Genomic DNA, 144,179 nt, shown 5'->3' on the forward strand with positions numbered 1-144,179 from the left:
AGTTACTGGTTGACTTGTAGTTAAAGACGAATAACGTAGGTTGGAAGTCCATGCTGTTTAATCCATGATTACAGAGGGATCATATTGTGAGTAGGCAAAAGCAATATGTAAAATTTTTTGTGGGGAGCATGGGGGCTATGTAAGTAGGCTGTTTAGGTTCTTATATTGGTAACGCCACCACCACCTAGCGTTCTGTATGAAAATCACTGGCTGTGCTGTGTACAGTCTGTGGCTGGGTGGCATTGTTGGAATTTGCTATTGTAGTGTTGGGCAGTTGGCTGTTAACAGCGCGTAGCGTTGCGCAGTTGGAGGTGAGCCGCCAGCAGTGGTGGATGTGGGGTAGTGAGATGGCGGATTTTTGAGAGCGGATGATCTGGAAGTGTGTCCAGCAGAAACAGTACATTTGTAAGAATGGATGTCATGAAATGCTAAATATATTATGACTTTTGAACATTATTAAGGTAAATACATTCTCTGTTCTCTATCAAAATCTTTCATTTGCTAACTATGCCTCTCAGTAGTTAGTACCTTCAGTAGTTTGAATCTTTTATTTAGCTGGCAGTAGTGGCGCTCGCTGTATTGCAGTAGTTCGAGTAACGAAGATTTTTGTGAGGTAAGTGATTTGTGAAAGGTATAGGTTAATGTTAGTCAGGGCCATTCTTTTGTAGGGATAATTAAAAGTCAGATTGCGTTGCGCTAAAAATATTGTGTGTCAGTTTAAGCGCAGTCATGTATAATTTTTCTAAGGGGACGTTTCAATATGTTATGTATGAGGCGGAACTATGGGCCTCATGGAAAAAGAGTGACCTTGCTGAGTCACGCAGTTTGACTCTTAGTATGATCACTAGGTGTGGCCATTAATTGCAAGCGTTGATCACGTAGGCTGACGTGAGGATCAATGGAGTATACTTGACGAGATGTATCTGGAACATCTTAGGTGATTAGAAAGTTAGTAGACAGGAATACAATTAAATACTTAACTTTAATTCAGCATCAGCGGTGAACGTAGAGCTTGACTTTGTACATTAATATTTACAAGTGCAGTTATAGACTGAAAAGCGAATACTTCTTTACAATTCTGACTGCTTCACACATACAGACCAATTGTCAATGCATAAACTGTATGTGGCGCCTGGCTAGGTCGTAGCTACTGACTAAGCTGAAGGCTATGTTAACTAGCAGATCTCTGAAGCTATAACGAGTGAACCATACCTATTAAGTTTACTTACGGGCCGCTGCCGATTTGAAGCCTACAACCTAGCAAGTGTGGTGCCTTGCGGTGACACCACATCATGGATACATAAAATCATACATATTTGTAAGAACTATGTTACCTGTGAATACATCTGCAAATACATCCTTGGTAGAACAGTGTTATGCGAGAATATAAGGTATAAACAATATGTGTAAAGCATGATTAAAAAATGGCTCTGAGCACTAAGGGACTTAACATGTATGGTCATCAGTCCCCTAGAACTTAGAATTACTTAAACCTAACTAACCTAAAGACAGCACACAACACCCAGTCATCACGAGGCAGAGAAAATCCCTGACCCCGCCGGGAATCGAACCCGGGCGCGGGAAGCGAGAACGCTACCGCACGACCACGAGCTGCGGACTGTATAGCATGAAAATATCACATGATGGCAGGAGTACCCTACATCATATACTGCTTCAAGTGAGAAATACCTACATCTCAGTCCAGTGTAGAACAATTATAAACGTGACAGAATACAACTACCTATCGAATCACATTATAAAGTGGATCTATGTGTCATGTATAGACATGGTACAGAAAACTGAGGAAGTTTGCCGTTAAAATATTATGGGTTGTAACCAATACGTTGTAGTGGAGATATAATGCATAAAGTATATAGTAATAATTGTATAACTCATATAATGATCGGGATGTTGATAAATAGGAAGTGAAGGTTGGTGTGTGTACCGGGAATGGAATGGGGGACAGGGGAGTGAAACGGTTTCGGGAGTAGAGAGTGTGGGGCTAGTGCTAGGGAACAGGTGGAAAAGCTCTCAGTGGGATGAAGTACACGTATTAGAAGTGGGAGAGCGGGAAGTGGGGGATACTATTATCTAATTTGTCCTACATAAGTTTGAATTCCTCTCACAGTTCATCTACATCCTTCGACGACATGGAATCAGGAATGAAATGGGCGAGGGAGGTACCAAGTAAGTAGTGGGAAAAGATATCAGTGAAGTGGAAGCTTAAATTTGGGCAGGGGAGGGATTGGAAAGGACGATGAATGAGGGGGGGGGGGGAGGGGAGAGGGAACGCTAATGACCAGATTATTAAAGGGAATTAGTAATTAAAGGAGGTGGAACTATACTCTATTCAGGATGTAAAATTAACATGGAGCATGGAGATTTTGGGCAACGGCCTTGCCACAGTGGATACACTGGTGCCCGTGAGATCACCAAAGTTAAGCGCTGTTTGGTGTGGCTGGCACTTGGATGGGTGACCATCCAGGCCGCCATGCACTGTTGCCATTTTGCGGGGTGCACTCGGCCTCGTGATGCCAATTGAGGAGCTACTTGACCGAATAGTAGCGGCTCCGGCCCAAGAAAACCATCGTAAAGACCGGGAGAGCGGTGTGCTGATCACACGCCCCTCCTATCTGCATCCTCAACTGAGGATGACACGGCGGTCGGATGGTCCAGATGGGCCACTTGTGGCCTGAAGACGGAGTGCTATGTAGGTGTTGGGGAGGGGAGTGGGTGAATGTTGTGGGAGGGGGCGGGGGCCGAAAGGTAAAGGAGGTGACATAAGGCTAAATTACGTGTGCTTGTACATAAAGAAATATATACCAAATGCCGTGTGACAGAGGCACAGTGCACACACCAATGTCTCTGGTTGTGTTGCTCAAATGCTGGAGGCATAGAAGTAAGTAAAGAATTTAACTTACTTTGGTTGAACTATTACACAAGTTATATAGTTTATGAAGAGACATAGAGCCGTATAAATATTGAAAGCGATTTTTTTCCACAACAAGGATTTCTTATCGGCTTCCTTCTGTTCAAGTGCCAGCGCCTAAGGTGCGTTAACAACCTCGGTTATGGACGTCGGTGGAGCAGATGATACTCAAGTAAAATAAGAAAGCGAATTAAAAATGGGCGTAATTGGGAATCTTATGTCTGTTTTTTGAGTTGTCTTTTTTCTAATGAGGAAAATTCTCTTGCAGTCAAATTTCAAAACACTCTGAGGTTTCAGAATCCCTAACAGCTAGCTGAGGCAGTGGTGTTATGTTTGAGTTCCTGGAGTGAGACAAGGAAAGCGAACAGTGCTGTTCGGCGAATCGGTGGAGTAGCTACCGCAATGACCTGGCAGCTTGCCAGCGCGCCTAACGCCTTGCGAACCGGTTACTGGCGGACACCGACCCACCGACGGCCCGGGTAACCACGCCGGCTCACGGCCGCAGCTCACGGCGCAGCAGGCACACTCCGCAAATGAAATGAGACGGGTGTATGGCAAATTTGAACTGGAGTTCCCCCCTTGGGAGCTCGGCCACCTGGTCTGCCTTCCCCCCCCCCCCCCCCCCTCCCAACCGGCCGGGAATCGAACACGCGGAGTCAGCAACGCTAACCACAAGAGCGCGAACTGCCGACAAGGCTTAGCATGGCTCCTCCTTCAGAGAGCTGCAGCGATCTTCGTTTATAATGAACTGCAAACTACTAGTATTCCGACCGGTGACATTAATTTACGCACGAACACCCCTGTCTTTATACTAATTTCCACTAGTGTGCACAGTATATTTGCGGTAGTGTGAGATCCAGTATACTGGAAAATGCACTCAAATGGTATTGCATTTGTTGCCAGTAATACAGTATATAACGAGTCATCAACGATTCAGCTTGTAGAGTGTAGTACTCGGTGTAGAGGCAGTGGACCGTATACTGTCATAGTGTGTCTGTATGTACCTTTACTGCTCATAGAAAACAGGCATCGTAATGCTAGAGCGTATCGTGTACATAAACCACGATTGTGACAACGTCACGCTGAAAACAGATGTCGTACGGCGAAAAAGCGAAAATGGAACACGAAATGGAACGCTCGAATCGTAAAATCTCCAAGAACTTGAACCATTCAGGTACAGAGACTGATAATTTTGTTAGAGTGGGAGCACTATATGGGCAGTACGGGCAATATGGGCAAAGTAGAAAACTATCTGAGGCACGGAAACGGTTACTTTTTGCCAAAGCAAGGGCCACAAACCGTTATTCTTCCCATTTGGTTTTTGATTTACAGTTGCCAGTAACTGTCAGTCATATAAGACAAATTCAGTCACAAGAAACGCATCTAGTATTCAAGAAACGACTGCAAAAACGTCCTCTAACACTAGAACATAATCAGACTAGACTGGAGTTTACTATATAAGAAGTCTCAAGGACTCCAGAATGGGATAAGGCGCTCTTCAGTGACGAGAAGAAGTTTAATTTAGATGGACTGGGAGGATTTTAATATTATTGGCATGATCTGAGAACAGAGCAGCAGGTAAGAACGAGCAAACATCGTGGTGATGAGACAGTCATGACTACGGCGACCTTCTGCGCTTAAGGCAAATCAAGCACTGTAGAACTCTAGAACGAACTCTTGCATGTACACTCAGACGCTAGGGACAGAACTAATTAGAATGTATGAGGACATAGGGGGCGAAGCCCTAATGTTTCAGCAAGATAATGCATCTCTGCATGGTTCTGCTACAGCCAACAAGCGATTTGAAGATAAAGATATCGACGTCTTGCCCTGTCCTGCATGTAGCCCGGATTTGATCTCTGCGGAAAACTTTTGGGGAATAGTTCCAAGGCGTGTTTATTAAAGTGGAAGACAATTTGAGGACGTTTGTGAATTGAAAAGAGTCACATGAGAGGAGAGAGCGATAATTTCATTGCCCTGTCCTGCATGTAGCCCGGATTTGATATCTGCGGAAAACTTTTGGGGAATACTTCCAAGGCGTGTTTATTAAAGTGGAAGATAATTTGAGGACGTTTGTGAATGGAAAAAAGTCACATGAGAGGAGAGAGCGATAATTTCATTGCCCTGTCCTGCATGTAGCCCGGATTTGATATCTGCGGAAAACTTTTGGGGAATACTTCCAAGGCGTGTTTATTAAAGTGGAAGACAATTTGAGGACGATTGTGAATTGAAAAAGAGTCACATGAGAGGAGAGAGCGATAATTTCATTGCCCTGTCCTTCATGTAGCCCGGATTTGAGTAATTAAGAAGAACGGAGGTTGCAAAAAGTGCTAATAATGCGACAACACAAAAGGACATGCGAACACCTTATTTTGTTACTGATGTTATGAAAGAAACTACGCAATTCCGTCAGGACTGTTGATTTCTTATATGTATCTACTGCTTTCATAATAAATTCGATGCATGTATGCCTCCGACGTTGTAAATTGCTTTCGTAAGAATTCTACCTATATACTGAATTCCACTACTGTGTGGAGGAGTGCATTTGAGTGTTCAGCAACTATGGGCGGCTGTTGCTAAGAAAGTTTCTTAAGAAATTACAAGTACGATTTCCGCATTCTGGCCCTAGACGAGCCAATCGGGACCGACCGACCGACCGCCGTGTCATCCTACTCCAGTGTCGTCATCGCATGCAGTAGGGCGGGGCATGTGGTCAGCACACCGCTCTCCCGGTCGTTGTCGGGTGTCTTGACCAGGAAACTTCACTAATCGGTGGAGTACTTCACCAATTGGCCACACGAGGCTGAGTGCTTTCCATGAAGGAAAAAAAAAAAAATGGTTCAAATGGCTCTGAGCACTTTGGGACTCAACTGCTGTGGTCATCAGTCCCCTAGAACTTAGAACTACTTAAACCTAACTAACCTAAGGACATCTCACACATCCATGCCCGAGGCAGGATTCGAACCTGCGACCGTGGCAGTCGCACGGTTCCGGACTGCGCGCCTAGAACCGCGAGACCACCGCGGCCGGCCATGAAGGAAAAATCCCTGGCTCTATCGAGTTCCCGAATGGCAGCCAGACGCGATGCCCACTGATCAACGGAGGCGGACAACGAAGTGTCAAGCAACGCCGACAATATTACCTTTTTTCTGCACCATTAGTTATCGTCTTCCTCACTTCTTGATCCCTCTGCCTATGTCCCGCTAATATATCCTTTCGTCTGGTTTAACTACTTCAGAACAGTCGGTTTTGTGTAAGAACACGCCATTGTGTACTATATGCGCAAACAAAGTTGACATTTGGCGCGGTGGCTTATGGAAGAGACCGTAAACGCATTTCCCACTTACAGTCGCTCTCATCGGCCACCGCGCCGGGTGTCAGCTTTGCTTGCGCGAATATATTACGTATAAATTACCATACCTTATGTAGCACTACATTTTAAACACTTTCAGTCTATTCTTCCCTGGCTATCTCAGTATTCCCTTTCATACATAGTAATGTTCCAATACTGCAATTTTAGGATCGAGCAGCGCTATATCTCTGTCAATATTTTCGTTTGGTAGTAAGCACTTCCAGATATCTCTTATGATGTCACATTTTCAGAGTCTCTCCGATATATCTATAGTGGTTGCATGCCAGATATTTTGATATTTTTTCCTAGAGTGCAATCTTGTATGGAAGTGAAATGTTGACGATAAGCAATTCAGACAAGAAGAGAACAGAGTCTTTGGAAATGTGGTACTGCAGAAGGATGTTGAAGATTAGATGGGCTAATAGCGGAACTAATGAAGAGATACTGAACAGAACTGAGAAGAAAACATATTTGTGGAACAACTTGACTAGAGGAAGTTTTCGGTTTGTAGGAAAAAAGTGTGAAAAAAGGGGGTGGAGATGAATACAGTAAGCAAGTTTAAATGCATGTAGGTTGCAGTAGTTATTCGGGCATGAAGAAGCTTGCACGAGGTCAATTACCATGGAGAGTTGCATCAAACGAGTTTTCGGACTGAAGACCACAACAACAATATACATTACTGGCCATTAAAATTGCTTCACCACGAAGATGACGTGCTACAGACGCGAAATTTAACCGACAGGAAGAAGATGCTGCGATATGCAGATGATTAGCTTTTCAGAGTATTCACACAAGGTTGGCGCCGGTGGCGACACCTACAACGCTGCTGACATGAGGAAAGTTTCCAACCGATTTCTCATACACAAACAGCAGTTGACCGGCGTTGCCTGGTGAAACGTTGTGATGCCTCATGTAAGGAGGAGAAATGCGTACCATCACGTATCCGACTCTGATAAAGGTCGGGTTCTAGCCTATCGTGATTTCGGTTTATCGTTCCGCGACATTGCTGCTCGCGTTGGTCGACATCCAATGACTGTTAGCAGAATATGGAATCGGTGGGTTCAGGAGGGTAATACGAACGCCGTGCTGGATCCCAACGGCCTCGTATCAGCAGTCGAGATGACAGGCATCTTATCCGCATGGCTGCAACGAATCGTTCAGCCACGTCTCGATCCCTGCGTCAACAGATGGGGCCGTTTGCAAGGCAACAACCATCTGCACGAACAGTTCGACGACGTTTGCAGCAGCATGGACTATCAGCTCGGAGACCATGGCTGCGGTTACCCTTGACGCTGCATCACAGACAGGAGCGCCTGCTAAGGTGTACTCAACGACGAACCTGGGGGCACGAATGGCAAAACGTCAATTTGTCGGATGAATCCAGGTTCTGTTTAAAGCATTATGATTGTTGCATCCGTGTTTGGTGACACCGCGGTGAACGCTCATTGCAAGCGTATATTCGTCACCGCCATACTGGCGTATCACCCGGCGTGATGGTATGGGGTGCCATTGGTGACACGTCTCGGTCACCTCTTGTTCGCGCTGACGCCACTTTGAACAGTGGACGTTACATTTCATATGCGTTACGACCCGTGGCTCTACCCTTCATTCGATCCCTGCGAAACCCTACATTTTAGCTGGATAATACACGACTGCATGTTGCAGGTCCTGTACGGGCCTTTCTGGATACAGAAAATGTTCGACTGCTGCCCTGGCCAGCACATTCTCCAGATCTCTCACCAATTGGAAACGTCTGGTCAATGGTGGCCGAGTAAGTGGCTCGTCACAATACGCCAGTCACTACTCTTGATGAACTGTGGTATCGTTTTGAAGCTGCATGGGCAGCTGTATCTGTACACGCCATCCAAGCTCTGTTTGACTCAATTCCCAGGCGTATCAAGGCCGTTATTACGGCTACAGGTGGTTGTTCCGGGTACTGATTTATCAAGATCTATGCACCCAAATTGCGTGAAAATGCAATGACAATTCAGTTCTAGTATAATATATTTGTCTGAATTTCTTCTGGGTGTAGCAATTTTAATGGCCAATAGTGTACGTTGTCACATTATTACTTGCGACATACGCTTCTACGCAATTGTCACTAGTAGCTACTATTATACTGTTTGCCGCAGATTGTCATAAACATCTGCCGTACCTACAATATCTGTGGCTGTTAGCACGAGTAGGGCACGGTTTTAATAGACGCGTTTCCGTATAAAATGACGATTTCCATGCAGCGCATGCTACTGGAATTAATGGTCTTTTTCCAAAAGTGAAGGCAAATATGAAAATGAAAACTGAGATAAAACGGGGAAAGACATAAGGAGTGTAGGACGGACGCTCGGAGCTTGTCGCGGCAGTACTCGGTCAGGTTGTCACCTTGCGGGCGGCGCCACCTGCTGCCACTGACAAAAGGAGTGCGTCTCGGTACTCCCTTCCCCCACTCCCCCCCCCCAACCGACACCCCCCCCCCCCCTCCGGCGGACGCAGTCTGTATCCGCCAAGCAGCCGCGAGGCCGCGGGGCGTCCCCGGGACGTGCTCTCCCAGGCGGCGGCTTTCCTGCAGCCTCGCTGCGCGGTACTTCCCCGCTACTGTGCTGTATCTGCTCTGCGGCACGGGGCCCTGTTTGTCAGTCGGAACGAGGTCGCGGTTGCTGCTGCTGTTGACATAACAGGCCAGTCACAGCAGTTCACCGGAGGGTCAGGGGCCACGGGCGTGTAGGGAGATGCCGCACCAGCTCCCCACCGATCGCGTTATCTGTCGTCTTCTGGAGTTCTCTCGTAATCGTTATCTCAGTTCGACGTTATTTCCTCGTCACTGATTACTTCTTACTGGTGAACGCTGATGACAGACCTGAGCGTTATTTTTCTTGAAAATCCCCGAGCCGTTTGCGTAACACATTTTTGCATATCACTAAGACGTGACGTCCTTGGTCGGAAAACAGCATTTTCCGTGAAAACATAATACTGACCTGCCGTACAATACTTTTAAGAATTGTACCTATTGCTGTAAAAATGGAAGATCAGGAGACCGATACTTGAATAAACCGAAAACAATAATCACAAAAAAGTAAAAAATAAAACGTGTATTGTATTGTATGTTAACCGGGGACCTAGAAACGACGGAGAAGCTCCGTCCCCGCCGCCGCAGCCGCAGTTGGTCCACAACCCCACGACGACTACCACAGTCCACTTCACCCCTCCGCCGCCCCACATCGAAACCAGGGTTATAGTGCGGTGGACTCCCCCCCCCCTCCACCCCTCCCCCAGGGACCGTCTCACACAACACGAGTGTAAGCCCTATGTTTGCGTAATAGACTAATGGTGGTGTACGCGTACGTGGAGAACTTGTTTGCTCAGCAATCACCGACATAGTGTAACTGAGGCGGAATAAGGGGAACCAGCCCGCATTCGCCGAAGCAGATGGAAAACCGCCTAAAAAGCATCACAGACTGACCGCCTCACCGGACCGCGACACAAGTCCGTCGGACGGATTCGTGCCGGCGACCAGGCGCTCCTTCCGGACCGGAAAGCCTTGCGTTAGACCCCACGGCCAACCAAATGAAATATGTATTCGAGATCCAGATGAGCAATAACTGTTGACAAAAGAAGTGATCAGTATGTTCCTGTTCCGTACTTCATAATTCTACTCCAAAAATATTATTAGAATATTGATCTCAGACCAAGAACATCAGGCGTTAAAAATTAAACTAACAATTCATTTTTTTAAACAAAGTTTTGGTACACTATGAAGAGTTATAATAACAGCCTAAAAAGTTTGGTACAGTATATCTCTGAACTAATTTCTCATCTATCTTTCGCTATTGAATGATTTGTCGAACAAGTCGGTGTAGTGGCTACCACATTAATCTCTCATTCTGGATAACTTGGTTCACATACCCGTCGCGCCGCCCAAATTTCAACTTTTGGTTCTAATTTACCCTAACGTCTTCAAGTGAATGGTGGAACGATTCCATCAAGAAGATTAAGACCACTTTCTCCCGTCATCCTTGTCCAAACAAAGCTTGTCCGTTTCTAGGAAACTTGACGTTATAAGATCGTGAATCTTTAACATCCTTTCTGTTTCAAGGATGGCTTGGAGCGCTACCTGCAAGTTCTGTGACAATTTTAAAGTTAGCAAAAAAGGTTATCATTTTATTGTCTCCTCATTCTCCATAATTCGGTATCTTATCCTTCTTCTGTTCTCATAATTGGCAGCTTTTCGTTGTAAACATCCGTTAGTATTCGCATTTCGCGAAGCATTTTTATGAAACTGTATCTCACTTTCGTTCTGACCATGAACAAAATGGTGTATCCAGTGTCCGGCCACCGCTTCCTGTTGGTGTTCCTTCAATACAAATTACGAGAAAGCTGTGAGGCTTAACACTTTATGGGATAACTGGATCGATAAATTTAGTTACTGCACATACGGAAAAAAATCTACTGAGTTGCAGGTGCCGATTTTCGAACTGGCGTCTTCACTTTGCAATCTGCGACTGAAACTGTTCAACGTCAAACAGCAAATAGAATTTGGTGTGATATCGAAAATAAATTCCATTGTAGAGTGCGAATGCTTCATTTGCTTTAACCTTAGATTGAAAACGCAATGGAACTTGATGCTCGAATACTTTATACGGAAACTTGAACATTTACTTTAATACCGCAAATAGCATCTCAGAAGTCAGAAAGTCCGGCATTGTAACTTTCCAGCCTTATCATCGCAAAAACTTGTTTTCCGTACTGCAACTAAGTTTATTATAAACCTATAACTGACAGAATTTCTAGGAAAACGTACTTACATTTAATCTGCCTGTTTTTCACGGATAACGTCATTTTACCTGGGAATGAAATAACTAGAACCAAAGCTGTTCAGCTGAAAATGACTGCTCTTGCACCATGTTGGTAGTTGCCCCCTGCGATGACTCTGACCTCAAGGAACCATCTCTAACATTAGTTCATGTCCCTATCGTTTATGAGGGCTACCGGTACATAAGGTGGGCAGTATCTGTCTGAGCATAAATCTCGATTACCTGTTTGACGAGGAAATGCGAATTTAAGTGTGAACTATGTCAACAACGGCGAGTGAACGATGACTGTACCTCTATGCAGTGTACTATACATAAATATAGTCTACACCCTATAGACCAGTAAGCAATTTAAGTGCATTATCAGTTGCGACCTGTAGTCTCCAGTTCAATTTTTTCTTCTTGGTGTAATTGCGCCCTTAGTGCCCACGGCTTAGACACGCCGATAACTGGTCATAGTGGAGAGCTATACTACGTTTCATCAATAAGTGGGTTGAAAAAACAGCTCTGCTGTTCATGTGAGATTTCTCTGTTTCTCCCGCACAGAAGACGAACGGTGTCTTATTATTGGAAGCGTATCGCTCTTAGCCAGTGGTTGGGAAGCTGTAATACAAATAAATGTTTCCTTTAACTGTTGCACAACAGGCCAAATCAAGTCCAGGGTAGTGAATGAAAGCGGGACTGAGTTCAGCCGCAGAGGTAGGCAGAATAGAAAGAAAGATATGAAGAAAGAAAAAGCTATTCGTAAATCTTTCGAAATACGCAAGCGATTCTGCTCAGAGTTCCTTTTACTGAGACCGTTTACTTACTGTGTTAATTTCATTTCGGTCAAACGAAAGTGCTATTGAGCTGTAAAGATTCAAGTGATCAGAAATAAAGACTGCAAATTGGCAAATGGTATATTTGCGGAAGGAGCTACTTCTTGTCCACTTTTCTCCTTTCTTGAATCTTAGTTTCTGTTCGACTCTAAGTTAATGCTTCACAACAGCTTTTTCATCATATTTGATACTACACACTTTATAATAAAGTACGAATTAAACATCTTCATAATGAAAGTTTTTAGCGTTCACTACGAATTCCATGTTTTTGTTACTTCATAACTGTGTGGACAAGTCGAAGATGTATGTAGACATTGAGGATAGTTTCTTTCTACCGAGCGCGCTGACAATAACTCCCGGTCAGTAATGTTCACTTTTTTGCCGATACGCATTGCGTAGCAGTCAGACAGGAACAGGTTCCCAGCGCTCACCGGTACCTTCGGCGCAGTACTAGCCTGACTTCCTTAGTACAGAACTAACATTTCTGCTTCTTTCGACACAAAGATATTAATTATAAACACACATCACAGACAGACTCCCTCCCTGATGTACGGTATCAGTGGTTTAACAATTTTTGAACTCACAACTGAAAACGTAAGTGATCTGGTACCGGAATGTAAGAAAAACGATCAATACAGATAGCAGATGGTTTCAGTCGTACGCCACGCGGGATTAGCCGAGCGGTCTATGGCGCTGCAGTCCAAAATTTTGTGGTTGTTTCTATAAAAGTGCCCTGGTCCCGCCGGAGGTTCGAGTCCTCCCTCGAGCATGGGTGTGTGTGTATGTCCTTAGGATAATTTAGGTTAAGTTGTGTGTAAGCTTAGGGGCTGATGACCTTAGCAGTTAAGTCCCATAAGATTTCACACACATTTGAACTTTTTTTTCCAGTCGTACCTAGACCATCATCAGACCATTGTTGTCTCCACTGATGATGCGCGGAGAGGATGCGCTGAGCCTTTGTAAGTGCAAGCAGCACCTGTGGTCAACTTGAAGAATGGTGGGTGTATCAGTACGGTCCCGAGATAAAGGAGCAAATCAAATAATCGAATCATGTGGTTTCAGAGCCAATGACATGTTGGTGTCCCAACCATCATACGTCAAGGTGATGCTGAGCGTTTTGTGGGACTGCCTTGGCGAGGTGATCACAGGTTATGCTCGTAACGGTCAAACCGCCACAGGCGCGTACTACCAAAACCTCCTGACGAGGCTATGGGGGCCGTCAAGAGGAAGCGTCTCAGCCAACTGTACAAGAGCGTGTTTCTGCTCCCCAACAACGTCCCAGCACATTCTGCACAGGACAGAGTCGCATATGCTTCTTCTTTGAGCTGTCAGATTTTACCTCAGTCTTCGTATTCTCCTGACGCAGCACCCAGTGAATACTTCATCGTTCCTCGGATGAAAGAATCGCTTCATGGCTGGCATTTATAGAATGATGCGAAGTGATTTTCGATGTGTAGCGTTTCCCCATCAACCAAAATTGCGGACGTCTACAACCAAGGTTTCCACGAAGTCTTCGTCCTTCGTAAAAATGTGTCGAATTGAAGGGTGGATGCATAGAAGAGGAGTAACACCACCACCAAGTTTCATGGCCGTGGTCAGATTTTATCGAGTTAAAAAATAGAACTTTACGAGCACTCAATGTTATTACATAGTTTTTGACGCACTGAAGTTCATACATCTCACTAAAATACGACCCATATCTGTTCTCCTTTCTTTCAATAAGACTTAAAGTAACTTACAAGGAGACCGTCACATCTGTTAATCACAGGTTTTCATGAGTCAATAATTCTTCGTAGCGCCGCGCTGCCCACTGCATCGGAGCGGGCAGGGTTTCATTTCGCTGAAGAGATTACACTTGAGCGCATTAACGCAATGAAGAGCCTCCCCTCTTAAACTCATCCACTCGTAAGGAAAATGCTGTAGACACCGATCCTGAACAGGAAACAACCAATTAAGCAGATCATCTTATCCCACTCGCACATTTCAACGCTAATAGAAATTCTCTCAGCCCTTTCGGCTATACAATGTAAGTACGGCCATAGACTTTCTCAGGTTCGAAGCAAGTTTTATTACTTTGCTCTTTGAACTCCGTAAACATCTTATGCTGTAAGTATCCCGAATAAACGTCACAGAATTGATAAATCCGCATCATCACTATCCATTAAATTTCACATTAACTTCTTACCTGGATATATCTTCGTTTTTTGTCTTTTTTTGTCTTTTATAGTTTCGTTTTGGATTTAAAAAATTGAAAATTTTTGAAAATGCACAATATTTTTCGTTGTGTCATCACATAAAGCAACAGTGATTTTCGTGGAATGCATCGCAGATATACTAGACGACTCATGTGTCAGGATGTGCAGGAGAATAAATTCGGCAACGAAAAAACATTAAAAAAATCCATGTACAAGAAATTTAAAAGAGTTCAGAATTTGAATCAAGTAGTAGCTGACGCCACGTCAAAGGCGTCTTTCATAATTCTTAGACAGGTTATATTAAAGATTCATGGGAATATAGCACATTTTATTGCCTTCTGTGATTTTTTTGAATACCGTTTTGAATCAAACATCAAAAGCCATTGCGTGCGTGAAACAAAGTGGAACTGGAACTGTGAGCCTCGTGTCTAGGCAAGTACTGCAGGGCAGGTTACCAGGTAAGACCAAAAAAAGAGCTACAGATCCGTAAGATGGGAACGTGGTCGATGAAACTCTTCTAGGAAAATAACAAAAATTGTGCCACAACTACAAGAAAAAAGAAATGTAAATACTAGTCTCATACGAATGTATTAAGCTGGAATATAAATAAATAAATTCCTCGGATCATAGAAGAACCGTACTTGAAAGTACAGTGCCAGGAAAAAAAAATTGCAACGCCCCCATGACTGTTCAGTGGTACTTCGGTGTACTATATGCGTACTGAGGGATTAAGATACGTGTCCTGGCAAGACTACCAGAGACACAATTAGAATCTCAAGCGTGGTAACTCTGGTATCATGAAGGAACTGACTGCAGGACGGAATGGTGGTCTGTTGTTCTCTTTTATCTGAGTGGGTTCTGTCTTTATGAGATGGGCGTAGAGTTAGTGGGCTGCCTATTCCGTAACGCAGCCGCTCAGAACACACAAATCCTATCCCAGACTTGATGGTGTGGAAGGCCAGTAGTCACAACTCGCGCTCACGTGTGGTGTTTCTGTAGAGTAAAATAACCAACTCCACTACACTGCACAGGCTGCTAATCACGTACTACAGCCATTTCTTCGTAGGAAAGTGATGTGCTTTTTCAGCATGTCAGTGCACGTCCATGTGCGGCTGCTGCGAAGCAACTTGTCCTTGTTGTGTTAAACCACTGCCCTGCTCAGAAACGTCACCAGATCATTCACCAGCTGGACATGTATGGGACACGATGAAGTGGGAACTTACTGGTTCCTCAATGCTTGCCAGAACCATTGCAACGAAAGGCGAAAGATGCTTCAGATAATCCATCGCAGGATGCCATTCGGCACCTTTATGATCATTTCCATGCGAGAATACCCGCCCGTGTTGCTGCCAGAGGGGGTACATTGTGCATCGATGCGACCGTTTGGATAGCCATTTGGTCTGAATTTGTTATCATGTACTCCTACAGTAATGAACTACCTACCACATCACTTTTCAACAAAATGGCCAGTGCGTTACATCTTTTTTTCTGAGGGTGTGTGAATATTGAACACACGAGCTAACTATGAATGCATACTAAGAAAAGAGATTATGGTTGACAGTCACAAGCAGACAAAGCCCAGGCAAATCTATGTGAAGAAAAATTTGTTTTTGCAAACGTTCACGTAATTTGAAATACACAAATTAAAAAAAAGGAAGATTGAGGGTATTATGAGGTAGAAGTCGAGCTCTATAAGAGAAATTCTGAAACGTTGTTCAAGAGGAGCTCGTCACAGAACTAAATTCCAAAACATTGTTAAGACGAGATCATTTTGTCATAATTGTCCTGAGTATTAATTCGTTTTCAAGAAAAGTTTTTCACTATGTGAGTTTCGCTTTAATGGTAAAGCATTACCTTTATGTACCTTTCACATGATACTATGCAACTGTCAGCAGTGGCTGGAGTAGAAAATTTGATAGCAGAAATGAGTCACTAACGTGTGCGATTATCGCCACCCTTGGGGGCTTTTGCGTCTTCCCCGGAAACTGTTATCCAATATCGCCTTGATTGCGAAAGTAGAAAACGTATTAGACATTCTTGCGAAGTGAAATGTACATAGCAATAGACAATACTCGTATTTATGCGTGGTTGAGAAGTAGGTTTTGGGGTCCTGAGGAATCATTAACATCTTCCCGACAGTCAAAGTTTGAAAGAATATCTTTGTAAATGGTTTACGTAATTTCTTAGAGTAGTGGTCATTGTGTAACAGACTAACAGAATTTATTATCTTATTGCTCGTGCCGTGGATGCGCAACCTTTATAAAAACTGAGCAGAGGCATGATTGACTTTCTAAACGGGAACGTCTTCAGCTCCTACAATAAGTTCTCGCTGAACGGAACATTTGCAGCCAGCCTGAAGCGACCTCTTATGAAGTACCATGTCAGAGGGAACGAACGTAACGATTAACCATGTTTGCATCGATCAAAGCAAGCAACAACCGCAAGAATTAGGAATACTATAAGAAGTACATTTCCTGACTTAACGAATTTAGGCGAATAGTACTAATAAAGAATCTGAATGTCAGGTACGGGAATATCAAAGATGCTGCTGTTTTACTGGAGAGGGCATAAGAGATAAAATATTTCGCATGACAGGCACTGCATACAGGTGGGCTGGTAGTAAGGGGGGGGAGGAGGGGGGGGGGGGAAAGGAGGAGAGTGATTACTGTAGTGAGTAACGGCGTGCTAGCGAAAGATACCGAGAGCGTGTGCTATAAAGACAAAAGTTAATTAATTTAAGTGTCTCAGAACAATCGGTCGTATCCTCTGATATCACTTCAATGCGGGTCACACCATTACTCTCAATTCAAAGCATCATTCAAGCTTCAAGACGAAATGGTATACATAGCTCTCCAGTCTGAACTTCCTTGGTATTTTAATATGTACAAAGACGGATGTAAATATGTACTATCACGGCTTCGCGTATGTGCAGAAGTTGTGTGGCAATCCCTACTGAAACTCAGATTTCTTGGCATCTCCTCGGATAGAGCCATATGGCACTGGGAAAGGCATTTGTAAAGCAGTTCAACTAGGTAGAAAATATACGACACAAACTTTACAGATAAAAATGAGATAACGTGTTAAATGTCGGAAACGTTACATAACGTCTCTTATTACAGAAGAAATAAGGGATGCAGGCTCCTGTTGTAATATTGGACAAAGCTTACTGACAGAATATCCATCAGAAATGTGAAATAAGTTATTGCCAACTGTAGATACTGTATTTTAAGAGGGTTAACCTGTCTACTGTTCTATTAAATTCAAGTGGCACTGAGCCCTATAGGACTCAACATCTGAGGTCATCAGTCCCCTAGAACTTAGAACTACTTAAACCTAACTAAGGACATCACACACATCCATACCCCAGGCGGGATTCGAACCTGCGATCGTAGTGGTTGCGCGGTTCCACACTGAAGCGCCTAGAAGCGCTGGGCCACAGTAGGCCGGCGCTGTTTTACTAAGAAAGATTAATAGATTCCACGATAAACTTACATTTTTCCTGGGTGTAACAGGGTCCTTGTATAAGGCACACATCGGCACACAAAATACTCCAACGAGAAATGAAACGTGAACTGCGATTCTGTGTGTGTGAATGTGTGCGAAATCTTATGGGACTTAACTGCTAAGGTCATCAGTCCCTAAGGTTACACACTACTTAAGCTAAATTATCCAAAGGACAAGCACACGCACACATGCCCGAGGGAGGAGTCGAACCTACGCCCGCACCAGAACTGCGATTCTCTTCAGCTTTACTGTGTAAGTGGCGCTCTGAAATATGTCTGAACAAAGGTCACTATATAGTAAGAATTACCAAAAACAAAGACAAACTACTTTTGGAACAGAGGAATCATTGCCTTTCCTTGGAGCACTGGACACTTTCCGTGCAAATGGTTAATACTTTTGCACGCTGTCTACAAATGTGAACACAAACGCTGCAGTCCCATAATTTGACCACCGCCATGTTCGACGTCATCGTGCAACAACCACTCACGGACGACAGGTGGCAGCGCTAGTAGCGGTCTCGGGAGGACGTGGAAAACAGTGTAGTCGTTGTCGTAAAGCGGTTACGGAGCGATTTATCTGACATCCAAAAGGATGTGATCATTGGCTGTCGGGTCAAGGTGGAGGCATTTCCGAAACGACTAAGTTCATAAACTGTCGGAGATGTGAAGGTGAACAGAGGTGCTACAGTTGATCAACTAACCGCTCAGATGAACCAAAGGGCTACGAACAGTGTGCCCTCAATGACCGTTCAGCGAACGTTGCTGCGTATGGACATCTGCAGCAGGCTCCTGGTTCATGGAAGCCTACTGACTGCTGTTTACCTGCGACGAAAGTAGAAATCCGCACAGCAATACTACGATTGAAAGCCCGCTGAGTGACGATAGCTGACCTCTTCAGATGACTCATGTTTTATGTTCTGTCGGACAGACGGCCGTTGGCATGCACGATGACGATGATGATTCTTGGTTCGTGGGGCGCCCAACTGCGCTGTTATCAGCGCCCGTACAAAGTCCCAGGCTTGACACAGTCCAATCTCGCCACGTTCACTAATGATGATGAACTGATGAGGACAACACAAAACCCCAGTACTCGGGCAGAGAAACTTCCCAACCCGGCCGGGAATCGAACCTGGGATCACGTGATCCAGAGGTAACAATTCGCATGTACGTTGCGAAACACAAAAAAGCAAACACTCTACATTTGAGAGGGATTGTTATGATCTGGGGAATGTTTTCGTGGCATTCGATAAGAGATCTCGTCATTCTGGGCTGCACAATGGGTCAACACAAGTATCTATCAATCTTTGGGGACCATGTACAGCCCTGCATGCACTTTACTTTTCCTTGGATCGCTGGCATCTATCTGCAGAACAATGCAATGCGTCACACAGCTCACAGTCTACGCGCGTGGTTTCAAGAGCACCAGATTAAGTTTACCGTACTATCTTGGCCACCAAACTCCCTGGAATGAAAACCAGTCGAGAATGTGCGGGACCACCCCCATCGGGCTGCTCGCGCTATGGGTCCTGAGCCGAGAAACCTAAAGCAGATTGCCATGGTGCTGGCGCCCCGTCCCTGTAGGTACCTTCCAAAACCTAAGTTACTTTCATCCTGCATGTCCCACGTTACAAAAGGTGGTTATTCAGGCTTTTGACAGGTGGTCACATTAATGTGATTGGAAAATGTATCAATGATCTCGCCACAGCTCGCCAAGAATGCCCAGCTATATTACGCTGTAATGACAGAAACTAATATCTTTCGCAAATACATACGGTCTACAGGTAATTTTTAAGGTGCGTAACGTTCGTTATTCGTTAGCTACTGTGGCCACATTGGCCAACATGTGACGTGATGATTCACTTTGTCATAATATGTGGTATTTGTCGTATACATGGCTCTAAACGTTCTTGGTTTATAAAGTAGACGATTTATCAGACACTTGCGAATCCAAAGGTGTTTAGAGTTTCTGGATTCCAATGTCTGTTAAAGGCGTAGGGTTCACTGCTAATGTTTTCGGTAAAGTTGTTATATTGATAGCTACGATGCCACGGCGTAGGTGCAAGTGTTTAGGTTGGCACTACGACACTGACACTGACGAGAGCGCCCTCTAGCCGGCGCTATGGAGATCTACGAGCACCGCTCCAGATTCAGCCCATTTGATTCCGAGGAGACGACCTAGCAATATTGTTTCTATTTCATAGTGGTCGAATCACTAGTTGTAACTTTGTAACATGATGTACGGTATCGCACCTACGTGCTCACCTCAGTGCAAAGTTATGTATTCATCTTCTTGCTAAAGTAAAGGTAATTTTAATTCACATTGCAGTGCCTGCTCCTCCTAGCTTCCTACATTCGGCCTACCCTTCAGTTTACAGGAGCAGGCCCACGCGCCGCCTTCCAGGCGGGATACAAAAAAACGTCTCCTAAAATTCACTGCTTTGTCAGATAATGTTCGTAGCAATCCAGTTTAAGGTCAGTGATTTAAGTAGACTTTTCCGAAAGTCAGTGCATAGGCGTATCTGTTTATCAATGAGCAAGCCACTCAGTTCGAATAAAGTCTCTAAAGGAACTATAGCCATATCAGTCTCAGTCGACAGGTATCAATCTTCGTATTCTTCGCCGATTGTGCCTCGTCATGCCAGTATATACAGCCAGTTGCCACTTATGTGTTGGCTTTAATTTTATTGAAGTTCTGTGGCCATGTGTTCTTCCTGTCGCTCACACGACAGTTATCCCGATGGAGGAAGGACTTTCGTATTCTAACAGTGTCTATACTGTCTTTGGCGATTTACTTATGGGGACCAAGAGCGTCTATACGGACGTGCTAAACTGCTTAAGAGCAGCTGGGCAAAGTAGCAGACTTGAGACAACATGTGCACGGGTTGTTACAGATTCCTCCGCCCCTCCCCCTTTACCACCTCTCAAGCTATCTGTGTGTGCGTAGTCAATGTAAATTGAAAAGAGAAATGGTGACCTCGTCGCACTCTGTTTACGTACGATGTTTCTAACAGAAAATGCATTATCCGAACTAACGGGACCATAGCGTAATGCTGCGATTGACTTCCACCTAAAGTATGAGGTCCTCATAGACACAGTAATGACAGAAGTTCTTGTGAGCGTCTGCGCCGATCCTTCACGCCAACATCCTAAGATGGAGGTCCAATTGTTTATTAGACTGAAGCAATTTACGTCTCTGATATTATAACATGTATGACACACGGTAAACACACACATCCAAGAAAGATAATTCTACGCCAAACATCAGTTTCTTGCTTTGAATAATTGGTTAGCCATATCACTTCTCAGCCTGAAATGAAAAATTATTTTGTGTATATCACATTAATCTTTAATGAGATCCCCATTTACATCACCTACCTTATGCAATGTTTTACCACAGAGTAGGTACAATACCTGAAGCACGGTTTTGAAAGATTTCCAACAAAAAATTTCTTTAAATGGGAAATTAAGTTGAAAGTATAATATGCCAAATCTGACGAGCAGAATGGATGTTCTTGTTTCTCAAGTCCCTCAAGTTTCTGTTTTTCCAAAGCTCCTTTGTGAACAGGTGATTTGTCAAGACGAAATTTAATTTATTGAAGTTGTCGCAGTTTCAAGTTTCGTTACATACTTGTTCGTCCAATCTGTGCTGGAGGACTATGTCACATTCTTGCATTATTGTTTTAGTCAATTCAAAGTAATCAGAAAGAAAAAATCCTATATGCATCACAGGTAGTTGTAGTCAGAACGTATCTAGCAGATGAAAACCGACTTCGCCTTCTTTTCAAGGAAGTTTCTCCTGTTCTCACCTACAGATTTGATCGCTGTTTCCTTTCTGTCGTGGAGAGGTTGACGTGTATCTGATACACAGTAATAAATCAGTATTCAAAATCAGTTGTATGTATTATAAGGTTGTCCAACCGTTGCTAATAATGTTGTTTCGCTTTTGGTTTTGGTAAACAGTCAATAAACATGTACCTATCATGCAGAATGCTTCCTCATAATTAATTCCACATGTAAAACATTTCATATTGATGTCAGACACCCAGTTCGTAAATGTTGAAAGTGAAGGGGCAGGTTGCTTATAAGCTTTCAGCAACTACGAATGAATTTTTATGACTACATGGTGTTCTAATTTATCCATTTGAGCGAAACATGTACTACAATAAGCAAAACACCACTTTGTTCATATAAACACTTTTGTGCCAGACCAAGACGTTGTACGTTGCCCTAAAACGATGAAATTTTTTTTTAGGAATCAAATGGAGTTTCCCCAAACCCAAACTTGCATGATGATCATCATAAAAAGCTCTGCTGTCATCTAGGTGAAATTGATAGTTAAATAGAGGATGCTGCTCTGCGATGTTGTCCATATCTCTGGGTGCTTACATTAATTGTAGTCCAATGGAGAAATAGCAGAAAGAAAGAATTTGAAAGGCAGTGGCTTAGGGCAGAGTTAATAAAGGAAAGGAAACATTTGCAACAGCTTGGACAAATATCTCAGCTGTTGATGGATGAAACTTGCCAGTAGCAACAGTAACAACAAGTCATGCACAAATGTAAGCTGCGTCAGTTATTGCCTTTACTAACAGCAGCAGTCTCGTGTCTGTAACATGCAAAGTCGTTAGAGACATCAGTTTGATTATAGAATCGGTTCTTCGGTGGAACCATTAAGAGTGCTCTGTATAATGAAGAGATGGGCGGTTCACAATGTGATTAATGGTTACACGGTGAGAGATAGTGGAACTGCACCACAGAACGTGTAGGGTGATGGCTGTCGGACAAAGAGGAAAAAGTCTACAGCAGCCATCAACAGTCGATCGCCCGGCGTGCCCTCTGCGAGTGACGTCAGCGCTCTCGGCGCGACTATATAAGCGCTGCTCGCGGAGTCGCTGGCACACTACTCGGTGGTCCACCATGAAGACTGCTGCGTCGCTACCGCTGCTTCTCCTGGGACTGCTGCTGCCCGCTGCACTGGAAGCGGCGCCCACGGTCTCAGCGCGCAAATGTAAGTCGCTGCTATACACACGGCTCTGACATTATCCAAACAAATTGCTCCTTTTCTGTGTTCAAGAATAAAAGTTTACTCTATGCTCTATACCGTTTGTCACTGGAATTTTGTGCCGTCAACAAAACTATAGATTCAATGGACTGTGTGAAATATCGACAAAAGTATTTAAGTATTTTATAAAGAAGACTGATTTAGAGCCCTCGGAAGTCTTGCTTTGTAGAAATGTGTTTATGGCCTGGACATGGGGAATACTGTCTTTGGACTCTTTGAGATAAACTACATAGTAAGTTTCACATAATGTAAAATTTCTGTCAATTGCAAGAAATAATATTCTACCAGAATAGCATGGATGCGACGTGGGAAAGAGAAGAGACGAGACAAAAGAAAAAAAGAGGAACAGATAGGGGTGATGAATGCTGAGAAAGATGTTGAGTGTGGAACAGAGGTGCTGGTTTGTTGCAGGACAGGAAGAAGTAGTTTAAATTACGTTGGGATTGGCGAGGATATTCGAAGGGTTTCTTACCGTGTCTTGGGCTACGACCTGGGGTAGTTTGTTACCGGTACCACAGATGTGTGGATGAAATGGTGTAGGAGGAATATTTTATGTACAGGTACAGACTAGCTGCTGAGTGGATGTGACCTTGTATTAGAGTTGTCGAATGAATATAGCTAAGTGGCAGGTGAGAAATGTTCGTGTTTGCTTCAGTGATTGACAAGATAATGAAGAAGGCACAGTGTGTGCAGCGTGCTCACGTGGCCACATAGAACCTAAATGATCGTAAGAGGAACAACATAATCAATTAACTAAACATTATATACATATATTCTGGAAACATTCTTAAGTATTTAGAGTCGCTTAAATCACAGTGGTAGGTGTACGGTAAGACTGGGGACTGGATTAGTTTTTATTTAGTAAAGACAGACACATATTATGATAGAGAGAACAACAAGTAGTTTCTTCCTCTGAGGAACGACTCTCATTTCTACAAAAATAAAAATAAAGTATATGGAGGACGTCGAGCTAACTTACTGTTTTATTAGATGTGTGCACTGCTCGAGTTGCATCTATCAACAGCTGAGATATCCGTCCAGGCTGTTGCAAATGTTTTCTTTCCATTATTAACTCTGCCCTGAACCGCTGCCTTTCAAATTCTTTCGTTCTGCTATTTCTCCATTGGACTACAATTTATGTAAGCACCCAGAGATATGGACAACATCGCAGGCCCGCTTCCACGATTTAACTGTCAATTCCACATAGATGACAGCAGAACTTTTTATGATGATCATCATGCAAGTTTGGGTTTGGAAAAACTCCATTTGCTTCCTAAAAAAAGCTTTTTCGTCGTTTTAGGGCAAGGTACAGCGTCTTGGTCTGGCACAAAAGTGTTTATATGAACAAAGTTGTCTTTTGCTTATTACAGTACATGTTTCGGTCAAATGGATAAATTAGAACACCATGTCGTCATAAAATTTCATCCGTAGTTGCTGAAAGCTTATAAGCAACCTACCCCTTAACTTTCAACAGTTATCAACTAAATGGTTGACATCAATATGAGACGTTTTACATGTGAAGTTAACTATGAGGAAGCATTCTGCATGATAAGTACATGTTTGTTGACTACTCACCAAAAACAACTGCGAAACAACATTATTAGCAACGCTTGGACAAAATGGTTCAAATGGCTCTGAGCACTATGGGACTTAACTTTCCCTTCCACAAGCAACTAAACTACTCTGGTGACCTACTTCCACTATAAAAGGTCACATTTTGAAGCTAGATTTTCGGCGTGGTTGTTGGAAAGGTGGACAGAATGGGGGTCTACTCGATTTGTTTACATACGGAAATGAGGCAACTGCCAAAAGTGTTTCAGTGTGATTGTCAAGTACACTGCTCACAGTATAGTCGCGTACTCTTAATTGAGATGCATTACAGACACAGAATTGCCAACACAGCTGTACATGACGACCGGTGCAGCGAAGCTGCAGTAAAGTGCGCTGGGAATCCCGGTTGGAACCTCAGCGTTGACAGTAAGGTGGGGCGGCCCTGCTATAATGCAGCAACCGCAGGCAGTCCTTGGCAAACGGCTTGCTTTCTCTACTAGCAGCGCGGTGCGTCGCACCTGTTCCTCAATGCCACGGCGCGGTCGCGCAGCGGAAGGCCTTCCGAGCCAGAAGCTTCCCCATGGAAGTGTTGATTTGGCGCATCAAGATGCTTCTGCTACGCTCAGGGGTATGCGTTCCCTATATGAGCCTTGGGGAGAGTGGGTGGGTCCTCAATATTTTCGAATCATGTCTGTTTCCTATCAAAACGTAAACTACCTATTGTGGGTAAAAAGTTATCGAGCTCCTAGCCGCGTCAAGCGGTTAAAACTCTACAAGCTTTTGACCAATCACTCCTTAGCCATTTTCAATCGGTGTTACAATTGTACCACTTGACAGTGACCGAGGAGTGCTTTTGGGGTTTTAACAATTTGACGCGACTGGAAACCGGAAACTTTTTATTCAATGTTACCGCGCTCCCGCCGCGATACTCTGCGTTCTTACATACTGCACTGTAGAAGTTTTTCTCACCTCGTGGAAGTTGCTGACCTTCACAAACATGTACCTGTGTTTTAATAGCTTTTTAAATTAAAATAATGCAACCTAGAAGGGCAATCATTGCAGCTTTCCTCATCTGGTCATGATATTCCTCCACTAAATTATCTCCAACCTTATCTTACATTCGTTCTATTGGCAAAATACGCAAACAATAAGGAAAGAATGAAATAAGTGCAGAATTTCTAATAAATGTAACAGGGAAATGACCAGAGATGTAGGAACTTTGATATAATTGTACCATTACATCTTTTATTGGTTTCAAGGTATAACCACGTAGCGGACAAATAAAAGAATAAACGTGGTGGAAGGTCAATAACTAAAGCTTCATGTTCAGACTCGTGTAAGGCAGCGCTACAGCTTATTGCTACTCTGCATTAAAGTGTTCATGAAAGAAAAGACATATGAAGTGAAAGAAGAACTGAATGAGACTTCAAAGGCCTGTTGATTGAAAGGGCAGTAAACAAAGAATATTAATGAAGCATGAATGGTAAATACTGAACCGTTCAATATAAAAAACGATCCTACCTTGTAATTAATATAATGCAGGTTTGTGGTCGACGTGCAGAGGATATCAGAAATAGGCACGCAAAGTAGAAAAAGGTGCTAATTTAAGGAGATGGGATCTGGATAAACTCACTAAACCAGAGGTTGTAGAGAGTTTCAGGGAGAGCATAAGGGATCAATTGACAGGAATGGGGGAAAGAAATACAGTCGAAGAAGAATGGGTAGCTTTGAGGGATGAAGTAGTGAAGGCAGCAGACGATAAAGTAGGTAAAAAGAGGAGGGCTAATAGAAATCCTTGGGTAACAGAAGAAATATTGAATTTAATTGATGAAAGGAGAAAATATAAAAATGCAGTAAATGAAGCAGGCAAAAAGGAATACAAACGTCTCAAAAATGAGATCGACAGGAAGTGCAAAATGGCTAAGCAGGGATGGCTAGAAGACAAATGTAAGGATGTAGAGGCTTATCTCACGATGGGTAAGATAGATACTGCCTACAGGAAAATTAAAGAAACCTTTGGATATAAGAGAACCACTTGTATGAATATCAAGAGCTCAGATGGAAACCTAGTTCTAAGCAAAGAAGGGAAGGCAGAAAGGTGGAAGGAGTATATAGAGGGTTTATACAAGGGCTATGTACTTGATGAGAATATTATGGAAATGGAAGAGGATGCAGATGAAGACGAAATGGGAGATACGATACTGCGTGAAGAGTTTGACAGAACACTGAAAGACCTGAGTCGAAACAAGGCCCCGGGAGAAGACAACACTAGAACTACTGGCAGCCTTGGGAGAGCCAGTCATGAAAAAACTCTACCATTTGGTGAGCAAGATGTATGAGACAGGCGAAAATACCCTCAGACTTCAAGAAGAATATAATAATTCCAATCCGAAAGAAAGCAGATGTTGACAGATGTGAAAATTACCGAACTATCAGTTTAATAAGTCACAGCTGCAAAATACTAACGCGAATTCTTTACAGACAAATGGAAAAACTGGTGGAAGCGGACCTCGGGGAAGATCAGTTTGAATTCCGTAGAAATGTTGGAACACGTGAGGCAATGCTAACCTTACGACTTATCTTAGAAGAAAGATTAAGAAAAGGCAAACCTACGTTTCTAGCATTTGTAGACTTAGAGAAAGCTTTTAACAATGTTGATTGGAATACTCTCTTTCAAATTCTGAAGGTGGCAGGGGTAAAATACAGGGAGCGAAAGGCTATTTACAATTTGTACAGAAACCAGATGGCAGTTATAAGAGTCGAGGGACATGAAAGAGAAGCAGTGGTTGGGAAAGGAGTGAGACCGGGTTGTAGCCTCTCCCCGATGTTATTCAATCTGTATATTGAGCAAGAAGTAAAGGAAACAAAAGAAAAATGCGGAGTAGGTATTAAAATTCATGGAGAAGAAATAAAAACTTTGAGGTTTGCCGATGACATTGTAATTCTGTCAGAGACAGCAAAGGACTTGGAAGAGCAGTTGAACGGAATGGACAGTGTCTTGAAAGGAGGATATAAGATGAACATCAACAAAAGCAAAACGAGGATAATGGCATGTAGTCAAATTAAATCGGGTGATGCTGAGGGAATTAGATTAGGAAATGAGACACTTAAAGTAGTAAAGGAGTTTTGGTATTTGGGGAGTAAAATAACTGATGATGGTCGAAATAGAGAGGATATAAAATGTAGACTGACAATGGCTAGGAAAGCGTTTCTGAAGAAGAGAAATTTGTTAACATCGAGTATAGATTTAAGTGTGAGGAAGTCATTTCTGAAAGTATTTGTATGGAGTGTAGCCATGTATGGAAGTGAAACATGGACGATAAATAGTTCGGACAAGAAGAGAATAGAAGCTTTCGAAATGTGGTGCTACAGAAGAATGCTGAAGATTAGATGGGTAGATCACATAACTAACGAGGAAGTATTGAATAGGATTGGGGAGAAGAGGAGTTTGTGGCACAACTTGACACAAAGAAGGGACCGGTTGGTAGGACATGTTCTGAGGCATTAAAGGATCACAAATTTAGCATTGGAGGGCAGCGTGGAGGGTAAAAATCGTAGAGGGAGACCAAGAGATGAATACACTAAGCAGATTCAGAAGGATGTAGGTTGTAGGAAGTACTGGGAGATGAAGAAGCTTGCACAGGATAGAGTGGCATAGAGAGCTGCATCAAACCAGTCTCAGGACTGAAGACCACAAAAACAACAACAACAACAAGTAGAATCCAACTGGAATCAAGCATTGACCTTAAATTGAGATACAAATTGCTGAAAGTGATCGTCTGGACTGTTTCCTATTGGAATAAAGAGGCAATATTGGTTAAAACTGGCAGATACTTCACATCTTCCTCGCGTCTTTTGATAGTCCACGTAACCTCGGTGGGAACGCCTGGATATTTCAGATTTCTAATAAGCTCTTAATCCTTTGAATATCAGCAGGAAGACATGTTATCAGAGAACCAACTGAATTTGTAACTTGCTATTGCTATGTATCAGTGTCGCACTGGTAAAGGAAAACCTACTAATATTTAGCAGAATTCATACACTGAAGAGCGAAAGAAACTGGCACACCTTCCTAATATCGTGTACGGCCCCCCTCACGCAGAAGTGCCGAACACGGCGTGGCTTGGACTCCAATAATGTCTAAAATAGTGCTGGAGAGAATTGACACCATGAATGCTGCATGGCTGTCCACAAATCTGTAAGAGAACGAGGGGGTGGGGAGTCTAAACACCACGTTGCAAGGCATTCCAGATATGCTCAAAAATGTTCACGTTGGGGAGTTTGGTGTATGCGGGAGTGTTTAAACTCAGAAGAGTGTTCCTGGAGCCACTCTGTAGCAATTCTCGACGTGTGGGGCGTCGTATTGTCATGCTGAAATTGCACAAGTCCGTCGGAATGAACAAGGGACATGAATGGAGGCAGGCGACCGACAGGACGGCTATGTACGTGCCACCTGTCAGAGTCGTATGTAGTTGTGTGAAGGCCCCATGTCACTCTGACTACACACACGTCACACCATTACAGAGTATCAGCCAACTTGAACAGTCCCCTGTTGACATGCAGGGTCCATGGATTCATGAGCTTGTCTCCATACCCGTACTCATCCATCCGCTAGATATAATTTGAAACGACACTCGTCCGACCAGGCAACATTTTTCCAGTCATCAACATTCCAATATCGGTGGTGACGGGTCCAGGCGAGGCGTAGAGCTTTGTGTCTTGCAGTCATCAAGGATACACGAGTAGGCCTTCTGCTCCGAAAGCCCATATGATGTTTTGTTGAATGGTTCGCACGCTGACGCTTTTTGGTGGCCCAGCACTGAAATCGGCAGCAATTTGAGGAAGGGCTGCACTTCTGTCAGGTTGAACGATTCTCTTCAGTCGTCGATGGTCCTGTTCTTGGAGGATCTTTTTCTGCCGCAGCGATGTGGGAGATTTGATGTTTTGCCGGATTCCTGATATTCACGGTACACTCGTGAAATGGTCGTACGTGAAAGTATCCACTTAATTGCTACCTCGGAGATGCTGTATCCCATCGTTCATGCGCCGACTATAACACCACGCTCAGAACCATTTAAATCTTGATAAGCTGCCTTTGTAACAGCAGTAATTGATCAAATAACTGCACCAGACACTTCTTGTCTTATATACGCGTTACCGACTGCAGCATGAGCAAGTTGTGCTGTCCTCTTGTTTCATTGTTAAACGTAGTCTGCGCATTGTCACATCGAAGTTTTGCCTGCAGATAGGCAAAACGGGGTGCCTTCTCTCCTTCCCGGACACATCGCGTCGATTACTTGCATCCACAAACTAATGCTTGTCATGCCACGAACAAAGCCCATACTGAGCACCTGTAATGTGAGTTACAAACGTGGGAAGATGCCATGTCGACGGATGTGTGTCTCCTTTCAGAATGTCTTATGGGTTTTGCGCAGTCGTCTTCTGAAACTCTGGTAGTACTTATGCATATCCTGTATGCCCCTGGGAGTACAACAATTTTAGCAGTCTCATCAACTGCAGACGTCTCCGTCCAAGAGATTGCTTCGGAAAATACACAGCAAAACTGGACTAGTGAAGTTGAGAGTATGTAGTATGGAAATTGACATGAACAGATTCGCGCAAGACAGATAGAAATGAAAGACAGTTTAATTTTGCTCTGAAGAATGATGACATAAAGAAATAGCAACATAAATGTGGAATTAGAATTTTCGTGACACATAGTGTGTGAGTGTGATGAGCGGAAATTAGAATATCAGGAAGAAAATTAGGGAGTAGTGTGAAAGATGAGCCCTGAAGTGGTTTCTGGCGCCACACACACACACACACACACACACACACACAAACCTGAAGAACCAAAGTGACAGTTCATTGATGTCTGAGAACGTGTCCTTTCAAGCGATCTCTTCTTTTAGCCAAGCAGTCCCATAAATTTATTTTTTCCTCAATTTGATGCTCTGCCTGTGCATTTCTTTAGCATTCTTGTATAGCACCACATTTCAAAATCTTTTATTCTCTTCTTTTCTGAAGTTTTTATTGCCCGTCATACTTCAGTATATACATTAAAGGACATACTCTCAGAAAAGACTTCTTAACACTTAAATTTAAATTATGTGTTAAAAAATACCTCTTTTTTTCAGATACGCTTTTCTTGCTTTAGCTCGTCAGCACTTTGTATCCTCTATTTCGGTCATGTAGCCCAAACAATAAAACTCATCTATTTCTTTTAGTGCCTCATTTCCCATTCTAATTATCCCAGCATTGCCTCACTTAATTAAAGTATATTCAATTAGCCTTGTTTCACTTTGTTGATGTTGATCTTATAACATCTTTGAAAGGTATACTACTGGTTAAAATTATTATTTCTCGAAATGAATGTAAAGTGTCAGTATGAAAATAACGTACACTTTCTTAAAGTATCACTGAGGCTCCGAATGTCTATGCGTAACACATCAGAACACGTTCTTCTTACAGTCTTTAAAGTAACATCTGTACCTACTCTTTACATCAAATTTTAATTTTTAATGCACATTTTGGCTAAATTGCCGTTGCAGGACATTATACCTTCGTATGGAATGAAGAAGTACGGTTAAGGATGTTACGGCGCTCCTTCATTGCCAGAACATCTGGACATAGACTTGCGATTTTAGAGAATAATGTCGTGCTTTGGAATGAAATGGAGTGATCGTGTGGTATTGATGGCCGGGAGGCCCCATCCGGATTGCAAATCTTATTTCAGCTGACGCCAAATAGGGCGACTTGCGCGTCTGTGATGATGAAATGATGATGAGGACAACACGACAGCCAGTCCACGAGCGGAGAAAATCTCCAAGCCGGCCGGAAATGAAACCCGAGCCCTCTGCATGGAAGACAAACACGTTACCACTCAACTAAACAGATGTAGCAATGATATGAGATAACGCACTCTGAGGGAGTGCGCTGTTCAAATCCCCATCCACCCCACCCAGATATGTGTTTTCCGAGGCTTTCCTAGACAGTTTAAGACGAATGCGCGCATAGTTCTTTTGAAAGGAGCATGGAAAATTTATTTCCTCGTTCTTCCTATATCTGAGCTTGTGCTCTGTGTCTGCTGACTTCGTTGTCGACAAGACGTTAAACATTAATCTTCCATCCGCCCTTCCCTTCCGTTTCGGACATCAGAGACGAATTCACAGAGCTCCTCTGCCTCGCGAATGCACACAGAATTGGACTGCATCAACAGGTGAAATGTTATGTGTTTTTATAACACTGCTAACATATCTCTCTTATTTTGTAAGAACCTTCACCCACGGAATTTCATATAAATACAAAATTATTTAGCTCTGTCGCAGGATTTTGTTTTGTGAGACGAGTCCGTAGCGGTTTTGTGTAGACCTGTGCTGACCCCTCTTGTATATCGTATCTCGGTTGTTGCCACGGTATGCTGATATAACGCCGTTCTGACCCTCACCGTGACCGTGGTAGATAAGGAGCTGCCCCTTGGCTTGTGTACAACAGACCTCGTCCAGCCGCATGCTTTGCTGTGTCTGGCTGTCTTTTCAGTGATGAACAAGGACAGCCATATCATCACCGTGCCTACGCTACCTAGACGGCCAAACATGTGGATGGCGCTATTGCGAGGAGACGAGCAGTAGCGAGAGAATTACCTGATTGGAACATCGTGAAGTCTTGAATCAGTATTTCTGATCGCATATGTCACTCTTTGGAACTAGAGGAAACAGTAGAGACTTAAAACTATAGCGGAAAACAGAGAGCAGAATATATTTGGCATATCAGTGAGAACATGTGTACAAGTGCTTCTTTGAGATGAAGCGAGTGAGACAAGAGAGGAATTCATGGCGGATCGCATCAAACCAGCCAGAAGACTGATGACGAAGGAAAATCCGCAAAGGAAAAGTAGAAGATGGAACATCTGACTAATATGGATCGTCTTCTACGGGTGTTGAAACTGGTTCCAAAAGTCATCGAAGTGTTATAGATGATACATGTGGATCCAACAGAACTCAGCAGCCTAGTCTGGAGATGCTACGCAGTAGCGAAGTAAGACTAGTAATGGTTACCTGTGAGACAACCATTTATTGCCACTGTTCTTTGCGACAGTAAGGAACAATAAAATGTTGCAAAATTTAATGGCTTTCTGTAATGTAATGAAAGGAAGACGTAAATACAAAAAATAAATTTCGTAATCAGATCGGAAAAACATCCGAACTGAATTTGAACAAGTACTGTTACTCAGGACTCAGCTAAAATGAAATAAACGAAATTTATTATAAGAAGTGTTCTAAGTTTCTGTCTCTATCATTATGGTCATCAGCTTACCATCAACTGTCGCACTCCCTCGAAGTTACGTGACACTGTGCAAAATCCTTCAGACAGCGCATACTGACTGAGCCGTAGTCTTAACTCACATGGTGTACTTATACTGCCACGAGAAAGGTCCATGTGATTCACAGTAGGCGTTGGCCTCCGCATTTTTTAAGCCCTGTAAAGTAGAGTTGCCCTCAACCCTAAGATTGGTTTGAATACCCCAGTGCTTGTCGCCTTGCTTTCCTCCGATCTTTGAGCTGACTTAACTAGCTAGTTTAGGGGGTCACTTCCCATCCATGATTTATTCCTCATGGCGTCTTCTACTACATCGAAAGTATAGAGTATTGTTTTGGAACAGCATGTATAATTCGTATTGTGATGGGAATGGTAATGAATCGCACGTCAGTTTGGTAACTAATTCCTCTGTCTTGAACGTCTGAATCTGTCTGAAGAAGAAATGAGGTAAAGGAATTTTTACTTCAGCGCTTCGTCGATGTTGAGGTCTTTCGGGACGAAAATTAGTTCAGTCAGGGCTTGAAAGCAATGGGCTTGTACTGATTTTAGGAATCAATTGACAGTTAACCTGATTTTATTCAGAGAACCTACGACAAAACTGTATTATGATGGCTGCACAGGTATTTAAAATCCTCAACGTTCGAGGACGAATCCAGTTTCCTTACATTGCCCCAGCTAGTCCGTTTGAAAAGAAACGAGCATCTTACGCAAGTTGACTTTCTTTTATGTGTTGTATTACGAAGATTCATTCGTTTAGTTTAAAGGTATCTGAAGTGTCACTTATCAGGAAAACCTCGTATGTTGAACATATTTAAATATGTCACATTTATCTCTGTCTGCAGTCATTTAATTCCGCTTGGAAATTAATGCTTGATATTAAGAGTGTCGTTTTTCCTTGCCGTCATAATCATGAGCTTATTGATTTCCTGCCAGCGAAGCAGAAAATTTGTTGACGCGAACGTATCAGATGCTGCTGGTGCCCATTTGCTGATTGACAGGCAAATTAATTTACACTAGATATGGACTTTACTTGGCCGGCCATGAACTTCGAGGTCGCGGGGCAGACGGCACATGAAACACTCTGGACTGATGTCGGATCACACTTTGCAGCACCTCGCTTTCCGTCACTCTGAACGAGTTTGGTCGATTGGGTGCCTTGTTTGTGCCCTTTCTGTACGGTACGCTGGTATTCGCGATGCGTTTTTTTATTTGTATTCAGCCTGATTGTTTAGAAGTCTCATTCACCTTTTCTAACCATATTAATAATATGTATTGCCCCAATACATGAATTTATTTTCTACATCATCACATATATGTTGGGTTCCAAATGCGTAGAACACATGCACAGTAGCGATACATCTAAAATTCACGCTCCTATTGGTAAAAAATTCTTCGGCTGTTTCGTTTGAATTCTGTTTGTTGCCAGACGTTTGTGACAGTTATGTAAAGGATATTGTTAATAAGTTTACCCTGAAAGCCTATAATAATTTTTTCAGACGAACTGTGAAATCCCCCGATTTCATGTTAAAGGACACCGAGTCGTGCAGGCACGAAGCAACGGTTGAGTGTGGTGTGCAAACGACATTGTCGGTCCTGTTATAAACTGATAAACTGGTGCTGGCTTAGTCACTCTTATTTATTGCTGTGGCTTCATCAAACGTAGTCTAAGACTGCACTTCAAGCCTTAGTGTTACTTAACAATCTGTGATAGGCATAATTATTGCAAACATACATTTTTTACGTGATCCAAACGTTTAAGGGCACTGATTATTCTAGAGAAAGGCTTGATCGTTTCCATCACACATTATAATATTTTACTTTTTGTTGTTGAGTTGTGTTAGGATACAGTGTTGCTTAAAACGTAGTGGCATTAGCATCATCGTCTCAATAGCGGGTTGTCTTTCTCTACAAAGAATGGGAAAGGCATATTGATGTTTGAGTAATGACAATACCTACGAGAAGTTTTGCACATATCTAGGCAGCAGCTTCTTCTTATTTCTCGACAGTGCAGACAGTTATTGTGATTTAATTTCTGCAGATCTTTCGATATAATTTTATAATAAGGAAGAATTTGTAGTTAGATTGAATTATATTTTCATTTTAATGACTTCATGTCTTTCGGTAGCTGTCAATCTTCTATGGTGTCCACTTTAAACGCATTCCAACGTTAATTAGCCATAGCGACAAAAAATGATTACTGTTAAACATGCAATACTACGAGGAAAGTAAATTATGTCCGGAGTAACAAACAAAAGAAGTAACTACTAGTAAATGGGCTACCTAAGAAAGGTATTTTACGTGATGCTTTGTTTAGTTCACTTTACTTGCCGTTGAAACACAGTGCGACAGCAAATACCGTTTCTAACACACATTTTCTTTTACTTATAGAATTTGTGTGTTAGATAAATCAACTAATTCGGTGAGACATGTCTACATGCAGAGTGTTCCTGTCAGAGAGCAGCAGTGATCTGTGACAGATTGTGTTCCAGATATTTAAGTATGTGGCAAAAAGTTTTGTATCTGCTGAAAATGTAAATTAAACAAATAATTATTTCTGAAAGGTACTATTACGGACGTGTCTAATCGACATGATTGCGTTCTATTTCCATCGTAGTGTTTTCCTATGATTACAGAATAGTGAATAAGAACTAGGAGCACGCGTCCTTCTCGAAAGACCCAGTATTTTGGTTTTGTGTGTTTTTCTGATACGTTTGAGTTCAGTTGCGCCATTCTCAGTTGGTTGTTTGTATTGTTGTGTTACAATGTGTAGCTTAAAATAATTTTGTGGTCTCGGTTTTTCGTGGAAAAGAAATGCTGTAATATTCACTAAAAACTAAAGCCACAAAATTGTAAATGATAATTCACACAACATGGCACAATAGTGCCGAAACATGATTCGCTTCTCCAAAAAAAAATAAAAGAAATAAAAAAAGAAACAAACAACATTCTCTCTTTCTTTCTCTCTTTCTCTCTCTCTCTCTCTCTCTCCCTCCCTCCTTTTGTCTCTGTCTTTCTTTCTTTCACGTTCTCACTTTTTCTGTCTCGCAGTGTGTTCAGTAACCAGATGAAAATATAGCAGCTAACGCGATTACTAGTAGATATAGGCCGTCGGTGAAAATATGTACCACTTAATTGAAAATGTTTTTTTTCTGAATGCTAATTCTGGGTATGTTTCTTATTCTTACAGACAAAATATGCGTTCCGGAGATCGTGCTGAACGAATGTAACAACTTGGCGAAGCAGGATGGCGTTCATCTGACTTGTGTGCCCGCCAGGGACAGGTGCGTATCCTTGCGAACTGTTTATGTGGAAAATGTTATGTTTTTGACGTTTTACCCAAGTTTATCTGGTGCGTCTGCTTTCCACACGAGCCCAATTGTATTACACCGTAAAATAAATTTTTATCCCTTAAGTTAAGAGCTGCCTAGTCAAAATTCATAGAGAACACCAATGCAGTAAAACTGAAGGTTAATTATAGCGGGAATTTTTCATGTTAATTTTCAGCGAAGAAAACTAATTGCTTCCTTTGAAGGCCTTAAACAAATAACAATTAAATTGTGAAAAATAAATCTGATAACAGTAGTTTTTTAATGTTGTTATTTCTTCATTCTATGTTAATTCACAACAGACGGAAAAATATTTTATACGATCTGAGCCTGTCGCAGTACTATGTGTGTGTGTGGGGGGGGGGGGGGGGGGGCGGACCTCGATTTTTTTTTCCTCAACCTTTACTGTCTCGATAACGAGACACCATAAACTTGAGGTAGCGCCAGAAAAACATTTCTAGCAATATCTCATATAAACTGACAGCCACACGGTAGACCATCTAGAATTTAATTTATAAGCTCACTGTTATTGTGCAAATTCTTGGCGCCTCCGAGTGGTGTTTAATAGGACGCCTCTTGCTCCAGGCTGGAGTGCCTGGACAAGGTCCACACTCACAAGGCAGACTTCGTACCCGTCGACCCTGAGGACATGTACATTGCCGCCAACAATGGCGACAACCACTTCGCAGTCTTCAAGGAAATTCGTACCAAGGAAGAACCTAACGGTAAGCAACGCTACTCATTTGAGACCTTTCTAAAGCTATTCTGCCATGTCGTTTCCGCTTTGATTCTCAGGTGATGCCAAACTTCCCGTGGTATTCATAAATAAAGGGCAATAGCTGCTAAAGTAATGGATAAAAACCTAAGTGTTAACTACACTACTGGCCATTAAAATTGCAATACCAAGAATAAATGCAGATGATAAACGGGTATTCATTTGACAAATATATTATACTAAAACTGACATGTGATTACCTTTTCACGCGGTTTGGGTGGATAGATCCTGAGAAATCAGTACCCAGAATTACCACTTCTGGCCGCAATAACGGCCTTGATACGCCTAGGCATTAAGTCAAACAGAGCTTGGATGGTATGTACAGGTACAGATGCCCAAGCAGCTTCAACACGATACCACAGTTCATCAAGAGTAGTGACTGGCGTATTGTGACGAACCAGTTGCTCGGCCACCATTGACCAGACGTTTTCAGTTGGTGAGAGGTCTAGAGAATGTCCTGGTCAGGGCAGCAGTCGAACATTTTCTGTATCCAGAAAGGCCCGTACACGACCTGCAACATGCGGTCATGCATTATCCTGCTGAAGTATAGGGTTTCGCAGGGGTCGAATGAAGGGTAGAGTCACGGGTCGTATCACATCTGAAATGTAACGTCCACTGTTCAAAGAGCCGTCAATGAAAACAAGAGGTGACCGAAACGTGTAACCAATGGTACCCCATACGATCACGCCGGGTGTATCGCCAGTATGTCATTACGAATACACGCTTCCAACGAGCGTTCACCGCAATGTCGCCAAACACGGGTGCGACCATCATGATGCTTTAAACAGAACCTGGATTCATCCGAAAAAATGACGTTATGCCATTCGTGCACCCAGGTTCGTCGTTGAGTACACCATCGCAGGCGCTCCTGTCGGTGATGCAGTGCCAAGGGTAACGGCAGCGATGGTCACCGAGCTGATAGTCCACGCTGCTGCAAACGTCGTCGAACTGTTCGTGCAGATGGTTGTTGTCTTGCAAACGTCCCCATCTGTTGACTCAGGGATCGAGACGTGGCTGCACGATCCGTTACAGCCATGCGGATAAGATGCCTGTCATCTCCACTGCTAGTGATACGAGGCCATTGGGATCCAGCAAGGCGTTCCATATTACGCTCCTGAACCCACCGATTCCATATTCTGCTAACAGTCATTGGATCTCGACCAACGTGAGCAGCAATATCGCAATACGATAAACCGCAATCACGATAGGCTACAATCCGACCGTTATCAAAGAAGGAAACGTCATGGTACGCATTTCTCCTCCTTACACGAGGCATGACAACGTTTCACCAGGTAACGCCGGTCACCTGCTGTTTGCGTATGAGAAACCGGTTGGAAACTTTCCTCATGTCAGCACGTTGTAGGTGTCACCACCGGCGCCAACCTTGTTGAATGCTCTGAAAAGCTAATCATTTGCATATCACAGCATCTTCTTCCCGTCCGTTAAATTTCACGTCTGTAGCATGTCATCTTCGTTGTGTAGCAATTTTAGTGACCAGTAATGTAATTCTGATTCATAATCTTAAGTCTAACGTTTCTAGGTAGATCAGTTGCCCCGAAAAGTATGCGCGTAAAAAAGATTTCACGTACAGTGTTCGATGACTTACTTCTCAGACTAAATAGAATAATTCATTTTTGGAAGTAAACGCAATATAATACATGTACATTAAATGTGTCTCTCCTCTTTTACGTCTGAATTCTCCGATGCTTCATTTTACACGCTGACGGGAGTGTGTATTGTAAATTATTGGGACTTAAATTGAATTATTAGCTCTAATTAATAATAAATATTCCTCTATGTCAGTACGCCACCGACTTTTTTCGGTAAAGAGTTTATCTGGTTTCATAATAGTTTTTCGTGCGTGCAGTTTACGTCACAACGGATTGAAGTTACTGATGGATTTAATTCGTTTATAGCGAGCACCATGGAAGCAGCAATATCGTCACATGTTTTTTAATACTGATATTTAACCAAAGTACCTGAAGTTTCGGTGAGATTTACGATTTTACTTACTTATAAATGTTGGTGCACTCCGGTAATGGCAAAAAGAACGAAAATATCTGAAAAAAGATGTATATGTTAACATGGAATATAAAGTAAAATGTTAGGAAATTTTATGAAACGATTCGATAGGGAAAAGTGGACGATAAATATTGCAAGACAGGAAGAGAAGCATTTGGAATGCGATGTTTCATAAAATGTTGAAGATTAAATGGGTAAATCTGGTAGCCGTAAAGAAGTACCGCATCGGGTAGGAGAGAGAGGTCCTTTATGACACAACTTCTCTAAAAGAATGGATAGGTCGATTGGAAACATCCTGAGGTATCGAGGAGTAGATAGGTTGATGTGAGAGGAAATGTAAGTGAATACAACTGTAGATGGTGACCAAAGCTCGATTGCAGTATATCAGTTTTAGAGTGACAACACAGAAAAAAATTGTAGCTCTTGTTTTTGGAATCTTGCTGTTGAACTGAAAAGACACCACTCTACAAAAATTTTAGTGCCAACACTGTAATACGAAATGAGTCGACTGTGCCAGATTTTCCTGATCTCGTTAAATAATGTTAGTGGACCGAACAGTCCATTATCTTATGTGCTAGTTATTTCACCGTTTGTTCCAGTTTTTCCCTTGACCAAACGAAGTCTCCCGTTTGTTGTCATAGGTACTTGTTGCGCAAAATATACCACTTTAATATGAAGAAAATTTCGTGAATTATTGCTCAACGTATTTTGCGTATTCATTGTAGAAAATTATTTCACAATTCTGTGTAGTCAAATAATAATGCAGACTCTCTGGCGTCTTGAAGGGAGTTAATTCTTGTATGTGGTATCGTTGCATGTGCTCTTCAGTTTATATCTCCCAGAGTGTGAATAACGAGCTACTGAGGGTGCACTCGCTTGCTGGGCGGGTGGTCAAATTACACAGTTACCTCTGGGGAAACCACTTGAGAACATTAGTGGGGGACATGACCTCATTGCCATCGGTTTGTTGCAGAGGAGTTCCGATACGAGGCCGTGGCCGTAATCCACAAGAACCAGCCGCTGAGGAGCGTGCAGGACCTGCGAGGACTCAAGTCCTGCCACACAGGGGTTGGCCGCAACGTCGGCTACAAGATCCCGCTCACCAAGGTACGGTAGCTGCTGCTGCTGCTCCAGCCATATATAGCGAGCGCTCCTCCGAAGAGAAGGTGCTAACTGTTTTTGTTACCGTTTTAGAGAGACACTGCCCCCCATAATTTTGAAGTCCACACACATATATACAAATTGTCACACTCACACACACATTAAAAGCATTTTTGACTGGTGGTATTTTATTGTCAATTTACAATTACCAAACAAGAAGGTTTACTTTGAACTTCAGATATCTTACAAAAACTTTAAAGTATCATTAGTAAAATATTATTGGATTTAGCTACTTGTAAGTCATCAGTTGTTTTTAACATGGTACTAATTCAATACGTGTGAATGTTACCATATGTGCCTTAATTTATACAACAGTAATTTTATTTCTGGATCAACGTTATCTGTCCTGTCAGTAAACCACATCAGAATGAAAATGAGGGTTGATGTTGACGCAATAGTTCAATGGGGACAACGTTATGGGAGTTAGTATGTTCTTACCTTCTTTCGAACTACCTCATTCTTGGAGTAAGAAGGAGAAACAAAGGTTAAGTAGGGATTCCCCATACCTCAGAAACTTGGTGTATGTCGTAGATATAGAAACCGTTGTGACAAAAGGTCATTTCGACCATTGAAGTTTAAAAAAATGAAAAGGTAATGCAGTTCCGACTCCCCATGTGCAAATCTACATACTTCGAGATTGGCAGTATGAAAGCCCATCAGCCACCAAACGAACTATAATTGCAAATACTGACTTACGGATGTAAAATTTTAGTAATGGATTTTGATTCACTCGCTCTGCAATATTTCATTTTGCTTGCTTCCAATACCAGAAATTTATTAGAAATTCTGTTGCAATGAAAACAGCGTGAGTTATTTATTCAATAATACACATAGTTTAGCGAGTAGAAGATGACCTTCGGGTTGTATCCTATATCTAACCAAAATTCATAAATATTCTGTTAACAGTTAACTTTTTCAAGTGTATAGTACACGAATAACGCTTGATAATAATAATAATAATAACGAACGTTGACATTACAGTAATGTCATATCTGTTACCACTGATTTAAGTTAATTTCCTGTCTAATGCAGATAACGGTGTGTTAACATAAAATGTGGTAGCAGTAAGGAAAGGAATGAAATGTGGAGCAGAAATAACCTTGTCTGGGGAGAAGTGAGACGTAACCAAGTTAGCAGTTGAGATGGAATAAAAGGAAACCAAAAACGAAATGGAAAGGAAAGAGGAAAGCTTGGAGAGAGATGGAAATGTGTCAGGTACGGGATCGCTGTTGGCCAGAAGGATTATGATGACAGGAAAACATTTCACCTTATCTTGAGCATAGTGTGGTTTTGGATGAAACGCAGATTACCGTCTATAGTTCAATTCTTTTATCTTGGCGGTTCGCGCATGCCCGCCCAGACGCGGGAGATTGCTGCGTTGGCAGTTGTACGTACCAAGAGAAGCAGCGCCGTAGTATAGTTCGCTAACTTATGTTTAGGGGGGGAGCGCAGTTTCTAAAGTAAAGCTACCACGGCCGCATTAACCCTTTCGCTGCTACAGAGACGTGCTTCCTGCAATCCGCGATGTGCGCGATTTTGTTATATTGCACTGCTCGCCTGTGCAGACACATGGTGTTTCGACTGCTTTGACACACTTTATCATTCGATTTCACAAAAACTGTTTGGCCCAAAAATTTGATTTTTGCACATCTTCTTGACTGATACGTTCCCCCCATAAATGACTTAATTTTGTTTCGATGTTCAACGCAGTTACTGTGCAGCATTAGATGTAGTAAACCATTACACGAAATTTTGAAGAGTTTGCATAGGTAAAAGTCCCTAGCGTATACTTTCCGTATGGTCGATTTTAGTTGCAACTAGAAATTTCAAAAAATTGCATTCAAACGAATAAAATTCATGAAGTAAGACATTTCGATGTTGTTTTTAAATAAAGAAAATATTAAACATCGCTCAAGAATTGAACTCGGAACCTTAACCATTACGCTAACGCAGCTCTTCATTTAATGTAATTCATGGAGGCTCCTAAAAATGTCACGCAAGATACCGACAAACACTGTTGGTATGACTATGAATTACTCACGTTTGTCAAAGTACAACAGGAAATAAACAATTACCGCTGTTCTTTATTGCGAAAAAGCGGTTAGTGGAAATGATACAAACACCTTTCCTAGCTATCACTTGATTAGGAGCCTTATTACTTGTTTGGTTTAATTAATTAATAGAATGTGAAGCAATTGGTATAAAGAATGTTTTTTCCAAACTTTCTGTAAAAGAAAGTCTGCTATCAAGACATTGCTTTTGTTCAATTACTTTATTTATGACTGAACGTTTCTAAAACTGAAGACACTCGTCCGTGCTGTGCACTGCAGTCGAGCTCTGGCAATGTCGTTCTCTGTTCATTGGCTGACTGTGTTTTGTGACGTCATATGCGCAGAACGAACCTAAACTCGGCCGCCGTCATAAATGACGCGCACCTTAGTAATGCTGAAATGGAGGTGGAGATGGAAAATGATTGAAACTTGTACAAAGCTACATATAACATGCTGAAAGTATACAATGCTGTATTTCAATCGTGAGATGATGACAAGTAACCTGTAATGTTAAGCTCCTTTGTACACATTCCTTGTCCTAACAGGTAGCTAATATAAGTTCACTTTTTACAATCAATCGATATGCGAGCCTATATCTCTGCTATTGACAAGTGAGAAATGGGACTGCTGTAGGACTTTGTTGGTTGAGTAGCAGTACCATCCTTCTTTCCCATAATAACGTTGCTTCATATTTTGATAACACGACGTACTGACCACGACACCTGTTGTTGCAGCTGAGCAACTTGCACGTGATCGGTGCCATGAACGACAAGTCGCTGACGGCGCGCGAGAACGAGCTACGGGAACTGTCCAACCTGTTCAGCAAGGCGTGCCTCGTGGGCAACTGGTCTGCCGACCCAGAACTCAACAAACGTCTCAGTGAGTGTTCAACGCTGCTGCCTCTACCAGCCGCACACAGCGAACATTCACTGCTTTCGTTTAGCTTCCCTCCTCGTACTCCTACCTAATTCCTATTGTTCTTGTTCCAAAGTTACTCACTTTTTTACCTTTAGCCAGTTCACTTCCTTTTCCTATACTCTTTTTATTTTTGCTGTACATTTGACAACATTTGTTCGTGAACAATCCCTATCATCTTCTTTCGTCACCTCCTCTTTTCTTCGTACGCAGAATTGCAAACGCCTTTCTTGCAAAGTTCTTGTAACTCAATACACTCTTAAATAAAACTCCGAAGTTTTACTTTTGTAATCCAGACAATCATATTTAGTTGTTCATTCATTTCTTAAAAACTCCACCTGCATATGCATTCTGTTGTTTTTGCACGAAAACCTTCTATCTCCTGCTCACTGAACGAACTGATTCTTTTTATCCCATTTCTGGCAACCGTTGTTGCTAAAAACCTATTTTATATCAGTTTTTCTTGTCTTCCTCGCTTCACGTCAGGCCCTTCCGATTATTAACATACTGTTTCCTTAAATATAGATGCTCGAAATTTTTAAACATAAAATGTAATTTACTTCTGTGGGTAATTTACCGTAATAGAATTAATATGAACAATAGTACTATCACAGAATTTTTGTGTCTAAGGAGTGTGAAATAGCTCGAAAATCAGATCTTCATTTAACCTGACCGCTTCGATTTGGAGAACGTCACAGCCTTTTTAAATGTCGACTTAAATATGTTACGTACCGACCAAATACTATTATTGTCGTTGCTTCCTGTTTTTGTAAGCATCGTATGATAAAGCCGAAGGTCACTTTCAGCATTAGAAAAGATTTTGGATTTAATCCAAGATTGAACACTAACCCCTTGTTCCAGAGACTGCCACTATCCACTAAGTAAGCAAATCAGTGGTTATACTCTATATCTATTATTTTTCTTTCATTTGTCAGAGAATAAACCTAGAAACTTTATATATATTGGAAGCTACAGTGAAAATCCCAAGAAGCCTTGCATAGACTTTTTGGATAGTGTCTCCAATACGCCCGTCGACCATGCCACGTCGCTCTTTTCAGTTCTGAGCGCACAGCCAGCCCTTAAAACTACGTAGAAAATAGAGTCTCCCGCCAAGTATGAGTGCTTGTGCGTGATTTTGCCCGATTCCATGCAGCCCACACAATGCAACTGTCACGCATTTCCTTCTCGTGACAATTCTCGGCAGCACACTGCAAGGGCAATCAGGACGCTCCTGCAATGGTTTCGATGGAAAGTGATTGATCAATCACCGCACAGCGTAGACGTGGCTCCATGTGATTTTCATCTCTGCTCACATGAACCGCTGGTTGTGAAGATAACATTTTTGCACAGATACCAAGCTACAGATCAGCGTAGAGAATTGGTAGAAAGCACAGGCGGCTGTCCTTTACGACGAGGTTACTGGAAAGTTGGTACAATTCTACCACAAATGTCTCAATCGGAGAGACGACTACGTAGATAATTAGGTGGAAAGTGTAGCTAACTATTACAAGTAAGACATTTTTGATTTCACCGTGATGTCTATTTCGCGACCGAGCTGACCTTAATTTCCGAATAGACCTCTCGATCGTGCACACAGTGCACTTTCCGTGTATTCCATACTTTGTCTTGTGTTTGTGACAACTGCTTCATTAAGTGATGTTGCTGGTCAGATAATTTTCCTGCATATTTATGCAACCGTGACGCCGTAATATTTTCAATAAAACACCCATCTTAAGTTGACTATTGCCGTGATAAGTCTTAGAGTGAAACCTAATTTCAGAATTTCCAATTGACGAATTGTCTATTGACTTTCGTCTCGTCATCTTCGGCCGACATTTGTTTAATGATTTTTCAGACGTTTCGCCAGCACGAATAGGGTGAATTGCAATAAAGGATGAATTTTTAACAATAGTAGCCACTAATGAAGTATCACAGTCCCGGACGAGAACCAGTCAGTATAATAAACCGCCACAAAAGACTCAATAGTTTTGTATTTGTCATATAAGTACTTCTCTGTACTCTCTGGTGAAAACTATGACCTGGAGCTCAGGCCGCACACTCTACTGTTATGTGCTGCAAGTTGTCTATACAGGAGAAGGTAGGCGCGCCGACAATCTCAAAGAGTCTGATCTCGCAATTTGAGTGCTCTCTCTTAACATGAAGAGGACAGGTATTTTGTTTGTTTATAGAAGCGATCACGTGTTTATGACACAGTTATAACCGATTTCGTCCATACAATGACCATCTTCAGATTCTAAAACAATACAAAAGAAAATTTATATTGAAACATAAAAATAAGTTCAATATTTAACCACGCTTATTAGTAATCTAACTGAATTTATGCGAAATACATGAGATTACTGAAAAGCGTGGTTAAATATTGCACTTGTTTTTATGTTTTAATATAAATTGTCTTTTGTATTGTTTTAGAATCTGAAGATGGTCATTGAATGGCCGAAACCTGTTATGCCCGTGTCATAAACATGTGATTGCTTCTATAAATAAACAAAAAAATTTTAGAGAACAATCAATAACGCACTCCTTAGACAAAATGTCGTCTTTTCCAAAGAAGACAGGTCTCACACACAAATACTTCTGCGCTAAACACATGGTTCACGAACGCTCATAAAGTGACTATCTCAAATTTACCAGGAATGGATCGATAATATCTAAGCGACCTTCGTGAGAATATGCTTATTTCGTTCTGTGTCCTACATGAAAGATATCCGTGTACAGGTACTGAAGAAAAGGTCTTATTATGTCAGTCAGTTGCCTACCAAACATTTCTTTGTTTAATTTTGTTAGTTGCTCTCGTAAGTATTCTAATGGTAAACTAAACTGTTTAAAAGCTAACGATTTAATTCTTTCATTGTGGTTCAATGGAGCGTTATTGCCTTGCAGAGAAGCAGTACTCCAACCTGTGCGCCCTGTGCGAGCACCCGGACATCTGCAACTACCCGGACTACTACTCCGGTTACGACGGCGCGCTGCGATGCCTGTCCGACAACGGCGGCGAGGTGGCCTGGACGAAGGTGTACTACGTCAAGAAACACTTTGGGGTGAGTCAGCACTGGAAGTGTAGCCTCCTAGGGGCAGCGTGTATTGCCGAAGAGAGCTCTTGTTAGAAGCACTGTCCGAGTAAAGGTAGGCTGGAATTAGTTACGGCCTTTCCCGCAGTTAACTGCCCTATGGCTTTCTTGTACGTCTGCAGACAACACAGGAAATTACTGTAGTGAATATACCGAAAGCTTCAGCCTAATTTAGACCTATTTTAAAATTCTGATACGGAATACAGATTCACATTCTCATACAAACTGCACTTCTATTACTAATGGTAGTGTCCCACTTCCATTAAGCGAAAGATAAGCTTAGTTGATGATAGCTGCAAACTCTAAATTATTGTCAATATAAAGATCATACCGGAACATTGGGAGAGTAATTTGGCTATACTGCATCCATCTGTTGAGGAGAGCAGGCGAGGGCTCGGAGAATGTCCACTAAATCTTGATGAATGTCACCGAAAACCACTACAACACATTACGATGAATAAAATATTTTTTTCTGAAGGATCGATGTAATTTTCTTAATTACTTGTAATTCTCCATTCTTTGTAGGTACATCTTCGAATTATCTTCAAGTTTCTTTTTGAAAAGCATCAGTAACAAATATTACTTTTTAGAATGAAACTCTTGCTTTCGGTGGAACACATGCTTTTATGAAAACGACAGAAAGACAGGTGAAAAGTACTGTCGGCTTTAAGTGAGTGTGTTCGTCTAATTCAGTTGGTAAGAACATACCTTTCGAAACTCCAACGCAGCTCATAGTTTCACTATTTCAAGACTTCGTATTTCTGTTTATGTTGTGAAGAAGAAAATATCCTGGAACAATTTAGGCTGAAGGTCAGTATTGTTGCTGACTATCGGTAACAATCGTTGATGAAATAAGTGTCAAGATTTTGTTACGAGGCACGCGCAGTCGAAGTGTCGTAAATCTGAAAAAAATTGCGAGACGTCTCCACAGGCGTGTAAGAAACAATTCGAAATCTCATTTATGCGATATCTAAATAGTAAAAAATTGCAACATGTTCTAATTCATAGAGAAAATACTGGCTGAGCTAAGGCAGTTTTATCCGGAAATAATCGTTGTTCATAAGGTACTCCACAATTCTTCTTCAAGACGTATTTATGAAATTAAAGAACACAGCAAACGTTTTACAGATGATGTACAAACAGAAATTTTCGTTTCCTTTGTTACTGAATGGTCGTATCAGTTAGGTGGCAATGAATTTCGTATAAATGTAGAGTTCTGGAATCTAGACTCCCTGAATATCCGATAGTCAGCAACAATACTGACCTTCAGCGTAAATTGTTCCAGAATATTTCCTTCTCCACAACATAAATTCGAAACCTTGAAACCTTGAAACATAGAAACTATGAGGTGGGCTGGAGATTCGAAAGCTATTCTCTTGCCAACTGAATTGTATAGCCTCACCTAACATAAGGAAAGGAAGAGAGACATAAGGCACCAAGTGTATGGACTTAACCAGCTAGATCCGGGCACTATTCAACCAACAGTTTCTTCGAATGGACCAGCTACATAGAGAAAAACTTCGAAATAAAGAGGCGAGAATCAACTTTTCATAGTTTCACTAAGGAACTATTGCCGAGGAAGCATCTGATATTTTCTGTATAAAAAGCTCAAAATTCACTTCTATTGCAGTCTTCAAACGCAACGTGAGCATGAGAAAATACTATTCTCTTTCGGGGATAAAGAATGCTAATCTGTAGCTGATGTCTACAAAATCATCTACATCGATTTCGATCCAATCGTGGGACAGTACATTTTGTAATTCCTATTGAGCAAATAAAACCAATAAGTAAATCATTTGTGTGATGCCTTGTATTCCCTTCAAGCAAGGGGCGGGCCCAAACTTGAGCTATTGACAGAGGTCCGACAGTATGTCAGTGTTGAGTATTGTCTAAAGGAAAATAGACCCTCAACATCACAAAGAACAAGAACCACAGACATTTAATACCACCTGCAGACAACTGCGTTGCAGATGCCGGATATTTTACACGGGAACGATTTTGTATTGCAGATCGAGATCGGCGGCGATCCAACAGTAGTGGTCAATCAGACTGGCTACGACCCCAATGACTACGCGTACTTCTGCCCAGACGGCACCAGGAAGCCCATCTTAGGCAGGGCGTGCCGCTGGGCTGCCAGGCCGTGGCAAGGGTACCTCGCCAGTGACGACTTGCTCAAGTGAGTAGCAGCCCTCCACTCTTGATGGGCAACTACCCCAACCTTCTCACCTTTGCTCTCTCTCTCTATGCTACTGAAAATTGCTTGTATTTAGTACTGTAGTCTGTAGTACTCTAGGGTAAATAGCAAAATATTCATATATTCCTTATCAATAGTGTATGTTGTTGTTGTGGACTTCAGTCCAGAGACTGGTTTGGCGCAGCTCTCCATGCTACTCTGTCCTGTGCAAACGTCTTCATCTCCCAGTACCTACTGCTACCTGCATCCTTCTGTATCTGTTTAGTGTGTTCATCTCTTCGTCTCCCTCTACTATTTTTACCCTCCACGCTCTCCTCCAATGCTAAATTGGTGATCCTTTCATGCCTCAGAATATGCCCTACCATGCGATTCCTTCTTCTAGTCAAGTTGTCCCACAAATTTCTCTTCTCTCCAATTCTATTCAGTACCTCTTCATTTGTTATGTGATCTACCCATCTAATCTTGAGCATTCTTCTGTAGCACCACATTTCGAAAGCTTCTATTCTCTTCTTGGGTAAACTATTTACCGTCCACGTTTCACTTCCATACATGGCTACACGCCATACAAATACTTTCAGAAACGACTTCCTGACATTTAAATCTCTACTCGGTGTTAAGAAATTTCTCTTGTTCAGAAACGCTTTCCTTGCTATTGCCAGTCTACATTTTATATCCTGTCTACTTCGACCATCATCAGTCTTTTGCTCCCCAAATATCAAAATGCATTTACTACTTTGAGCGTCTCACTTCCTAATCTAATTCCCGCAGCATCACCCGACTTAATTCGACTACATCCCATTATCCTTGTTTTGCTCTTGTTGATGTACATCTTATATCCTCCCTTCAAGACACTGTCCATTCAGTTCAGCTGCTCTTCCAGGTCCTTTGCTGTCTCTGACAGAATTACAATGTCATCGGCGAACCTAAAAAAAAAAAAATTGGTCTAAGCACTATGAGACCTAACTGATGTGGTCATCAGTCCCCTGAACTTACAACTACTTAAACCTAACTAACCTAAGGACATCACACACATCCATGCCCCAGGCAGGATTCGAATCTGCGACCGTAGCGGTCACGCGGTTCCAGACTGTAGCGCTTAGAACCGCACGGCCATTCAGGCCGGCGGCGAACTTCAAAGTTTTTATTTTTCTCCATGGATTTTAATACCTACTCCGAAGTTTTCTTTTGTTTCCTTTACTGCTTGTTCAGTATACAGATTGAATAACATCGGGGAGAGATTACAACCCTGTCTCACTCCCTTCCCAACCACTGCTTCCCTTTGATGCCCCTCGACTCTTATAACTGCCATATTCCGAGATATTGTGCAGAGGGCTAATGAATGTTTTTGAGAAACCCAGCGTTGTGTCCCCATTTGCGGAGAACATCAACAAGAGAGGTTGCAGCTTCTAAGGATAGTTTTTTAAAAAGTAATATATTTAACTGTATTCCTCGTTTATATAGTTCTCTTCATCATAAAGGAATCAGTAGTGGGCCGGACAGTGAATCAGGCCTTCACAGAATCTACAGCTTCTCTTGAAGAGATGCTCTGAAGACAGGACGATACTTTCAGTATGTCAAATAAATCATTGGACCAAGGCACAGTAGCCGTGCTCATTGCAATAGAGTGAAGCAGTTTTTATTTCTAGCAATAAGGGATCATTTGCCTCCAGTCGCTGGAAAAACGTCGCTGTGTGTGATTTACAGTGAGGTCCCACAGCTGAGGCAACAGCTGAAGCTGGCCAACACGCTGGGCGAGCAGCAGGACGCGACCTGGCTGAACAAGGTGCTGCTCATCCTCAAGGACAAGACGGTCGCCGTGGACAACGCTCAGCCCATCAGCCCGCAGGCGTACCTCAACAAAGGTCAGTACCGTTGGGGGTCGATGGCGTGTCCATCGCTCGTGTGGCACAACCTAATCCCGGTTACTTTTACAGATAATTGGTTATTAGGATTCCTACATAGCACATCTGTCTCTAGAGTTTGATACATGTCTGTCATGCCTTGGTACGCTCTCAGAAACAGCGGCGCAGCAGATTAACGCTTAACTCCTTTTTACGGGTGACCCTATCGAAGATACGATCTTCTCAAGTAGAGGAGGCGCTGTGGAAGCAGTTCCGCACTATCATTTCGCAGGAGTTCCAGCTCTCACGCTCATTTTATGTTTCCCTTCATTCCCGTAAATGGAAATGCCGTGTGGCTAGGGCCTCCCGTCAGGTAGACCGTTCGCCTGGTGCAAGTCGATGGGGATGAAGTGATGATGATAAGGACAACACAACACCCAGTCCCTGAGCGGAGAAAATCTCCGACCCAGCCGAGAACCGAGAATCGAACCCGGGCCGTTAGGTATGACATTCCGTCGCCCTGACCATTGAGCTACCAGGGGCGGACATTTTCGTAAATTATTGTAACAGAACGCCTTGATAGTTCCCGATGTTTGTTTCCGTCCTCGTACGCTTCTGGCCTGCTATGTATCTCAAAAGATCTCGTCGTTGACGGGTATTCGAGCCGTAATTTTCCGTCAAGATATATTATCCTTCTTTTGCGTAAATGTCAATAGTCAGACGCTAGGATAGCTTCTTATACAAGGCCTGCAAGGGGGTGTCCCATGTCTACGTCACAGTAATCTAGCGCACCTCCCTAATAATGCCCATGCCTATCAGAAGCTTAAATCCTTTCTTCACCCTCCCCCCTAAACTTTTTACATCTTCCGAAACGGTATATCAACTTTCATACAGAGTGTAACAACATTTTCTCGTTCTTTTTTGCTTGCAGAACAGAGTGCGCAATGGTAAGCCATGAAAATATATTTCACTAAAATTTTATTGCCAGAAACTGAGGACCTACCTACGCTTCTGTGTGTCAGTTTTACGACGTTCTTATATATTCTTATTAACGTTTAGAAAAACTCTGAAACGATGTAGATGACGCTGTGACAACTAATTTAATGTAACACATATGGGACCGCAAATGTCAGGAAATACGCCAAAAGTGGCTGACAAATGTTGAACACGTGACGTCGTCATATTACGTACCTCACCGCACGTGTAGCAGTTGGGTTTGTCGAGTCTACTCCAGCCGTTATAGCGGCAAGGATCCGTTTGGCTACTCTGTTTACGTTCTTGTAGTAGCTGATACGGTAGTGCTGGTGGCACTGGTAATGCAAGAATACGATGACTACTACGAAAACAGAGTAGCCAAGAGCAGCAATGAGCAACGCACAGGCCCTCTATCAGCGGGAGTAGGAGCGACAAACCCAACCGCTGCACGTGCGGCGAGGTAATCGTCTGGTGACGTCACGCGTTCAACATTTTTCATCCACTTTTGGGGTATTTCCTGACATTTGCGGTCCCACGTATCTCATATTAAATTATTTGTCTCAGACTCATCTATGTCGCTTCGGCGTTTTGACACGTTAATAAGCATCAGCCAATACACCACTGCTGATATGCATCAAAACACTCGATCAACAGTCTACAGTAACCTTCCTATGAAAACTGTACATAATGTAAAATATTTGAATCGGAACAATACCCTTCCCTTTCAATCAAGTATAAAATCAAGAGCTGTATAAATAATACACTCAGCTGCAGTAAGAAGGAATCAAATTGAAAAACAAACCTACAATATCCACCACAGACCAAATACGTTGAAGTTAAGGAAATAAGTGACCACTGACGATTCCAAACAAATGGAGCACAAAAATGTCTTTGTAAAAAAGCTTGAAACATTCCGTAAGTTGGTGTCTTAAAGTGATAAAAAAAGGAAATGTCTTAGTAACTGGTTTTGTGACAAACGTCTGTCACTTCTGTTTCAGGGCGATCAGTTATTATTATGCAGGTTTTTATTTTGCTTGAGCGTGGAGACGAATGTATTTAAGAACAAACCTACAATATCCACCTCAGACCAAATATGCTACAGTAAAGGAAATAAGTGACCACTGACGATTCCAAACAAATTTAGCAGAAAAATTACTTTGTAAAAAAGCTTGAAACATTTCTTAAGTTGGTGTCTTAATGTGATAAAAAAGGAAACATCTTAGTAACTGGTTTTGTGATAAACTTCTGTCACTTTTGATTCAGGGCGATCAGTTGTTATTATGCAGTTTTTTATTTTGCTTGAGAGTGGAGACGAATGTCGGAGAGAGAGTTGCAAATTTATCGTTACTACCAAAGAAGTCATTTTTAAAAATCGCTTAGTTTTGCAAATAGTAATGAACAAGAAAAGACATTGGGGTAGAAGCAGAGCTGTTATTCAACGAAAATACATTCTGTCCTGCTCAAGCTTCTTAGAGCTGGATGTTTCAGTTGGTACACACACGTGCAAGTATAAACGGCTGCACTCACCCCCCTCTCCGCACTCTCCGAAAAAGAAACTGTGATTCGAGTCTTCCAGAATGAGATTTTCACTCTGCAGCGGAGCGTGCGCCGATATGAAATTTCCTGGCAGGTTAGCACTGTGAGCCGTAACGAGACTCGAACTCCTGACATTTGCCTTCCGCTGGCAAGTGCTCTACCAAGGAGAAGTTCTGTGAAGTTTAGAAGGTAGGAGATGTGAAACATCGCCTTAGAAAAATTTATAAATTACTGTGCTGATAAACCTCTTACATTATATCTTTTCAAACGGGTGAGTAGAACTGAACGTACTCAGACATTTCGCTCTTTACCTATTCTGATTTTTAGCGCAACGCAGTCTGACTTTCAATAATCTCTACAATAGAATGGCCCTAACAATAACCGATACCTTTCACAAATTACTTACCTCACAAAAATCTTCCTTACTCGAACTATTGCAATACAGCAAGCGCCACTACTGCCAGCTAAATAAAAGATTCAAACTACTGAAGTCACTAACTACTGATAGGCATAAATGGCAAATCAAAGATTGTGATCAAGAACAATCAATGTATTTACCTTAATAGTGTTCAAAAGTCATAATATATAAATCAGTTCATGACATCCAGTCTTACAAATTTACTGTCTCTGATGGACACACGTCCAGATCATCCGCTCTCAAAACTCTGCCATTTCTCTCCCAACATCCACTAGTCCTGGCGGCTCACCTCCAACTGCGCAACGCTACGCGCTGTTAACAGCCAGTTGCCCAACACTACAATAGCGAGTATTTCAACAATGCCACCCATCGACAGACTGCACACAGCACAGCCAGTGATTTTCATACAGAGCGCTAGGTGGCGTTACAAATATAAAAACCTAAACATCCTACTTACAGATGTACTGACGGAATTAAAGCCGTGAGGACGGGTCGTGAGCAGTGTTTGGGTAGCTCCGTGGGTAGAGCACTTGCCCGGAAACGGCGAAGATCCCTAGTACGAGACTCGCTCCGACAGACAGTTCTAATGTGCCAGGAAGTTTCGCATCTGGTCTTCTGGATCGGTTCCAAACTGAGGGAACGTATTGTGGTTAAACGGGCTGCGTTCGCGAGTTGATTGTGGTTTTTAGGTTAGCAGCAAGCAGCAGTGTGTGTGTGTGTGTGTGTGTGTGTGCGTGTGTGTGCGCATGCGCCTGAGCTAGATAGATAGATAGATATTGGCAGAGGCGCTGTTGTGTCTGGCCGCCACTGACCACACTGACAGCGTGTTCCCCTGCTGCAGCCAACTACTCGGACGTGATCGGGCGCAACTTCGGGCCCGACGACCCCGTCAGGTTCTGCGTGACGTCCACGGCGGGGCTGGCCAAGTGCCGGTCGCTGAGCGCCGGCGCCTTCTCGCGGGACATCCGGCCCAAGCTGGGCTGCGTCGCCAAGGGCAACGTGCGCGAGTGCCTGGCCGCCATCCGCGACGGCGACGCCGACGTCATCAGCCTCGACGGCGGCGAGGCCCTCACCGCTGTCAGGTGAGACCGCACTACAGCCGTAGGATACACAGCGTAACGTCAGCTCCGGGTGCAAACTGCCACCCCAGTAATTCTGAACCCTCTGCGGATTTTGGTCTATGGCATTTTATACCATTCCTGAATAACAAACTGTTCCAGGTGCGACGTGTTATTTCAGTGAGCACTTTTCAGTTACTTTACGTTATCATCGTAGCAATTGGTATAGGTTAAAAGTTTATCAACAAACCGTTAACAACAACAAAATACTGTTGCGGGACTTAATAACATATTATCTCTTCAGTACATACACCCCTTACGTAACTCATCCCATGACATTAATACACTCCAACTGCAAACATCGCACAAATACGTTATGTGTGTAGTATAGTATGTTACAAAATGCATCAAGCAAACAGCCTAATAAGGGAAAACCCTACCTCGGGAATAATTTATTTTATTTTTTTTATTCATCCAAGAATCATCACACAATGACATAGAATTTGTCATCATAATACAATAAAAACAGATATCTCAAATGTGATAATAATGTTAAATGACGTAGAATACGCAAGTATATTCCTGCGAGGATAGAACAAATAGCTGGCCATGGCCTTCCCGAGAGTATCATCCAGGCATTTCCCTGAAATGAAAACCAAGGGAAACCAAACTTAGGATCGCCAGACAGAGTAAACTACATCTTTGGAAACATTAACTTTACAGCTGCACTACTTCATTCGGTTGGTCCCTTTAGTACAGTGGTCTTTTAATCACATACACTGCTGGCCATTAAAATTGCTACACAAAGAAGAAATGCAGATGATAAACGGGTATTCATTGGAAAAATATATTATACTAGAACTGACATCTGATTACATTTTCACGCAATTTGGGTCTATAGATCCTGAGAAACCAGTACCCAGGACAACCTCCTCTGGCCGTAATAACGGCCTTGATACGCCTGGGCATTGAGTCAAACAGAGCTTGGATGGCTTGTACAGGTACAGCTGCCAATGCAGCTTTAACACGATACCACAGTTCATCAAGAGTAGTTACTGGCGTACAGTGACGAACCAGTTGCTCAGCCACCATTGACCAGACGTGTTCAGTTGGTGAGAGATCTGGAGAATGTGCTTGGCAGGTCAGCAGTTGAACATTTTCTGTATCCAGAAAGGCCCGTACAGGATCTCCAACAAGAGGTCGTGCATTATCCTGCTGAAATGTAGGGTTTCGCAGGAATCGAATAAGGGGTAGAGCCACGGGTCGTAACACATCTGAAATGTAACGTCCACCGTTCAAAGTGCCTTCAATGTGAACAAGATGTGACCGAGACGTGTAACCAATGGCACCCCATAGCATCAAGCCGGGTGATACGCCAGTATGGCGATGAAGAATACACGCTTCCAATGTGCGTTCACCGCGATGTCGGCAAACACGGATGCGACCATCATGATGCAGTAAACAGAACCACGGTTCATCCAAAAAAATGACGTTTTGCCATTCGTGCACCCAGGTTTGTCGTTGAGAACACCATCGCAGGCGCTGCTGTCTGTGATGCAGCGTCAACGGTAACGGCAGCCATGGTCTCCGAGCTGCTGCAAACGTCGTCGAACTGTTAGTGCAGATGGTTGTTGTCTTGCAACCGTTCCCATCTGTTGACTCGGGGATCGAGACGTGGCTGCACGATCCGTTCCAGCCATGCGGATAAGATGCCTGTCATCTCGACTGCTAGTGATACGAGGCCGTTGGGATCCAGCACGGCTTGCCGTATTGCCCTCCTAAACCCACCGATTCCATATTCTGCGACCAGTCATTGGATCTCGAGCAACGCGAGCAGCAATGTCGCGATACGATAAACCGCAATCGCTATAGGCTACAATTCGAACTTTATCAAAGTCGGAAACGTGATAGTATGCATTTCTCCCCCTTACACGAGGCATCACAACAATGTTTCACCAGGCAACGCCGGTAAACTGCTGTTTGTGTATGAGAAATCGGTTGGAAACTTTCCTCATGTCAGCACGTTGTAGGTGTCGCGACTGGCGCCAACCTTGTGTGAATGCTCTGAAAAGCTAGTCATTTGAATATGTAGCAATTTTAATGGCCAGTAGTGTACAATTTGCACCAGATAACTTATAATTAGAAACAAAGTTCTCTACTTTAGCACTGTATATACAATAAATATCCGCTGGTGACTCCAGGAGCAAGAACGTGCTGCTATGCCCCTTGTGCTCCCTTCAGTCTGTCCGTAAAACTGACTCTAGGTCCGTAAACATGCAACTATGCACCAGGCACACCTCCATGTCCTCCCTTCTGTCCATCTGGAGAATTAATTCAGCATACCGCTACGGGAAGCGAGCTCTTAAACTCAAGAAATTGTGTATAATTCAAATACACGTAATAGAATTGGGTATTTCGTAGTATGGACAGCATACTACAAGTCAATTATAATTGTTCCGGTAAATTGTTTTTTTCCATTTCAAGATACAATGACTCGATAACATTAATCCACTCTTGCAAATTTCTGGCGGTAGTGCTGTGGCCACTTTCAGTCCGAAAGATGCCGTATTTTTCTGGAAGCAATCTATGACACACCAGAAATAGTTCCACGGAACATACAGTTACCTTTAATTTCAGTGTGATCGTGGGACCCATTGATAATAGCAATCTCCCCAAATGAGTATACCTCTACTATATTCTACAACCGGAAGAAGACACTTTTTATAGTCGACGATTCCCATGGTTTTCGCCATAGATAAAAGACCATGCAGTAAGGAATAGTCCAAAGAGATGGCGCAGCGATTCATCTACATCCAAATCACACTCCGCAAGCCACCTAATGATGTGTCGCGGATGGTACTTTCGGTACCACTATTATGTGGGGGGGGGGGGGGGGGGGGGAAGTAATATGTTGTCCGACTGCTCCTGGAAAGTGCTGTCCCAAAATTTCAGTAGTAAATCTTTCCGTGTTTCACAACGCCTCTGTTGTGACGTCTGCCAGTAGGTTTTTTTTAGCACCTCTGTAATGCTCTTTCACCAGCTGAACGATCCCGTGACGAAGCGCGTCGCTCTTCGCTGGATATTTTCTACCTCCTCTATCAGTCCTACCTGATAGGGATCCCAGATAGATGAACAATACTCAAGTATCGGGCGAACAAGCGCCTTATAAGCCACTTAAGGCACTGAACTAGCAGTGTGGAAGAGGAGGTTCAAATCTCCATCCAGACATTCACATTTCCGTTTACTATGAAGTCTAGTAAGGCGAATGCCATGGCTGTTCCTGTGAAGTGGACGTATCGATGCATTACCCGAACTTGTGCGCCCTATCTGCAGACTCCTCCATCCACGAGACATTAAATGCTAATCTACGTGTTCTCCTTTTCTGAAAGTTATCGGAAAGTACCTGCAGTTATATAGTTTCCGTCACATTATTTTCAGTGACACCTTGTTCTTAAGAAGCGTATTATGCTCACCAATCTCTTTTCTAGTATTGGTCAGCGTACAGGTGGTAATAGCTCCTTTAATGTCCTTCTATGTCAATTAATGCCTCTGCAATACAGATAGCTGTACCGTGGGTGCAATGGTATCTGGGGAGTATCTGTTAAGAGGCCAGACAAAAGTAGGAACAGGGACAGCAGCCTTTCCAGTAGTTGCAGGTGCAAGAATTTGGATGATAGACTGATCTGTCTCCTTAACATCCACCAAAACGGTCTTGCTGTGCTGATAATGCCAACTGCTGCAGCATTTATTTTCCCGAGGGCACTCAGCTGTACTGTACGGTTATATGATGATGGCATTCTCTTGGGTAAAACATTTCGGAGGCAAAAGAGTCCCCTCTGCCAGGCATCGAATATACGGGGGGGGGGGGGGGGGGGGGGGTGTCAGGAGGACGCTGTCATCACGTATACGAAAACTGGCTCTTTACCTATCAGGGTGTGAAATGTCAGATCCCTTAATCAGGTAAGTAGGTTAGAATATTTAAAAAGGGTAATGGATGTGTTGATGTTAGATATAGTGTGGAATTAGCGAACCTCGGTGGCAGCAGGAGCAGGACTTTTGGTAAGGTGAATTCAGGGTTATAAATGCAAAATCAAATGGAATAACGCTGGAATAGGTTTAATAATGAATAAGAGAATAAGAATGCGGGTAAGCTTCTATGAACAGCAAAGTGAACGCGTTATCGTAGCCCACATCCATTACAGTAATAGAAGTTTATATACAAACTAGCTCGACAGATGAAGAAATTGAATAAATGCATGAGGATATAAAAGAAGTGATTCAAATCTTTAACGGAGACAAATTTCATTTTGATCGGGGACTGAAATTCGATAGTAGTAAAAGGAAGAGAAGGAAAGATTGTAGGTGAATGTGGGAATGTGGACTGGAGGAAAGGAATGAAAGAGGAAGCCACGTGGAAGAATTTTGCACAGAGCATAACTTAATCGTCGCCGACACGTGGTTAAAAATCATGAAAGAAGGATGTTTAAGCGGAAGAGACCTGGAGACATCGGAAGGTTTCAGATTGATTATATAATGGTGTGACAGAGATTTCAGAACCGATTTTAAATTTTTAGACATTTCCAGGGGCAGAGATGGGCACTGATCACAGTTTGTTGGTTATGAGCTGTAGATTAAAAATAAAGAAATTGCAAAAAGGTAGGAAATTTAGATGGGACTTCGATAAGTTGAAGGAACCAGAGGCTGTTGCGAGTTTCAGAGGCAACACTGTGAAACGACTGACTAGAACATGGCAAGAGTCATAGAGGTAGACCAAGAGATGAATATAGTAAGCAGATTCAAAAGGAGGTGAGTTGGAGTAGTTATTCGGAGATGAATAGGCTTGCACAGGATAGAGCAGCTTGGAGAGCTGTATCAAACCAGTCTTCGAACTCAAGACCACAACAACAACAACATACCTACCAGTAAATTTATGTTTTCTTCCGCTATTTGTATGAGTTATACTTGTAAGTGTTAAGATCTATTTCCTTGATTTATCTACCTGTAGTGCGGCCTTCTAGGTAACTGAAACGTGGACGTAAACAGTTTATATAGGAAGAAAATAACTTTTCAGATTTATTGGTACGGAAGAAAGTTGAAAATTAGACGGCTGGGTAGGATAACTATTGCAGAAGCACTGAATCAATTTGAGAAAAATAGAAACTTATGGTATATCGAAAACGAGGTATCGGTTATAAGACACATCCTGTTGCATCAAGGAATTGTCATCATGAACCGTGCACAGTCATGCCGTTCCATCTTCGAAAGATGATGTAGGTCCATAGAGGAAATGTCAGGCCAGCAAGTTTACCAAACTAACATGCCTGAAACGTAGACTGCAGTTTCCATCGTAATGTTATTCTCCAAGTCTCATTTTCAAAAATGCTGATAAAAACTTCCAGGAAATACACATAACGTAGTTAGTGCACAACTACTAGGTTAAAAATTCGTGGTTCTGTATGAGGTGCCCTAAATGAGATTCTCCAGTTTGGCCTACATGGTATAATCGAGCGGAATTAAATTCAGCTATCTGCTACGTAACGCACACTGGTCATCTCGACGTACATGTCTTCCTCTGGGAGCTTTGTCGGTACAAAAACCAGACGGCGTGTGCAAGTGTTCTGGATGAACGTTTCCTTCATTTACTGGACTACGTGATACCGCTCAGATTTTCTTAATTATAAAATGTGGTGACCTTGTCGTACACAATCGCATATCATTAGCATACAGAGGGTTGTGATGTCTCTAACAGAAGTGGTATCTCCGTGAACATAATTTGATGCTACTTTAATGGTGAAAGAGATTACACTCAACACATTGACTATTCCGTGAGACTTTAAATCTTGATGGTTGTAAACATCTTAACAGGAGATCCAATCCATCCGGTACTGACAGACGAGAGTATGAAACACACTTCTTCTCTTGACATCGTTATCGCATTTTCTGGAAGATTCTCGGAGGTTCAAATGGTTCAAATGGCTCTGAGCACTATGGGACTCAACTGCTGTGGTCATCAGTCCCCTAGAACTTAGAACTACTTAAACCTAACTAACCTAAGGACATCACACACATCCATGCCCGAGGCAGGATTCGAACCTGCGACCGTAGCAGTCGCACGGTTCCGGACTGCGCGCCTAGAACCGCGAGACCACCGCGGCCGGCAGATTCTCGGAGGAAGTTTAGATTTGCACTCGGGGGCCTGGACCAGTTTGTGGGAGTTCCATTTAAAGGCGACCACAAGAATGTGGCGTATTTCCTGCAGCCACTAAACAAAGCGAAATTTCTGAGGCTTCTTCTGTCGTAAATACGGCGAGAGGCTGCCCACAGACATAAATACTTCTTCTAGTGAAATACTGCTGTTTACCGACTCTCCACGTACGACCGTTGAACATTAATTTAAATCTTTAGCGAACGGAGGAATGTTTGGGGAAGTTCTTGGTCAACAGCCTGCAATCGTCAAACCGTGATTTATGCTCACATTTACTCTTTGTGAAAAAATTAGTTATATCCATTGGGATTCCATTTGTATTACACCATATCCTCAGGCGGCTAAACTGCAGTATGTCACCATTTTAAGTTTCTGTACTGATACCATTAGACATGACATACAGTTTGCACTTGATTTTTATCGTTGGTAGGTCAGAATATGCAGTCGGTGAAGTTAAGAAAACGGTTATTGAGGAAGCATACAAACACATTTTACGGCCTTGTGTACCTCGAACGCCGGCCGCTGTGGCCGAGCGGTTGTAGGCGCTTCAGTCCGGAACCGTGCTGCTGCTATGGTCGCAGGTTCGAACCCTGCCTGGGACATGGATGTGTGTGATGTCCTTAGGTTAGTTAGGTTTAAGTATTTCTAAGTATAGGGGACTGATGACCTCAGATGTTAAGTCCCATAGTGCTTAGAGCCATTTGAACCATTTTATTTTGTACCTTGAAGGTTTCGGATACGATGACTGTTTGCTTCACCATTGCAGTGCACCTTGTCATACGGCAACATTCATGAGGCGGTGGCTTGTGGACAACAACGTTCTTGAAATGGAATGGCTTACTCAAAGTCCCAACTTGAACTCAATCAAACGCCCTTTGGGATGAGCTAGAACATCAACTTCCCTCCAGACCACAGCGTACAGCACCACTACCTTAAATAGTTTCAGCTTTTGCGGAAAATGGGCTGCCATTCATCCACACTGAAAGGCCCTAGAAAAGTACAAGCAGTAGTAAAGGCGAAGGGTGGTCACACCCCATGTTAATGCCCATTAATAGGGGTGCGGCAACTTTTGATCAGGTTGTGTATACTATCACCTTGCCTTTAATCTTACGCACATTTTTGAGTACTTTTGTGAAAATCTTCAACTCCAAAATTAACGAGCTCTATATCACTGCACTCGACCTATCAGAAGCTTTCTAATGTAGATAGAAAAAGTATATCCTTCCATTAAAAAATTCTTCGTTCATTATCTCTGTGCTACACGACTTAAGAGTGTTATGCTTATAAGAAAATTGGCTCCCCTCCTACTGCTACCATTTTCCCAACATCACGTTTCATTATCATTATCTTGGATCTTTCACTAAATAAAATTGAAGCAAGTTTCAGGTGATGCACGTTGTGTAAATCAAAAAGTGAGAATAACGAGCCGACTGCTAAGCGATTTTCTGGACAATGATGATACTACCCTGAATGGAATAATAAAAAAAAACCAGCCCGGGGAGAAAAGCACGAAAACGTAGAATGAAATCATGGCTAAAATAATAGCGCTATGGCGACCGCATGGTGAATTTCACCAGACAGCTTTCCAAGCAACTTGCCAAATACGTTTTCGAATATTTCGATTAATTGCGTGGTTATTTCGGGATTGTGTCCACAAATCAGCGTTTGCCTGTAACGTCTTTTAAATAATATTTATATCTACATATACATCTACATCCATATTCCGCAAGCCACCTGACGGTGTGTGGCAGAGTGTACCCTCAGTACCTGTATCGGTTCTCCCTTCTATTCCAGTCTCGTATTGTTCGTGGAAAGAAGGATTGTCGGATGCTTCTGTGTGGGCTCTAATCTATCTGATTTTATCCTCATGGTCTCTTCGCGAGATACACGTAGGAGGGAGAAATATACTGCTTGACTCTTCGGTGAAGGTATGTTCTCGAAACTTTAACAAAAGCCTGTACCGAGCTACTGAGCGTCTCTCCTGCAGAGTCTTCCACTGGAGTTTATCTATCATCTCCGTCACGCTTTCATGATTACTAAATGATCCTGTAACGAAGCGCGCTGCTCTCCGATGGATCTTCTCTATCTCTTGTATCAACCCTATCTGGTACGGATCCCACACTGCTGAGCAATATTAAAGCAGTGGGCGAACAAGCGTACTGTAACGTACTTCATTTGTTTTCGTATTGCATTTCGTTAGGATTCTTCCAATGAATCTCAGTCTGGCATCTGCTTTACCAACGATCAACTTTATATGATCATTCCATTTCAAATCACTCCTAATGCGTACTCCCAGATAATTTATGGAATTAACTGCTTCCAGTTGCTGACCTGCTATTTTGTAGCTAAATGATAAGGGATCTATCTTTCTATCTATTCGCAGCACATTACACTTGTCTACATTGAGATTCAATTGCCATTCCCTGCACCATGCGTCAATTCGCTGCAGATACTCCTGCATTTCAGTACAATTTTCCATTGTTACAACCTCTCGATACACCACAGCATTATCTGCAAAAAGCCTCGGTGAACTTCTGATGTCATCCACAATGTCATTTATGTATATTGTGAATAGCAACGGTCCTATGACACTCCCCTGCGGCACACCTGAAGTCACTCTTACTTCGGAAGACTTCTCTCCATTGAGAATGACATGCTGCGTTGTGTTATCTAGGAACTCTTCAATCCAATCACACAATTGGTCTGATAGTCCATATGCTCTTACTTTGTTCATTAAACGACTGTGGGGAACTGTATCGAACGCTTTGCGGAAGTCAAGAAACACAGCATGTACCTGTGAACCCGTGTCTATGGCCCTCTTAGTCTCGTGGACGAATAGCGCGAGCTGGGTTTCACACGACCGTCTTTTTCGAAACCCGTGCTGATTCCTACAGAGTAGATTCCTAGTCTCCAGAAAAGTCATTATACTCGAACATAATACGTGTTCCAAAATTCTACAAATGATCGACGTTAGAGATATAGGTCTATAGTTCTGCACGTCCCTTCTTGAAAACGCGGGTGACCTGTGCCCTTTTCCAGTCCTTTGGAACGCTACGCTCTTCTAGAGACCTACGGTACACCGCTGCAAGGAGGGGGGCAAGTTCCTTCGCGTACTTTGTGCAAAATCGAACTGGTATCCCATCAGGTCCAGCGGCCTTTCCTCTTTTGAGCGATTTTAATTGTTTCTCTATCCCTCTGTCGTCTATTTCTATATCTACGATTTTGTCATCTGAGCGACAATCTAGAGAAGGAACTGCAGTGGAGCCTTGCTCAGTGAACGTTACATTGTAACGCGTGAAGCAGTGGCAGTGGCCATCGCCGGAGAAAGCGTGCTGCTCGTGTCTGACTGCTCCTGCTCGTGCTGTGTGCAGGGAGTACGACCTGAAGCCCATCCTGAGCGAGGTGTACGGCCCGCTGCAGGACGTGTACTACGCCGTGGCGGTGATCAAGAAGAACTCCAACTACCAGAGCTTCTCGGATCTGCGGGGCGCCAAGTCCTGCCACACCGGAATCGGCCGCACTGCAGGTCAGTTTCTCTCATCGTCACACTCGATTAGCTCCGGCGAAAGCGTCGCTTCAGGCTCTGCGCGAGACACAGGGAATATTGGCATATCTCCAACTCTGAATACGATGCTTTCCCGGCTTTCCACCATTATCTACAGAAACACATCAGTCAGTAGCAAACTACCTCCCACAAGGTGTCCAGGACTAAATTTCAATTGCATTTGTTTATAGTCTACCCGTTTAGTCGCCCCAGTAGCTTGTAACTAACTTGGGAATTGAGTAATTACTTGATATACCGGGTGATTTTAAAGTGGAACTACTCATAGATGTCTAGTGTGGGCTGTAATTATCATAAGGCAGCAAAATTGATAGATGAATTTTATCCATAATGGATGCTGTCGAACTCCGTGACTGTTCCTTTATAGGGTGTAGAAAATATCCGCAAACAGTCACAATAAAAGGTTATCTATTTTTCACAAGACCGGTTTCGGGATTGCGCCCATCCTCAGATGTTTATACATTCATGTACATGTTTATACTGTTTATTGATCTCCAATAGTATAAATATGTACATGAATGTATAAACACCTGAGGATGGGAGCAAGCCCGAAACCGGTCGTTTGACGAATAAATAACCTTTTATTATGACTGGTAGCGAATGTTTTTCCACTCTCTAAAATTGGTAGACATTCTAATGCGTTATTGTGGGACCGATTTACGCTGGAAAAAAATTAGTTAGAATTTTGGGCACTAGATGCAAATCTGGTCTGTGAATGCGAGAAAGACGTATAGAAATATTTCCATTTGTAATCAATTAGGAACGGGACGAGGACGGAAAAGGTCAAACAATTGAGAAAGGCATCATGTTCATTTCATTATTAACCACCGCTCACACAGTGGTATGGACATCGACGAGATGCTGCATCCGTAAAACGACGCGAACAGTGGCTCCCAGCAATTCCGGCGAAATTGGAGCAAAGTGTTCTGAGTGAGTGTACTGGCCTTCAGATCAGGTAGAGACCGAACGTGTCCATGGTAAACGCGTTGTTTTAGATATCCCCATAATGCTTATGCTTGAATTATGCTTACTACCTGAGCCCCCATCTGACTCTGTTACTCGCTCCTGTGAACGGGAACGCGTTATGCAGATCTTGGTGGCTCTCGCGTCCATCTAGAGAAGATGCCTAAATAAGGCGAAACGCGTCGTTGAAAAATAAGAAACTAAAATTGCAACCAAGACTGTTTTAACCAATACTATTAAGCACTGGTTTTCTGTATGTCACATATGGATTGGAACAATTTCATTATCATCTTCTTTAAACCATTTAATGAAGTCAAGCCTTTCCTTAGCACTGTAATTGCTGCAGTTCACATAAAACAGTTTCACTAACAGCGCAAGGTCTACGTTCCCGATATCCGTACTGTTTGCCCACTTGTCCACTTATTGCTTGTCAAATGACTGCATGGATATTATACCGTCATATAAGCAGTGTACACTTCCAGATTTGAACCTGGCGCCCAAAACTGTAACTAATTTATTCACCTGCGTAAATCGGTTCTGCATTAACGCATTAGCATAGCTACCAAGTTTCGCTGCTATACGATGATTACAGGTGACACTGGACCTCCGTCAGTAGTTGGACTTTAATTATAACCATCCGGTTTTATCGACTGTTCACTGCGTTTCTTTAAAGATTCTACTGTGATTTAATTATTATTATTATCGTATGCATCAATTACAGTAATACACATTTAGCAAAACAAAGAAATATATATATAGAAATGAACATGTGAAATTATATGTAGTACACAAGTTTTAAAACGGCTCAGACTACCCTCGGATGTTGATGGACTCGATCCAGGGGAGTGCCTCGTGGGATGCTTGATGGAGCTTCTCAGTGCCACCAGGGAAGCGTCTGATTGGACATTCATTCACAATGTGGCTCACTGTTTGGGTGTCACCACAGTCACACACACTGTCACTGAAAAGCTCCACTTGTTCATGTTGTATTTGCACCTACCCTCTTCGGTCCGATATCTGTTTAACTGCACCCACACCTCCCTTGGTTGGTGGAAGCCTGGAACTGGAACTGTTGGATTGTCTACAAGTTCGTGGTTCCTGGTTCTTGTAGCTTGCCACTCACATTTCCACTCTGCGTCCTGGTCGAACCCTGTGGATAGCATTTGGACTCCCATTTCATGTGCTGGTCTTCTAGATTTGACGCGTTTCCTGGGCAGTGATAGCAAATCGTCATGAAGAGGGATCGAGTTGTTTTCAGAAACTTGCTGACAGAGGTTTTAAAGATCAGTCTTTCGACGGAGGTCTGTTACAGAGATGTTTGAACGCACTGGTAGCCAGCAAGTAGGTGTAGACCGGACTGTACCACTAATTACTCTCATAACTGAGTTCAGTTGGACATCTACTTTCGCTACGTGGGTGCTTCGGAGCCAAACTGGTGCACAGTATTCTGCTGCAGAGTATACCGGTGCAAGGGATGCTCCTCGGAGGACTGATGTGGTTGCTCCCCATGTACTGCCTGCCAGCTTTCTCACAAGGTTCACTCTTGTCTGTATCTTCTTGGGCAACTTGGAAAGGTGTTTTTTGTATGCTTAATTTCTGTCCAGAGTGACTCCCAGGTATTTTGGGCTTTCGTTGTACCTGACTATGCCAAGAGGGCCGAACTGTGGACTGATATTTGCTGATGAAAGGCGATTAGAGAGATGGAACAAGCTTACCTCAGTTTTAGAAACATTTGGTCTCTGTGCTTTTGGAGAGTAATCATTAACGACTGAGCTGAGTTGATACACAGATAGGATAGCAGTGTATGGGACGGAGAGATGGACATTTTCTGATTACTAGCAAGACTGGTGACTGAAACGAGAAAGAGGCGCTTCTTGCCGGTTATTACGGAGCACGTCCCTCAAGTCGCCCGCCCTGCTACTGTTAACGTGTGGTGGGTGTTGGTGCACAGGCTGGGTGGTGCCGCTCTACACGCTGCTGCGCCTGGGTCTGGTGCAGCGCAACGAGTGCCCGGCAGCCAAGGCCGTCTCCGACTTCTTCTCGGGCGGCAGCTGCGCGCCCGGCGCCCTGCTCTCCGACAACAACCCGACCGGCCAGAACCCCAGCAAGCTCTGCGACCTCTGCGTCGGCAACGCCGCCAAGAACGGTACGTGGCAGTCCCGCTACGCCAGACACCTACCACTGCCACTGTGACAACCTCTCCCGTGTGTCACAACGGTTGTTTTGCTTGCAGACGTTTCTACCAAGTGCTACCCTGACGTCGGCGAGGACTACTTTGGCTACACAGGAGCCTTCCGCTGCCTGGCAGCCGGCGCTGGAGATGTCGCCTTTGTGAAGCATTCCACAGTCTTCAACAACACCGGTAAGAATCTCGCAGCGCTAGCACTACTGCACTCCGGTTACAACGGAAAGCGTCAATTTGTTTTTCGATATATACTAAAAATGTGTGATTGGTATTTTATGTGGCCTTTCGATATAACTAATTCAAATTACTTTAGTGCGATAGTCAGTCATCCGGTTGTTACTATGGACTGCGTCAGAGAATGAATGAGACGAAGCAACGTAGGCACAGAACTAATGCAGTCCGGTACGTTTTCAGACGTGTTCACAAAATGCTCTGTCATTTGCTCCCATGCCTAAAACGCGTTGATATCTAATATACACTACTGGCCATTAACATTGCTACACCAAGATAAAATGCAGATGATAAAGGGTTATTCATTGGACAAATATATTTTACTAGAACTGACATGTGATTACATTTTCACGCAATTTGCCTGCATAGATCCTGAGAAATTGTTCCGTATTACCCTCCTGGACCCGCCGATTCCATATTCTGCTAACTCTGGACGTAATAACGACCTTGATACGACTGGGCAATGAGTCAAACCGAGCTTGGATAGCGTATACAGATACAGCTGCCCATACAACTTCAAAAGGATACCACAGTTCATCAAGAGTAGTGACTGACGTATTGTGACGAGCCAGTTGCTCGGCCACCATTGACCAGACGTTTTCAATTGATGACAGACCTGGAGAATGTACTGGCCAGGGCAGCAGTCGAACATTTTCTGTATCGAGAAAGGCCCATGCTGGATCTGCAACATGCGGTCGTGCATTATCGTGCTGAAATGTAGGGTTTCGCAGGCATCGAATGAAGGGTAGAGCCACGGGTAGTAACACATCTGAAATGTAGCGTCCACAGTCCAAAGTTCCGTCAGTGCGAAGAAGAAGTGACCGAGACATGTAACCAATGGCACCCCATACCATCACGCCAGGTGATACGCCAATATGACGATGATGGATACACTCTACCAATGTACGTTCACAGCAATGTCGCCAAACACGGATGCGACCATCATGATGCTGCAAACAGAACCTGGATTCATCCGAAAAAATGACGTTTTGCCATCCTTGCACCCAGATTCGTCGTTGAGTACACCATCGCAGGCGCTCCTGTCTGTGATGGAGCGTCAGGGGTGACCGCAGCCATGGTCACCAAGCTGATAGTCAATGCTGCTGCAAACGTCGTCGAACTGTTTGTGCAGATGTTTGTTGTCTTGCAAACGTTCCCATCTGTTGACTCAGGAATCTAGACGTGGCTGCACGATCCGTTACAGCCATGCAGATAAAATGCCTGTCATCTCGACTGCTAGTGATACGAGGCCGTTGAGATCCAGCACGGCGTTCCGTATTACCCTCCTGGACCCGCCGATTCCATATTCTGCTAACAGTCATTGGATCTCAGCCAAATCGAGCAGCAATTTCGCGATAAGATAAACCGCAATAGCGATAGGTTACAAGTCGACCTTTATCAAAGTCGTAAACGTGATGGTACGCATTTCTTTTCCTTACACGAGTCATCACAACAACGTTTCACCAGGCAACGCCAGTCAACTGCTGTTTGTGTATGAGAAATCGGTTGGAAACTTTCCTCATATCAGCACGTTGTGTCACCAACGGCGCCAACCTTGTGTGAATGCTCTGAAAAGCTAATCATTTGCATATCACAGGATCTTCTTCTTGTCGGTTAAATTTCGCGTCTGTAGCACGTCATCTTCATGGTGTAGCAATTTTAATGGCCGGTAGTGTATTTTTCAATTCTTTCGCATTAAAAGGCCAGCTCCAGTGTCCTCTTGCACTTGTCAGGTCGTTAAACACAAGCGAACCACGTTTTTCTTGCCCACATTGCCTCGTCTCATGTGACTGCCTGCACTGTGCATCCTCTTCTCGTGCCGCCAAGCAGCATTGCAGCTGAGTTTCTGTATAATTATTTGTTATTCTTCGTATTTTGTATCCCTGTTAATACATATCGTTAAACTGGACATCGAACTAGATTATTTTGCCCCACGCTATCGACGAATACGTAAAATTCCGTTACACAAACATTTATTTTGCACTGAGAAACAAGACGACGTTTCCCGTCGACTCCGAGTGCACAAGCATCGCGTGATGTGCAGTACTTGTTTAGACTGAATGTAGCTACGCTCTGCAAAAGCTAATTTGCAATTGCTTGACGAACCAACAGACAAAATGTATCTGGCGACTCTTCGACAAACGCTCTGTGAAATGAATACCGCCCTATACATCGGATTCGATTCCAGGTGACAGCGTACATTCCTTTCATGGGTAGGCCTGGAAAGTGGTCATCCGATTTGCGAAAGCAACTGAAGAACCACTCGAGGAAATAGACTTTGATAATGCCGAACAAGCTATGAACGACCCCTGGGTCTAAAGACTTGCATCATTTGACAACATTATTCGCGAGGCTTTTCCACAGTGGGGTGGAACGCGCTATGTCAACAGCATATAGTACGTGTATGGTTTTCCGGGGGGGAAGGAACGCCAGTCCCCGGCACGAATCCGCCCGGCGGATTTGCGTCGAGGTCCGGCGAGCCGGCCAGTCTGTGGATGGTTTTTAGACGGTTTTCCATCTGCCTCGGCAAATGCCGGCTGGTTCCCCTTATTCAGCCTCAGCTACACTATGTCGGCGATTGATGCGCAAACAAGTTCTCCACGTACGCGCACACCACCATTACTCTACCACGCAAACATAGGGGTTACACTCGTCTGGTGTGAGACGTTCCCTGGGAGGGGGGAGGGGAGGGGGGGTCTACCGGGGGCCGAACCGCACAATAACCCTGGGTTCGGTGTGGGGCGGCGGAGGGGTGAAGTGGACTGCGGTAGCCGTCGTGGGGTTGTGGACCACTGCGGCTGCGGCCGGGACGGAACCTCTCCGTCGTTTCTATGTTCACGGTTCACATAACATAACATAACATGACAGGGATGATAAACTCCAGTGAAAGACTCTGCAGGAGAGACGCTCAGTAGCTCGGTACGGGCTTTTGTTAAAGTTTCGAGAACATACCTTCACGGAAGACTCAAGCAGTATATTGCTCCCTCCTACGTATATCTCGCGAAGAGACCACGAGGATAAAATCAGAGAGATTAGAGTCCACACAGAAGCATACCGACAATCCTTCTTTCCACGTACAATACGAGACTGGAATAGAAGGGAGAACCGATAGAGGTACTCAGGGTACCCTCCGCCACACACCATCAGGTGGCTTGCGGAGTATGGATGTAGATGTAGATGAACGTCTATGGTAGAATTTTTTTCTTTGTTATTCAGAAAAAGTACTTATGTAAGAAGGTTTTTATCCATAATCTGGATATCCCTGACTTACATGAAACAACGGCTGATATTTCATAATGAAACTATATTTCTCTTCATGCCTTTTTCTAAGCATTAGGTCCAACTCCATTCCTGTGTTTCCTTTGCCGTATAGTTAAAATCCTGTTACTAATAGTACAGCTCGATCTATGGCTTGAGCGTATAAAGTGTGTAATCTCGTTATCGCTGATGCGCCATGCCAATAAAAGCGTTGACTGACTGATCGCAACTGATTAGTCATCCTTAATGACATGTATGCCGTAAGGACTTTGCTCTCTTCTGTAGCGTTCTAAAGTTATGTGCCAGTAGTGACTGTCATGAGAGGACAGGAGAACGATGTCAGTTTCTAAACTACATATTATTCGTATGTTGTCATTAATCAAACCTACAAGGAGAGTTCTCAAGTGTTGCGGCTGGGACTGGCTGGAGGCTGGCGGCCGACACACGTGCTGCCTGGAGCTCGGATGGGCCGCCGTGTTTATCGCCGGTGCGCAGAACGCCCCGCTCGTTGGGCTAACTGTACCTTCGTAAACATTTTCGCCTCCACAACAGGCCGCTTTTATCTTCCCTGTCATAAAAATTTGACGTAATTGCTCTATCTTTAGGTCCATCCGGCAGAAACTAAAGACAATGTCGTAGATTCCCTCGGGTTACCGTCTCTGGTGAGCAGTGCGCTAGTGTAAATTTCGGGAATAAATATGATGTCCCTTCGCAGGCAGCACTTTCTGTTGTTTTAGAACACTGTGAATCCGCAGTGGGCTGTAAGCCACATCCGGTGGTTATCCGAAACTTGTTATGCCGTCTGCATGACAACCGTGGAACTACTCGAACGAAAAGTGGCAGCTTCAAGCTCTGGCAAGAGTACAATGGCGGGAGATATGTGATACGTGACCTGCTTAATCGTACCACACTTACACACCATATCTTAAATACCATAAAAGAGGAAGCGAATGGAATCGTGGTTGGTAGTCACTATTTATAATTAAGATAATTTATTGACATTACACCTATTAAGAAATTTCACAATTACAAATTGTGGACGAGCCACTAAATAAAGCTTTGCAAATACAGTTAGAAACCCAACGTACTCGGTATTCAAATAAACAGTCCCTTACTAAGAAAACAGAGTTAGTGACAAACTTCAGAAATTCAAGCTCCCATATAGAATTTCGCTCAAAATACATATAATAAAAAAGAATTACTAGTAAAGGGTGACTTAATGACACTTTAACACTAGTGTCAAGCTAAGATACAATTACATAACATGATAGAAGCACTTAAATTAAAAAAATACAGCCGAAACACTGATATTTGAAAATAAATGTTCACGTGCTCAGGCGTGTTAATAAAAAACAATACTAGAAAGAAATACACAAGGAACTCAGGGGATGCTATGCAGCTTAAGGTATAGTCAGTTGCAAATCCGTAATATTTAAGGAAACAGGTTCATACACGAACAGGTTACATACAATGTATATTTATATATCTACCAGCTTAACCCGCCTTGGCGGAAGGAAGATAAATACTAAACTTTGGTAGGCGATATGTGAACAACTCCCGGTAGTGGCCAGGTTCTTAAACACTGCCAGGCCTAGACCTCGGACGATATTTCACTCCCCGACAAGGGGCTGGCACAATCAAAAGTTTCTGCCCAATCACAAGACATTCCAATAACTCTGAATCATAGAAACACTCGGTCTTTGACTCGATATATGGGTAAGCGTGTAAAGGAACACGTTACACTACTGACAAAATCGTAACTTTGACCTTACGTATTTTACACATGGACAACTGTATTAATAGAATGCAGGCTTTGAAAACGCCAACACAAAATCATTTGATTACAGGAGACACAAAGCACCAATAAAACTTCTGAGAAAACTTTCATATAACAGCCACAATTTAACTAGGCCAACTGAAGTCCTCCGCACCATCTTAAATTTCGACTATGGAAGTCTCACCACAATACTAAAATTTAAATGGCTCTGAGTGCGTCGGTCAACAAAACGCAATTACGACCACTTACTTCATATCACGTACACAATACGAGGGAGCAGGTTCCACAACTTCACCGCTTCACTTCAAATTTTGTTCGCAGCGAAGTCACAGAACTTGCATCTCCAAGCTGCCCAAGTCGCCAGAACGCCCAACCAATTTCACACCACAACATGTAACGGTCACCACGCTCGTTCGGCAGCCGTTGACACTCGTCTACAGCGTATCTCCCGAGATCTCGAGGGTTACCCGTCGAAGGCTACCAACCAACTCTCCTCGCCCGCCAACCCGGAAGATAAGACACGCGAAAAGCAAAGAGAGCTTAGCTCACAACCACAATCGATCTCAACGATACATGAACACTGGCGGCAAGTCACCACGGCTCAAGATGTGTGCTGCGCCCATGCCTCTTTGGGCCCGCATCCGAGTGAGACGACATGGTAAAGGATGACACGGCGGCCTGTTGACATCGCGCGGTCCTCTGGACCTGATCGAGCCTTTTATTTAATGTGCTCTTACCTCTAGATTCAAAAGACCATAATAACGCTATGAGCAGTTCATTTATATTACACAGACTTCTGCTTGGTCCCAACGTCTGCTAGCATTTATTTGTAGTTTATTTTAGAAGGACTCGCCAGAAGTTAGATGAAAGACTGGGACACGTGCACCTGTCAAGTTTCACTGCCTGTGTCAGCCATCTGCAGAAGTCGAGATCTCAATGATAACAGGTTGAAGTAAACATTTGTTGACCTGTTTCAGCGTTGACTGAAAATATAACTGTAGCCCCAAATAAAAATGTAATGCAGAAGTTACACTAAATGATCAAAAGTATCCGGACACCTGGCTGAAAATAATTTACTAGTTCGTGGCGCCCTCCATCGCTAAAGCTGGAATTCAATACCGTGTTGGCCCATTCTTAGCCTTGATGACATCTTCCAATCTCGCAGGCATACATTCAGTCAGGTGCTGGAAGGCTTCTTGGGGAATGACAGCCCATTCTTCACGGAGTGCTGCAGGGAGGAGAGGTATCGCTGTCGGTCGATGACGCCTGGCACGAAGTCGGCTTTCCAAAACATCCCAAAGGTGTTCTGTAGGGTTCAGGTCAGGACTCTGTGCAGACGAGTCCATTACAGGGATGTTATTGTCGTGTAACCACTCCGCCACAGGCCGTGCATTATGAATAGGTGCTCGATCGTGTTGAAAGATGCAATCGCCATCCCCGAATTGCTCTTCAACAGTGGGAAGCAAGAACGTGCTTAAAACATCAATTTAGGCCTAGGCTGTAATAGTACCGCGCAATACAAGAAGGGTGCAAGCCCCTCCATGAAAAACACGACCACACTATAACCCCACCGCCTCCGAATTCTACTGTTGGCACTATACTGGCAGATGACGTTCACCGGGCATTCGCCATACCCACACCCTGCCATCGGGTCGCCACATTGCGTACCGTGGTGCGTCACTCCACACAACGTTTTACCAGTGTTCAATCGTCCAATGTTTACTCTCCTTATACAACGCGAGGCGTCGTTTGGAATTTACCGCCGTGGTGTGTGGCTTATGAGCTGCCGCTCGACCATGAAATGTTAGTTTTCTCACATCTCGCCTAATTGTCATAGTACTTGCAGTGGATCCTGATGCAGTTTGGAATTCCTGAGTGATGGTCTGGATAGTCGTCTACCTCTTACACATTATGACCTCTTCAACAGCTAGTGGTCTCTGTCAGTCAACAGACTAGGTCGCCCTGTACGCTTTTGTGTTGTATGTGTCCCTTCATGTTTCCACTTTACTATCACATTGGAAACAGTGGACCTAGGGATGCTTAGGAGTGTGGAAATCTCGCGTACAGACGTACTACACAAGTGACACCCAATCACCTGACCATTCTGGAAGTTTGTGAGTTCCGCGGAGCGTTCCATTGTGCTATCTCACGATGTCTAATGACTACTAAGGTCGCTGATACTTCTGATTACGTAGTGCACTTTAAAATATCTCCTATTTAAATAAGACGGAAAGTTAAATTGTTGTCTTATATACATAATTTTACTAGTCCTGTGAAATCGGAAGGAGATGAATGAGGTGTATTGAATAATTTAATAAGCAAAAGCTGTTGTAATGCATTTAATATATTTTCGGGTTGAATCCAAAATGGTTACCACTTTAACTCTGAAAATTGCTGCGTCGTAGGAATTAGAAAACTGAAATCACGGGAGAAATGTTTTGAACTCCCTGCTTTCATTATACACTGGTTCTCGTTATGCTGTTTTTGTAGAAGAAAAATGTGGAGTACTTAAAACTTATACCACATTACTTATATATGATTTCTACATTCTTCTGTACAAGATCATAGATCTTAAAATTTATCATTTATATGAAACGTTATATCGTCAATAACTTCTTGTGAAATATCACGGACTGCGATCGGCAAACTGAGGCGTTCTTCTGATGCATTCAGCACTTGTGCTTGTTGATTGTGATATCGTGGCCCACTAACTTTCTTATGCGTAGCGCTGGAGGCATGTGCTATTGACCCCTACGTAAACAAGCATCTGCCACTCAGAGTGGTGCCTGCATGAAGCACTGTGTGGGAGGGCACTCTCTCTCTCTCTTGTGCGTGATTAGTTGCGTTGAGTTGGTGCGAAAAACATTGCGATGGAGCAAGCTTAGTGGAGAGAACTTTCTTTGTATACCTGTATACACCCACCAGACGAACGTAAGAACACTACTGCGAATTCAGGACAGCGAGCGTTCGGTGATTTTGTCCGCAACTACATTGCTTCTATATGCTCCAGATTTCTGAAGAAACTTCGCAGTTCGTATCTGACATAAATTCTTACTATAGCAGCTGTTTCTAATCAGCTTAAAGCGCTCTGTCCGTTAAATTTATAAATATCTTGCCAACAGCCATATTGTAAAAGCGATCGCCGACCAGGAAAATAAACAAGAAGTTAGATTCAAAACTTTAAAAAATTCACATATGTGATTAGTTTCTTTAGAGAGTGCCCTTGCAAAAGCGTAATTTTATGTCTTTGAACAGATCATAATATAGTCTCTTACTTCATTACTTCAGTTGAGACCGAATTCAATACTGTCAACAACTGTTTTAAGAAGTATTTACACAACTACACTGACGAAAACGGTGTTACGCCGCGAAACACGAGTCCAACATTTATGAAATTTTATGCGGATGCTCATCACACAGAAGTTATTAAATGATCAAATTTTAATTACATCCGAAACTGGTATCCATCGTCAACTTCAGCGTTAGGTGTGACCGATAGGTGCGAATAGACTCTTGTACTTGTTGTAGCGTGAAAGGAAAGAGCCCTGAATGTCATCATGAGGAATTTCTTGCCATGTCTCAAGCACATGACGTGTCGATTCATGAAGATTGCTAGCTAGGACCAGCGTGATAAGTATACATTCAGTAATCCGTATATTTATCAAGGCTTTTGTGTTATGGTGTCTTGCACTGTTGACCTAGAAACGATGGAGAGGCTTTACCCCTGTCGTAGTTCAAATGGTTCAGATGGCTCTGAGCACTACGGCACTTACCATCTGAAGTCATCAGTCCCCTAGAACTTAGAACTACTTAAACCCAACTAACCTAAGGACATCACACACATCCATGTCCGAGGTAGGATTCGAACCTGCGACCGTAGCAGTCTCTCGGTTCCGGACTGAGCGCCTAGGACCTGCTAGACTACCGCGGCCGGCCTGCCGTAGTCCTCAGTGGTTCACAACCCCACATCTGGTCATCCCTCCGGGAATGCCTCATACCAGACGAGTGTAAACCCAAATGTCTGCGAGGTAGAGTAATTATGGTGTACTCGTACATGGAGGCAGTGTTTGCCCAGCAGTCGCCGACATATTGGAACTGAGACGGCATAAAGGGAACCAGCCCGCATGCGCCGAGTCAGATGGAAAACCACCACAGGCTGGTCAGCACACCGGACACCGGACCTCGACACTAATCCACCGGGCGGATTCGTGCTGGGACCGGCACGCCCTTCCGCTCGGGAAACGGCGCGTTAGACTGCACGGCTAGCCAGAGGAGCAATTTGCCATTTGGTGACCTGGACACGAAGCATATGGGGAAAGGACTTACCATTCTTGCCACATACTGACGAGCATTCAACCTCCAACACTTACGGAGTCAGTCATGTTGTAATATATAACAGATTCTCGAACTGCGGTTTCTAGGTCTCAATAATCGCTCCTTCCTGTGACCTTTCACTAGGTCGTCTAGATACGATGGCGTCAATCTGATCGCCACCAGCAGAGGAGAGACTCATCGCTGAAGAACACAGAATGAAAACTTACACTAACGTTAGACTCACCAAATAGCCATCGCGTACACCCTCCATTCATTATATACAGGAATGGCCATTTTCCGTACTGAAAATAAACTCGTATAAGAATGAAATTTTAATCAACTTATGCCACAGGCATAAAAGAACAATATGCGTTTGATAGCGTGCGATCAGAATAAGATGACTGCTGATTTTCTCCCACAATCTGGTCAACGATTGTCGCGCTCAGCAGTAATCGTTCTTCTTTCTTTGCAATAACGCAAGTACACTACTGACCATTAAAATTGCTACACTACGAAGACGACGTGCTACAGACGCGAAATTTAACCGACAGGAAGAAGATGATGTGATATGCAAATGATTAGCTTTTCAGGGCATTCACACAAGGTTAGAGCGAGTGGCGACACCTACAACGTGCTGACATGAGGAAAGTTTCCAACCGATTTCTCATACACAAACAGCAGTACACCGGCGTTGCCTGGTGAAACGTTGTTGTGATGCTTCGTGTAAGGAGAAACAATGCGCACCATCACGCTTCCGACTTTGATAAAGGTCGGATTGTAGCCTATCGTCATTGCGGTTTTTCGTATCGCGACATTGCTGCTCGGGTTGCTCGAGATCCAATGACTGTTAGCAGAATATGCACTAGGTTGGGGGCGTTTGCAAGACAACAACCATCTGCACAAACAGTTCGACGACGTTTGCAGCACCATGGACTATCAGCTCGGAGACCATGGCTGCGCTTACCCTTAAAGCTGCATCATAGACAGGAGCCCCTTGATGGCGTACTCAACGACGAACTTGGGTGCACAAATGGCAAAACATCATTTTTTCGGATGAATCCGGGTTCTGTTTACAGCATCATGATGGTCGCACCCGTGTTTGGCGACATTGCGGTGAACGCACATTGGAAGCGTGTTATCGTCATCGCCATACTGGCGTATCACCCGGCGTTATGGTATGGGGTGCCTTTGGTTACACCTCTCGGTCACCTCTTGTTCGCATTGACGGTACTTTGAACAGTAAACGTTACATTTCAGATGTGTTACGACCCGTGACGCTACCCTATATTCGATCCCTACATTTCAGCAGGACAATGCACGACCGCATGTTGCAGGTCCTGCACCGGCCTTTCTGGATACAGAAAAAGTTCGACTGCTGCCCTGGAAAGCACATTCTCCCGATCTCTCACCCATTGCAAACGTCTGGTCAATGATGGCCGAGCAACTGGCTCGTGACAATACGTCAGTCACTACTCTTGATGAACTGTGGTATCGTGTTGAAGCTGCTTGGGCAGCTGTAGCTGTACACGCCATCCAAACTCTGTTTGACTCAATGCCCAGGCGTATCAAGGCCGTTATTACGGCGAGAGGTGGTTGTCCTGGGTACTGATTTCTCAGGATCTATGCTTCCAAAGTGCGTGAAAATGTAATCACATGTCAGTTCTGGTATAATATATTTGTCCAATGAAGACCCGTTTATCATCTGCATTTCTTTTTCGAGAAGCAGTTTTAATAGTCAGTAGTGTATCAGTCTGGAGCTAGGTATATATTTCGTATAACCTCTTGCTTTCACCAGTTGTAAGACACCGCATGACGACGCGCCACGTGTTACAGACGGACACAACTCGGAGGCGTGGGCCCGCGACCTCAAGTCCGGCGACTACGAGCTGCTGTGCCCCGACGGCGGCAGGAAACCTCTCGACCAGTTCGAGTCCTGCAACCTGGCTGCGGTCCCGGGACACCTGGTGAGTGCGACGCTCTGCTGCTTCACCCCTGCCCTACTCACACTACGGAGGTTATCAGTCAGTGCTCTCATATGTCGTTTATTGACGAACCGTTTCCGGCGGAGTCAGTGACAACTCGAGTAGGAGACTCTCCTATTACGTACCGACACAGCCAACGGTTAAGAACCTATGTGGGCTACTGAGAAGACATAACCGTCGAAACTGGTTTACTCAATAATATATGCGACAACTGGTCGATAACCTCTGCACTGACATTTTATTGTGCTCACTGGTGCTCTGTACCAAGAACATGGCAAATATGAAGAAATTATTATGTTACTTTTCAACAAAATATTCTGCCATTATAAGTCAAATATAAGCGGACAAATTATAAATAAGTTCCCTGCAAACGCCGCCTAGCGACTTGAAAGACAAATGTGGTACATTATTGTCTAAACACTTTCTCTGTAATTTTCAATGCGATTGGGTCCGCACCTGCGACGAATTTTTTGAAAGACTTATTGATGCCTTGAGGTGCCATTCTCTTTATTTCGTGTACGTTTGTACAATTTCGGCGTTAAGCCATTTTCAAGTGTCTAAAACGGAAGTATCACAGATTGGATACATTAGTGACACTTGTGATTTTGATGTAGGAACAAGTCATATCCGTTGGTATACTAGGCGCAATATAACTTACTTCATGGATGATTTTTTAGTAGTAGATTATGTCATGTACGTCGTTGCTCCTATGACATCATGTTAAGCTCATAAAATAAGTCCGAGATGTTGATGCTATTTTAGGAGCACGTTACTTTCGAGCATTTGTTGCAAAGCTCTTATATATAAGGCCCATGTTTTAGCGTGCTTAACACTAGGAAGATTATAATTATTTTACAGAAATTTGCTGCTTAATCTGAATATGCTTTTGTTCTCAGTTATATTTAATTATCTTTCATCATTGGTGTAAATATGACTTTAATTACTTCAAAATAACTTTTAAATATTTGTTCTGTTATTGTAAAAGAATGATTAAGGGAGGTAGGACGTCAAACGAGCTGAGTTGGAGCAGGAGAGGCACCAGAGGACATTTTAATTTCCACTGTCTATACTTTTACAAGTAAATTCATAAGACTATGTCAGCATGACCAGGAAGGATCCAGGATTCACACTCGTAGCAGTGGAAGTTCAAAAACATAAAATAATTTTTTTACATGTGAAGTTTCATCATTTTTCACTTACTATTGGCTTTGATGAATTTTGCAACGCATACAAACCATACTTACAGGTGCCTGAAACTCTAGAATCTATTTAATTTATGAAAAATGAATGAGCTGTTACGTTTTAAACTTTATGTTTAGAAAAAAAATCAAACTTTGTAGTTAATTATCTCAATTTTTGCCAAAGTTTTTAATATATTTGGAAAATTCTAGAGTTTCAAACACCTGTACGTATGGTTTGTATGCGTTGCAAAATTCATCAAAGGATCTCTCTTAATTGTGAAGAAAAATGTACCTATAGCAACAAATGCAGCCAACAGTAAGTGAAAAAAAATGACGAAATTTCATTGGTAAAAAAAATTATTTTGTTATGTTTTTGCACTTCCACTGCTATGAGTGTGAATCCTGAATCCTTCCTGGTCATGCTGACAAAGTTTTATGAATTTATTTGTAAAAGTATAGACAGTAGAAAATAAATTGTTTTGTGGTGCCTCTCTTGCTCCAAGTCGGCCCGTTTGACGTCCTACCCTCCTTAAGAATAGTTCCAGTTTCAAATGAACTTTCAATCACGAACGTTTCAAGCCATCGATGGGGCCGTTTTAACTGGTGACAAACATTCGTTAAGAACATCTCTGCATGGAATTAGGTTTGTTACAATTTGAATGTAGCTTCAGTTAAGTTTGACACGGGTCTTAGGTGATTAAATAAAAATGACAGGTCCTGATTTCGTTTTCATTACGATTTTTTATGTTATTTTCTCCCAATACATTGCTTAAGTGACCATGAAATAAGAGCTCATACGTATTCTTACGTATTCAACAGGGAAAATTGAGAAATGATTGCAGTGTCCGATACTTATTGCGCACCATTCCTTCAGTTACCTGGATGAATCCAGATGATGACGTGATGCGTCACGCCCAGCTGTCGGCTGTGTGGCACACAGTGTTACAGACGCTCCCCTGTTCTCTCCCGCAGGTGGTGACCAGTAAGACGAAGAACGAGCACCAGCTGGAGGCCATCCGGCAGGCGCTGCTGGCCGCCGCCAACCTCTACTCCAGCAGGCCGGAACTCTTCCGCTTATTCGGCCCGTACGAAGGCAAGCACGACCTGCTCTTCAAGGTAAGTGCGCTCATGCGATCTCCGTTGCAATAACACGTAATTTTAATTCATACGATCAATAAAATACTTTCCAATTGTAAACATAGGATAATATTCGCTGGCTCGACGTCTTAAGCGTTCTTCATCTCAAGCAACAATTGCACCGTATGCCCTCATTTGTTTGTTGGAAAATTCCAGTGTCTGCCTACCCAAACAGGGTTTTTTTTCCATCCAAAGCTTCCTGCAATAGCATGAAGCTGTTCCTTGACGTCATACCACGTGTCTAATCATACTGTTCCTTCTCCTTGTCAGTGTTTTTCACATGTTCCTCTCCTCGCAGATTCTGTGGAGAACCACCTCATTTTTATACAATTCAGTTCTCCAAATTACATTCTGAGAAATTTCTTCCTAAACTAAAGCCTGCGTCTCATACTGACACACTTCTTTTGACCAGAAATGACTATTACTCATGCAAAAAGCATTACGACAAGGAAAAATATTTACTAACATTAGTCAGTCCGCCTCTCGGGGTCTCGCGGTAGCGTTCTCGCTTCCCGAGCACGGGGTCCCGGGTTCGATTCCCGGCGGGGTCAGGGATTTTCACCTGCTCCGAGATGACTGGATGTTGTTGTGTCGTCTTGATCATCATCATTCACCCCCATTACGGTCGGAGGAAGGCAACAGCGAACTACCTCCATTAGGACCTTGCCTATTAGGGCGGAGAGGGTCTCCCGCATCGTTCACCTACTCTTTGTCAAGAAGCATGGGACTTCATTTCCAACATTAGTTGATAGCATTTTAAATAACAACTAAATAATGAATACCAATTAACCAACTAATGAATACCAATTAAACTAAGCAACGGCTCACATACATGAAGGTTTTCCCATGGCTTCACCGAGAAATTGCAGGTTCAACTGCACTCTCTACACTCTTGAGCAATATCTCCATACAGGAAGACTCTCGCCAACACTCTCATTCACCCAAATGATCCACATTTTGTACGTCTACAGAGGTGCATTGGAATGATTCCTAGTAGTATCCCAAATTAATGTGATTATGCCTTGTCCTCGGTCAGTTTAATGATGTTTATGTGGGCCGGAGTAAATTAGTTACACGAAAACGCTCAGGAAGATTCACTCAGCTTTGTAAGTGTGAAGTTCTTCTTAGATTAATAAACTTTATAATGTCACAATAGTCACGGTGGTAGCCGTCGTCGCTGACGACAGTATGTTAGCGTCAGACCCAACGGTTACCGTTTGAATTTTCTATTCGATCGTGGTAATTTGTAATCACGTACACTCAAAGACTGTGATCATTGCTAAGTCTGCACACAGAGTCATGTAATAAGCAGGATAAGCGCAAATTCGAAATTGAAACTACTATAAACCAGACGAAATTCCAAGTTATATTATAAAATGTAAACAGTTCCGTCCACAACTTATTCAAGTCCAAGTATAAGTTGCAGAACAGAGTAGGAAGTCACGAGATCTTAACACGAAATGGAGTTTTGGGCCCTCACGCAGCGTTAAACACAATCGAGGGCGACGGGGTCCACCCACGTCATTTGCACCAGCACTGGCGTGGGCGCAGTACCAGATGAGTGTTTGATCGGCTAGGTGGTGTAAGGTTTCTGAAAATCGGTATTATTCTAGATTCACTTCCCAGCTCTTCCCAAGTGCCTCATATGGCTTGGGTATATTACATTGTTCGTGATGATTCTCTGTGAGGTGTAGACGAAGTCCCAGCGGCCATTCGGTACCCTTCGTCCCGTTTTCACTCTTCCCCTACCCGTAATAGAACAAGTGAAACAATCGTGGGCTATCGGACCTTCCTCATCTGCCCAAAAGACCAAGTACCCTCTACACATAACTGTGACTTCCAGATGTAAAGAGGGATATCCGCTTGATCTCTTAAAAATCAGGGCAGGAAATTGCTCATTAACATCCTAAAATGCCGTACTCTATTCCTAGAACACTCATAACATTTCTTGTTTAATATTTTTCATTAATTAATTTGTAGATAGTCACAGAATGTTTACGCCAGTGATAGCATGAGAATATGTCCTGCGTTTCTAATGGATAAGATATAGACGGTGCACTGACAACCAAATCCAGCGCGTAACATCTACAGTGTTCTGAGTAACTGAATATGACAACACGACTTACATTACAAGGTGTTGGGGCCTACGAGTTTCTTTTCATCTTTATTGCATTTTCATACCCCTGTCCCTCACAGTTAAGAGTGGGATGGGAGCGGATAACCTTACCACACTTCAACCATACATTATACACACTGACAGCATAGATTTTTGTTAGAAAACACAAAATTCAGTGAAGATTAAATGTGATAAGGCTATGATGTGCGTTGTCTCAAGATATGTGGAAAGATGAGAATTTTTTTGAGATCAAGATTGATGCAAATGGTGACCTCAAATGGAAGAGTGTGTGTAGGGGTGATAATAATTATGAAATATATGGTAAAACGTTGACATACATTATTTGATGGTGAGTGAGAATAATATTGTGAGGGATCCTGATGACTGTGGAATATAAATTTTGATGTAGACATTAGGCGTATATTGATGTGTGCGTGTATGGAGGAACGGTCGTGTTGCGTGTTGTTTGTGTGGATTGTTGAGGAATTGCGATCGAGCAGGAATGAAGATGGATGAGGTGAGTAAGAAAGATGTGGGTAACAGGCAGAGAGAGTTCCAATGGCCGTTAGGGATCAGAGGGAGGGAATGTTCTCTGATGCCGCCTCCCTGGGTCTGGGAGAGTGGTATGTAAAGTGGGCTGGTTAAAGAGCGGTGGATAGGCAGCCGAAGTGGTTGTAGCAATAGGTCTGTGAGAGAGGGGAGGAGGAAACTGTCTGCGTGTACACGAGTTGCTCTTTCCTTACTTGAAGACATTTCAGTTTGCTCTAGCAAGTCTTTGTGCCGTTGTTTTCACTGCAACACAGAGAACTACTTTCGCTGACAAAGTGCTTTCTCCCTCTCTTTGCAGGACTCTGCAACCGGCCTGAAGCCAGTGTACGAAGAATCCCAGGCGCTGCGCGACTACGAGCAGGTGCAGGGCACCACCCGTGCCTGCGAGTCTACAGCCGCCAAGAAGTCCTGAAGTCCTGAAGTCGACACGACGGGAAGCTTCAGCCCCTTCAGTCTGCGCGCGCCGGCGCTAGTCGCGTGCGCCTCTTTAGCATAGTGATCGCGCACAAGTCTGATTTCTGTATCTGTGATATCGAAACGCATCGCAAGCGCCAATACAATCGTGTCATCTCTTCTCATTATGCGAAATTCTCATTGCTTCATATCTCACTGTCTTAGAATAAACACACCAAACTGGAAATAAATGTTTCGTGCTACCATGCTTGTATTAATAAACAAAAGATACCACTACCTCGTTGTTGTTTTTTTTATCCTCTTCTCACTTTATTTATAGAACTCCAGTGAAAGACAACAAATTTCATCTACGATTTGACACTTTCCGTAAATATCCTAACTACATAAGTTTTTTTTCTGGTCAGTGGATGACTTACTTGTAACACAAGCAAAATAATTTGATCACCCTCCAACAAAAAAAATATTCAACTGTTTTTTTCTACTTTAGAAAGATATCTTAAATTTTTGTATTTAAACCACTGCACTAACTTGTTATAGTTCTCTATGCTGACTGCGGTACCAAATCGGTTATGTTAACTTATATTGGATGAATTAAGCACATATACATAAAAGAAACTATGATTGTTCACAATAACTCGCGGTGATGTGTGAAGCTGTCATTTTCCTGACAGGTACGGCTAGCTGTCGACTGACGTCTATAGGAGACTACTGAGAGTAAACTTTCAGATGTGACTTACATAATTTAGGCAACCAAAGGAAATGTTGACAGCATGATGCCCTTATTTAAGACTTTTAAAATAAGGATAACGACTGTTTCCGAAAGAAATGTGTTACATCCAATACAAGTCATGCCTAATATATGGCTGAATTTACTAGGCAATTAGTTTGCTGACGGGTGAAAATACAGAACTCTTGTTTACACTCACTTATACTTCAAACACATATAGAAAATGTATATATAGAAAACTGATCATAATCGTTCTCTTATATTACTTAATTACTTTTTGCAATTGTTTGATAATAAACGTTTTGTTTTGAAGAAACTTATCACACAGAGATTTGGCTATGAATGCAACTTGTTCAGAAAATAAAAACTGTGAACTTATATACAGACCTGAGAAACTTACATCTTTTAGTGTATAGGAAACAGGTTTCATTTTTATATATTGTTTAATTTTCTAATTTATGTTAGTGCAAAGCACACACAATTGTAAATTATATAGATTTATTTGGCAAATTAGTCCGCTCAATTTTGTTCTTGTGTAATAACTGTAAACTAACGTAAAATTAGCTTTTTCAATAGCTTACAATAGAAAATGGCTCTGTTCTGTCAAAGTTCTTTATTAACATACTGAGTCAAAAATTAGTTTGACATTATCTTTTGACAGTGCTATCTTGACTCATAAATTACACTTTAAATTCAGTAACTATTTAGAACACTTCTCATTTACAGCAGTTTCGGCAAAAGAAGTAGATTTAGAAGTCCTGTTAACACTTGAAACAAGTGCAACAAATCATCTGTCATCTATGGTGGGTTATATTAACAAACCTTGGGAATCTTCAGAAATAACATACAGAAAACAGAATGTGACCAACTCCCAAATCCAAGATGAAATTAAGAACTTACGTAAAAACTGCAATTTCCCATTCATACCAACAGAAGTGAAGTATTGCATACTGGATGAACCTGTCAGAACCAAAAGTAAGAGCACAGGTTAAAATACTGAAACCAAACTGTCCCATATGTACCAATGTAAATTCAGACTATAATCCAAGGTGTAAAATCATTACATACCTTAATGACATTATCCATAAAGCATTTAAGTTTCAAAATAATTTCTTCGTCAAGAAGAGTTATGAGCTCACCCATAACATAAAAAATATCGCTATCATAACCTTTATCTGTACATCTTGACATAGTCAAGATAGTTGTCAAAGTAAGATTATTTACAATTAGAAACAATGTACTAGAACACAAAACAATTATGAGAGCAGAAATACACGAATATACAGAGATCCTGGAACTTATATTGTCACACAACTACTTATTGTCCAAGAACATGTTTTACCTCCAGGAAGATGGATCAACAATGGGAAGTAGTCTTGCAGGCTTTTTAGCTGACCTATATACAGTATTAACAATTTTGAAAACAATTTTTTCAGATCTCAAACCCATCTGATAGTTACGCTGCTTTGCTATAAATGTTATGTTGATGAGGGTCATTCTTTTTAATGGAACAGCAAAAGAGACAGAAATACTAGCACAAGAACATAAGAAATTACACCACACTAGTCAGTTCATTGTAGAATACCAGATCGCACTATTCTGACTTAAAAATCACAATAAAAAATGAAAAGCATAATTTTCAAATTTTCAGAAAGTCAACAACTACCAACATTGCTATTCATAACTCTTCTTGCCATTCACACCAATATGAAAATGCTTCTTCAAATCGATGTCACATGCTTAACAAGCTGTTGAATACAAGTGAAATGCATAAAGAATAATATATTATAAAAGCAGTTGCCTGCAGTAATGGATACATTCCTGCTATAATGGATAAACTAAGCCATACAACAAAATTATACGAACCAGTTGGTAAAAAACCACCCAAAAACACGAATACCTGATTTTTATGTCTAGCTTTCCTAGAGGAGATCTCTTACCAAGTTTCCAACATGTTTAAGACATGTGTCATCAGACTTAACTTCAATAACAAAATACGAAATAAAATCATCTGCAGTATCCGAACTATACAACAACAACAGAAGTCCAACATACAAAAACTCATTTGTAGCTGACGTACAAGCTTGTACATTGGAAAGACTGGCAGAAGCTTCACAAGATTCAAAAACCATATGGGTGCACTCTGCCTACATAACATAAAAATATTCAGCTTTGTCACACATCTCACTCAACACGGTCAATCTGCCAACATTGTAGAAAAGAACCTGCAGGTACTTCATCTTGCTAACAAAGGCATTAAATACGACCTTCTTGAAGAAATTTGAATCTTATCAACAATATACACTAATGGCCATTAAAATTGCTACACCAAGAAGAAATGCAGATGATAAATGGGTATTCATTGGACAAATATATTATATTAGAAATGACATGTGAATACATTTTCACGCAATTTGGGTGCATAGATTCTAAGAAATCAGTACCCAGATCAACCACCTCTGGCCAAAATAACGGCCTTAATACGCCTGGGCATTGAGTCAAACAGAGCTTGGATGGCGTGTACAAGTACAGCTGCCCATGCAGCTTCAACACGATACCACAGTTCATCAAGAGTAGAGACTGGCGTATTGTGACAAGCCAGTTGCTCGGCACCATTGACCAGACGTCTTCAGTTGGTAAGGGACCTGCAGAATGAGCTGGCCAGGGCAACAGTCGATCATTTTCTTTATCCAGAAAGGCCATTACAGGACCTGCAACATGAGGTAGTGCATTATCCTGCTGGAATGTAGGGTTTCGCAGGGATCGAATGAAGGGTAGAGCCACGGGTCCTAACACATCTGAAATGTAACGCCCACTGTTCAAAGTGCCGTCAATGCCAACAAGAGGTGACCGAGACGTGTAACCAATGGCACCCCGTACCATCACGCCGGGTGATACGCCGGTATGACGATAACGAATACACGCTTCCGGTGTACGTTCACCGCGAAGTCGCCAAACACGGATGCGACCATCATGTTGCTGTAAACAGAACCTCGGTTCATCCGAAAAAATGACGTTTTGCCATTCGTGCACCCATGTTCGTCGTTGAGTACACCTTCGCAGGCGTTCCTGTCTGTGATGCAGCGTCAAGGGTAACCGCAGCCATGGTCTCCGAGCTGATAGTCTATGCTGCTGCAAACGTCATCGAACTGTTCGTGCAGATGGTTGTTGTCTTGCAAACGGCCCCATCTGTTGACACAGGGATCGAGACGTGGCTGCACGATCCATTACAGCCATGCGGATATGATGCCTGCCATCTCGACTGCTAGTGATGCGAGGCCGTTGGGATCCAGCACGGCGTTCCGTATAACCCTCCTCGATTCCATGTTCTGCGACCAGTCATTGGATCTCGAGGAACGCGAGCAGCAATGTCGCGACACGATAAACCGCAATGGCGATAGGCTGCAATTCGAACTTTAGCGAAGTCGGGAACTTGATAGTACGCATTTCTCCCCCTTACACGAGGCACCACAACAAAGTTTCACCAGGCAACCCCGGTAAACTGCTGTTTGTGTATGAGAAATCGGTTGGAAACTTTCCTCATGTGAGCACGTTGTAGGTGTCGCCACTGGCGCCAACCTTGTGTGAATGCTCTGAAAAGCTAATCATTTGCATATCACAGCACCTTCTTCCTGTTGGTTACATTTCGTGTCTGTGGCACGTCATCTTCGTGGTGTAGCAATTTTAATGGCCAGTAGTGTAGCACCAGATCACCTTCTCAGTGACCATACAGAGGTGTGAAGCAAATCTTTTCCTACAGAATTTCTAAGACATACTAGCTCGAAACAGATCCAGCACTACCCTGAACCTCTGAATCCCTCTATTCTTCCCTTACATATTAAGTGCTTTCATATTATGTTACCAACCAGTAACGTAATGGAGAGTAATTCTTGTGCTATGCAGATAAATAACTAAGTCTCCTCCTGGAAAGAGAGACAATTAATCTCTTGTATATAATATTACGTATTCTGTAATAAGCCAAATCTGTATCATAATCCAAGATATCAAAACCAAGTCAACATTAGAACAAAAATACGTCAATACTTCACTACCAATGAAAAACTACACAAAACTGATATAGTATTCTACAATATCTATTATTTTGAAAGTCGTTTTCTCTCCGTTATGCCATCATTATACACAAAGCTAAAAATGTATGGTTGTGAAATTTTAGTATGATCAAATATTTTAAACTATTCCATCTACAGAATATTGCAGGTTGGTTTCCAAAGATTGCAACTGTTTAAGTCTGATTTAGGGCTAAAATAAGAGGAATTATTTCAGTAGAAATGTTTAAAGTAGATAAAATATTTAGTTGAGGTAACATATGCTACATATTAAATAATAAAATAAGTTGCACTATACATTGTGAACTTAGATGACATGTTCAGTGGACTGACTGAACAAGATCATCTTGTTCTTAACAGTTCCAATACTATGTGCAAGTAAAATATTACAAGTCAGACTAATTAAGTAAATTTTTTGTTATTTTTTTAAAGTGGAAATGAAACTACAGTAACAGAAACAAAGAAAAATGGCGCATTTGAGTAGGAGGGTTAATTTACAAAGTAGTCTAGGTGGGATTATCAACAGGTTCTGCAATTACAAGTGTTGAATAAGAATTGTGTTTGATCATACAGTTCTAAGCTTAGGCAAGTGGACATTTGAACATGATGGCAAGTGGACATGTGAACAGTACACTAATTTCCATTATTTCAATATAATTCTTCTTCCTCCCTTTGTCAGGAAGGGACACTAGTTCCTAGATTCTGGGCTCTACCAGTATAGGTTTGACCTTTTATCAGAAATATTTGAGAGCAACATGAGTAAATTGATCACTTCGAGATGGAGCTTCACCATTAATGTAGCAATTATCATTCTTCCATGACAATACTACAGTTGTATTTTTGTTAATTACAGTAATTATAAGTTATGATCCTTTATCCAAAATCTTTCTTAATCTGACGTCAAGGTCGCAATTTGCTTTGTCCAAAAACAATTACACTTATATCCCTAACGTAACTTAATTTTACGATCATGAATTAAGGATTTTGATAAAACAAATTAATGGTTTAATAATCTAGAGTTTGATTATTCTCTGCATCATAATGTTATCATTAAATATAAAGATTAACTAAAAACTTTATAAAACTAAAATGTTAACAAGAAATAAAAACATAATAATAAATGAGTCATCAATTATATATATTTTATTATTCAACTGATATCATCAACAATATTATTATTTTCAGTCTTATTGACTTAGATAAAATACCCAATAGGATTAGAAAGATAAACCATCCAATCAATAATAATGAGATCCAGATTATTGTTAAAGATTGGGGCAGCTCTATTCCACTTTTAATTCCCAGAACTGTTGGGTGCCTTAGTATTGTATACAAAAATTTATTCTTATTTTTTGGTCACCCAAAATTCTACATTTTAATTTTACTACCGTTTGAAAGACTTCAGGTGGCACTTTGAAGTTTTGTTTAGCACTACATAAAACATTAAATTATTCTTCCTCAGCATTTGTTCTGCAGTATAGTGGTGTCTGCTCTTTTTTAATATTTATATGTGTATACACATGTCCCTGAGCGAAGTATGTCATGCGTTTGAGTGAAGGCGTTGGTAACATCTACCATTTGTACAGTCAGCCTGTATTTGGCTGTAGAGAGTTTTATCGTGGACACTTAAACTCGTATTCGGACTGAAAAGTGAGTGATCGGAATTAGAAGGGAGTGACCTGTGGGAATTTGAAATCACAATGGAAGGTGCCAATTGGACATCAATTACAAAGCTGCCAATACTTTCGCAGTAACTAATGGAAGTTTATGGTGATACATTAAGTGTTTTTGTCTGCCTTCTTGCCACAGAACCAGTAGCCAGCATCAAACTATGGAAATAGACTATTTTTCATGCACTCAGTCTAAAGAAGAGAGTGAAATGTTCAAAAACTATCTAACAGAATAAACGAATTTTTTTTAAAAAGCGACTGGTTACAGTTTTCTGTATTTATATTCAGCTTGGAGTCACGGATTCTGGAACGTTTGTAACCAATGAGCTTAATTATATTAAACTGTTAAAATTGTTTTCCCGAATAATTCGCAACAGATTTTTATCGTTCCTGTTAAAAACGTGCAAACTGCAGCAGAAATACCACCAGTGGGGATCGGTCTAGAATATGTCAGTGTTTTCACGTATGTAAGGTGTATTGGTGCTGGCTTTAAAAAGGCTACTGATAGAGTAATGATTTTAGAGTCGTTACACAATATGAGGGAAGCAGCATAGGTCTAGAATAAATTACCCTAAAGACTTTCAAAAAGGAAAAAAATAGAAAGTACTGTTATTGTTAGAGCTTCAGCGCAGATATATTCAGTAGATTAGTATTTTGGAAACTTAGGACGAAAATACACAAATTATGTAACCCAACAAATTCAGAAGCAGCTTTACAGCATAGGTCCCAATGTAAAAGCCAAGAATTAAAATAAAAATAAGAAGGTTTTATCGCTATCTAGACGTGGGAAGGAAATCAGAAATGACCGAGAATTCTGAATGATGTTTATAAGGGGACTAATATTTTCAAACCGAGTGCAGGGTTCGGTATTAGCTGTGAAAATATGTTGGTAAGAAGACCAAGTAATAATATCTGTGGATCTCTCTACATCCTCAATAATACAACAGAGGATATCAGGAAAAACCCTCAGGATACCCTGCAGACCAGACTGAGGACTCTGTCACTCGCCAGGATGACAAATTCTGAAAAAATGGTGTGTGCAACAGCTTAAAAATCTGCTTTGTAGTACATATTTCATTTCGTCTGTACAAAAACTGAACTGCCGTTACCGCAGATCATCCTGCTTTCTCTAAGAATTCACTTTTATACCAACTTCCAGCGAAGTGAATTTTTGACATTTACCCTTCCGTTACTAATTGTCTTATGGTATCACGCTTATTAGACGAATCAAAATAATACACTGAATAAAATACCAGTAAACAGTGCGATATAATTGTGACACTGTATTCCGCACTGTGAAACAGCTTTTCCGTTACGTTAACAGCAACGTAAGCGAATGTAGCAGGCAGAACCAAGGGAATGACCAAGCGAGGTGGCGCAGTGGTTAGCACACTGGACTCGCATTCGGAAGGAGGACGGTTCAATCCTGCGTTCGGCCATCCTAATTTAGGTTTTCCGTGATTTCCCTAAATCGCTCTTGGCAAATTCCGGGATGGTTCCTGTGAAAGGGCACGGTCGACTTCCTTCCCCATCCTTCCCTAATCTGATGAGACTGATGACCTCGCTGTCTGGTCTCCTCCCCCACAACTACCCAACCCAACCAAGGGAATAAAAAAGTGGTTCAAAGTGCTCTGAGCAATCTGGGACTTAACAGCTGAGGTCATCTGTCCTCTAGAATTTAGATCTACTTAAACCTAACTAACTTAAGGAGATCACACACATCCATGTCCGAGGCAGCATTCGAACCTGCGACCGTAATGGTCGCGTGATTCCGGACTGAAGCGCCTAGATCCACTCGGCCGCAACGGCCGGCCAAGGGAATAAAAAGTACTAATTTAATACATTATATCAATACATAACGCCCTTCATAAACAGCAAGCACAAAATTCGAATATGAATAAAAAGTTATTTAAGTCGACAGAAAATGTATTATTCCAATGATAACATAATTAATAACTGATAGAGATTGGGGAGGTACACCTACATGGATCCAGTACGTCATAGTATTATAGGATTAGTTAGAAGAAGATCCAACACAGATACTTGGAGTTACCTCGCACGACCTACCGCTTAGCTGATGCAGTTTTCACAGCTCTTTTCCTGCTGTGCACAATCGTGCACCTGGATAACCACAAATTAATAACACTGACAGTATACAGACTACAAGCAAGTAGTATCTTTGGTTTCATATGTCAGTGACGGCACTAATAACATTATGCACAAGAAACCGGAAGGTCACTTGTTCAGAGATAGTAACTGTCGAGAACATGTAGAATTTCAGGTGCCCAGCTTTGGATTATTACCCAAAGTGAATTTATCGACGACCATCGAAAATTTGATTCTAGAAATATTTTCAGAACTTTATATGTAAAACTGATTACAAGTGGGTTATCTGACGTCATGGTTAATTGTTCAACATAAAACAGCATGTCAACTAGCATGGCTCAGGTAATAAAAGAAATACACTGTGTTACAGGAATGATAACTAATGACTCACACAAAATATTTAGAGAGAAATGACTAGAACAACAATGCTTAGCGAATTACAGTAGAGTCAGTGTAGATGCTGATTTAAGTCTTTCTAAGGTCATCCTACAGCATTTCGTTTTCTTTTCCTGTCCCTGGAACAAATGAAGACGTATTTAAATAGTCGCTGGAAGAAAGAACCTCGATTACATGTGGTCTTAAACTATTTTTGACAAGAAGAGAGTGGGTTATTTGGTTCAGAGAAACGAAATCAAAATAAGTAGCCACCTGCACTGTAAAATGCACCAGGCAAAATAGAAAAAAATCAAATATGATGGACTACAAAAAAATTTTTCACCAAGAAAAACAAAAAGGCAGGAATTGTATATTAAACAATGTCTGCACTCCGTCTTCAGGCCCATCGGGACCATCCGACCACCGCGTCATCCTCAGGTGAGGATGCGGATAGGATGGGCATGTGGTCAGCACACTGCTCTCCCAGTCGTTATGATGGTTTTCCTTGACCGGAGCCGCTACTATTCGGTCGACTAGCTCCTCACTTGGCATCAAGAGGCTGAGTGCACCCCGAAAAATGGCAACAGCGCATGGCCGCTGGATGTTCACCCATCCAAGTGCCGGCCATGCCCGACAGCGCTTAACTTCGGTGGTGTCACGGGAACCGGTGTATCCACTGCAGCAAGGCCGTTGCCATATCAAACAATAAAAGGCAGTTAATTCGAATGTCGAAGAGTTGACTCTAACTGCAGAGATAATGAAACAGAGTAAAAGTGTCCAATTATAAACATAGATAAAGTGAAAGAAATAGAAGTCTCATTCCTTTGTTGGCTGGGAGACTGCGAGGGACAAATTCATGCCCCTAACTAGAAAGGTATTTTTTTCCTTAGGGCACAGTGGAATATTTTCTTTGCAAAGTGTGACTGCTGTGAGTTAAATGTATTTTCGCTTGGTAGAGAAATGCTTCCATCCAAGGGTCAAGTGGCCGTTCAGAACTGACACACAGTCAATGTATTGAGATGATTCGATACATCATCATTAGACATAGCTATGGTAAAAACAATAAATACACTATAAAAAGGTGCCTCAGGAAAACGTATGCACGATGCACACCAGTTTCCATCAATGCTTATAACTAAATACAAAAACAGGACAACTAAAAGTGGACGCATTAAATTCTGAAAGTATAGCTCTTGCACATGTGAATCCAAGTGGAAGACAAACCGTACAACAAGAAACGTTGGTAGCAGTAAGAAAAACAACTGTCGACAACAGATGTCCTTCGAAGCCATTCAAACAGTAGTCGGTTATCAAGGAACGTAACGATTAGGAAGCATGCGAAGAATATAACTATTATGTACTACATGAAGCTGAAACCAATGGAGGAACACCGCAGACGTAAAACTATAGAAACGCAAATTATGTAACGTACTGACTGAAAAAGAAAATAAATGAATATGATAGAGTAAGTAGACTCATTGCAGGTTGTTACCACTTAAAATCTACAAAACGAGAGGAATTATTAAATGAAACGTCAGTTAAGACGAAGTGCAAGATATAAATGCAGAAACAATATGATTTAGTTTCGTAAGTGATTACAATATAGGCGTAGAATATGACATGATTGCATAAGTAATTACAATATAGGCACTGCTAACATCAAGTAGTGTTTTTCACGCAAGGATGAATAGTTAAAAGGAAAACAATTATACACAAACATTATAAAAGAATGTTAATTATTAACGTTAAAACGTAAAATGGCAGACAATAAATTGATAATACAAATTATTATAAATTTATAAAAAGCTATGAGAAAAAACGTAAACCTGAAGTTATGCTGAAAACAATCTACAGAACAGGTAGTATTGTGTGTGAAGGTCAAATATAGTCAGTGAAATCATTCTGCGGTAAAATGACACACATATCGTCCTATTTATAAAACCAGGAAAAACATAAAATAAACTGAAAGTAGGAGAAAAAAATTAGTAATCATGAGACAGTGCCAAAATAGAAACTATGAATTATAAGAATCGTGGAAAAGAAAAAGCCAAAATATCATAGGAACTAAGTGTCCTTGACAATAAACACACAACACAAAAGAACCATTCTGTTTCTTTCAGTATTACTATCTCTCTTGTGTCTTATCTTATTCTCCCTTATTCTCCTTACCCATTCCCTCACCTCCTCTCTTTCTCGACTAAAGTGTCGCCAATTTGAACTGATTATAACCATCGTTTCATTTTGTCACTGCAGGGAGTTGTATGTTATGGCATTTGGTAGTCTCTTGTAACACTGCTCCCTTCCAATGATCCTCTGTGGGCCGGCATATTAGGAATGGATTTATATGCATTTTGTGCAGTGTGAGGTGTCGGGCGAGTTGTTTAGCATACGCCTCAGATGCTACAGGTCCTATCCCCAGTGACCAGTAGAGATGGAAAGCTCCCCATAAAATCACGAGAAAAAGAAACAAGGCCCCATAAAGGATAATGGCTTATTAAATGAAAGTTGCTAGGGGTTGCCAAGTTAAGTAAGAGAGTGTGGGTACCTCATTTCACCTGGGCATGTTGATGATGGAATCTAGCACACTATGAAAGAAAACTAATAGTCTCTATAACAATCTGGTTTGTTGCCAAGAGACATAAAAAATTATTTAACCACTCAGTAAAGAATGCAAAAATTTAACAAATGAACAAGCGACTGCAGTTATGATCTATAGTCTTGGCATGAAACGATAAAAACGATATCATGAACACTGGCAATTATGGCATAAAAGGTTAATGATTTAACGAAAGGTCTCCAGAAAAGCATGGAGAAACATCAATGCTGTTGCCTTAGCGCATGATAGCCGCAACTAGCTGGCTATATAAATTAGATCTGCGAAATGAAACCCTATTGCAAATTAACTGACTTTAGCTCGTTTCGTCTCAATCGCTAAAATGATGGTCCATCCTCACCAATCTTACGATGTGCAAGGGTACATGACGGTAGCAGTAATGGCTGAAAATTCTAAGTTCAGCATGGCCCTTGTATTCTGTTCTAAGACAGAGACATCTCATTCAGCCACTCCAAGGGCAGTGTATTTCCTCAAGCCATGGAACAAGCGTTCGTGGCGGCCTAAGAAGTGCCGTCTCTTTGGTCCCCCTGAAGTAAGTGTCTTCTAACTTTTCTCTACGCTGGTGCTGCAAGCGTTGAACTCTTGCCGGCTAGTTGTGGCAGACCTTGCAAGCTACAAATAAAGATAATTTAACAAATAAGCTTAACAATTTTGTACTTTATCGTATTTTTTCATGGTTAGCCAGTAAGATAAATCGCTCCAGTAGTGTGGAGAAGAAGAGTAAAAAATTACTCCCACTAAATGACGAATTTGAGTTATGGGCAATGTGTCTGTGTACTCGCCCACGGGAATTCACGCCCACAGCCGAAAAAATTACTACGAGGCAACCAGAGAACACCTTACTAAAATTATTCATAAATACTACTGTACCTTTAAAATTATTTGATTGTACAACACATAGTTGTGGACGGAAGGAAAGGGCGAAGGAGGAGTGGCACACAGATAGAGGGATAAGGAGATGAACAGAAAGAGACGTAGGGCGAAATGGACAGAAAGGGATGAGGAGGAGATGGACAGGGAGAGGGGGAACGAGGAGATGGTCTAATAGAAGATTGGAATAAATACATACCCGCGTGACACCGGATGTTCAGCTAGTGTACATATAAAAATGGCTGTAAAATGGGCAATATTTATTGAACGATCCTGGTTATTATACTGTTCTCAATTACATCGATAATTTCGTATGAAGACCCATTGTCCTCATTCGTGTGTCCCGACATGGAATGTTAAAAGTCTCCAAACATAGGAGTGTTGCACTTACACGCCGTTGACAATCAACAGTACACAGTGCATTACGAATTAAACTGAGAGGCCTGAAATCATGGGAAGCCATATCCTATTTGAAGACACGCTGTGTAGGACGCCCAAACGTTGCTGGTGTATGCGTATAGTGCGAATGTACAGAGACACCTGAGCAATTTGTTACAGTCAGTCTTGCGATGAACATGGCAGTACTTCATGACATAGAACATGTCCAGTGTAAGACCCATGGGTCATATATCAAAATGGATATTCTGCCTGAATTCGGGTTACCGAGTTCTGCAAGTGCAGGATGGATCTTCAGTATCACAGAGACAATGTTTTCGCATTTGCAAATCCTAGTACCACAAATGTGTCAGTGACCGACTTCTCATGGCCTATGCACAGCTGTACGAGTCAATCGACTGTCTGCTGTGAGACAAATCACCCCTCCAGAATGTAGGGCATGAGGGACCAGTTTCTACCACGACTATACTGAGACAAATTTCTGTGGCCGCCAACTGCATACCTCGTAGCGCCTACTGCATTGGCATCCCACTTCACATCCAACGAATACGGGATGCCTGCATCTCAAGTTTTATGTGTCTCAGGAAAACCTATGTCTGTTTCGTCTTCACAAATATTTACTGGCGGCCACAATACAACAGAACACCAGGTCCCCACCAACGGCTGATACATTCGCCAAACGGACTTCATAGGGCGGCGCACTGCCTCCAAAGGGCAGTTCGACGCACCGCTTCGAAGTATACAGAGCTGCCACCCTGGCAGCCATGGCCAGAGGCCTGTTTTAACTGGTGGAACTCTTGCAGATGGACTTGGTATAGTCGACGAACATCTTGACACTGTAGAATTGTTTTATTATGATCTCTCCCCGTGAATATTCTGTCTTTTCTATTTGTTTGTTTGTTTTTTTATATTTGTGATGATCTGCAGTTGGGATCGAGTCTGTTGTTCTTATGGGGATTTTATTATTGTTTCCTTTTGGTGAGTCCAATAAATTGTTTTCGGAGTTGTGTTTTCCGCATTTCTATTCTGCTAGCGCAGATACTTCACAAATGCACAGCTTAGTTATGTTGAATGGAATAGATATGACGTAACGTGCAATAAGCCGTTTGGACCATGTATGTTCTCAAATTTACGATAGTATTCTTTTTCAATGTTATTTGAAATGTTTTATACTCCGACTGTATAGTAGTGTGTGTCATGCTATTACAATTAACCCCTGTGATAGAAAAATCAACTTTCATAAAATTACTGTACTACAAAAAGATATTTTTTTTAAATGTGAGTTTATTATCATAAATGTTCTATTGCGCTGTTGAGTAAATTCCATTTTCTATAAACTATTTTCGATTTAATGTTATATGTTTCGATTTCAGTGTGACTGTATCTTTACTGAAGTACTTTGGAACGATGTTAACTGTGTGCAGATTGGTTGTATGTTGTCTGGCGGGAAGGAAAGGAGTCGCGCAAACACGGAATGTGAACACTGTAATTGATAGGAGCAATGCATCTAGGGCTACTAAAAATGAAAATTACATACAAATCAGTTTGTCGTCTATATTATTCAAGAAACATGTCTACCTATCGTGTTTCCAGACCTACAAGAAAATCTGGGTTCTATACAGAAGAAATTCAATCGGCAGATTGAAGGATGTATTTAAAAAACAAGATTAGTATTTTTTTCTTTGTAATTACCAATAGACTCGGCCAATATTTTTAACTCCATGAACATTTATTACAATTAACGATCATCCAACTGTGTGTAACAAAGGTGATCGTTAAAATGTGCATCTTTCAATATGTTGAATGTGTCACTGACGAATAAGCCATTGACTGGAAGCTAAAGGAGTTTATTGTTCCAATAGTGCGGGCTTTGGATGGGTCTTGAAGAAAGGTTATGAAATGGGTGTCGACGAAAGTAAAGCAGTCAAATTAAATCAAGTGATGCTGACAGAATTATAGGAAATGTATCACTAAAAGTAATGCGACACATTTTTTTCCTCGGCCAGTTACGACTGAAAAAAAGCGTGGAATTGTGGGACACCGTGTAATATTCCAGCTTCAGCCCTTATAGTTTCATGAAGTTTCGACAGGTGGCGGCGCTATACATATCCTTCAAAATGGCGTCCATAACACAGATGAGTTCCAAGCAGAGCGCTTCTTTTGGCGAAAAACCAGAGAATCACAGATATTAACAGGTGCTGGCAGAATGTCCAAGGGGTCCTGGAAATGGACATTAGTACAGTGAGTCGTTGGGTGAGGCGTTTGACGTCATCAGAGCAAGGTCGCGCAAACCGCTTCCCAGCCAGTCGCACACAGCTGTGACTCCTACAACGCTGGAACAGATATATAAAAGTCGCACCTAGCGAAAATCGCACACAGCCAGAAATCTGTGAAATTCTCACCCAGTTTTGCTGGAAGCTACCTTCTCAATGGCAGAGCCTATCTGCGCCCCCGGGAGTTGTCATCCACCGGAAACGATCCCTGTGCGGCGCGGCCTCACTACACTCGGGAAGTCCTCGTCCACTGAAGTGACGGACCACTTGGCTAGTCACTGTGCACTGTGCTGTGTGGGTCTAACTTTCGGAGTGTTCAGCTAGTTCGCCTTGTGTCTTTATGTTCTTATACGTTCGATATGGAACTGTCAACAGCCACCCACGGTAAACCATGTGCCCACTATGATGGTTGCTCGTACATCGTAAAGAGAACCAAAGCAGATGGAACTGTGACTTGGCGCTAGTTCGAAACATAGAAGAATATATTGCCGTGGGATGCTTAAGACCAAAAACTGTATAGTGTTTAGCTCAAACGAGCATCAATGTTAGGGGCACTGAATGACGCTCTCTCAGAAGTAAAAAAATACATTGAAGCACGAAGAGAGGCTCTAAAAACTGAACAACAATTTTTTATGGACAGGGCATTCAAACGCTGTACTAAGCCATTTTCAAAAATACACACATCAAAAAAGTTTTGCATCACCTCGGTTCCGAGAGTTACGGAACCTGTACAGAAAACTGGAATAGAGATCAACATAAACATTATTTCCTCCCTTTTTGTTGCTAATGAAAACCACGCATTGCGTGTTGTACCACCATACAGCGAGACCTTCGGGGTTGGTGGTCCAGATAGCTGTACACATCGGTACCACTAATACCCAGTAACACGTCCTCTTGCATTGATGCGTGCCTGTATTCGTCGTGGCATACTACCCACAAGTTCATCAACATTGTCCCACTCCTCAACGGCGATTCGGCGTAGATCCCTCAGAGCGATTGGTGGGTCACGTTTTCCATAACCAGCCCTTTTCAATCTACCCCAGGCATGTTCGATAGGCTTCATGTCTGGAGACCATGCTGCCCTGACCACTCTAGTCGAGCGCTATCGTTATCCCCAAGGAATTCATTCACAAGATGTGCACCAAGTGGGCGCAAATTGTCGTCCATGAAGACGAATGCATCGCCAATATGCTGCCGATATGGTTGCACCGTCGGTAGGAGGATGGCATTCACGTATGGTACAGCAGTTACGGCGCTTCCATGACCACCAGCAGCGTATGTCGGCCCCAAATAATACCACCCCAAAACATCAGGGAACCTCCACCATGATGCACTCGCTGGACAGTGTGTCTAAGGCGTTCAGCCTGGCTGGGTTGCCTCCAGACACGTCTTCGACGGTTGTCTGAAGACATATACGGCACTCATCGGTGAAGATAACGTGATGCAATTACCGAGCGGCCCATTCGGCATGATATTGGGGCCATCTGTACCGAGCTGAATGGTGTCGTGATTGCAAAGGTGGACCTCGCCATGGACGTCGGGAGTGAAGTTCTGCATCATGCAGCCTATTGCACACAGTTTGAGTCGTAACACGATGTCCTGTGGTTCCACGGAAAGCATTATTCAACATGGTGGCGTTGCTGTCAGGGTTCCTCCGAACCATAATCGGCAGATAGCGGTCATCCACTGCAGTAGTAGCCCTTGGGCGGCCTGAGCGAGGCAAGTCATCGACAGCTCCTGTCTCTCTGTTTCTCCTCCATATCCGAACAACATCGCTTTGATTCACTGCGAGACGCCTGGACGCTTCCCTTTTTGAGGGCCCTTCCTGGCACAGAATAACAATGCTGACGCAATTGACCGTCTAGGCATAGTTGAACAACAGACAACACGAGCCGTGTACTTCCTTCCTGGTGGAATGACTGCAACAGATCTGTTGTCGGACCCCCTCAGTCTAATAGGCGCTACTCATACATGGTTGTTCACATTTTTGGCGGGTTTAGTGACATCTCTGAACAGTGAAAGGGACTGTGTCTGTGATACAATATCCACAGTCAACATCTATCTTCAAGAATTCTGAGAACATGAGTGATGCAAAACTTTTTTTTGGTGTTTGTATATACCATTTATGCAGTCTTCGGCAGTTCAAAGTACGAAACAAGCATCTATCCAGTGGCTTTTTCATTCTTACCAAAAAGAAGAAAAGAAACATATATTTGTGTTTTCCGCAATGTTGTGGATAATGTGACAGAATGAAAACCTAATGATGTCACAGCTTATTTCGAATCAGCTGCCATGTCTGTGCTAAAAGTTGTGATCCCGTCGGTTAAAGTGCATATGAGGAAATCTCTCTGGAGGGAAGTTCAAGGCTTGGGACTTACTTGCGAACACAGAGAAAACGAAGTAGTAAGGCTGCAAATTCGCATGTGTGCCTCGCTGGCGTTCATTCGACGTGAAGATGTCTGCGATCATTGGTTCGCGATACATTCACAAGCATGGGATATTCCCAAGCATTCTCAGTTTTTCGACTATATTGTAGATAAATGATTGGAAAATGACGAAAACCCGATCAGTTTTTGGAACTGCTACAGACGGCTCCACCGTACCACCAACGCTGTAGAAGGTTGGCACAATTAATAATCTTCTCGGAAAACCGAATCCTAAAATTAAAGACGTGATCGAGTGAATGAAGACAGAAGCAGAGAACTCGACATGTGCATTAATGAGGTCAGAGTTAAGTATGGAAGGCAAACGAAAGAAAACAGCTTATACGAAACTTGATGAAAGACTGGAAAAAAAGTAGAAAAGTATGAAGAGGATGGTGACATTAGGGCTTGTTTGAAAGCAATCTCTTATGTCCAAAAATCTGAATGAAGCCATATGTCACTGCTGGACGATATATACGAAAAGAATGTACAAAATGTAAATGCCCAGAGTAATCTACAAATTTAAAAATAAACTATAAAATTTAAAAAAAATGAAATACAAAAAATAAAAATTTAAAAATACAAAATACTCATTTTAAACACGCCTTTATGACTGTTTTCTCTTTCCATTTAGCAAGTCCAAAAACCCTTATAAAGTGTGATGGGAGTCTGTTTATTACGAAAAATCCATCGCTTTCTATAAGAAACGTTGTTTCATGTATGGAGTACCATGGTTGACTGTTTGTGTTCATTTTTTTTTCTCTCTGACGCAATTACAAAATTTTCACATATGGCCTGTATCGGCCAACGTCGTCCATATTCAAAAACAATGCAAAACGTATATATAAAATTACAAACACATAATTTAAAAATCGTGTCTCTTCTACTTTAAAATAAACATAAAGTATGGCTCATAACTACGGCTGGTATATCATGTACATGGTATATCATGTATACGTAATGTAAAGTACATACATACGTTGTCGCATAATGTGCGAAGATGATGGCCCCCTGCACAAGGGCTGCGCGTATGTAGCGTTAGGTGGGAAGTGAGAAGCCGTGTACAGCTTATTTTACCTATATTCTACCTAACCCTGGACTTTTCGTTAGTATGACAACGCGTCTTAGATATATTACATGCTGATCCATGGCTGTGCACCATATTTTGCTTTATATTTATTTTAAAGTATTCTTTGTGAAGTAAAAGTGGTTACATATTTAAATTCTGTGTTTGTAAATTGGTTTCTCTGTTTTAGATTGTAGTTCAGCTGGTTCAAATGGCTCTGAGCACTATAGGACTTAACATCTGAGGTCATCAGTCCCGTAGAACTTAGAACTTCTTTAACCTAACTAACCTAAGGACATCACACACATCCATGCCCAAGCAGGGTTCGAACCTGCGACCGTAGCGGTCGCGCGGTTCCAGACTGAAGCGTCTAGAACTGCTTAGCCACACCGGCCGGCTTTCGATTGTAGTCCCTGAAGATATAGTACTAAGTAAAAATCACCTAACATAAAAAATGATCACTTCTCATAATAAGTAATGTAATGTTAGGAATCTTATTCGATCGTCACTAGTCCCCTTCACCTATACACCACGTAAAGGTACGTTTACGCGGACTGTAAAAATTGGCTATTGCTGACAATATAGGCCGGCAGTGTTGTCTGGCAATATAACGACCACACGAATTACAGCCAAATGTCACGGCAGCATTGCCGGCCACTGTTACCTGACAATGTTTGCGACAAAACATTTCCGGGTCAAATATGTTTACATGAGCTTTCTATGACCGCGTACTGAACAATAGCAAGAGATTGGATGTGAGTGGAGTTCTATGTTTGCACTGAACAAGGAAAAAAATTAGTAAGAACAAAAGAAATGCTTTTTTAAAGCAGGCGAAATGCTTCCGAAGCTTTGGCTTGTCAGCTGATACCTTTTCCAGAATGCTGGAATCCGATTTCGAATATGTTGTTTAAAAGTATTTCGTCCGCGAACTGCTAAAACCAACACCACTATTACTACTATATACGAGTTGCAATCGTTCGGTTTTCGAATAGGGGGAATTGATACACAGGATTCCTCTTTCAAGAGCTGAAAAAAATACTTTTTAAAAGTTTACGCCAGAGCTGCTAGTTATTTAGTGTTGCTGACAAGTTTTGAGCTTTGTCTATTTTCATATGCCACGTATTACAGAGAATAAAATCTGTAATGAGTCGATGCGTAGAATGTCGATAATAAATGTAGCCTATCACTAATAGTTCTATTTATGTAATAACATTTACATGTATCTCAGATCTGCGCTAAAATATGTCACAATCGTAGTTACACTTTACTGTATTATGTTAACATATATGCTTAATATAAAGTTTCCTTAATTGTTGTCCCATCATTACCCACCATGATGTGATTCACATGACAACGATATTTTACATACAATGAACTGCACTGTGCGTCACACTGCCTTATTTATCACAAACATTATCACAATTTCGACAGATGTTGATGCAACGAATTTTATTATATCTTATATAATCTTTGATGTATTCAATTTACTTCGCAATTGTGTTAAGATCAATGACCATATCCAGTGCAAAAGTGTTCCATCACATCATAGTCGTACAATGTTTCATTTACTTTCAGCACTACTTGAAGTCAAACACATTGTTTAATTTGTAATTCAGTGAATTCTACATACAATAGTAGTCTACTGTTATAGTGCTCGCTGTATCGATTGCGATTCGTATGCTGATTAAGGTACTCTTGAAGGTTTCTATGAATCGTTTGTAGTAGCGTATTTGATGATTAATACATGGTGAAGTGCCTTTCACGTGCTGATTAAGGTGCTATGGAAATTTTCTATGATTTTTTCTTCTGCGCCATTCTCTTGGTTGATTTAATATTTGTGGTGGGAGCTTAGATTTGTGAATGTAGGTATTTATTCTAGCATGTCATCAATTGGGCTTTAAAGTAGTCTGTAAAGTACTGAAATTTCTCTTGGCGTTTTCAGTGGAGTGTGTTTTATTCTCTGAAGTGCGTCCTGAAAATTGAAAGGTTATCAGCTGCGCGCAGTGGCCGAGTCCTTCCTCGAGCATGTGTGTGTGTGTGTGTGTGTGTGTGTGTGTGTGTGTGTGTGTGTGTGTCGGTCTTAGCATAAATTAGTTTAATTTAGTTTACGTAGTGTGTAAGACTAGGGACCGATGACCTCAGCAGTTTGGTCCCTTAGGAATTCACATACATTTTTTGAAAGGTCAACAACATTGAATGACATTAACTAAAGCTGCACAAGAAAATATATTTCATTATCTGTTATACTTTAAGAAGTACGACGTTCTGTATAATAGACAGTTAACTTTGGAGGAATTTGGTGAACATAGATCATTGTGAAGATATATGTACCTCATGTCCTGAAAATGTAGGTCCGAGAAAATGAGAAAATATTGTTCTCAGTGTTTTTGACTCACCGTATACCTCTTTCAGAATATTCTAGCAGCATTATTCTTGCTGGTCAGCTGCTTCTTCATCCTCTGTAGACTTTTTCAGAGATTTTTTCCTTAATCTGGACCGTTAGTGCTGACTTTCGCAACCATTACAGCTTAAACTACTTGCTGTCATATTATTTCCTGGTTGGATACCTAATTTGCCCATTTGTTTTGTCTTTCTAGTTCCACCGTCATTGAAACAGATGACAGCATCCATTACACCCGAGTACTGTCAATTGAACAAACAGTGTTTTTGGAACTCTTTGCCACACGCAGCTGTTGGAAGTCTCATTAGGGTTTGGTGTATGGCCATGTAGACATCTGCTAAGCAATTTGGTATCTGCAAGGTCCCTGTATATTGGCTTTATTCTTTCCATGACTGTGGCAGGCAATAAATGTTTATGGTGATATTCCTTTCCTGTAGCATCAGCGTGGCTGGATGGCAGACATTTGTTCAAAGACCAGATCAACAACTGAAATGTAGATAAAAAATACAGTTTTTGAAACGAGCTATTTATATTTCAGATGGTGACAAAAATATGTTTTAAAAAGTTTCAGTAATTTCACGTCCAGGTCGGCTTAAAAGTCCGTCTCTCCTACAGAGGATTTATTACATTCGTTGCACAATAGTTATATCGTCATGTTTTGGCTACATTATAAATGATGTTGGTGTCGAGGGTGTTTCTGTCAAAGTTGCTATAATGCCTGCAATAAATAAGCCAGCGTAATCCAATGAGTACAAATTCTCCACCGTATATAAAATATCTTTGTCACATGGATTATGGATTAAAAGTATATAAATTGCACATGCATTAACATAATACGGTGCAGTAAGGTGTAAATACATTTGTGACATCTTCTAACGGAGATCTGATATACATTCAAGTGTCGTGACACCAACAGAAATGTCTACAACAAACACATCCAAAATACAAAATATGTAAATACTTGCCATATGAAACATATTATTTGTGATACCTTTATTATCTACAATGAACGCATCCACTCGTAACAGATTTTGTTTTGTGTAAGAAGTGATTTGTGAAAATGGGTGAAGTCCGAAACTAGTCAACCAGCACTTAATAATTAATCAGCAACTTTGTTGTAAATGTTTAAAAATATCTTCTATTCCACATTCTTGAGCTGCCAGACGCGACGCACTGAAAAATTTTATATCTCTTAAGTTCATTTCTCATCCATTTATTTCTTGGTACATGGCATTTGCAATGCTTTGGTGGAAGGGCTCAGAGAATTTAGTAAAGTAGAAGACCAGGGTTGACCAGAGTAATAGGACGTGCAACGTAATGTATACAACCATTGGAATAAAATAATAACAGTTGGCAGTTTGATGCCCATTTAAAACGCATGATGAAACTTCAAAAACGTTCAGGTGCCTGTTCAGTACTGCAGATCTTATAAAACGATTGCAGCCCTTTTTCAGAATTCGCTCTTTGTATAAATTGCTTTCTGTTTCTTTCGCTCTAGTTGTAGATGTATTTATCACGTTCATGGATTGCTTGTTGGTTGTCTCGTTTGCCCAATTGTACATCTCTGTAAGCTGCTTCTGTAGTCTTGGAGCAGTGGTTCGTGTAATTCATTAGACGAACCTAATCTCCAAGAACGAAATAATGCTGCTTCACGTGACTTGACACAGCGGCACTGTCGGCTGAGGAAGAAGAATCGAGGCTGAGAGTGAAAGGCAAACACATACATACAAGAACTGAATCGGATATGGCCTGAGCATTGACGCGTTGCAGCAATGTTGCTGGCAACACTATTGCGGCCACACATTGCTTTAAAATAAGGTCTTCGGCTCTCCTGCCTGCCGAGCGGAGATTCTACATGCCGGGCGGAGATCGGACGGAGAGATTAGAGGACCTTTCCTCGAGCTTTTCTGGTTGGGAATTTCAGGACACAGTTTAATTTGCGGACACACTCACTCAACCTGATGGATGGATCACAACCAATCATCTCGCTGCACAACTTAACGTCTCTGTTAGTGGTGGTGACACACGCGTCTACCAGCTGTGGTACTCAAAGGTGTATGACCGCAATGTTCCTCGCAGCTTAACAGAAGACCGTAACTAGCAACGAAGAATCATCTTTGCGGAATTGCTTGCGCGTCACGAAGCCAGTCGTAACAATATCTTATCGAACAACGTCATAGTCGATGAAACATGAGTTCATTACTTCGAATCAGAACAAAACGGCAATCCATGGTGTGACACCAAACCACCCCTCCTCTGAAGAAAAAAGAACAAGTTCAAAGCTGTAGCACTGTGGGTCTTCTGGGACTTTGAAGGGGCTACTCTGTTTGACGTTATTGCTCATACTGGAGCGATCAACTCTTAGGTGCATTGTTCTGCCCTCAGGGTCTTGAAGCCACGACGTCAGAGTGTTCGTTGCCACAAAGAAAGCATACGAACTTCTGCATGACAACGCATGGCCTCAAAAAAGACTGTGCAACCGAAACGGGTTCCAAAAAAGTTCAAATAGACTGTTCTTCCTCATACAACCTACAGGCCGGCCGCGGTGGCCGAGCGGCTCTAGGCGCTTCAGTCCAGAACCGCGCGACTGCTACGGTGTCAGGTTCGAATCCTGCCTCGGGCATAGACGTGTGTGATGACCTTAGGTTAGTTAGGTTTAAGTAGTTCTAAGTTCTAGAGGACTGGTGACCTCAGATGTTAAGTTCGATAGTGCTCATAGCCATTTGAACCATTTTTAATCCACTCTCTAAACTTTCTGGACTGTCAGGATGTACTTTTAAAGATCCTGTCAGATTGAAACCACATGTTGGGCTGAGACGCGAACCAGGAACCTTCGCCTTTCGCTTGAAGTGCTCAGATCGACTGAGCTATCCAAGCACAAAGCACGACTCGCCGTCAAAACTTTACTTCCTACTTTCCAAGTTCGAAAGAAGCTCTCCTGCTTTGCCCGACTAACACCCCTGGAAGAAAGGCACCCCAGAGACATGGCTTTGTCACAGCCTAGAGGAATGGTTCAAGAACAAAGCATACGAACTTCTCCATGAGAACGCAAGGCCTCAAAAAAAGACTGTGCAACCGAGAGGGGTTCAAAAAAGGTCACTAGACTGTTCTTCCTCATACACCCTACAGGCCGGGCGCAGTGGCCGAGCGGTTCTAGGCGCTTCAGTCCGGAACTGCGCTACTGCTTCGGTCGCAGGTTCGAATCCTGCCTCGGGCATGGATGTGTGTGATGTCCTTAGGTTAGTTACGTTTAAGTAGTTCTATGTTCTAGGGGACTGATGACCTCAGATGTTAAGTCCCATAGTGCTCAGAGCCGAATGCCGGACATTTGCCACACCGGACATTTGGCACGCCAGACATTTGCCACACTTGCCCCTTTGCCAGGTAGCTTGAGTAGCGATTCCTTCCCCGCACTACCTCTGTCCGCTTTCAAACCGCCGTCTCCACATCTTACTCGATACAACCAGGACGTAAGGGATCGTCTTCTTCGACATCTTGACGAAATACAGAGCTTTTTTACGAAATGGAAATATTTATAACTTTTGGGAAACGAAAGCAATGTCGACGATTATGTCGGCATGTAATTAGTTCTGCCAAGTATAAATATAGATTCCTCTGTCTGTACGGTAGCTTCCTTTCACGCTTACTGATTGCGATAGGAACAGTCCATCGGCATGGGAGCAACAAGAAAGGAACGATGAAACGAGAATGCAAATGTCCGCCAATCATTTCTTTTTTATCACTGTATTTGTGCCTACTTTAATCACTACAACTGCACACCCAAAAAACACTAGGGAAAGAATAAATGGGTTTGTGAATGTTTGAAAAGAAGAACGACATACTCCATATTAATTTACTCTTTAAAAACATTAGTTAATAAAGTGTAGTGGGACAACGTTCAAAACAACAGAAAACACGTTCACTAAATAGAGATAAGAACATCTATGATTGACATCTCATCTACAGTCGACTTACAATTTAAAAACGTTAGAAATGAAGTAATACAGAATTCTACGCTTGTCACGTACGTTGTTGTTCTACATTGTTTAGCTCTGGTATTTACAGGGTCACAGAGAATGCATTTTAGGTTCTGGAGGGTAAAGCCGTAATTGTAATTATCTGCACTGCAACAGAAACAAGAAGGACAACTTATGGAAAAATAATGTGAGCTCACTATCGACTTTGAAGCAGATAGTTCCTGTGAATTAGTATGGGCGGAGGTTATACTCAACAACCGGAATAAATTAATAACTGGCTCCTTTTACCGGCCCCCTGTTTCAGATGAAACAGTTACTGAACAGTTCAAAGAAAAGAAAACTTGAGTCTCATCACAAATAGGTTCCCTACGCATACAATTATAGTTGGCAGTTACTTCAATCTACTTCCCCATGTTGACAAAAATACATTTTCATATCCTATTGTAAACAGAAAACAACTTCCGTAATTGTTCTAAATTCTTTTTTAAAAATTATTTTTAACATTTAGTTGATGAGGCCATTCAAATTGTAAATTGTAACGAAAACACAAAAAATCCGGAGCATCACGACGGCTACAGTGATTAGTGAACACGCAGTCGTGGAGAGGCTCACTTCCGTAACAAAGAAATTCACAAAAACTAAACGCGAAATATATCTACACTCCTGGAAATTGAAATAAGAACACCGTGAATTCATTGTCCCAGGAAGGGGAAACTTTATTGACACATGCCTGGGGTCAGATACATCACATGATCACACTGACAGAACCACAGGCACATAGACACAGGTAACAGAGCATGCACAATGTCGGCACTAGTACAGTGTATATCCACCTTTCGCAGCAATGCAGGCTGCTATTCTCCCATGGAGACGATCGTAGAGATGCTGGATGTAGTCCTGTGGAACGGCTTGCCATGCCATTTCCACCTGGCGCCTCAGTTGGACCAGCGTTCGTGCTGGACGTGCAGACCGCGTGAGACGACGCTTCATCCAGTCCCAAACATGCTCAATGGGGGACAGATCCGGAGATCTTGCTGGCCAGGGTAGTTGACTTACACCTTCTAGAGCACGTTGGGTGGCACGGGATACATGCGGACGTGCATTGTCCTGTTGGAACAGCAAGTTCCCTTGCCGGTCTAGGAATGGTAGAACGATGGGTTCGATGACGGTTTGGATGTACCGTGCACTATTCAGTGTCCCCTCGACGATCACCAGAGGTGTACGGCCAGTGTAGGAGATCGCGCCCCACAACATGATGCCGGTTGTTGGCCCTGTGTGCCTCGGTCATATGCCGTCCTGATTGTGGCGCTCACCTGCACGGCGCCAAACACGCATACGACCATCATTGGCACCAAGGCAGAAGCGACTCTCATCGCTGAAGACGATACGTCTCCATTCGTCCCTCCATTCACGCCTGTCGCGACACCACTGGAGGCGGGCTGCACGATGTTGGGGCGTGAGCGGAAGACAGCCTAACGGTGTGCGGGACCGTAGCCAAGCTTCATAGAGACGGTTGCGAATGGTCCTCGCCGATACCCCAGGAGCAACAGTGTCCCTGATTTGCTGGGAAGTGGCGGTGCGGTCCCCTACGGCACTGTGTAGGATCCTACGGTCTTGGCGTGCATCCGTGTGTCGCTGCGGTCCGGTCCCAGGTCGACGGGCACGTGCACCTTCCGCCGACCACTGGCGACAACATCGATGTACTGTGGAGACCTCACGCCCCACGTGTTGAGCAATTCGGCGGTACGTCCACCCGGCCTCCCGCATGCCCACTATACGCCCTCGCTCAAAGTCCTCAACTGCACATACGGTTGACGTCCACGCTGTCGCGGGATGCTACCAGTGTTAAAGACTGCGATGGAGCTCCGTATGCCACGGCAAACTGGCTGACACTGACGGCGGCGGTGCACAAATGCTGCGCAGCTAGCGCCATTCGACGGCCAACACCGCGGTTCCTGGTGTGTCCGCTGTGCCGTGCGTGTGATCATTGCTTGTACAGCCCTCTCGCAGTTTCCGGAGCAAGTATGGTGGGTCTGTCACACCGGTGTCAATGTGTTCTTTTTTCCATTTCCAGGAGTGTATTTATAAAAGCAGCTAAAAATTCAGGTGACGTCTTTCTAAGAGATAGTCTCCAATCCTTCCAAACTATGTAATTGGAGACTATACGTGGCTTAAGTTCAAAGAAATAGTATCAACAGCACTCGAGATATTCATACCAAATAGATTAATAAGAGACGGAACTGATCATCCATGGTACACAAAACACGACAGAAAGCTGTTGCAAGAGCACCGCAAAAGGCACATATAATTTAGACGAACGCAAAATCTCCAAGATTGGTGAAGTTTTACTGAGGATCGAAGTTTGGAGCGGATTTCAATGCGAGATGCATTTAATAGTTTCCACAATGAAACTCGCTCTAGAAATGTGGCGCAATATCCAAGGAGATACTGGTGCCATATTAAGTAAACCTGTGGAAAGGCTCAATAAGTACCTTTATTGCGCGACAGCGACAGTAATGTTACTGATGACAGTACCACTAAAGTGGAGTTAGTAAATGCATTTTCCGAAATTCTTCCACCAAAGAAGACGAAGTAAATATTCCAGAATTCGAAATGAGAACAGCTGCAAACCTAATTTAGAAGTAGATATCCCTGGTGTTGCAAAGCAACTGAAATTACACTGTCAGTGACAGAGGAAATGATCAAAAAGTCTCTAATACATTTGTTTCTGATGTTCTTCAGTAACAATTTTCAGTAGTATGCTCCTTGCTTTTACTGACCTGTTTAAAGATAATCAACAATTTAGTAAGAAATTTTAATTTTTAAAGGACTATATCTAAATGTACTTAAGTAGATTTACATCTACTATAAATGTTTTCAGCTAAACTTAAATAAAAAATATTTGAGGTGTCAAAATGTCTACCTTAGCATCAGATCAGTTTTGGGATGTCAATTTTAGGTACAATTCAAAGGTTCAGTTCCCTTTTTCTTTTACGAAAGCGTATACTATCAGCTTAACAAACCATGGTAGCCGGCCGCGGTGGTCTCGCGGTTCTAGGCGCGCAGTCCGGAACCGTGCGACTGCTACGGTCGCAGGTTCGAATCCTGCCTCGGGCATGGATGTGTGTGGTGTCCTTAGGTTAGTTAGGTTTAAGTAGTTCTAAGTTCTAGGGGACTAATGACCACAGCAGTTGAGTCCCATAGTGCTCAGAGCCATTTGAACCAAACCATGGTATTTTAGGTGATAGATGCGATTCTGAAGCTTCATAAAATTATTTTAGAACTCACAGTTATTTAATACTATGGCCATAATATTGGAAGGCAAAAAAAAAGTTATCTTAACGTGACAACAATAGGGATTCTTTTGTGAGGCTTGAAACACTTTTTAATTTTTACATTAAAGGCTGATTCGCATCACACTTTGCACAGGCTTTGTACCGTGGAAATGATAAATGACCATCTACCATTCTGGCGTGTGTAAAATCAGCCTAAACACGCTGAACTAATGTACACTCTATTTACAATTACAACTTAATATTAGCTCCGATAATGCTGCTTCAGTGTTTTAATAATTTTATGTCAGTAACCTGCGAGGACTCGGTGGTCTTCATAGTTTTTAATACATTATTTTTAACGTATTTTAGTCCATATTCTGAATATGGGCAATGGCTTTCAAGCAAGGCCTAATGTTGCCAGTCTCTTCATAATTCTTTATGATTCTCTCTATCCTGTCGTCCACCTTCAAGTACTTCTTCTTCCTCTTCTTACCTTCAAGATTCATTTCCAATTTCATGTACATACAGTTTGTGAGCTGTGCTTCATTTTTCAAGCACTCCAGCAAATAGTTGATTTCAGGGTGAGGGTTTCCAATAATACTATTTATTTTGTTGTGCCGCCCTTCAACAGCATTCGTCGTTCGGTGTCTTTTTCCGTAACAGTCCCACATTTCTATTGCGATATCCTCATTCTCTAGCCACTTATCCACAAAGTAGTCAAAAAATTGAGAGAACCTTCCGTTATCAGGAGCTTCTGCATGAATCTCAATCCATCCATTTCTTACGTCCTCCAGTTTTACAATTGCCAGCGCTGCACACATGCTGACGTGAAGTCTTAAATCCTCGTTCTAGCGGTACTCCTCAGTTAGATCGAGAACTCGAGTTCTTCTCCATAAACTCTTCTTCATATGGAAACAGAACCCATTTATTTCAGTTGTGGAAAAAACTTGACGAATGGCCGATATCGCAGCTGCCTCAAAGTCCATTTTTACTTGTTCAGGACACAACTCAGAGACTGCCTGTTTTATCAGACGAAACAGACGAACATGTGTGTCTTTCTTCTTATTAGGGAGCAGTCCAAATACAGTAGGAAGATTGTTTGTTTCTTTAATCGGGCCTCCTAAGTCTACGTGTATGGTGTAGATCTGTGCAAACTGCTTGCTGCATCTCTTAAATGTTCCATCCATAAAAAAATGGGAACATATTTTTAAACTTTCTTTTCCTTTGCTTCCACTAAAAATCATTATTCTCACCTCTAATCAATCGTCTTCCAGAAGAAAACTACTGTGATCTCCCATTTTAATAGATCTTCATGAAGATAAGTTTGATAAGAGTTCTTAGGGTCTTGTTGGTTCCCCCACTCTTGACTCCATCGACGACGCTTGGTTCTCTTCATAGATTCTGAATTAGGTATCACTGTAACAAAGTCATAAACTGAATTATGTAGATTTCCCATTTAATCCGCGTATATCTCCGATAACTGTGTAGTTTCTTCTCGAGACCTTCTCTTCGCTCTTTCCACTTTCAGAGCTGCATCGTCAGGTGGTCCACAGAGATGTTATAATACGCTCAACACTTCTCCGTTCCTCTAAAGCAGCTTTCCCTTGCAATGATCCGCTTTTCGGCGTAAGCACATCCATGTAACAACACCTTCTTTAGATTCCCTCTGTTTAAAATACGCGTAACCTTTCTAATGAGCAGGAGGCCTGCCCTTGTTCGTTATAATAACTTCCATACTGATGGTCACGTTAGGAACTTCGAAAGCTAACTGGGCGGGCGGGGGAGCAGGAAGAGAAGGAGAAGGAGGAGGAGGAGCAGGAGGAGGAGGTTGGGGAGGGGGGGGGGGAGACAAGGGACAGAACCCTTCGGAGCAGGTAAAACTGTGGAAAATGTCCGGCATGGTTAACATCCGGTGTGGCAAATGTCCGGACACCCTCAGAGCCATTTGAACCATTTTTGAACACCCTACAGTCCGGATCTCACACCTCCCGATTACCATTTTTTTTTATTAAGTTCTCAAAGTCCGGGTTCACAGTCACGAAGAAATTTTCAATGGACATCACGTTCGCCATTGACTGTAGAAATTATTTCACAATAGCAATTTGGGCCTTTGGGTCACTGTTAAGCAGTACTGCAAAATATTTTGCTTCAGCACGTTAGACTTTAAAATCCTCCGACATATATACAAGTCATCGTCAGAAATTAGCCTTCTTATCTATTTGATTCAATGAAGGACGTACTCGGTGGAAAGCAGTACGTAGATGATATGGATGTTATTGATGCAGCAAGACTTTGGCTCCGATGTCGACCAGTAGACTGGTAGCGTACGGGCACACAGGCTCTGCTTGTATGGGGCGTAGGGCTGTCGCAATGAAGGGCGGTTATGTTGAAAAATAGGGTATTGTAGCCAGGGAATGGGGAATAATATGGTGTATTGAAATTTTGAATAAAACCAACCTGCTTTCACACGAAAAAAAAACCTGTAGCATTACTTATTGAACGCCCCTTGTAGTGGATAAGCCTTGTTATTTGGGCTGTAAAATAATTCTCGACGATTGAAGTAAAGAGGATATAAAATGCTAATTGGCAACAGCAAGAAAAGCATCTCTGTAGAAGAGAGAGTTTCAGGAAGACTTTTCAGAGGGTATTTGTGTAGAGTATAAGCTTGTACGACAGACTTAGACGATAATATGTTCAAACAATATTAGATGGGAGCCGTGTGTCGGCTCTCAACATATATCACGCTGTAAAGATTGTTCTGAGTCCTACCATTCCATCGTTAATTAATTGATTCTTTCATATTTATCGTTATGCTGCGTACGATTCTGTTGAGATTCCCCTCTGGCGCCGTGTCTGGTCTTATCGATCTTCGAGTCGTTGCTTCCTGTTAGCATTGTGTAAGGGAATAAGATCTTTGGGGGGGATGGACGGTTGGTTGCCTAGCGGTGATTTTTTAAAATCAGGAATTAGAGAATGTCGTACGATGTGACCGCGGCGTGGCGTGGCTGTGGAGAGTTGGCTGTTGTTCCGCGAAGCCGCGTGGTCTAAGCTGGCGGTGCGAGACGTGTGGGACAAGTTGACGGGCCAAGGCTGTAAGCTGTTGCTGTGAGCAGCCAGGGGCCACGGCTGCGGTTCCGAGTCCCTACTTGGTGGGAGCGGCAACGGATGTCTTTAAATTTTTCGCCTGGAGGCGGGAATGATGGACTAGTAACTCGCCTAACCTGAGGAGTAGTATTTCGCCGCCGTGGGTGCAGAGAAGACGAGGGCTCCGGTGACAGAGCGCGTGGCTGCGTCACTGTGACCAGTTGGGTACGCTGGCGACGTGTACACGGTCGGGTGTGAGGAACCTTTGCATCGGAGTTCACCTGCTGTTTCTCTGATAAACTGCCATTTAAATTGGTTAAAGGTTTAGATGTTAACTGAAGAATTTTGGTTTGTGCACACAGCGTCTTTTCTGCCTTGTGGCCTCCTGCGTTCCGGTTTCCTGTCCCTGTCGTCGGTGTATTTATAGACGGTGATCTTTTCCGCTTCTTATTAGTACTTCCCGGTAGGAAGTGTATTTTTGGGCAGTGATTGTTTTAGATTACATTTTTTCAGCCTTGTGGCCTCCTGCGTTCGGATTTTCTGTCCATGTCGCCGGTGTCGTCATAGACAGTGATCTTTTGGCTTCTTATTAGTACTGCCTAGGAGGAAGTGTATGTTTGTGCAGGGATTATGGTTCATGCTCTGATTCCTCCTCCTCCTCCCCTGGCCTCGCTTGAGATCGATGTGATTGCATTGTGGGTCTGTTAGTCCGCTTCTAGCCTGAGCATCCTTCGGGAGGAAATTGTGGCCACCCTTATACCCGGTCGGTTAATTATTTCTGTCCCAGGACATTTTGGTGGCATGACATGGTATCAAAGTTGTTAGTTACTGTAAAATTTTAAATGGCTGTATTTTACTTTGTTTTTTGGCCACTGTTTAAAAAGGTTAAGTTTGCCTTTCATTGGCGGGTTTTTAAAATTACGTGGCTTTAAAATTGTTAGTTATTGTACAAGGTGAATGACTGTATCTTTCCTTTGATTATTTTAATCCACTTGGCATCCTTTGAAAATGCTAGTTCTGTCTCTCTGTTATCGAGCCCTTGTAATTTAATATCTTGTTGTGCCAAAGTTTAAAAGAAGTTGGCTCCCTTCATATTCGGTACGGAAATTGTATGCAAATTGGTGGTTTTTGTTTCATTACCTGGAAAGTTTTAATTTTGTTGTTAAATGCTTTATCAAACTGTATTAAGTAAAAAGGCTTGGCCGGTAACTGTAAAGTAAATTGTTTTGAAAAGGCAATCAAGCCTACTAGCCTTTTGGATCTGTTCCTGGTCAAGTGATAAAAAAAATGACTTTTAATGGTTGTAATAATTAATAAAGAAATTGTAAATTGCAACTCGACAGTATCCAACTAATTTTGGCCCCATTTCCCAACTGGGGATTTTCCTTGATTAATCTTAACACCCGTCTCAAGATGCTTTTTAAATATGGTGCTACCGAATAATGTTGAAAAACAGACAGGCAGATGAAGTAACTAATAGGTACTTGAAACGAATTGAGGAAAAAGAAACTTATTACACGACTTGACTAAAAGAAGAGATTTGTTGATGGGACGCATCCTGAGGCATTAATGAATCAATTTCGTAGTGGGAGAGAGTGTGGGGGATAAATATTATAGAGGCAAAGAGGTCTGGAAACTGTAAGCAGGTTCAACTGGACGCAAGTTGTAGAAGTTATATGGAGATGAAGAGGCTTGATCAAGAGAAACTGGCGTGGAGCTCTGTATTAAACTAGTCTTGTGACTGGAGACCACGACTACATCAGACTTCAGGTGCCGAAACTCGATTTCTTCGACTTCACACGACTCATGTGCACTCAGTGTACACAATACTGCTGCTTCTTTGAAACGGCGTTTCTTTGTGAAGCTCTTCATGACTCGTTTCTCGACTGCAGCAGAGCTTCGCTTTACAAGGTAGAATTTCAGAGAATGGCGGCTATCCGGTATCAAGCTGCAGGTAGAAGCGTTCGTTGCTTCAGCGTTCCGAGAACGGTTAGAGGGAGCGGTATCGAGCTCAGTAGGGCAATATTCTCAGCGACTCAGTTCGCTGCGATTCGGCGACTGTCTCATTGTGATGCTGCCCTGCTCCTCAATTCCAGCATCTAGCATGTTACTAGGGAACGGCGCCTTTGTTACAAAAGTGGTCGCTAGCGGAGTGTTGCAGGAATATTCTGCGCGTCACGTCGGAGCTGCTGCGAGGGCCTCCGCGTCTACTTGTCGCAGAATGCTGATGAATCCCGGCGCTGAACTGGCGCAGGTTCTCGGCAGGACGGCAGAGGGAAGAGGGAAGAGTGTGATACCAAGAAATTCATTTTTTAAAAAAGAAAGAAAAGCTGCACCCAAATTGTGCTGAAAAGATCTGTTCGAAACAGAAATGACTTTAATACTAATAGAACATTATAATACACTAACGTTCTGAAATTAGCAATATCTGTATAAAATGACCCCAGTGAAAAACGCAAGGAGAGCGAGAGCCCTGGGGCAGTTTTCGTAGGGCCATCTGACTTACATACAAAAAATAATCCATATGATCATTTATATTTCTGTATTCCTCTAAAAGAGCTATAAGAGCTATAAACTAACTTCGAAAAAAAGGAAGCTCTGTTTTATTACACAGTATGTAGCGTAGCAATACGTCCACAGCAAACAGCTTACAAATTAGAAGAGCATGTGAAGTGGTACCTACACTATATTCCATCATATGATTTAATGATGTATACAGGCTGATTAACGAAGATACGCAAATATTTTAGTATGTTGTTGTACAAGTAAAACTAAAGAAAAAAGTTCGTATCAACATAGGTCCGAAAATTTTTGGTTACGCAGTTACGGCTAATAAAAGATTTTGCCTAAAATTTAGCAACTTCGCTAAGATGAAGCCATCGCAAAACTATACGAGGTTAAAGTAAAGCACGATTTCCGTTTATTTTGTTGTTATTGATATGGTGTATCTAATAAAACATGTCCCTGACTTGTATCTGCAGTAGTTTTCCAGAACATCCAGAGAAGCAAAGACCTAATTTCGCAAAAATTTTAATTTATTAACTACTTGGCCCAATTTGTTTTTCAAATTCCAGACATTTGCACAATGTTTTCAACACAAGTTGAAGATAATTTAACTTATGGAAAAATGATGTTAATAACGTTAGCTGCAACTGTATGGATGTGTCAGATAATCTGTTTTTATTACCACCATAGACACGTTAATTCATGTTAAACCGGAAGAAACACAACACAGTGTTAAGGAAGTTGTACATTGTACATACAATTTCACAATATATTTACAATAAATGTTTAAAAATCCATCGAGTTCAATGCATTTAGCTGCATATCTATGAACAGATTTCGTTGTTCGTTTCAGTTTCACAGGGCTGTTCTATTGCATCCATAATGCGAGCAAGTAATGCCTCACGTGTATTGACTTTGTCCTCATAAACTAGGTCTTTCATCCATCCCCATACAAAAAAATCCAATTGTGTTAAATCGGGTGATCTGGATGGCCACAGACGTGTAGCACCACGACCAATTCATTCAGTGGTATGGATACAGATCATTTTACTTCAGTGTACGCCATACCTTAGATTGTGAAATGCCTAATTGTTCAGAGATACTTGGAATACTGGTACCCAGGCTACGTTGAACGGCATCCATAATATCCTGATCATCGTTTTCACGCTTCGAGCGCTCGTGCTGATTATGAATGCTAGGTAGAGAACCAGTCTCCCTTAACATTCTAAATACTCCTCTAATGGTTCATGCATTCGGAATGCTAGATAACGTACGCGATATTCGTTAACTGTAGCCCTAGCATTGCCATGACATTTGCCATATCGGCATATTCCTCTGTCATAAATTTGAAAGGCATCCCTATTTCATAAGTAATCTACGGCAAAGACTACCAAATCCACCGGTTAGTCCCTCAACCGTTAGGGGTAAAACCCAATGGGACCCGGGGCAAGTAAGGCTAGCAACCTGCTTCCCTGGTACTTTAAATATGACGCTGACAACAATCAGAGCAAAATGCCTCGGACCTTTGGAGGTGACGGAGTCCCACCTCTAATTGACAAACCGGGGACTCCTAAGATACAACTCGGCAAACGAATGGTAATGAGATGGGGAGCTATTAATATCAATGGAGGCTACTCTGGGAAGAAGGTAGAGCTGGCAGAGGCTGCAAGTAAGATGGGGTTGGACGTTTTAGCTGTTAGTGACATTCGGGTAAGGGGTGAGAAAGAAGAGGAAGTGGGAGTATACAAGGTTTACCTGTCAGGAGTCAAAGCAGGAACAGCACAATGGGGTGTAGGGCTTTACATCAGCAAAGAAATGGAATCCAGCGTAGTTGCAATAAGGTACGTAAACGAACGACTGATGTGGATAGATTTGACAGTGTCTAACAAGAAAATTAGGATTGTGTCAGTATATTCGCATTGTGAAGGGACAGATCAAGATAAGATGGATAGTTTTTATGACGAACTCAGTGACGTAGTTGTTGGAGTAAAGGACAAGGACAATGTTCTGCTCATGGGTGATTTTAATGCCAGGATTGGAAATCGAACAGAAAGGCATGAAAAGGTTATGGGTAAATTTGGAGAGGATATGGAGGCTAACAGGAACGGGAAACAACTCTTGGATTTCTGTGCCAGTATGGGCTTAGTAATCACAAACTCCTTTTTTTTAAATATAAGAACATTCACCGGTATACTTGGGAAGGCTGGGGAACCAGATCTGACATTGATTTTATAATAACAGATCAGGAATTCAGGAAGGCTTTGAGGGAAACACGTGTATTCAGGGGATTCCTTGATGATACTGATCACTATTTAATCTGCAGTGAAATTGGTATTGTGAGGCCGAAAGTGCAGCAGGTCAGGTGCATTTGTAGGAGGATAAGAGTGGACAAACTTCAAGATAAGGAAATCAGGCACAAGTACATAACAGCGATCTCAGAAAGGTACCAGTTAGTTGAATGTAGTCAATTACAGTCATTGGAAAAGGAATGGACAAGGTACAGGGACACAGTACTAGAAGTGGCTAAGGAATGTCTTGGAACAGTAGTGTGTAAAGATAGGATGAAGCAAACAGCTTGGTGGAAGGACACAGTCAAGGTAGCCTGTAAAAGGAAAAAGATGGCGTATCAAAAATGGCTACATACTAGAACTCAGGTAGACAGAGAAAGTTATGTTGAAGAAAGACACAAAGCCAAACAGATAATTGCAGCATCCAAGAAGAAATCTTGGGAAGACTTTGGAAACAGGTTGGAGACTTTGGGTCAAGCCGCTGGAAAGCCATTCTGGAGTGTAATTAGCAGTCTTCGAAAGGGAGGTAAGAAGGAAATGACAAGTATTATGGAGAGGTCAGAAAAACTGCTGGTGAATCCTGTTGATGCCTTGGGCACATGGAGGGAATATTTTGAAGAGTTGCTCAATGTAGGTGAAAATACGACCAGTAATGTTTCAGATTTCGATGTACAAAGGGACAGGAATGATGATGGAAATAGGATCACACTTGAGGAAGTGGAGAAAATGGTCAATATGTTGCAGTGCAATAAAGCCGCTGGGGTGGATGAAATTAAGTCGGAACTCATCAAATACAGTGCAATGTCAGGTCTTAAATGGCTACACAGGATAGTTGAAATGGCCTGGGAGTCGGGACAGGTTCCATCAGACTGGACGAAAGCAGTAATCACACCAATCTTTAAACATGGAAACAGAAAAGATTGTAGAAACTACAGAGGTATCTCTTTAATTTGCGTTGCGGGTAAAATTTTCTAAGGCATTGTTGAAAGTAAAGTGCGAGTATTAGTTGAGGACAAATTGGATGAAAATCAGTGTGGGTTTAGGCCTCTTAGAGGTTGTCAGGACCAGATCTTTAGCTTACGGCAAATAATGGAAAATTGTTACGAGTGGAACAGGGAATTGTATCAATGCTTTATAGATCTAGAAAAGGCATATGGCCGGGTTCCTAGAAGGAAGTTGTTGTCTGTTTTACGAGATTATGGAATAGGAGGCAAACTTTTACAAGCAATTAAAGGTCTCTACATAGATTGTCAGGCAGCAGTTAGAGTTGACGGTAAATTGAGTTCTTGGTTCAGAGTAGTTTCAGGGGTAAGACAAGGCTGCAACCTGTCTCCACTGTTGTTCATATTATTTATGGATCATATGTTGAAAACAATAAACTGGCTGGGTGAGATTAAGATATGTGATCACAAAATAAGCAGTCTCGCATATGCGGATGACTCAGTTGTGATGGCAGATTCGATTGAAAGTTTGCAAAGTAATATTTCAGAGATAGATCAGAAATGTAAGGACTATGGTATGAAGATTAACATCTCCAAAACGAAAGTAATGGCAGTGGGAAAGATATATAAACGGATTGAGTGCCAAATAGGAGAAACAAAGTTAGAATAGGTAGACAGTTTCAAGTACTTAGAATGCATATCCTCACAGGATGGCAACATAGTGAAAGAACTGGAACCGAGGTGTAGCAAAGCTAAAGCAGTGAGCGCTCAGCTACGATCTACTCTCTTCTGCAAGAAGGAAGTCAGTACCAAGACTAAGTTATCTGTGCACCGTTCAATCCTTAAACCAACTTTGTTGTATGGGAGCGAAAGCTGGGTGGATTCAGGTTACCTTATCAACAAGGTTGAGGTTACGGATATGAAAGTAGCTAGGATGATTGCAGGTACTAGTAGATGGGAACAATGGCAGAAGGGTGTCCACAATGTGGAAATCAAAGAAAAACTGGGAATGAACTCTATAGATGTAGCAGTCAGCGCGAAAAGGCTTAGATGGTGGGGTCATGTTACACGCATGGGAGAAGCAAGGTTACCCAAGAGACTCATGGGTCAGCAGTAGAGGGTAGCAGGAGTCGGGGCAGACGAAGGAGAAGGTACCTGGATTCGGTTAAGAATGATTTTCAAGTAATAGGCTTAACATTAGAAGAGGCATCAATGTTACCACTGAATAGGGGGTCATGGAGGAATTTTATAAGGGGAACTATGCTACAGGCTGAACGCTGGAAGGCGTAATCAGTCTTAAATGATGATGATGATGATGATGATGATGATCTACAAACTACAACAGTTACTATGTTGTTTCACTTAAATACACTGTTATTATTTTCTTTCGCTGAACGATACAGAAAACTAGCCCTTTTCAAGGGTAGGAAACGAGGGAAACCAATGCAATAACTGTTGCCAGCAGTGACATAAACGTTTCTGCATTATTAATGGAAAGTACAGAAATTTACTTGTATTATAATCTTTGCTTCTCTGGATGTTCTGGAAAATTACTGTAGATACACTTCTGGCACATTTTTCATTAGATTAACCAGACCAATAACAACAAAATAATTGGAAATCGTCTTTTACTTTAACCTCGTATAGTATTGCGATGGCTTCATACACTCCTGGAAATGGAAAAAAGAACACATTGACACCGGTGTGTCACACCCACCATACTTGCTCCGGACCCTGCGAGAGGGCTGTACAAGCAATGATCACACGCACGGCACAGCGGACACACCAGGAGCCGCGGGGTTGGCCGTCGAATGGCGCTAGCTGCGCAGCATTTGTGCACCGCCGCCGTCAGTATCAGCCAGTTTACCGTGGCATACAGAGCTCCATCGCAGTCCTTAACACTGGTAGCATGCCGCGACAGCGTGGACGTGAACCGTATGTCCAGTTGACGGACTTTGAGCGAGGGCGTATAGTGGGCATGCGGGAGGCCGGGTGGACGTACCGCCGAATTGCTCAACACGTGGGGCGTGAGGTCTCCACAGTACATCGATGTTGTCGCCAGTGGTCGGTGGAAGGTGCACGTGCCCGTCGACCTGGGACCGGACCGCAGCGACGCACGGATGCACGCCAAGACCGTAGGATCCTACGCAGTGCCGTAGGGGACCGCACCGCCACTTCCCAGCAAGTTAGGGACACTGTTGCTCCTGGGGTATCGGCGAGGACCATTCGCAACCGTTTCCATGAAGCTGGGCTACGGTCCCGCACACCGTTAGGCCGTCTTCCGCTCACGCCCCAACATCTTGCAGGCCGCCTCCAGTGGTGTCGCGACAGGCGTGAATGGAGGGACGAATGGAGACGTGTCGTCTTCAGCGATGAGAGTCGCTTCTGCCTTGGTGCCTATGATGGTCGTATGCGTGTTTGGCGCCGTGCAGATGAGCGCCACAATCAGGACTGCATATGACCGAGGCACACATGGCCAACACCCGGCATCATGGTGTGGGGAGCGATCTCCTACACTGGCCGTACACCTCTGGTGATCGTCGAGGGGACACTGAATAGTGCACGGTACATCCAAACCGTCATCGATCCCATCGTTCTACCATTCCTAGACCGGCAAGGGAACTTGCTGTTCCAACAGGACAATGCACGTCCGCATGTATCCCGTGCCACCCAGCGTGCTCTAGAAGGTGTAAGTCAACTACCCTGGCCAGCAAGATCTCCGGATCTCTCCCCCATTGAGCATGCTTGGGACTGGATGAAGCGTCGTCTCACGCGGTCTGCACGTCCAGCACGAACGCTGGTCCAACTGAGGCGCCAGGTGGAAATGGCATGGCAAGCCGTTCCACAGGACTACATCCAGCATCTCTACGATCGTCTCCATGGGAGAATAGCAGCCTGCATTGCTGCGAAAGGTGGATATACACTGTACTAGTGCCGACATTGTGCATGCTCTGTTGCCTGTGTCTATGTGCCTGTGGTTTTGTCAGTGTGATCATGTGATGTATCTGACCCCAGGAATGTGTCAATAAAGTTTCCCCTTCCTGGGACAATGAATTGACGGTGTTCTTATTTCAATTTCCAGGAGTGTATTAGCGAAGTTGCTAAATTTCAAGCAAAATCTTTTATTAGCCGGAACTCCGTAACTAAACATTTGCGGACCTATGTTTATATGAAATTTTTTCTTTAGTTTTATTTGTAGAATAGTGCATTAAAATATTTACAGATCTTCGTGATCACTTTGTGTAGTGTACCGTATAGGATAATATTGTAGTGTTACAGTAGAGTTGTATACATAACAGATAATAAACCTCATAAAAGAGCTCTCCTCGCTATTATGTTGCTAAGTATGTCAATTATGTGAGGGCGTTGGTGCAACGTATATACAACGCAGTGCGACTCCGGTGTGGGTGTATAAGCAGCGATATGTGGCTAAGAGATTAGTGTGACCTTGGAACGGAAACTTACTGACGGCCGAGCGGTTGTAGGCGCTTCAGTCCGGAACCGCGAGAATGCTTCGGTCGCTGGTTCGAATCCGGCGTCGGGTATGGATTTGTGTGATGTCCTTGGGCTAGTTAGGTTTAAGTAGTCTAAGTTCTAAGGGACTGATGTCCTCAGATGTTAAGTCCCATAGTGCTCAGAGCCGTTTAACCATTTGATGACTTCGCCGTTGAGGAATGCATCAAACATGAAGGGACGCAAGTTGGTTCGCAGCTCTCGCCGTGTCTTCAATTAATACCACAGATCCCAAGCAAGTGCAGGAGAATATCTCCCGTAGCATAACACGGATCCGACCAGCTTGTATCTTTTGCGCTCCGCACATTTCGAGCCGTCGTTCACCTCGATGACAGCGTTTGTGGAGAGTGACTTCGATCTAGTGTTACAAAAATGTCCGCCGAAGAGCCGACATGTTTCCATTGATCAAAGGTCGAATCCTGATGGTCCTGTGCCACTTCAGTCGTAACTGACGATGTCGTTGGGCCAACGTGTGAATACGTAGAGGTGGTCTGCTGCGGAGCTCTATGTTGAACAATGTTCGATGAACTATGTGGTCTGAGCCATTTGTGCGTGCACCAGCGTTGTGCTGTTTCGGCAGAGATGCCACAGATCACCATGTATCAGTGCAGACGAGCCTCCAAACCATACATTCTGTGAAGAGTAGGGGACGTACAACCATTTTGCGCCTAATGGTAGTTTCACCGTACTTCTACCTCTTTCCGTAGATGCTCACGACAGTAGCTTGTGGACATTCGACTAACTCTGCTGTTTTTGAGATACTCGTTCACAGGCTTTCCGTAATAGTCAATTCTTTGTCAAAGTCGCTTATCTCTATGTACACTACTGGCCATTAAATTTGCTACACCACGAAGATGACGTGCTAAAGACGTGAAATTTAACCGACAGGAAGAAGATGCTGTGATATGCAAATGATTAGCTTTTCAGAGCATTCACACAAGGTCGGCGCCGGTGCCGACACCTACAACGTGCTGACATGAGGGAAGTTTTCAACCGATTTCTCATACACAAACAGCAGTTGACCGGCGTTGCCTGGTGAAAAGTTTTTTGATGCCTCGTGTAAGGAGCAGAAATGCGTAACATCACGTTTCCGACTTTGATAAAGGTCGGATTGTAGCCTATCGCGATTGCGCTTTATCGTATCGGGACATTCCTGCTCGCGTTGGTCGAGATCCAATGACTGTTAGCAGAATATGGAATCGGTGGGTTCAGGAGCGTAATACGGAACACCGTGCTGGATCCCAACGGAGTCGTATCACTAGCAGTCGAGATGACAGGCATCTTATCCGCATTGCTAAACGGAACGTGCAGCCACGTCTCGATCCCTGAGTCAACAGATGGGGACGTTTACAAGACAACAACCATCTGCACGAACAGTTCGACGGCGTTTGCAGCAGCATGGACTACCAGCTCGGAGACCATGTCTGCGGTCACCCTTGACGCTGCATCACAGACAGGAGCGCCTGCGATGGTGTACTCAACGACGAACCTGGGTGCACGAAGGGCAATAAGTCATTTTTTCGAATGAATCCATGTTCTGTTTACAGCATCATGATGGTCGCATCAGTGTTTGACGACATCGCGGTGAACGCACATTGGAAGCGTGTATTCGTCATCGCCATGCGGCGTATCACCCGCCGTGATGGTACGGGGTGCCACTGGTTACACGTCTCGGTCATCTGTTGTTCGCATTGACGTCATTTCGAACTGTGGACGTTACATTTTAGATGTGTTACGACCCGTGGCTCTACCCATCATTCGATCCCTGAAAAACCCTACAATTCAGCAGGATAATGCAGGACCGCATGTTGCAGGTCCTGTACGGGTCTTTCTCGATACAGAAAATGTTAGACTGCTGCCCTGGTCAGTACATTCTCCAGATCTCTCACCAAATGCAAACGTCTGCTCAATGGTGGCCGAGCAACTGGTTCGTCACAACACGCCAGTCACTACTCTTGATGAACTGTGGTATCGTGTTGAAGCTCCATGGGCAGCTGTTGCTTACACACCATCCAAGCTCTGTTTGACTCAATGCCCAGGCATATCAAGTCCGTTATTACGGCCAGAGGTGGTTGTTGTGGGTACTAATTTCCCAGGATCTATGCACCATTTGCCTGAAAATGCAATCACATGTCAGTTCTAATATATAATATATTTGCCCAATGAATTCCCGTTTATCGTCTGCATTTTTTCTTGGTGTAGCAATTTTAATAGCCAGTAGTGTAGTTCCCCACGTGCAGCCCATACCTTCGCTAGGGTGATCTGCCTTCCGTGTTTTCTCCTCTTACATACTTCTGTTGCCGTGTCACGCGCCCGCAGCGCCGCCAGGCGGCATCCAACGTCTCGGTGGTCAGTGGCCATAATGTTTTGGCTCATCAGTGTATGCGCACTAACAGACAGAAGGCCACCGACACAGTGGACTGGAGTTTCGCTAGGCGGCGTTTACGTATTTGGTAGTATGTAAGAATAAAGCAAAATATATAGTGACAAGAGAGAGCAATGAAAGTGAAAATAGATCTAAAATAGGTGCCAGAAGTAAAATAGATACAAAAGAAATTGGAACAAAATATATAGCCATTAAAAACTCTGCACATAACATATTAATTATTTAACAATTTTTGTAAGGCAAATATAAAATGTAAAATACAGAAATTAGTTAACTTGTTGAAAAAGAGTTAAGCCAGTGCTCAACTGTACTCTCAGAAAATTTGCCATCGCTCAATCATAAAGGTCTGATTCTTAGAAAAATAGTAGCTAGAATTTCTAGCTACATGAGAGTATTTCACAATCTCCCCTTCCTCAAGTGAAGTCTGTTTTTCGCTCTCAGGTGTGCGATGCAAAATTTGGAGCGTGGCTAATACAGACTAAGTATCAGCTAATTTTTAAATGATAGGCAAACTGGGAGTTACGTGTAGTTGCACCTTTTCTTTGTGAACATAAAGCCAAGCTTCTCAGTGTATGACATTTTAGTTTATAAACACCGGAATGGAAGAATTTGTCCCTACATGACTGCACACAGTGTAAAATGTGATACTCGATCTTGTCGCGAATAGCATAAGCTACTTTAACATTATAGTTCTTAAACAGCCTAGCTAACTGACTAGAAATACTACCCAAGAATGGTAGGACACGGTATTACAAGGTCGGGTTCTGTGAAACTAACACTTTTCTCCGCTATTTGTTTGTACAGCTAGTCGATAATATTAATGAGGGGTTAAAGTAAGTTTTCATAGGCACTGTATCATGGTGCTGAAAAAAAAAATCGTTTTATGTTGATATAGATGGCATGACGACGCATGGATCACTGAGTCGCTGAGTGTCGGCTTGCGTAAAATGTCAAAATTAATTTCATTGTAGGCGAGGTGAAGTTTTACGTCCAAATAATTAAACACGTTGTCTGGACCCATTACTTCATACTATGTGTCTTTATGAAAGATGAATTCAACACTCAGCATGCCTTTCAATTGTATATTGCCTGGAGTTGAGGGAGTGCGGGTGGGAAGGTAAGAGTCTGGTAGATAGTTCTATGTCGGTTTTGTATAGCAGTTGTAATGTCTTTACATTTCTTACATACTTCTGGTCGTTACTCTTAATTCCATGTGTTAGATGTTTATTACTATTGCTTTTAAATTTATTTTACTTCTATCACATACGTTAGATCAATTTTACATTTTAGTTAAATTTTAGTTGTCACTATAATTTTACTTTATTCTTAGATGCTTCCAAATATGTGAACGCCTCCTAGCGGAACTTTCGCCCGCTAGTTCGGCAGCTTCCCTCCTGTCTGTCTTAGCATACGCATATGTTATGTATTCACGACCACTGCAATTTATGTTGTAATATGTACATTTCAAGATTAAATATGTGGTACTATGTCAGGACCGATACAAGCCATTGCTGAATATAACCATCATCGTCGTTTGTGCGGTCCTACCACAAATTCAACTTTTCGTTTCCAGTTTTGGACATTTTTTATTTTTACTATTTTTTCCTTCTGTGTTCTAGGTGTATACCGAAAGTTCGACTGTTGGTGAGTAATATGTTACCTGCAGTTCCCAAACAAAAGGCCCTCTTCTTTCGGTTTCTTTTTTTTTTTTTGGCCCATGAACTAAACTACTCCGAGCAGGTGCTGAAGGCTCAAGGGTGCCAACAGACCACCGTGTCATGCTGAACCCACGGACGTCACAGGATGCGAATATGGAGGTTCCTCTGGTCAGCCCACCGCTATCCCGGCCGTATGTCAGTTTCATGACCGGAGCCACAACTTCCCCGTCAAGTGGCTCCTCAATTGGCCTTACGAGTGTTATGTGCACCCCGCTTGCCAACAGCGCTCGGCAGACCGGACGGTCACCCATCCAAGTGATAACCAAACCCCACAGCGCCAACTTCGGTAATCTGGCGGGAACTGGTTTTACCTCTGCTGCTAGGCCGTTGGCTGTTCTTTCATATGGTGTTTAAAAAATTCTTTGCCACGTTATTATGCTAGATCGAATCATACCCTAATCTCCAGAATGAGATTTCCATTCTGCAACGGAGTGTGCGCTAATATGAAACGTCCTGGCAGATTAAAACTGTGTGCCGGACCGAGACTCGAACTCGGAACCTTTGCCTTTTGCAGGCAAGTGCTCTACCGTCTGAGCTACCCAAGCGCGACTCACACCCAACCCTCACCGCTCTACTTCTGCCAGTACCTCGACTCCTACCTTCCAAACTTTACAGAAGCTCTCCTGCGAACCTTGCAGAACTAGCACTCCTGAAAGAAAGGATATTGCGGAAACATGGCTCTGCCAAAGCATGGGCGATGTTTCCAGAATGAGATAACCAAAGAACTCCGATCAACTATGGAAACTGTGCTGCAAACTGCGAGATCTGCTTGCACCCTACGCTCGTGGCTAGCAGTCTTCATCTCCGCCAATTTGAGGACCGCATCAGAATCCATGCGACAGGTGCCGACTTGAGCCACAACATGGAGTCGACTCCACCCTGCATGCTCGATAGCCACAGACAAGGCCGCCTTCACATCTCGGATGAGGCCCGCGGCAGACGTACCGAGCACACTTCTAAGGGGCGTCATAGCTCGCCTAACATTGGAGCTCCCAATAATTAACTATTAACCCCCCACTCCCCCCACGTGCCTGCGAGGCCGCCTGTCCACTCACAAGGTGAATGGGCGAGGCCTGGCGACCAGTCCCCATATTGGCCCTCCACCTCGAGCGAAACGAATGCTTTACTATCCTCCATTCACACCGCTGTGAGGGCGAATCCACCGCGTCAGGTGCTCTAGGAGGTGCCTCAGAAGTAGAGCATAAGGGCAAAACAAGCGACACCTGAGGCGTCCCATGTGACGCAGCAGATTCACCACCACCGCTACACCCAAAGGCAGCAGCCTGATGGTGACTGACTGTACTCAAAAGCGCATTCAGCTTTTCACCAACTGCCGCCAGCTCCTCCTGAGTCCGCACACAGCATGCACGTATCCTAGCCATCCCAGCAAGAGTAACTGAACAAATAAACTATAGAAGCAGACAACTTTACATATACAATTTGCTGCCCTTCTGATGTGTGACCGATGGACGCTGAGATACGTAGTTGATATACGTCGCTGGCTGTTCAGTGAGGAACTATTGCAACGGACTGAATGAATTTACGATTACATAAACGCGAGATTAAATCTCTTAAACAGAGGAAAGAGCACAAAATTGAATGAATATACTACGTGGAACACACAGAGAAAGAAACAATTCGCAGCTCTGTACACGTGTATCAGCTGATAGTTGGAGCCTAACTGACCGACTTACTAAAAGAACTGACGGTTGCTCTCAAAACGAATGCGTAACTACTATTGTAAGAGACAATTTGAAAGTTTTTTCAACAACTTTTACATGGAAACGACTGAATAGCAACGAAAAGTCACAATCACAAAACTAGTAAGAAGTTCCTACTAGAGGCAACAAAAAATAACTTCTAAGTTTCCCAGAAGATACCCATGTAACACACATTCACTTAATTCCAAATTCTATTACGATGGCGAAGACGTAGTCTTCCTTGAGGATGTCCTCGAGGTCTGTACTCAGCGTGAACTAACGGCCGGTGCTGGTTCTAGCTTTTAAATAGTGTTGGCCATCCAATCACATGTTAGTGTAGTAATACTTTCTGCCGGCCATCTCGAACTCCCTCTGCAGGAAGTAGTACGCGGGATGTCTGTTTCCAAAACAGCTGATGTTTACCATTGCTTACGCCTTGGGCATAGGCAACCTCGGTCCTGTGTGGTGTTAGATGTGTTGCCGGCACACAGGGGCTACCTTGACGACAGTGTAACAACTACTGCGCCACAGACTGAATAAATTTATTCTTAGAAAAACTCGTGCTTAAACCTCTTAAAAGAGAAACACGCAAGAAATTTAATAAACATATTACGTGAAAAATACAGAAAAAGGTAACTTATAATCCATATGGCCCCTTCTCCAGGCAGTACTACACACGTGGAGGTAAGGAGATAATGACCATTGGAGCAAAAAAGAAATGAAATCAAATAATTTCACACGCATGCTTACTTAACGCATGATTGCTTAAATATTTCACATTTCACTTGATAAAGCCTAAACTGAAAACATTGTATGAGATCACCTCTTCTTTGATATGACGGTTGTGACCAGAAGGCTGGCTGAAGCAAAAGGGTAATCCCCATTCTACAAAGAAAAACTGTCAAAGACCCAGCAAACAAGTTAAAGGTAAGAGAACTAAAAAACGAACTCAATAAACATCAAATGTGCTGAAGGAACCTCAGGATGAACTTCGTATGACAGAATTAAAAAGGGCACCATGCTCTCATTACAAGTCTGTGTCCTAACCGTTGATCTTACTTGTAAAATGATTAAATATCGTGGCCGCAACGTAATTTTGACAACGACGATGCTGAAAAAGAACTGGTTATTATTTTAAACTATTATATACCTCATCCCTTTGAAATTTAGCACATAGCTTGACGGGGACGTGCACAGCGTTCGTCCATCCCCTCAGCCGTCCTGAAGGCGGGTGCCGGAAAATGGCGGAGTGCCGCTAACGGTTTCTCCCCTCATTCCTGAATGGGAGGGAAAGACTTCCTACTAACCCTCAAAGCTTCCACCTCTACGGGTGCAGCTTTGACTGACTGATTACGAATTAGGTTGGAACCAAAAGCTGTGTGAAGCGTGTCCGTGAACGACAGCTGATCAATTCACAAAATCACAATCAAAACAATCGTTCCTTTCATAACTTATAGCAACGTAATAGTAATGGGAAAAGGATGTGCATAATAAATTGAATGTATAAACACAATGGTGTCCGTCCTTTCGCAAAAAGCTCTGGGTATTACAACAAGATACGAGGGTTGTCCAGAAAGTAAGTTCCGATCGGATCGGTCTCGAAATGGAAACCACTGGGAAAATCCGGTAAAGCTTTGCACAAATGTATTGGGCAGTGTCTCTAGTATGCCCGTCGATTGCGTCGCATCGCTCTTTTCAGTTCTGAGTGAACAGTGAGCACGTAAAGATGCCTAGGGAATAGCGTCTCCCACTAAGTATGAGGGCCTGGTTAGTGATTTCGACTGTGTCATGTAGCCCACGTAACACAACTGTCAAGCAGTTCCTTCTTCATGCCAAATCTCGGCCGCACACTGCAGGGGCAATGAAGACGCAACTGCAGCGTTTCCGATGAGAAGTGTTTGATCACCGACAATACAGTCCGCAATTGGCTCCCCCTGAGTCTCATCTCTGCTCACAAGAACCGTTGGCTATGAAGACACAATTTTCCCACAGGCAACGAGCTGCAGGCCAGTGCAGATAACTAGCCGAAAGCACAGGCGGCTGCTTTCTATGAAGAGGGTATTGAAAGGTTGATACAATACTACGAAAAAAAACTCTAGGTTGGAGTGGCGACTATGTAGAGAAATAGGTCGAAGGTGTACCTAACTGTTGCATATAAAACGTTTCTGGTTTCCACTGTGGTTTTCACTTTACGACCGATCGGAACTTACTTTCTGGACAATCCTCGTACGAATATAACTAAGGAACACAGTGCGCCTTGAGATAAATTAACGGGGCAGAGCAACAGCTCCGCCACAGTATACCTCCGCGTGGGGTTTACAGAAAAATACTTGAATGCTGACCCTTCGTTTCTTCGGCTTGTCCTGACGCATTGGATAATGAAAACTGTTTAAATAAATGCCTGTAAGTCTTTACTTTCCCCTTAAGAAGCTTCTCATCATGAGGATACCAATTTAAATTTTTAGTAAGCCTCATATTTTATTTAACTTATTTCGAAACTAAGCATATTATGAATTTTATAAAAAATAACTGTTAGGTTACAAAGTAATAAGATATGCTAGTTTGCCACGATAATGCAGATATATTTTGCAATATTGAGCTTGTAGATCAACTTGTTGAAGACGTATTCAAGAAGCCTGTGGCTGCCTTAACAGCGTTGTCGGGACGTACAAAAAAGTTCCATGATGACGTTGTAGCTACTTCAGAAAGTCACACCAAGTCATCCGACTGTTACCAGCTGTAACCCATTCCCACAGATACGACAACTTCACTGGAGGACCAGCACCTGCATCTTCAGCTGTGGGACATAACAGAATACGACGTCCCCAGATGGAGCATGAAGTACGAGAGTAGAATATAAGTGAAGACTATTTGAAGGTGATATAACAGTCAAAACGGCCAGAGTTGTTGAGTTTTATGTGGCTATGAATCCAAATAAAATTGTCTTATGATAGGAGGTGATATTTTCCCATAAAAATCTGGAGGAATTGTTGCCTGATAAGGAAAACATATTCTATGTAGCTTCTTTCTCGAACACCTGTTTTCTGCACAGGATCATGTATTTCACGGTATTATATATTTTTATAGTTGTCTAACACAACATGATGAAATGTTCACACCGAGTAATATGTAGTTGTTTTACTTCAATATCAACGGTATTTTAAGGAGAAAGGAGAGGAAGAGAGCCTTGCACACATTTGATTACGCCGGCTGGGGTGGCCGAGTGGTTCTAGGCGCTTCAGTCTGGAACTACGCGACCGCTACGGTCGCCGATTCGAATCCTTACTCGGGCATGGATGTGGGTGATGTCCTTAGGCTTAGGCTGCGCGGTGTGGGATCCTGACCAGGTGGGATTGACGGAGGACATCGAAAGGGTGCAAAAAAGGGCAGCTCGTTTTGTATTATCACGTTATAGGGGAGAGAGTGTGGCAGATATGATACACGAGTTGGGATGGAAATCATTACAGCATAGACGTTTTTCGTCGCGGCGAGACCTTTTCACCAACTTTCTCTTCCGTATGCGAAAATATTTTGTTGAGCCCAACCTACATAGGTAGGAATGATCATCAAAATAAAATAAGAGAAATCAGAGCTCGAACAGAAAGGTTTAGGTGTTCGTTTTTCCCGCTCGCTGTTCGGGAGTGGAATAGTAGAGAGATAGTATGATTGTGGTTCGATGAACCCTCTGCCAAGCACTTAAATGTGAATTGCAGAGTAGTCATGTAGATGTAGATGTAGTTCTAAGTCTAGGGGACTGATGACCGCAGAAGTTAAGTCCCATAGCGCTCAGAGTCATTTGAACCACATATGCATACAAAAATGTAATTTATGGACCATGCCCCCTAACGACTTGCCGGTTTCCTGAAAAAAAAAAAACTCTAAACATCTATGACGGAACCTGTTGCAAAACTCAGGCAACTTGCATGTCCGTTCCAGTTAAACACATCTTGTAACTTAGTGCGGGGCTAAAGTTCAGACCTGCTCTAATTTACTAGATGTGTTGAGTAGAGTGGATAGGCCAGTGGCTATCGTAATTGAGGTTATTGGATAGCTCAGTGACGGTTTTATAAATAACTTAGGCTCGAAACTACTCATCAAGTAATAAAGAAAATTTATATTACAACTTGACTCTCTGTAATTTATTGCATAATTTAGTAACCGTTCAGTTGATGACTTCATGCTTTCCAGAATCCTGAAAATCAGAAAACTCAAGCCATTTCCTGTAATTATCAACCTATGATTTACGACGATACTATTGAAAATAGATTTACGAGAATGGAATGCATAGCTGTTCGTGCAGAAATGAAGATATTTCTCAACAATAATTTAAAAAACGACGGCAGCAGGCCATTACATCGTGAATACTCCCCGTAATTATAAATTATACTCAGAACACTTGAAGGATGAAAACGTGAAAAAGAAAAAAATTATTTTGGGAAAATGTGGCTACAAGGGCACAGTAAAATTCAAAGCTCTCAGAGGCAATAGTCACAAGAAGTTAAAAATAATCGTGAAGAATTAGTAACAGACTAAGCGTTAGCCAAAAACTTTCAAGTTTATTCCGTAAAGTGCGCGCACCCAACAAAAAAGTAAAACAATGGTTTGTTTCGGTTGCAGTTAAGTCTAACAGCATTTCAAATAGATCTCATGGCACTAGAAATGGGTTCATCTCAAAATATCTAATAGTATCAGGTTGCTAGATTTGTTTAATATGCTTACTGGCGAAAAAAGGTGATATGACAACCTTTTAAGCCAAACAATGTTGCATGTATTATCAAAAACCCATAACTCATTTTCAAATCAAGTGAAAAACAGCAAACGTTTCTAAACCACAAGACAAATAATGTCTACTGGAAGCTTCTTATAAAACTGTACTGTACCTGTGAACCATGAAATATACGGACTCTCTAAAATTGCACTTTTTATGTTTATAAGATTTAAAGAACTGCAACATGTAGTTGAAGAAACTCTGAGGCGTATGATCCTGGGTGTCCCCTACACTTCCGCAAGCAGCAAGACGAGATCGTCAGCTTGGTGGCACGATACAAAGGGGCATGGAGCAAAACTAAATGCCATTCTCAAATTACACATTAAACAACGAACATTGATGTTACCTAACATGACATCATGACTTAAAATTTATGCACTAGCTAATTCAGGATTTGGACTGTATACTATTATCGACACCGCCCGCATCCCATGACGAAGCTGCCGACGTGACGTCTAGGAGAAACAGACAGCATGGACGCTGAAATCAGTCCAATAGTTGCCTCATTCTGTGACGTTTCAAGTTATATATCGTGTGACAATGACTAGTGCAAATATAGTGAGGATAAACGTTAGACATTACAAACAAGAAAATCTTAAGTTCTTACAGTACATGAGAAGATGCGGGCTGCATTCAAAATCGAAGTGATTGATGCAACTGTTGCAACTGGTAATAATAATAATATTATATATATATATATATATATATATATATATATATATATATATATATATCACAACAATACAACAGACGATTTGAAGAATATGAATACGCAGAAGATGATCGATCTCACGACCCAGAAACTGGTAGTGAAGAAGAGCTATTAGGAAGAGACGGCAGCGAGTTGTCCTTTTATCTACCAATTCAAGACGAGAAATGAGATGTTATGTCACTACAAAGGGCAAAGGAAGCCATTGACTTTCAGGGAGAATCAAAAAATTAAATTTCAGTACAGGTGACAAACAATCTATAAGTAGTATGGAGGTTGACATACAAGGAGTGAACAAAAATATGTAAACATCGAAAACAGAATACTTTACCTCTCCTACCACGTGTAGAAAACCCGTTGGCATTCAAAACAGCTTTCGGTGGTCTCTAAGACTAAGCTAAACTCCGGTCGAACAGGTCTTGGAAGACCCAACGGTACCGACTGTCCACCATATCATCCTCAGCCCACAGGCGTCACTGGATGCAATTATGGAGGGGCATGTGGTCAGCACACCGATATCCCTGCCGCAATTCAGTTTACGAGACCGGAGCCGCTACTTCTCGATCAAGTAGGTCCTCAGTTTGCCTCACAAGGGCTGAGTGCGTTCCGCTTGCCAACAGCGCTCAACAGACCGGATGGTCACCCATCCAAGTGTTAGCCCAGCCCGCCAGCGCTTAGCTTCGGTGATCTGACGGGAACCTGTGTTACCACTGCGGCTAGGCCGTTGGCTTTCTGTGGTCTCGAAATGGATAAATATAAGTCCTGTGTGGTTTTCAAGGTAATGTGATATCATTTGCCCTGCAAAATAGGCCGGCCGCAGTGACCGAGAAGTTCTAGGCGCTTCAGTCCGGAACCGCGCGACCGCTACGGTCGCAGGTTCGAATCCTGTCTCGGGCATGGATGTGTGTGATGTCTTTAGGTTAGTTAGGTTTAAGTAGTTCTAAGTTCTAGGCGACTGATGACGTCAGAAGTTAAGTCCCATAGTGCTCAGAGCGATTTTTTGAACCTGCAAAATAGTGACAAATTCAGTTTGTGATAATGGAGGTGGATACCGATCACACACCACTCTCTCCAAAGTAAAGCACATGGGCTCAATAATACTGAGATTTCCTGACTCTGGGGTATAACATTGTATCACAAGATGTACCTGATCACCCAAAATTATCGCATAATACTTGGCAGTAATGTGACCTTGCAGTGTAACCGTGGGGCCATGGAATACCACGATATGTCTGTCCAAATCGTCCCAGAACTCGTGCCATGTTTCACTCTTCGGATGTACATTCGGCCGGAAGTTGAAAACATTGCGAAACAAGACTCATTGATGAGAGGTTTCAGAATTTGTGTTGGCGAGGTTCGCGACTGCTACATGTTCTTCAATAACTTTTTTAGATGTCGTCTCCTTATTTTACCTCAGGATCCTCTTCAATGACCGTCTGCCATGATCATTCAACACACAATTTCGTCTGCGCTGTGACTTAGCGCATGATGTTTTCCCGCTTTCACCGTATGCGTTATAAATCGTCGATACGGTGTTTCTTGATACACCAGATACTTCGTATCCATTGGTTTCGGAAGCACTCATTTGCCCACGTTCGGAGCTTAGCCCTGACATACTCGACTCACGACTACGCAGAACAATGTTCCGACAACGACAACACTTGCACTGTATTGATGACATTGCGCAGTGCCGTTTGTGGTCAAATAGAACAGTGCAACTTGTACCATGTAAGATAATTACGTCACCTAGTAGAGCAAGGGGAGAAAGATGGGCGCTCAGAACGTCATGTGCTTGACAATTACGTAGCGGAGTAATTTAAGTTGGTGAGATTTCTTCTGGAATATAGGATCTATCGTTGATGATGTGGAATGAGAGGCAGGCGCGGCTTTACGCGCACCAGTTTGACAGGTGACGTCACGCTGCGCGAGTCCCGGCATAGGATAGCAGAGCTCGCGAGGAGGTGGCGCGTGGCGCTGTCTGTCTGACCAGCAGGCGATACGCCAGCCTCCGCTACTCAAGAGACATGAGACGAACAAAGCCAGATAGCCAAAAGCGTTACTGTGAGTTGTTTTCTCCGGGCGAGTGGCTGTTACTAGCTCGCATGTAGTGTGTTGCTGCTGCCGTGGCGAAAACATAGGCCGCCACTTATTTCACGGCCTCCGCGTAAACAAAATCCTTAGTAACATAGATACGGAATAGGCAATGACACAGTATGAAATTGAGAAACGTATCGAAGAAGCACGTCTAAAAACAAACTCTCCTTTACCTTTAAAAATTACTAAGTTCCAAATGTCTTAACTGGTATTAACGAACTAGACTGAACAGCACTATCAGGAAGCAGCTTCAGATTTTGCTATTAAAGCAGTAAAATGTGAATTACGAGCCGGAAAGTTGATTCTGAGGGTTCAAAAACACGTATTAGTGCAAAATAAATTACATAACAATGACTATATTTGATAACAGACCACAATAGCTGTCTGAAGGCGTTTGATTCTCATAAAATTTAAATAATGCTAATTTTGGTCATAAGATACAAACAACACGAAACCAAATATACTAGGAAAAATAAATGTAACCACAAAACTCTGGTGAAACTCTAGTCCTGATCTGTAGCTAATACATACGACAGTGATAACATCAATGCAAATTTTATTCGGTATAACTCATGTGCAAACAATGAAAGACCATCAAAAGTTTCCATCCCAAGGCCACACCAACTCCTTGCCAAAAAATCAGTGCTTATGTACCAGCAAGGGGTAGTGTTCGGTTGCATATACGCTGCAATAACGGCCTCAAACGAAAAATTTTTGATTGGCCCTTATAAATATTCTACATTTACATTTACCTGGATACTCTGCAATCATAATTTACTTCCTGGCAGAGGGTTCATCGAAACACCTGCACAATTCTCTATTATTCCAATCTCGTATAGCGTGTGGAAAGAACGAACACCTATATCCGTACGAGCTCTGATTTCCCTTATTTTATCGTGCAGATCGTTTCTCCCCATGTAGGTCGGTGTCTATAAAAGTTGGTGATTGGAATTTCGTGAGAAGATTCCGTCGCAAAGAAAAACGCCTTTCTTTTAATGATGTCCAACCCAAATCCTGTATCATTTCTGTGACACTCTCTCCCATGTTTCGCGATATTACAAAACGTGCTGCCTTTATTTGAACTTTTTTGATGTACTCCGTCAATCCTATCTGGTAAGTATCCTACACCGCGCAGCAGTATTCCAAAAGGTGATGGACAAGCGTAATGTAGGCAGGCTCCTTAGTAGATCTGTTACATTTTCTAAGTTTCCTGCCAAAAAAGGCAGTCTTTGTTTAGCCTTACCCCACAACGTTTTCTATGTGTACCTTCCAATTTACGTTGTTCGTAACTGTAATTCCTAGGCATGTAGTTGAATTTACGGCCTTTAGATTTGACTGATTTATCGTGTAACCGAAGATTAATGGATTCCTCTTAGCACTCAAGTGGATAACCTCACACTTTTCGTTACTTAGGGTCAACTTCCAATTTTCGAACCATTCAGCCATTTTTTCTAAATCGTTTTGCAATTTGTTTTGACCTTCTGCTGACTTTATTAGTCCATAAACGACACCGTCATCTGCAAACAAAGTAAGACGGCTGCTCAGATTGTTTCCCAAACCGTTTATATAGATAAGGAACAGCAAAGGGCACATTACTGAGACGATATTCCATAAGCACGCAATTTCACTACGAGCCGCTTGTATGGTACAGTGTCAAAAGCCTTCCGGAAATTGAGAACTACGGAATCAATCTAAAATTCCTTGTCAAGAGCTAGTTGTGTTTCACAAGAGTTTTCTAAATCGATGTTGACTGTGTGTCAATAGACCGTTTTCTTCGGGGTAATTCGTAACAGTCGAACACAATATATGTTCCAAAATCCTGCTGCATATCGACGTCAATGATGTGGGCCTATAGTTTGTGGATTACTCCTGCTACCTTTCTAGAATATTGGTGTGACCTGTGCAAACGGTTGTATATGATCGTTAAGTGCGGAGCTATTGCATCAGCATACTCTGAAAAGAAACCTAATTGGTATACAGTCTGGACCAGAAGACTTGTTTTTATTAAGTGATTTAAGTTGCTTCAGTACTCTGAAGATATTTACTTCTACGTTACTCATGTTGGCAGCTGTTCTCCATTCGAATTCTGGAATACTTACTTCGTCTTCTTTTTTGAAGGAATTTTGGAAGGTTTTGTTTAGTAACCCTGCTTTTACAGTACTGTCTTCGATAGTATCTTCATTGGTATCGCACAGAGAAGACATTGAGAATCCCTTTGGATTTTCTGCCAGGTTTCGAGGCAAAGTTTCGTTGTGGAAACTATTATAAGCATCTCACACTGAATTCCGCGCTATATTTCGAGCTTCTGTTACAGATTGCCAATCTTGGAGATTTTCCATCTGTTTAAATGCGGATTGTTTTTTTCGTTGTGTCTGCAACAGTGTTCTGACCCGTTTTGTGTACCAAGGTGGTTCACCTCCGTCGTTCGTTGATTTATTTCGTATAAATCTCTTTGAATTCAAGCCACATCTGGTCTCGACTGATATTGTTAGTTTGGAAGGAGTGGAGATTGTCTCTCAGGAAGGCATCAAGTGAGTTTTTATCTCCATTTTTGACCAGGTTTATTTTTCGTTTATTTTTGGAAGATGTGGCGTTACAATATTCAATCTCGCTACGACAACCTTTCAGCAATTTTATCATCTGAATTGGGAGGTCGGCAAAAGGATCCAATTATTCTTTTACTCCGGTCGCCAACAATGACCTCTGCTCATTCTAACTCACGGTGACTATCTAATTTCGCGGCAAGATAAACTACTTCTAACATCAACAAAGACGCCACCAACAAGCGTGTTTAGCCTATCCTTTCGGACCACCGCTAGGTTCTTCGCAAAAATTTCGGGTGAACTTATCTCCGGCTGCAGCCAGCTTTCAATGCCTATAACGATTTGAACATGAGTGCTTTCTATTAACGCTTGGAACGCTGGTACTTTCCCAACACAGCTACGACAATTTATATTTTCTGATGAAAAAGATAATGAAACTGCTATTTTTAATAGCTCAAAGAAACTAGTGAGCAATCGCGGGTCATGTGAACCGGTTACATGCCTAATTTTGATAGTAATTTGTACAATATGTGCAATTTTTTAGCTTGCTACAACAGATCGAATCTACAGGGTGTCCAGAAAAGGACTCCCTGATTTCAAAATTAAATATCTCGAGAACAAAGATCGATAGAGGAATGCAGTAAACGGTATGTTTATTGTGAAAGCTGTAAGAAGTTTATACAGCAGTTTGAAATAATAGTTACAAAAGCTGCTAACAGATGGCGCTGTAATCGCCATACGTAACGCCTAGTATAAATAGTGATCCGAAGCCCAGAGCGGTCAGTTCCACTATTGAAACGTGAAAGGAGGTTAGCGCACCGAAGGAAGAGATTAAAACCATGTACTCCATTGAACAACGCGTTTTTCTGGTGCTAGAGTACCACAGGTTAGAAGAGAGTCCTACGGCAACAAGGCGAAGTTTTCAAGCACGATTTAATGGTCCAAAAGTACTCGATGCGAAAACCATTCGTACGCTCTTCGCAAAATTTCAACGAACAGGCAGCGTAACTGATGATCTAGTGGGGCATGTTGGCCGCAAGCAAACCGCAGTTTCTGGAATTATTCAGCGAAATCCAATGTCATCCGTCCGTAGAATTGCATCTGAGACTAGTTTAAAGCGTTCCAGCACGCAGAGAAAGAGTCTACACATGTTTCCATTCAAAATTCAAACGCACCAGGCCATACCCGTACGAGCTGTGCAACAAAGAGTTGCCTCTGCTAATCAGATGCTCACAATGATTGATAGTGAAGGTTGAAGTGTTGGCTGCATCTGGTTTACAGATGAAGCACACTTAGACCTGAATGGATACGTGAATAAGCAGAATTGGCGATTTTGGGGTTCCGAAAAGCCATATTGATGTGAAGCGAAACCCTTGTATTCTCCTAAAGTTACTGTGTGGGCTGAAGTATGCAGCAGAGGCATTATTGACGCTTTTTTCATTCGAGAAACGGTCACTAGTGCACGTTACGTTGCAATTTTGGAACAATTTGTCGCCACACAGCAAGCGTTAGAGGATCGACCAGGTACCGAATGGTTTATGCAAGATGGAGCCCGACAACATCGGACCGAACAAGTGTTTCGCTTTCTTGAGGAATACTTCGGGAATCGAGTCATTGCTTTGGAATATCTCAAATTTACTGGTGCAGGTATGGATTGGCCTCCATATTCGCCGGATTTGACTCCCTGTGACCTTTTTTTTGTGGGGCACACTGAAAGACATGGTGTACCCGAAGCATCCCGCCACGCTGCACGAGCTTGAATCGGCGATCTCTGTGGCATGTGAAACCATTTCGGTTGAGACACTACGAAATGTGATGGCGAATTTCATTCTTCGTTTGCTCCATCTCTGTAGTGCCAATGGTGAACACTTTGAAAACATTGTAATGTAATTGTTTACAAAGATTGTTTTCATACGATTATTTCACTTATGTACGCTGATATGAGCTGTACAGCGTACATCGTCATCTGTTAGCAGCTTTTGTAACTATTATTTGAAACTGCTGTATAAACTTCTTACAGCTTTCACAGTACACATACCGTTTACTGTATTCCTCTATCGATCTTTGTTTTCGAGATATTTAATTTTGAAATCAGAGAGCCCTTTTTTATTTATGGAACACTACCCAGCTTGTGCCAAGAGCATTCATTCATTTCGCCGACTGTTAGTAATCCTTCCTGTAATTTAATTAAGTCATACGAAGTTAAAAGAATAACAACAGGGTAAAGCGGCAGGTGGATGACCGTCTCCTAGACTAGTATCAAAACATATAACAACTAAAGTCTGGGATGAATATGATGACTTGAATTAAGGTGTGACGCTTTTCCGAATGAAAACCTTGGACCACACAATGTCCTGAATTACTTGTTGCATACACATCTTCGTCTTCTACAGTTCTTACCCTCTACATCTCCCTCAAGCACCATGAAAGTTATTCTTTGATGTCTTAATACATGTATTATCATCCTGTCTCGTCTTCTGGTCAATGCTTTACGTATGTTCCTCAGTTCGGGGGATGGGGAATCTCCACATTTATTACTAGTCCACCTAATTTTCAACGTACTTCTATATCGCTACATCTCAAATGCTTCGATTCTCTTCTTTAGCGGTTGCTCCCATAGCCTGGGATTGCCTTCCATACAGTGTCGTGCACCTAACGTACTTTTTCAGAAACTTCGTCCTTAAATTAAGGCCGATATTCGATACTAGTTGACTACTTTTAGCCTGGAATGTCCTCCTTCTCCGTGCTAGTCTGCTTTTATGTCCTGCTTCCTGCGCCCATCACAGCCTATTTTGCTTCCAAGGTAGCGGAATTCCTTCACTTTCTGGACTCTAATTTTAATGTTAACTTTATCTCCTGTTCCGTTCATTCCATTCATTGTGTCCTGCAATTCTTCATCACTTTCACTGAGCATAATAATGTCATAAGTGAATCTTATCATTGATATCCTTTCAGCCTGAATTTTGACTGGACACTAGATGTTGTGGGTAACATTGATTCGGTTTAAAATAGTGCAGTTCATGACATAAGTTTATGGCTTCTAGAAAAATTAATGCCAAATCACAGTAGTACTCAGTTTTTGCAGTCTGTAACACACAATGCAACAAAGCCTGGCGTTTTAATTTCGCAGAATGGGCATATGATTAGTGGAACTGAACAGTTAAAATTTATCGGTGTTCAGATAGATAGTAAACTGTCGTGGAAAGCCCTTGTTCAGGATCTTGTTGAAAGACTTAATGCTGCCATTTTTACTATTCCAACGGTGTCTGAAGTAAGTGATCGTTCGAACTAAAATTAGTCTACTTTGCTTATTTTTATTCGCTTATGTCGTGTGCTATTATATTTTGCGGTACCTCTTCCCATTCTAACAGGATATTTTTGGCTCAGAAACGGGCGGTTCGAGCAATAAGTGGTGTAAGTTCACGAACCTCTTGTAGACTCCTGTTCACGTGTCTGTGTGTTGTTCCTTATTGCAATTTCTTCTTAAGAATATTACGTTATTCCTAAGAATAAGCAGTTTTCACTCAGTTAACACTCGGCAGAAATCAAACCTGCATTTGGATCGGACTTCCTTAACTCTTGTGTAGAAAGGTGTGCAGTAGACTGCTGCATCAATTTTCAATAAGCTACCACAACAACTCAAAAATCTTAGCAGTAATACAAGCACTTTCAAATCTAAACTGAAGAGTTTCCTCATAGATCATTCCTTCTATTCTGTGAAGGAGTTCCTTGAAAAATTAAGCTGATTCTTGTTGTGTTGTTGATTGCTTTCACTTAAACTTATGGCTTGACTTTTCTCGGGTTCATAAACCTTTTTATTTTTACCTGTTATTACTTTTACGTTGTAATTTTATGTACTGATACGTTCCATGACATTGGAGATTTTCTCCTCAATTTGGTACTACGGAACTTCACGCATAAATA

The 144,179-nt window shown here is 42.5% G+C and overlaps 1 protein-coding gene across 1 annotated transcript; it reads left to right on the forward strand.

Moving 5' to 3' along the window:
• Nucleotides 1–22,491: 22,491 nt before the first annotated feature.
• Nucleotides 22,492–84,042, forward strand: LOC126343175 (transferrin). Its single transcript, XM_050001918.1, has 15 exons — nt 22,492–22,607; nt 35,719–35,812; nt 36,443–36,582; nt 39,628–39,761; nt 42,601–42,745; nt 45,683–45,840; nt 47,880–48,046; nt 49,769–49,926; nt 53,676–53,916; nt 63,469–63,623; nt 66,574–66,768; nt 66,856–66,984; nt 78,221–78,351; nt 80,523–80,666; nt 83,651–84,042. Exons 1-15 carry the CDS (start codon nt 22,517–22,519, stop codon nt 83,762–83,764), a joined length of 2,196 nt encoding a protein of 731 aa, XP_049857875.1. The 5' UTR covers nt 22,492–22,516; the 3' UTR covers nt 83,765–84,042.
• Nucleotides 84,043–144,179: the final 60,137 nt, after the last annotated feature.

Source organism: Schistocerca gregaria, chromosome 1 (assembly GCF_023897955.1).
Source record: "Schistocerca gregaria isolate iqSchGreg1 chromosome 1, iqSchGreg1.2, whole genome shotgun sequence".
NCBI lineage: Eukaryota > Metazoa > Arthropoda > Insecta > Orthoptera > Acrididae > Schistocerca > Schistocerca gregaria.

What these genes read in the sequence shown, in the direction of transcription:
- LOC126343175 (XM_050001918.1), top strand. Translation starts at nt 22,517, where the DNA reads ATGAAGACTGCTGCGTCGCTACCGCTGCTTCTCCTGGGACTGCTGCTG. An exon ending in CACAGTCTTCAACAACACCG is followed by an intron (nt 66,985 to 78,220) that starts GTAAGAATCTCG and finishes CACGTGTTACAG; the next exon opens with ACGGACACAACTCGGAGGCG. An exon ending in CTGCGGTCCCGGGACACCTG is followed by an intron (nt 78,352 to 80,522) that starts GTGAGTGCGACG and finishes TCTCTCCCGCAG; the next exon opens with GTGGTGACCAGTAAGACGAA.